Below are 144,179 nucleotides of genomic sequence, written 5' to 3'. Positions count from 1 at the left end.
TCCTACACTGGCCGTACACCACTGGTGATCGTCGAGGGGACACTGAATAGTGCACGGTACATCCAAACCGTCATCGAACCCATCGTTCTACCATTCCTAGACCGGCAAGGGAACTTGCTGTTCCAACAGGACAATGCACGTCCGCATGTATCCCGTGCCACCCAACGTGCTCTAGAAGGTGTAAGTCAACTACCCTGGCCAGCAAGATCTCCGGATCTGTCCCCCATTGAGCATGTTTGGGACTGGATGAAGCGTCGTCTCACGCGGTCTGCACGTCCAGCACGAACGCTGGTCCAACTGAGGCGCCAGGTGGAAATGGCATGGCAAGCCGTTCCACAGGACTACATCCAGCATCTCTACGATCGTCTCCATGGGAGAATAGCAGCCTGCATTGCTGCGAAAGGTGGATATACACTGTACTAGTGCCGACATTGTGCATACTCTGTTGCCTGTGTCTATGTGCCTGTGGTTCTGTCAGTGTGATCATGTGATGTATCTGACCCCAGGAATGTGTCAATAAAGTTTCCCCTTCCTGGGACAATGAATTCACGGTGTTCTTATTTCAATTTCCAGGAGTGTATGTCGGTGGGTGAGATACATCTTGCCGTAATCGAGGTTAGAATTCGAAGAGTTCTTCTATACATAGAGCATCCTCTGCTTCAGCATGACAATCCCAGACCACACACGAGCGCTGTGATATGCCCAACAGTCCGACGCCTTGGGTTCGGTGTTAGCGATCATACTCCACACAGTCCAGACTTAGCTCCAGTCGATTTTCATGTGTTTCCAAAACTTACAGAACTCTTTCGAATACTTCACTTGGACAGTGATGGACCAGTGCAAGCAGAGGTGAAGTTGTGGCTCCATCAACAAACTTGAATATTCGACAGTGACGTTAATTCGACTCCTGCAGAACTGAAGCTGTGAGGATGGGACGTGAGTCGTGCTTGGGTAGCTCGGATGGTAGAGCACTTGCCCGCGAAAGGCAAAGGTCCCGAGTTCGAGTCTCGGTCCCGCACACAGTTTTAATCTACCAGGAAGTTTCAGGGTGGGTCATGTACAGTTGGAGTGATATGGAACCCCTGATCCGTCTAGATACGACTCTGACAGGTGACACGTATGTAAGCGTCATGTCTGATCATCTGCATCCATTCATATCCATGGTGCATTCTGACAGACTTGGGCAATTCCAGCAAGGCAATGCGACACCCCACACAGAGTGTCTCCAGAAACACTCTTCTGAGTTTAGACACTTCCGCTGGCCACCAAACTCCCCAGATATGAAAATTATTGAGCATATCTGGGATGGCTTGCAACGTAGTATTCAGAAGAGATCCCCACCCCCTCGTACTCTTGTGATTTATGGACAGCCCCGTACGATTCACGGTGTCAGTTTCCTCCAGCACTACTTCAGACATTAGTCCATGCCATGTCGTGTTACGCCACTTCTGCGTGCTCGTGGGGACCCTACACGATATTAGGGAGGTGTACCAGTTTCTTTGGCTCTTCAGCGTACAATCTGCATTAGATTGTAGCTGGCGGATGGAGGAATTGAAAAAGAGAACTTGGACATGCTCTTTGGCGTACAGCGAATACACGCTGTACTCCCATATTATGATCAACCCCAGGTGTGATGTCTTTAGAATATAGCTCGTGATATTAACCATTCAGAGCTGTGATGATGCGGATATTTCGATTCGTCGCCATACAACTTGACGTACGATGTGTATTTATAGGCATATATTTTTAAGACAGTCAGTGATGCGAGAGACGGAGATACGAGATAACAGCATGGCGCACATCTGGCGGCGCATAACTCTATGTAACGTATCGGAGGGCGAGGGTAGGTGTGCGGCGGTGGTGTTCTCTAGCTGCTTCTTGGAACAGGATGCGGAAGCAAGGGTGTTAAGTTAGATCTCGACGAAGACAAATGTAGTGTCAGTCACGGGACCTAATCCCTAAATTCAACAGAGGTAAATTATTCTTCCCTACTTCCAGGGTGAGAGGCGTGTCTACGACGCCATTTAGACTGTCAGCATGTCGTGCGGCCATATCCTTAAAGAACAAGGCCCCGCTCCCGGCGTCCATGCCATGCGCCGTAGTCAGCGTCGCTGCAGCAACCAGTGTTGCAGTATGAAGGTAAACTCTCAGTGCATAGCCAAACGCTAACGCAATGCTTCCTCTCTTTTCTCCCACACCCATCGCATTTCTGTGGTTTTTTACCGTCGTAGCTTGTACACTGAAATACTAAAATAAACTCTTCCCGAACAGGCCATGAAGGTCCAGCGGTACCGACCGGCCGCCGTGCCATCCTCAGATCGTATGCGTCACTGGGTGCGGATATGAAGGAGCATGTGGTCACCACACCGCTCTGCCAGCCTTATGTCAGTTTCCGAGACTTCTCAATCAAGTAGCTCCTCAGTTTGCCTCACAAGGGCTGAGTGCACGCCGCTTGCCAACAGCGCTCGGCAGACCGGATGGTCACCCATCCAAGTGCTAGCCCAGCCCGACAGCGCTTAACTTCGGTGATCTGACGGGAACCGGTGTTATCACTGCGGCAAGGCCGTTGGCTGTACACTGGAATGCGTTAAGAATATAATCAGTTTGTACCAGGACTTCTGAGATCTTTTGTGTGACCGGCACATATAACAGACTGTGTGTTGCTGTCACCACTCATCTCGTAGCTGTGCAATTGATCTACAGCCACATATCGCTGTCCAACCCTGCATTTAATGTGAGAGGATCATTCATTAACATCAATCTGATGTCAGCACCTTATTCAGTTATTTCAGATAGCTATGTATGCACTGCCGGTCCAAGAAATAAATGAGCTGAGGGCAATTATTAGTCTCAGGTGGAGGAAGAGACGGTTACAATCGCAAAGTCTACAGCCGAAATCGTACAGAGACTGAAGCAGGAGTAATTAAGACAGGCCATCTCAGTAACTATATATACAAAGACAGTAACCTGTTCTCGAAAGAACAGTTATTGTTGATGACCGTGCAGCTTTTCCCTGAAATAAATGATGACTAACTGACAACCTCAGCTGCTGATAGGTGTTGTTGTTATACCTCGATGTGGACAGCTGAAAATGTGTGCCCCGACCGGTCATCAACAATAACTGTTCTTTCGAGAACAGGTTACTGTCTTTGTATATATAGTTAAAGGCTACCCAGCCATTGACCTTTGTCTGTGCGAATGCGCACAGGTTGCCCTAACTCTTACGGGAATCGCCAGCGCGTGCGCGAGTAATGAGTGGGTGGACAAATGTCTATAAGGTACAATACATATGTAGAATTGTGGACAGTTGGGAATGTGAGTCTCACGGGAAGCGTGCAAGGGATAAGTCCCTGCAGTCGCGCTATTCATCTGTGTCCTCGGTGGCTCAGATGGATAGAGCGTCTGCCATGTAAGCAGGAGATCCCGAGTTCGAGTCCCGGTCGGGGCACACATTTTCAGCTGTCCACATCGAGGTATAACAACAACACCTATCAGCAGTTGAGGTTGTCAGTTAGTCATCATTTATTTCAGGGAAAAGCTGCACGGTCATCAACAATAACTGTTCTTTCGAGAACAGGTTACTGTCTTTGTATATATAGTTAAAGGCTACCCAGCCATTGACCTTTGTCTGTGCGAATGCGCACAGGTTGCCCTAACTCTTACGGGAATCGCCAGCGCGTGCGCGAGTAATGAGTGGGTGGGCAAATGTCTATAAGGTACAATACATATGTAGAATTGTGGACAGTTGGGAATGTGAGTCTCACGGGAAGCGTGCAAGGGATAAGTCCCTGCAGTCGCGCTATTCATCTGTGTCCTCGGTGGCTCAGATGGATAGAGCGTCTGCCATGTAAGCAGGAGATCCCGAGTTCGAGTCCCGGTCGGGGCACACATTTTCAGCTGTCCACATCGAGGTATAACAACAACACCTATCAGCAGCTGAGGTTGTCAGTTAGTCATCATTCATCTCAGTAACGCCGTGTGCGAGTAAATTCAGGGTGAACCGTCAACTCTACCGAAAATCTCCAGAAGTTGTTCACAGGTATTTTCTGAGAAAAAAAAAGAGTCATGTCTTTGATGCAGCGCGCTATTAGAGTGACTGCAGGGAGAGTGTAGCGTCTCATCGCCCCGGCGCTAGGAGGGGGAGGGTGGTGGTCCGCTGGCTATCCTCGGGTAAGATCCCCGAAACTCATTTGATACTAGGATGAGTAGATTTGGGTCCGTCACGGAGCGACTGGAACGAGGAAAAATCCCCTACCCTACCCGGGACTGAACCCAAGCCTTTTAGATGTGGTGTCGGCTGAACCCAGGATCTCCCGGGCAGAAGTCCAGTAGTCTGCTCACTAACCCACCACGGCTACAATATTTTCTGAGTATTTTCGTATTAAGAACCTATGCACTCCGACGGCTCGTTAAACATTAATAGTACAGGGTGATTCAAAAAGAATACCACAACTTTAGGAATTTAAAACTCTGCAACGACAAAAGGCAGAGCTAAGCACTATCTGTCGGCGAATTAAGGGAGCTATAAAGTTTCATTTAGTTGTACATTTGTTCGCTTGAGGCGCTGTTGACTAGGCGTCAGCGTCAGTTGATGCTAAGATGGCGACCGCTCACCAGAAAGCTTTTTGTGTTATTGAGTACGGCAGAAGTGAATCGACGACAGTTGTTCAGCGTGCATTTCGAACGAAGTATGGTGTTAAACCTCCTGATAGGTGGTGTATTAAACGTTGGTATAAACAGTTTACAGAGAATGGGTGTTTGTGCAAAGGGAAAAGTTCTGGACGGCCGAGAACGAGTGATGAAAATGTAGCACGCATCCAGCAAGCATTTGTTCGCAGCCCAGGAAAATCGACTCGCAGAGCTAGCAGAGAGCTGCAAATTCCACAATCAACTGTATGGAGAGTCCTACGAAAAAGGTTAGTTATGAAACCTGAACGTCAACTACCCGAGGCGATGGATCGGCCGCCAGGCAGCCCGTGACAGAGCACTTCATCACTGGCCTCCAAGAAGCCCTGATCTTACACCCTGCGATTTTTTCTTATGGGGGTATGTTAAGGATATGGTGTTTCGGCCACCTCTCCGAGCCACCATTGATGATTTGAAACGAGAAATAACAGCAGCTATCCAAACTGTTACGCCTGATATGCTACAGAGAGTGTGGAACGAGTTGGAGTATCGGGTTGATATTGCTCGTGTGTCTGGAGGGGGCCATATTGAACATCTCTGAACTTGTTTTTGAGTGAAAAAAAACCTTTTTAAATACTCTTTGTAATGATGTATAACAGAAGGTTATATTATGTTTATTTCATTAAATACACATTTTTAAAGTTGTGGTATTCTTTTTGAATCACCCTGTATATCACGATTTATTCTGTTCCTTACACCAATTACTTACGTTTCTGTGAAAATAAATTCGCAACATTGAAAAACCCTATAACACGCAACCACCAAACATGTAACGCAGTTTACAAAGTAGTGCAACAACCCTTACACATTAAAAAACGAGGGTCGTGCACAAAGTAAGTTCCGTTTCTATTTCTATCCGCGGCAGCGCTACGATCGCATTTCCGAGCCTGCGCGGCAGTTACTCAGACTCAAGGAGAAGATATGTACGCTGCTGCCGACGTGTGCTTTGTAGTGCTTCTTTATGTCAGCCGTAATTGAAACTGCCGCCGAATGTGAAATCAGATCTGTGATTCGTTTTCTAAATGCAAAGAAAGTTAAACTAAAGCAAATTCATCAGCAGATCTGCGAGGTTTACGGACAAAATGCTATGAGTGATTCAATGGTTAGAAGATGGGTCAGGCTGTTCGTTGAAGGACCTGATCAAGTGCACGATGAAGAACGACGTAGACGCCCGTCTGTGGTTACTGATGAACTGCTTCACACAATTGAAGAGAAAATTAAGCACAACCGTAAGTTTGCACTTAGTGCTCTTGCTATGGAAGTTCCACAAATCTCACGATCACTAATTCATGAAATTGTTACTGAAAAACTGAAATTTCGAAAACTTTGCTCACTTTGGGTACCCAAAACTCTTACTGAACAACACAGCGGCCGCAGTGGCCAAGCGGTTCTAGGCGCTTCAGTCTGGAACCGCGCGACCGCTACGGTCGCAGGTTCGAATCCTGCCGGCATGGATGTGTGTGATGTCCTTAGGTTAGTTAGGTTTAACTAGTTCTAAGTTCTAGGGGACTGATGACCTCAGCAGTGAAGTCCCATAGTGCTCAGGGCCATTTGAACCATTTCAAGAACACAAAAAACAACGGATGGGCAGTGCACTTCATTTTTTGACACGCTACAATGAAGAAGGCGAAGGTTTTCTTTCTCGGATAGTCACGGGGATATTGAACGACACCCCTGAAACAAAACGGCAATCAATGGACTGGAGGCACACTTCGTCCCCAACGAAGGTTAAGCCTAAGCAAATCTTGACACCTTGAAAAGTCATGTGCACCGTTTTTTGGGACAGAAAAGGCATTTTGCTGATTGATTTCTTACCACGAGCCCAAACAATCAATGCACATAGTTACTGCGAGACCATTAAGAAATTGCGCCGCGCAATACAGGACAAGCGCCCAGGATTACTGTCGAAAGGTGTTGTTTTTTTTTTCACGATAATGCCCGACCTCACACGGCGAATGTGACCAAATAACTCTTACGGGAATATCACTGGGGTGCGTTTCATCATCCTCCGTACAGCCCGGACCTTGCTCCTAGCGACTTTCATCTCTTCTTACAACTAAAATCTGTCTTTGGTGGTCAACACTTCAACGATGATGACGAGCTGAAAGAACATGTTACCATATGGTTGAATACACAGGCGGCAACCTATGAAGAAGGCATACAAAAACTTGTGCCACGCTATGACAAGTGCATACAAAATTTCGGAAGCTATGTAGAAAAATAGTTTAACAGTTGTAGATTTTTGTGAAATATTTTTTTCTGTATCTGTACACGTCTGTTTTATATAACCAAACGGAACTTACTTTGTGGACATACCTCGTATCATGATACGGCTGTAGTCTCTGTGAGAACAGATGCCGCCGTTCCATTAACTTCTGTGAATCCATACGCAAGGTGCATTTCGACCAACTTCTCATCAGTAAATCTATTATCCATACTGCTTCGCATCACTGTTAAGCTACAACTAACAGCGCCGGAAACACAAAGCCTAGGAAGAAAATAACATTATGGAATGGAAGCTCGAGGGTGAAGTCAAGTGTTGCTGTTGCCAACATCAAGTGAAACCAGTGAATGGAAAAAGAGTTTGCTGCCAAACGAGAGACACAGCACATACCGTCGGCATTTGCACTGTTTTTATTTGGAGAGAGCTACAGGCACAAAGATAAATATGGGTAAGAAATCAGACGAAATACAGTTACTCTGCGACGAGCTTCCAGACGCTACGCGTTCCATGTTCAGTCATACACATAAAATATCCCTGGACGACCTCCGAAATTTTGACGCTGGAGTTCGGATTCACCCTGCTTATAGAGGTGCGGTTCTCGTTAAGTTGTACCGGACAATGTGGGGGACTACCTGACGCAGACAGGTAATTATTCACCTCTGTAGCTACCAAATTATGACACTGACAGTGTATCTTTTTTTAATGGAATGCTACGGAACGCTTTTGTACTACGTAAATCTCTCGTTGCTAAATGAAATATACATTAATTTACATTGCTAAAGCTTTCATAACCGAATCGCCCGATTAGAGGCGTGATTCTTACCGTTTTGATATTAGGGGAAGCCTTTATCAGTTCTTTTATTAACATGACTTTGAACTGATCCAAAAGTAAGGAGGGGGAAAACACTTTTATACAACACTAATAGGAGGTGTAATTGCAACGTTACACAATGAATCCCTTTGGGCTATTGGCAGTGGCTGTCGTGGCATCATTTCAAAAGGCTACGGCCACTCTTAGTGGTTTACTTACCGAATTCCTTAAGGTGGGCAACGTGTGTTTGATCACTTACCTGGAACAAAACAGAAATCCATGCATCACATTTATTCTTCTTAAAAAAACAACAAAATTTTATTTATATTTCAACCTTAAATTATTGTTATTTTGAAAAGTATCATTCTTTGTAATTGTAGACAAAACAAAAGGAAAGAAAACTGTAAAAAGATGAAAAACGAAAATTGTAAGATGTACGACCTGTTTTAAACATCAGGTAACAGGTCTATAATTTGGCAATAAATAAATAAAAAAAATATAAAAAAATCACATTTACGTTCATCAGAACGAAAATAGTCTGATTATTAATTCCATGTTCGTTTCACTTTACAAACAGAAACAGAGCTAGGTGTATATGATTTATTATTAAAAGTGCTGTAGGTGCCCACATTTAGTTTCTTATTGCACGGAGTTGAAGTCCTACATTCAGGGCCCACGGAGCTCCCCCGCCATGGCCTAATGAAGTAATCTGTATTCTACGAATGGCTGTTTCATTCACTGTCGATAATACCTTTCCTTTAGATTCTTTACCTTACGCGTATTAATCTGTGACCAAGCAAATTAATGGAGCTTCAGTTCTCTCGAAATTTCACCCCCACAAATGATAGTAACTACCTCCGGAAACTTGATATTTGTCGGAATCAAATACCTTCTTACTTGTTAAATTATGTATCGACACAATTCAAAGAATCCAGAAGATTAATCGTCATTGTATACACAACACTACGTTTTAATAAGCTCACCGGGAAAAAATTGGTCACATCTAGAGAAATCATTAGAAGCCTCATTTAACACTGTGTAACTCCGCCGCTGGATTTGATAAGCGCCTGGATTCCGTTAGGAAGTGAGTGCTCAAGGTTGTGTAGGTACTGTAGGGAAGCAACCTACTCACGCTGGTGTAAATTCACATCAGTCTTTCCATTGTGTGCCAGCCAGTCCGCTGTAACTAGCTCTGACGTCATAAATGTTGCGCAATACTTTAAAAATCAAGCAAATAACCTAAAACATTTCTAGCATGTCAGGAGTAATACTAAATTAATATGTGTTAAATATCAGTTCGATAACTTTAGCCATTTTCGAAATTTGGACGTTTTTCTGTAAAAATCATTGGCGCAACAGAAAAGAGCTAGAAAATTAAAAATTTTATATTTAGATTCATATTTCATAATAATTGAATAAAAACAGTACTTTGGGTTTCACAAATTAAAATTTTAGTGGAAATTCATAATTTTCTGGTTTTCGTCTCAAAACTTAAGGAAGCAAGATAGATTAAGTAGGCTAATAAATAAGGCTAGGATGTTTATATTTAAGTAGGTTGGAGATCCGCTATAACTATGAAGATGTGAGAAGTTTCATTTGAATACCTATAAAACTATAGCGATAGTGTATCTCCAAAGGGCCAGTTCAGAGCTCGTCTACTGCGTGCAGTGTAATTAAATTAATTCTCTCGCCCAAAATATTTAACTTAGCCACGTCAAAATTTTATTATCAATACTTACCTGCGTGCTGAATGCACATTTAAATTAAGAGCTTTATCGGCGATCAGCAAAAGAAGCTATGATTTACTCAATAACTTAATGTGGTGCATTACTAGCCCAGCGGCTAGTCGGGAGAGCCGATTTGATCAGGCGTTCCCTTAGCCGTCCGCACCGCGGCTTTATATATAAGAACGCTGCGCGAGGAAGAAAGGCCCCAGTTCTCTCCAGACGCTGAACAGCACGCCATCTGTGTCGGGAGTCGCGTCGCGTCGGTATCATTGCTACAAACAGCCTCGGATGCCGTATTAAGTTACTCGAGATACGCGTAACCATGAAATCATTTTCAAGTGAATTGTTAATTCTGGGATGATTTTCATTATCTAGCTTCAGTTTGCGTATTGTATTTTCACGTGCCGCCGCGGGACAGACATTCTACCAATTATTTAGCGTGGCGTTTGATGAACCTTAAAAATGGTTCAAATGGCTCTGAGCACTATGGGACTCAACATCTTAGGTCATAAGTCCCCTAGAACTTAGAACTACTTAAACCTAACTAACCTAAGGCCATCACACACACCCATGCCCGAGGCAGGATTCGAACCTGCGACCGTAGCAGTCCCGCGGTTCCGGACTACAGCGCCAGAACCGCTAGACCACCGCGGCCGGCGATGAACCTTATCATCAAATTATGGCGAGCATTCATTTAAATATTCAATTTGGACAATTATAGTTGCATGAGCGCATTAGACTCTGAACTGCTCTGTTAGTTAGGTTGTGTGGATTCTTTTGTTTTTCATCTGTGACTTTCAGAATATACTCAACTATTTTAGAAAATCGTTTTGATTATAAATCCCGGACAATCTCCTAATTCCTCAGAGCTATAAGCTGTAACTATAAGTGTATTCTCAGATGAAGTGGGCACTAGGAATTCTAATTACAGGCTTCACGTTTTGCTAATCACTTTCTGGTAGCCAATATTGTAGTTAGAGAGCCAGTGTTGAGAACGGCAAACAACAGCAAAAATAATAGGAACATTTTTAAGAACAATAATTTCACCCGCCGCCGCACATATGGTTAATCGCCCGGGAAGTGTTTCTACATTCTACAAATATTTATATAACAGCAACATATTTTCCTACAAGCCGCCCCACATATGGTGCATCGGCCGGGAAGTGTTTGTCTATTCAAATATTTATATAACAGCAACATATTTTTCCAACCCGCCGCCCTATAGTACGGTGCATTCAGGCTAAGCCACACACTGAGGATTTATCGCGAGTGTCCACTAAATTGCGGAGATGCTGATGTTTGCGTTTTACGCGCTGTTAAAACATGTCCCACAGATTTTCTGTAGGATTCAACTCAGGTGATTTTGCAGACCAGTCGAGATACAATAGGGTGGGGGAGTGTTCAGAAAACCAATTGTGACACCTGTTTTTGACCTACTTTGTATCTGTATCGATATTTCTATGTCAGATTTATAGTATGTCAGATTTATAGTATTGCTTATGTAGAGTGTTGTGTCTATCATGGTAATTCTTGACTATGCATACGTGTTTCAGTTATGTGAAACTTTTGAAGGATGTTGTTTAAATTATGCTTGTGGATTTAAATAACAAATGGAATGATTGTTATATAATTTACTGTAAATGACTTGGTCCACAGTTAGGGAACGTAGAGTTGAATGTAAAAGATGTGTGGAAGCCCCGCAGCTATGGAAGTAGCCTGGCGGAGTGGAAAAGGCGTGGTTGGCCGGCAAGCGGCAACACGTCCTTGGTGACGGGTAAGGAGTGTGGGCTGAGCAGTGCTGCGGTTAGCATCTCGTTAGCAGTACCAGATCATTGTGGCTCGTATTCCTGGAGTTTTGAGGCCAGAAGAGCTTACGGACAGTATTTATAGGCCTCGGATGCTGCATTTGGTGATACCATTATCATGGCATGGTTTTTGACCCTATTAAATATAATTCCGACGTCAAGAAGATATGTAACAGGGCGAGGCCAACAGTATTGCTATGATTTCATGCTGACAGGTTAATAGCCACGGCAAATTACGCCACCAGTGCTACCAGCCTTCCAGTAAATTGTTTATATTTGGCACTGTGTAAATGGACCAGGTAACTGTCAAATTTGGTTGATTTTATAATAATAACTGTGGTGTTGCAAAAAACTCTGTCTTACACCCGTGATTATCTCAATTCACAAACCGGGACAGGAATCCTATCCTAGTGACTTTAATTCCAAGTGATTTATTAAGAGAAAGTGGTTGAGCTTTTGAATTTAATGTTATGTTGTCATTTGCACAGCCAATTACATTTTTGAGTAGTCAAAAGACTGCTTTTGAAAGCACATTTGTTATTTAAAGAGTTATAATTTGTTGTGCTTTACTTAACTCATAGTTAATTATAAGAATACTTACCATTTCTTATACATACTGGTGTAGTTTTGTTAATGAGCATGGTTCTTCAAACCATGAAAGTTTAAGGGTCCTCATGTACTAGGATAGTTAGTTAATGAAGCAATGCAAAGGCACCTTCAGAGCCAGTGTAGTTAGATCTGCATTCTGTCTAGTTGCCTCAACCCGAGTTTAAGAAAGAACTATTTACTGAGTTATCTATTGTAACGCAAGTTGGTTAATGCACAGACGTAGACACCCTGTACTAAGCAATGAAGTTATAGATTATGATCATTAGCAGACCCCCTGATTTAAATTCAGAATCATTTCAAGCTTTTCCCTGATCAGTATTGCCACTAATTTCATGTGTGTCGGTAAATCGTTTTATAAATGTTACACCTTGTTCGTTTAAGGTACGTGTTGTTGAGAGGCATATGTTACTGTTTACTATCGCATTGGCCATTTGCTTGTTAGTAGAACATTTATCTGCAAGGACAGGTTACTGTGATGTAGTGTGAACAGATGTAAGGAAAGAGTTCAGTGTGTGTGTCAAGGAAGCTCAGGTCAGCCTTAGCACTGCGTTCTGCTTTATTGTATTGCTTCACACGAGAATGCCTAATTAGGCTGGCGACCCGTTTTAATATGTAATGTTACAACTTGCTTTTGCGCTGGGAGAACGTCTGTTCCTGATCAACCTGTTTACTGTTGTTTATACTCGCTAGAGTGATTCGGAAACGATTCCCAGTTTGATTGTTCTGTTTCCATTAGGTTATCTCACGATCACAACTTTCAAAAATTCCTCTCAGAGGTACAACGTTAGCAACGATTGCCGTTTTAAGGTGGTCGGTGGTACCGTTACACAGTCACATATTCTTGTAGCCCGATGAACTCTGCTGTCGCGGTCATGAAATAAGGCTATCCACAGCATACTCGTAACAGATCATTCAGAATGTTTAAACAATTAAGATGGTTCATGTTAGTAGTCACCGCAGTGAGCAGGTACAACTCACGATGAGAAAAACACCGCCAAAACATTACAGACCGACCTCCAGCTTGACCATCTGAATGCAGGCTAAAACGTGATTTGTCAGACAACATGACGTTCCGCCAGTCAGCTACTGTCCACATTCGATGATTTCTAGTCCACTGAAGGCGCGCAGCTTTATGTGCTTGTGTGAGTAGTGGCAGTTCCGTTCGCAATCTTCTCCCGCTAACAGACCGTGAAACTCTTCTCCGGTCCGTCACAGTCAGTATCTTTTTCTGACCACCATTTTGACGTCGTGTTTCGTGGCAACTTGTGTGACACCACTGCTTGTTGTCACGTTGAACAACCCGCCGTGAAAAACCAACAAATCCAGCGACTTCACTCACCGTTGGCCATCGGCACGGCCAAACACGAGTCCCCCTTTTGCCACTGTCACGTCCTTACATTTGCTCATGTTTACGTACAGTGCCTGCCTTAAACATAAATGTCTCACTGATCACTAACGATTTATGCTTACGTAGAAGCAGTGCTCACGCGGTTGAGCACGTAACTCGATAGCTGCGTCATCTGTAAAGGCTTTACAATTCATCTGTGCGTGCGCACTGGGGTGACTAATGTGAGCGGCGGAGGGCCACATGGACCATCTGGTACACCAGCTCCAGCGCCCCAGTGCGATCTTCTGAAAGTTGATTTGTTTTCTCCAGAGAGAATACTGCATCACCAAGAAATGTTTTGTATTCTTTAATTTTCATGTTTACTACCTCAATTATACGAGTGTTATTCGGAAAGTAAGGAACGATCGGTATTTACTATTAAAAACAGTCTTGATCACGATTTAAATAATTTTTAAATAAATCGTTATCAAAACTGTTTTTAATAGTAAATATTTGTAACACATTGATCACTGTCACTCCCATAGTGTATTCAAAAGTAATCAATAACGTATTGATCCACATTTATCCCCTATGCAAGCATCTTTTCGGTTTGGCAGTTATTGATAGAGCTGTTGGATGTCTTTGTGAGGGAAATCGTATTAAATTCTGTCCAGTTGGCGCACTACATAGTCAAAATCCACAGAAGGTTGCAGGGCTCTCCCCATAATGCTCCAAACATTCTCAATTGGGGAGAGATCCGGCTAGCTTGCTGGCTAAGGAAATGTTTGGCAAATACGAAGATAAGCAGTGGAAGCTCACGCCGTGTACTGGCTGGCATTATTTTGCTGAAATGTAACCCCAGGATGGGTTTCGAGGAAGGGAGACATAATGGGGCGTAGAATAGCGTCGACGTACGGCTGTGCTGTAAAGGCGAAGCGGATGACAACCTAAGGGAACCTGCTATGAAGTGAAATGGCACCCCGGATCACCACTCCTGATTCTGGAGCCGTAAGGCGCGCGACAGCCAGGTACGTATCCCACCGCTGGTCATCGGAGCTCACTTGGAAGCGAGACTCATCACTGTCGGCCGCTGTGGACGAGCGGTTCTAGGCGCTTCAGTCCGGATTCGCGCTGCTGCTACGTTTACTTGCAAACAGTGGCGTCTAAAAGAGACAGGTATTTTTTATATTATTTTAATTAGTGCGCGTTATCTCGGAGCGATACAACGAGTTCGTCCGATTCCAACGAGAGTAGCAATAGTGTTCCATTATTGAGCAATGAATCGTTTCCTCCGAGACAGAACATTAATAACCAAGCTCTCCGACGCTTAATTTTTGAAAGTGACAGTGATGATGATGATGAACTATCTTAGATTCGCAGTAGAGAATCTGATGAACAGTTTACTCGTCGTTGTGCAGACTGGGCCGCATGTATTGATGAAAAAGTACCTGTATCTACAAAAGACTTGCACTAAGGTGGACAGACAATAGTATTAAAAGGTTTGGGATGGCCAAGATGTTTAGATGATAATGCAGTAATGAAAGCTGTACCAAATAGAACTTATAAATTATTTACAAGTAATGAACAATTTGAAAGACATCTTAATTGGAGTGCTATCCCTTTTAGCAGATATGATCATTTTATGCGAATTTGTTCTTTAAAAGATAAAGATTCAATAACGTGGACACGCTTTGATACAATGTGTAAATTACGATATAGAATTAAAATTGTCAATGTAAATTATAAATTTACTATGTGGTGGCCGTGACGTCACGGCCAAGGATCGGTGGGTGGCTGGGGATCGTTGGCAAGTAATCAGTTATGGAAATTTCTTCATTTGCATTGCAAGTGAGGCCACGAGTGGGTATATAAGCGCAATCGTTGGATCTTCTGGTTAGTTCTATTTAGTTAACGATGGGTTATGGAGTCAAACTGTGGGAAGTTTAAAAAGTATACCGCTCATGGTGAACAGAAACAATTACCTTGGTCAACAATACGAGAGACTGTAAAGGTGCCGCAAAACGTAAGAGAGATATTTTAGATGAATCTTTAGAGTCAACTACTGAGGATAGAGATTTTTTTGATGCTTTAGAAGATCTTCATTTAACTGAATTATTTGGTGAGACTCCATTTGAAGTGAAACGTCCTAAACAAGACAACGAGCCTACACCAGGACCTTCTTCAAGATTTGATAATCAACCTAATTTAATAGACAACGAGTTACAAGATCAAGGATTACAAATTCCGAGTACTTCTCCATCCATGGAAATGAAAATAGAAGAACAACCACGGTCCGCTGAACAAATACGTCAAGGTACTAGTAATACTGATCCTTCAGCTGGTGGTCTGGTTCTGGACAATCGACTGCATTTCAGTTATGGAAGTCAGTAGAACAAATCAAATAAAACAGTGTTGTAATTAGTACCGGGCGTGAGTCGTGCTTCGGTAGCTCAGTTGGTAGAGCACTTGCCCGCGAAAGGCAAAGGTCCCGAGTTCGAGTCTCGGTCGGGCACACAGTTTTAATCTGCCAGGAAGTTTCAGTGTTGTAATTATTAATACACATATATTCTTGTGTGGGGTTATGCATATAAATGGTTTGATGTAGTTGTTTCTGATAATAGTAACAAAGTTGTAGCTAAAAGATTAATTACATTTGGAGCCCAGTTTATGACCAACGAATTAAGTCAATTTATGAGTAAAGCACAATTTCGTTCATTATCAAATAATTCACTTATAAAGAAATTATGGATATCTGTAACTCCTGTTGGTTTAGAACCAAGTTTTCAAACCGGAACTTTCGAATCTTGCCTCAAGCATGGATGTGTGTGATGTCCTTAGGTTAGTTAGGTTTAAGTCGTAATAAGTCTAGGGTACTGATCATCTCAGATGTTAAGTCCCATAGTGCTTAGAGCCATTTGAACCATTTGAACTCATCACTAAAGACAGTTGTAATGCGCTCAGTGATATCCCAGGCCGAATGTGCCCGACACCACTGCAAACGGGCTTGTTGGAGATCAGTGGTGGTCGGTGTAAGGAGCGCCGTAAGCTCCGATCCCTTTCTGTGAGCCGCCTATTTATGGTCCTTGTGGTCCTTGAAGCACCGTCTTCGCGTCGGATCGATGCTAATGTTGAATCCGGGAATCTGAGTGCCTCTCTGACGATTCCTTGGTCTTCACATTCTGTCGTCTCTCTAGGTCGACCGCTTCCTCCTTGACGGTGCGTTCGGCCACGCTCACCCATTCCTGCTAATATCGCCGAACAGTGATATCGCTTCTATTCTAATGTCGACCGAGTCGGCTTCTTTGAGCCCAACTACACGTCCTCTCTCAAATGCCGACATCTGCGAATATTGTTCGCGTCCCTGGCTGCGAGGCGTAGTTGCTGTCCAGCTGAGTATACGGAATGAAATTCTCAAATACTTTATGCCGTGGTTTCGACATGTCTCCTGTTTACTATCCTTGGCAGCTGTCTGTAGGAATCAGCATGGGTTTCGAAAAAGACGATCGTGTGTAACCCAGCTCGCGCTATTCGTCCACGAGACAAAGAGGGCCATAGACACGGGTTCCCAGGTAGATGCCGTGTTTCTTGACTTTTGATGCAATTCCCCACAGTCGTTTAATGAACAAAGTAAGAGCATATCGACTATCGGACCAATTGTGTGATTGGATTGAGGAGTTCCTATACAACAGAACGCAGTATGTCATTCTCAAAGGAGAGAAGTCTTGCCGGCCGGAGTGGCCGAGCGGTTCTAGGCGCTACAGTCTGGAACCGCGCGACCGCTACGGTCGCAGGTTCGAATCCTACCTCGGGTGCCGGCTCGAAGTGGCCGTGCGGTTAAAGACGCTGCAGCCTGGAACCGCGAGACCGCTACGGTCGCAGGTTCGAATCCTGCCTCGGGCTGGGATGTTTGTGATGTCATTAGGTTAGTTAGGTTTAACTAGTTCTAAGTTCTAGGGGACTGATGACCTCAGATGTTAAGTCCCATAGTGCTCAGAGCCATTTTTTAGAGAAGTCTTCCGAAGTAAGAGTGATTTCACGTGTGCCGCAGGCGAGTGTCGTAGGACCGTTGCCATTCACAATATATATATATATATATATATATATATATATATATATATATATATATATATATATATATATATATATATATAAATGACCTTGTGGATAAGATCGGAAGTTCACTGAGGCTTTTTGCGGATGATGCTGTAGTATATCGAGAGGTTGTAACGATGGAAAATTGTACTAAAATGCAGGAGGATCTGCAACGAACTGACGCATGGTGCAGGGAATGGCAATTGAATCTCAATGTAGAGAAGTGTAATGTGCTCCGAATACATACAAAGAAAGATCCTTTATCATTTAGCTACAACATAGCAGGTCAGCAACTGGAAGCAGATAATTACATAAATTATCTGGGAGGAGGCATTAGGAGTGATTTAAAATGGAATGACCATGTAAAATTAATCGTCAGTAAAGCAGATGCCAGACTGAGATCCATTGGAAGAATCCTAAGTAAATGCAGTCCGAAAACAAAGGAAGTAGGTTACAGTACACTTGATTCTTGAGTTTCTCCCGGCGTATTTGATAATCAAAATATCCACGGGTGTACTGCCGGTCTACAGTGTCCAACGGGCACAATATTTCGGCGATCATACATGTCGCCTTCATCAGGTGAACTGACGGACTGAGCTCCTGTGAACGTGCCGGCAAGGAGATCCGTACGCTATGGCTGCTCAGAGGGAACTGGGTTCGGTCGCGGCGGCGGCCGATTTAAATACCCTCCGCCCGCGGCGCGCTCCCTCCGCCGTCCGCGCCCCGCGCCACGGTAGCCCACTCTCACCGGTGGTAGCGAATTTGTACATGGAGAACTTCGAGGAGGAAGCCCTGTCCTCATCCGTATGGAAACCTACTTGCTTTTTCCGTTACGTGGACGACACGTTCGTCATCTGGCCACATGGTATGGATAAACTCCTTGACTTCCTTACACATCTCAACTCCGTACACCTCAACATCAAATTCACTATGGAAACTGAAACGGAGGGTAAATTACCTTTCCTTGACGTCTTGGTCAAGAGAAGGGCTGACGGCACCCTAGGTCATGGGGTGTATCGGAAGACTACCCACACTGATCTGTATTTGCACGCAGACAGCTGCCACCACCCTTCACAGAGGAATGGGGTACTTAAAACTCTAGTACATAGGGCGCGCACTATCTCTGACGCAGAGAGTCTACCCCAGGAATTGGAACATCTGAGAACTGTATTTCGAAAAAATGGGTACTCAGAGTGGCAGATTCAACGTGCTCTCCGCCCAGCCACTACAGCACAACCTGTGGATATGGATGAAATCACGAGGGAGGAGGTAGGCACTGCGTTTATCCCATATACAGGCGCACTCTCGGGAAAGATCGCCCGCATTTTGAAGAAACACCGGGTCGGAACGGTGTTTTGTCCTCCGAATAAAACTCGTGCACTGGTGGGGAGCGCCAAAGATGACCTCGGTTTGAGGAAGGCCGGCGTGTACCAGATTCCGTGTCAATGTGGCAAGTCGTATATTGGTCAGACGATGCGTACCGTCGAGGATCGATGCCGTGAACACCAGAGGCACACTCGACTGATGTATCCGAGCAAGTCGGCGGTCGCTGAACATTGTTTGTCGGAAAACCACGCTATGGAGTATGAACGCACGAGGATTCTGGTACAGACGTCGAGATACTGGGACAGCGTTGTTAGAGAGGCCATCGAAATTCGCACCAATGACGACCTCATAAATCGTGACTGTGGCTATAATCTTAGCAAGGCTTGGGAACCAGCGATTGGGTTAATCAAGAGTAAATCGAGCAAATGTATAGTTGTGACGACCACGGCGGACGGAGCCATCACACCGACGTCATCTCAGACGCCGTCGCAATCTGTTCCACCGCGCGACCGTGGCGCGGGGCGCGGACGGCGGAGTGAGCGCGCCGCGGGCGGAGGGTATTTAAATCCGCCGCCGCCGCGACCGAACCCAGTTCCACCTGAGCAGCCATAGTGTACGGATCTCCGTGCCGGCACGTTCACAGGAGCTCAGTCCGTCAGTTCACCTGATGATGGCGACATGTATGATCGCCGAAATATTGTGCCCGTTGGACACTGTAGACCGGCAGTACACCCGTGGATATTTTGATTACAGTACACTTGTTCGCCGACTGCTTGAATACTGCTCAGCAGTGTAGGATCCGTACCAGATAGGGTTGGTAGAAGAGATAGAGAAGATCCAACGGGGAGCAGCGCGCTTCGTTACAGGATCATTTAGTAATCCCGAAAGCGTTACGGAGATGACAGATAAACTCCAGTCGAAGACTCTGCAAGAGAGACGCTCATTAGCTCGGTACGGGTTTTTGTTGAATTTTCGAGAACATACCTTCACCGAGGAGTCGAGCAGCATATTGCTCCCTCCTACGTATATCTCTCGAACAGACCATGAGGATAAAATCAGAGAGATTAGAGCCCACACAGAGGCATACCGACAATCCTTCTTTCCACGAACAATACGAGACTGGAATAGAAGGGAGAACCGATAGAGGCACTCAAAGTACCCTCTGCCACACACCGTCAGGCGGCTTGCGGAGTATGGATGTAGATGTAGATGTAGATACGCGGTGAAATAGCGCTGCAGCGTCACACATTCATCCACCGGCCGTCAAAGTTTACAATTCCGCATGTTGTGTCGATACCCGTACGAATATTAATTCTCAGTACCGTAGCTATTATCTACGTTGTAACGTAGACAAAAACAAACGAGTGGCAGCTAGGACGAGCCTTGTCCTGTGTGAAGAACATGTGTAACAAATGCAGGTCGATACTAGCCCACTTAGCTACGGCGGAAACAAATGTAGATCGATACTAAAGGTGACACTACGATAAAGGTTCTTAACATTACGAAACAGCTAGCCAGCATAAAAGCCCTGTTCATTACGCATGTGATGGCACAACAACCCACTGCCCTAATTTTGAGGGCTACAGAAAAAAAAAGTATTTCCCGCAACTACGTTACCACCCAGCTCGAGTAACACGATCGATTTCGCCCACTGCAAACTGTCAAAATGATTTACGATGCCGTCCACTGCACGCATAATCGTATACGCAACTGGACACGTCGGTGGGCCGCGGCTGGTAGCACGGGAGTCCTGCAGAAGCGGTGAGTTGGGTGAAAGTCGTCGCGGCGCCCACGTAGACGGCACCGGCGCGCACGTGCATAGCGGGCGGCGGGTAACGGGCCGGCCGCAGACCCAGAAGGCAAGGCTGAGCGGCTGTCTCGGCACGTGGGCCGCAAGGACGGGCCGCTGCCCACGGCGCTGTGCTGTCTCGTACACTACTGGCCATTCAAATTGCTACACCAAGCAGAAATGCAGATGATAAACGGTTATTCATTGGAGAAATATATTATACTAGAACTGACATGTGATTACATTTTCACGCGATTTGGGTGCATAGACCCTGAGAAATCAGTACCCACAACAACCACCTCTGGCCGTAATAACGGCATTGACGCGCCTGGGCTTTGAGTCAGACAGAGATTGGATGGCATGTACAAGTACACCTGCCCATGCAGCTTCAACACGATACCACAGTTCATCAAGAGTAGTTACTGGAGTATTGTGACGAGCTAGTTGCTCGGCCACCATTGACCCGACGTTTTCAATTGGTGAGAGACCTGGAGAATGTGCTGGCAAGGGCAGCAGTCGAAAATTTTGTGTATCCAGAAAGGCCCGTACAGGACCTGTAACATGCGGTCGTGCATTATCCTGCTGAAATGTAGGGTTTCGCAGGGATCGAATGAAGGGTAGAGCCACGGGTCGTGACACATATGAAATGTAATGTCCACTATTCAGAGTGCCGTCAATGCGAACGAGAGGTGACCGACGCGTGTAACCAATGGCACCCCATACCATCACGCCGGGTGATACGCCAGTATGGCGACGACGAATACACGCTTCCAATGTGCGTTCACCGCGATGTCGTCAAACACGGATGCGACCATCATGATGCTGTAAACAGAACCTGGATTCATCACGTTATGCCATTCGTGTACCCAGGTTCATCGTTGAGTACACTATCGCAGGTTCTCCTGTCTGTGATATAGCGTCAAGGGTAACCGCAGCCACGGTCTCCGAGGTGATAGTCCATGCTGCTGCAGACGTCGTCGAACTGTTCGTGCAGATGGTTGTTGTCTTGCAAACGTCCCCATCTCTTGACTCAGGGATCGAGACGTGGCTGCGCGATTCGTTACAGCCATGCGGATAAGATGCCTGTCATCTCGACTGCTAGTGATACGAGGCTGTTGGGATACAGCACGGCGTTCCGTAATACTCTCCTGAACACACCGATTTCATATTCTACTAACAGTCATTGAATCTCGACCAACGCGAGCAGCAGTGTCGCGATACGATAAACCGCGAGCGCGACAGGCTACAATCCGACCTTTATCAAAGTCGGAAAGGTGATGGTACGCATTTCTCCTCCTTACACGAGGCATCACAACAACGTTTCACCAGGCAACGCCGGTCAACTGCTGTTTGTGTATGAGAAATCAGTTGGAAACTTTCCTCATGTCAGCACGTTGTAGGTGTCGCCACCGGCGCCAACCTTGTGTGAATGCTCTGAAAAGCTAATCATTTGCATATCACAGCTTCTTCTTCCTGTCAGTTAAATTTCGCGTCTGTAGCACATCTTCGTGGTGTAGCAATTTTAATGGCCAGTAGTGTACCAGGCGTCACCACTAATCAGTGAGCCAAAAAGACCATACTCCCACGGTCCTCGCTGTTATATGGCACCACCGCCAACGACTGACAGTATTCATACAGGGTGTACCGTAATTCAGAGAGAAAATTGACATGGGTGAAACAACCCGGTAACAGACGTAATAACGTTCCAGTAAACGTGGCTCCTCAAGGCAGGCACATTATCTGATCAAAAGTTTGTAATGCGAAACTGAGCACTTGATGACACTGGAGGCAGACCCGCCCTTGTAAAAGGAGGCGGGGGAGGGGGAGGGAGTGCTGTTATCAACAGTAATGTAGTAACAGAAGAATTGGTCGGTCAGTAGACTTCATTGACTTCGAACTTGAACTAGTAGCTGGATGTTACCGACAACGGAAATACTCCATTACACCTCCCTCAGATTTAGTGGTAAGCTGGCCCAGTGGCTAGAAGTCAAAAGCTGAACACTGATCAAGCATGAAAACAGGAAGAAGGTGTGCTGAAGCCGGCCGCGGTGGTCTAGCGGTTCTAGGCGCGCAGTCCGGAACCGCGCGACTGCTACGGTCGCAGGTTCGAACCCTGCCTCGGGCATGGATGTGTGTGATGTCCTTAGGTTAGTTAGGTTTAAGTAGTTCTAAGTTCTAGGGGACTGATGACCACAGATGTTAAGTCCCATAGTGCTCAAAACCATTTGAACCATTTTTTTGGTGTACTGAACAGTAAAAAAAGAAGCAAAATCGAAACAGTGAATGGTACAAGCTCAAGATATCCAACATCTAGCGAATATGGTTAGCCTCGGTGTCGCGGTTCTGTGATCATGGTGCTGGGTAGTTCAAATGGTTCAAATGGCTCTGAGCGCTATGGGACTTAACATCTGACCTCATCAGTCGCCTAGAACTCAGAACTACTTAAACCTAACTAACCTATGAACATCACACACATCCATGCACGAGACAGGATTCGAACCTGCGACCGTAGCAGCAGCGCGGTTCCGGACTGAAGCGCCTAGAACCGCTCGGTCACAGTGTTCGGCTGTTGGGTAGTCAAGTGGGATATCCGTGCCCCATATTTTTTTCACAAAATTATGAACTGTCCGTCCTGTCATTGACGTGTCTACTCGCTGTATTCAGATTTGTATCTGTCTCATGGTGTAACGTCCGTTTGCAACTGTGAGGTGTAAGGAAGAGACCTCCAGACGCACATACCTCCTATTTCTTCTACATAAGTACCATCTGTTATGACTCTTGCATTTCGTTTTGGAAGTTTTGAGTCTTGCATTCCTTTGTTGTAGCATATTTCCGACCCGTTTATTTGTTGTTTTCGTTTCTGAGTGAGGTCTATGCATACAAGTTGGATAACAGTTTGTGGTGGTAAGGTGTACATAAACATTTTCACAATAAGAAGCTAGATACTGTATAATATGATGATTAAGGCTGTCAATTCAGAAAATTCCGCGAATTCCGACGGTTACAGAAATCTGAAGAAGGGAAACTGCGTTTTGTTAGTAGTATTGGCTTCCACGTTTAGCCAATTCCCTCCTCTTCCTGTGAAATGTTTTACAAAAAACATTTAAATGTGTCACATTACTTTGCTACTCCCACTGGTTTCCGAACCTCATTACAGACATACATTCTTTGATGTGCAAGAGCCATTGTTGTTCTGTCATCTTTCATATATTACAAAAATCACGGGTATTGTCCACATGGTGACCGTGCTGGTCTATCAGGTGGCGAATCAGACTCCAGCCCTGGAGGTCTCCCATTCAATCCTGGGTCAGGGAGGGGGTTTTCCTCGTTCTAATCCTTCCATGGCAGGCCCATTCAGCCTGCTGTCAAATGAGAATCGGGGATCTTCCCCTAACGGTAAATAGTGGCCGTGGTGAGAGAATCGCCATCTCCTCCCTCCCCCCCCCCCCCCCCGCGCCCGTTACTGCCGTGACATCATGTAGATGGACTGCGCTCCACTCTTAGTCAGGCAACAGACTTTACCTTTTATTGTCCACAAAGAAAAGTACTTCCCTTTGCTTAATATCACTTGTTGGAAAGTTTGTTTCGATATTTCGAGGTGTTTTCAGTATATTACATGTGGCTACCTTACACAGAACACTGTATGTATAAAACTCTTTAACGGAAGGACTCAGCACTCCGTCTTGAGGCCACAAGTGGCCCATCGGGACCATCCGACCGCCGTGTCATCCTCAGATAAGGACGTGGGTAGAGGGGGCATGTGGTCAGCACACCGCTCTCCCGGTCGTTACAATGGTTTTCTTTGACCGGAGCCGCTACTATTCGGTCGAGTAGCTCCTCAATTGGCATCACGAGGCTGAGTGCACCCCGATAAATGGCAACAGCGGATGGTGGCCCGGATGGTCACCCATCCGAGTGCCGGCCACGCCCGACAGCGCTTACCTTCGGTGATCTCACGGGAACCGTTGTATCCACTGCGGCAAGGCCGTTACCCCTTTAAGGGAAGACTCCATCAAAAAATTTAATTTTTCTCCTACTTTGTCGATTTTAAAATCATGTCGATGAGGTGAAGATATAGCAGTATACAATCTTTGGAGTGCAGATCTTCAATGGTTTTAGGGTTTCCAATTTTTAATGTCATTTTAAAGGTATTATTGAAAACCAACTCTTGGTACTCAGACCGCAATTTTAACGTTCCAGATCTTTATGTACATCTACAAGCCATTCTACAACAGCTCTGTGCCGGCGTGGCCGAGCGGTTCTAGGCGCTTCAGTCTGGAACCGCGCGACCGCTGCCGTCGCAGGTTCGAATCCTGCCTCGGACATGGATGTGTGTGATGTCATTAGGTTAGTGAGGTTTAAGTAGTTCTATGTTCTAGGGGACTGATGACCTCAGATGTTAAGTCCCATAGTGCTCAGAGCCATTTGAACCATTTTTTAACTTAGAAAGACAAACTTATGGGAAAATGTAATTTAAATTTTTATTAAAAAAGTAACGCTAGTACGAGACACACGCCTATTAAAATTCACCAGAGTCATACGTTTCCCCTTTCCCTTCCTGTAAGACTTCTCCTCCTTGTAATCTGAAGACTAGGGGGGCCTTTTATTTTTAAATTACTCCTTCTACAGACAGCGTCTTGTGGACTTCTTGATTCGTCGTTGATCTGTAGATTGTAACGCCGAAAATGTATATCCTCCTACTGCCATCTATTGTACTACAACTTTTTTTCCTTATTTTGTTAGATATGATAATTCTGTGTCTTTATATATTGTAATTGTTTTAATATATATATATATATCGATGTATAATTGATTTGTTTTGTAAATATTCTTTGAATTTTTACGCTGGGTCTTGCCTAGGGAAAAATATGCTATCGAACGAATAAATCGATAGGTTGTGTGGAGAACCAAAGTGTTTGGGATCTTTGGTAGTGTTAACTCTGCCGCGTGGAGAGCAGGCAGAGCGGAGTCTGGCTGGAGTAGGGCGGTGGAGCAGGTGTGTTGAGTGACGCTTCTGCGGGTTGCCGCGCTTTCGGGGTTTGGCAGCATGTAATTGCGCTTGACTTGCTATGATAGTTTCTGACACGGTGTTGCGGACGGGAAGCATTAGCTGGCGCACATCAAGAGCCCGTTTCGCCTGGTTACCGTGTCGAGAAGAAGGCGCGCCAACATCCAGCTTCTGCAACAGCGACGGCCGACAATGAGTGACTGTCGCCACCTCCTCGACCGACAACTTCAAACCTACAATCAACCAACAAGGGAGACTGGAAGCACGCAAAGTTTTAGAACTGTATGGCAGACCTCAGCTTTTAAAATTGTCTCATTTGCCTCACAAAATTACAGCAACTTAGCATGAACCTTTGTTGCTCATTGTCCCAATTGCATTACCAAGCAGGGTCCCTTCCTTTCCCGGAATGAACCCGAGTGTCGTTGAAATTCAAACGCCAGCATTAAAGCAATATCATTCCATTTCACTGCTTTAATTTCAAAGTTCAGTTAAGGTATTCATAGCTGGCTACAATATTTAGATACACAAGCACAAATTAAGAGTGCGAGTTTTGTTACCATAATTTAGCTTATCTGTGACTGCAGCTCAGCTTAGTACGTACTAAATTTTACTATTGTTAATTGTTCAGAATCATTTAATTCAAGTTCAAAGTTAAATCTCTTATTTCTAAATTGCGTAGCTTCAAGTAGCTTTTGAAATGATTGTTGAGGTAGCCCAAGACTAACCTTATTTTACTGAATTTCGTAGTGCTTCAGAAACAAAGCTCACTATTAATTTCAGTCACTAAATTAACTTTCAATTTTCCGGTTTTATTAATTCTTTTGCTAAATTAAGTCAGAGTGTAGCGAAATGTATTACTTCTGACAAACATTCAGTTTTCACACAACACGTGTCAACCTTCAGTTGCCACGCTTTTAGTGCTAATTATATGTGCATTAATCTTTCATTTTCAGTTATTATATTAGTTGTCGATAGGACTGGCGACCGTAATTTTCCCCAAATCTCAAATATCTATATAACGCCAATTAATTGTTAACCTAATGCCCGCAAATTTACTTTCTTTTAATTTTACCCTTTTCTCAAAATTAATTTCCACCAATTTCATTTGCATTTTTTCTTTCATTTAGATGTAACCCTTTCCTCCCTCTTTACAGATAAATTAACTTCGGTGACGATTGCTTTTCCCAAATTTCCATAAGGTGCGCGCTGTTTAATTTTTCACTGTCATTAAGGTCGATAAGTGAGGGGGAGGTTACAAGATAAGCAAACATTCGTGTGGGAGGTAAACAAAGGACTGTTGGAGCTAGTGCTTTCCTCAGGCTTAAAACATCCTATGCTGAACTAAGAAACAGCTTCGACAAGACAAAACATACCTTTTAAAAAAATTGTATGTGGCTGGAGCAGCAACCGTAGGATGAAATCTTCTTTTACAAATATCTGTTTACTCTTTTACAACTGATTAGCAGTTTACTATTTCTACAAGAAGTATCTTTTTCTGAAGGAGGAGGGGTGGGGTAGGGGAGGAGTACATGGACCAAATGACACTAGCAAACTTTCATTTGCATTTTGTATCTTGCCATCAGTGCATCTTGCCAGCAGAGCATCAGATATAAGTCTCTGGCAGACAGGTGCTATCTCGGCCGCTCGTTCAGATGTCAGTGTGCCACAGCCCCTCGCGCAGTCCATATTTCAAATATTTCTTACACGTACTTGTAATTGGAATACAGCCAAATCGTTCCGGGATACAAGAGCAAACACTTGCAAGAAGTGAAATATCCATTAATTTTTTTTAAAAAAAGATAGAAATTTTAGAGTGAGGTCTCCCCTTAAGTGGAATATGCAGCAGCCGGCACAGCTAGTCATGTGCGTCGTCTACCATTTTTGTCATGTGCGTCAGTTTTGACTGCATACCAGATATTATCTTCAACCGCAGGAGCCGCGATGGTGGTGTAGTTTTGCCTAAAAATTAACAAATGGTGAAATATTTGTTGGCACTTTTGTAGCTGAAAGAAAGTGTGGTTTTCAACTTTGATGTTCGCTATAATCATGGCTTTTCCATCTCGATTCTAAAGTTATTCGAGAAAATTTCAGCAAGTGTCTTGTGAGTGCGCGAGATCTCGATCGTCGCTGGTTTAGTTTATCGCCCCACCGACAGATTTCGCCTGGGAACTGTTCCTTGTAGAGAGCCTGTATACAGAGAGAGTGGCCATAGGTGAAGTTGCCCGTGATTGGTTGATTAGCTTTGGCGCCATTTTTCTGCCAAACGTCTCTCGCGCTTCCTATGTACGCCGTGCTTTTGAGTTGAATTGAAGTTCTGATGACTGATGGAAACGATCAAAAGGTATTTGAATTATTGAGAGACTTGTTATGCGTTGTGCATGCATGTTCTATTTAGTTGTATATCGTTTTTAGTACGTAATTAGCGTTTGCGATCTTAAAAACGAGTTGAAATAATGAAGCGTCTTGTGATGAAGTCGGTAGGCCTACATGTTTGAAGTAAACACGTTAGTATTTGTACAGTGTTGTTTCTGACATCTATAATTCGTTCTGCAGACGTTCGTAAACTATGCCAGGTTGTGCTGCATTTGGTTGTAAACAACTGCTTACGACTTTCATTCACCTGACGTAATACAGGTACGTTAATCTTTAGCGTTATGCACTTCCGATACAAAACAAATGCTATACACTATTTTTTTTATTTACGTTACTTTCATTGCAATATGTCTAGTAAACGAACTTTAAAGGAGATAAATGCAAGTAACGAATAATTTTTACAGCCACTGTATCAAATTTTGCTGTGCTGTACGTAGTAGGCTACTATGAGTATATTATAGCTGTAAAGAAAGGCATTTAACGAATAATTTCGCCATGTTGTCTTGTGCTTTTGATTCGGTGAGTGTGTACTCCACTACTCCACTACTGGCCATCCAAAAGTCCCGCCCGCAGTTTGGCAGAAAAATGGCCGCCGTATCGTCCGATTGGCCACTCTCTCCCTATACAGGCTCTCTAGTTCCTTGCTGCAGCCTGTTCTGTTTGTGAAGTCAACTGTCCAACTATTCGGCGTGCCTGCACTACTTTTTCGCATTTTTCTGCGTCCAAGGAGGATACACACGTAAAAGCAAGCCTGCGAAGCATTCGTGGGCAAACACTTCGTGCAAGCGCACTTGACCGACAGTAGGCTAATTTCCTGCAAACATTTGGACTGTTACAGCAGTGTGAGGCTTGATCGATTTTCAATTATGCAAGCATAGCAGCGTGCATACTGCACGTCCGTGATTGTGTGTACCGATAATGCGCAGGCTTACATAGGCAAACATCTGTTGTGAGGCAATCTTCGAAGCAGTATTACGTCGAGCGCCGGCCGCGGTGGCCGTTCGGTTCTGGCGCTGCAGTCCGAAACCGCGGGACAGCTACGGTCGCAGGTTCGAATCCTGCCTCGGGCATGGGTGTGTGTGATGTCCTTAGGTTAGTTAGGTTAAAGTAGTTCTAAGTTCTAGGGGACTTATGACCTAAGATGTTGAGTCCCATAGTGATCAGAGCCATTTGAACCATTTTTTATTACGTCGAGCGATACGTGCCAAATCAGTTGTAAACTGCTGGAAAAGTCTGTTCGAGTATATCAAAGCAAACCTTGCTTCAGAAGCATTACATAGAAAGCCCACCACGGTAAGATAAAAGAGAGATGTTGCATAGTTATACTTCTATCAAAGTACAAAGTAATTTATGTCACCAACATCTGATATGTAGTAATTAAAAGGATAAATTCTCCTAAAATGAAGTGCAAGAGGGATGAAATAGGAGATAGTTACTATTATTTGCGGCAGTAAGAGACGAGGTACATAAGTCAACATATATGTCTAACAGACAGGGGTAGATCTGGGATTCGGTTCTGTCTGTCACTTCGTTACTGACATTCCTGCTTCTTTTCCCCACCCCCAGTCTATCTTGCCGCCATCTAAATTTCTCCAAGTGCTATAGACGTCTAGTTCTTGATAATAATAACAATAAAATACATAAAAAGTTCCAATATAATATTAATACACGAGATTGCTCAAAAGACTGGGCTAAAAATATCCTATGAAAAAAAACCGAGAATATAGAACACAAACATAATACAGAAAAGTTGATGAAAACAAAGTTTGGAAAAATTAAGAGAGTTGATAGATTCAAATACCTGGGGGAGAGGATGCAAGCCAATGGACTGGATAATACAACAGATAAAGAAAGAATAGAAAAGTTAGAATTTGCATATACCTGTAAAGTAACACAAAACTACTACAATGTTGTTGTTGTTGTGGTCTTCAGTCCTGAGACTGGTTTGATGCAGCTCTCCATGCTACTCTGTCCTGTGCAAGCTTCCTCATCTCCCAGTACCTACTGCAACCTACATCCTTCTGAATCTGCTTGGTGTATTCATCTCTTGGTCTCCCTCTACGATTTTTACCCTCCACGCTGCCCTCCAATACTAAACTGGTGATCCCTTGATGCCTCAGAACGTGTCCTACCAACAAATCCCTTCTTCTAGTCAAGTTGTGCCACAAACTTCTCTTCTCCCCAATCCTATTCAATACCTCCTCATTAGTTATGTGATCTACCCATCTAATCTTCAGCATTTTTCTTTAGCACCACATTTCAAAAGCTTCTATTCTCTTCTTGTCTAAACTATTTTTCGTCCATGTTTCACTTCCATACATGGCTACACTCCATACAAATACTTTCAGAAATGACTTCCTGACACTTAAATCTATACTCGATGTTAACAAATTTCTCTTCTTCAGAAACGCCTTCCTTGCCATTGCCAGTCTACATTTTATATCCTCTCTACTTCGACCATCATTAGTTATTTTGCTCCCCAAATAGCAAAACACCTTTACTACTTTAAGCGTCTCATTTCCTAATCTGATTCCCTCAGCATCACCCGACTTAATTCAACTAGATTGCATTATCCTTGTTTTACTTTTGTTGATGTTCATCTTATATCCTCCTTTCAAGACACTATCCATTCCGTTCAACTGCTCTTCCAAATCCTTTGCTGTCTCTGACAGAATTACAATGTCATCGGCGAACCTCAAAGTTTTTACTTCTTCTCCATGAATTTTAATACCTACTCCGAATTTTTCTTTTGTTTCCTTTACTGCTTGCTCAATATACAGATTGAATAACATCGGGGAGAGGCTACAACCCTGTCTCACTCCTTTCCCAACCACTGTTTCCATTTCATGCCCCTCGACTCTTATAACTGCCATCTGGTTTCTGTACAAATTGTAAATAGCCTTTCGCTCCCTGTATTTTACCCCTGCCACCTTCAGAATTTGAGAGAGAATATTCCAGTTAAAATTGTCAAAAGCTTTCTCTAAGTCTACAAATGCTAGAAACGTAGGTTTGCCTTTTCTTAATCTAGCTTCTAAGATAAGTCGTAAGGTTAGTATTGCCTCACGTGTTCCAACATTTCTACGGAATCCAAACTGATCTTCACCGAGGTTGGCTTCTACCAGTTTTTCCATACGTCTGTAAAGAACTCACATTAGTATTTTGCAGCATTGACTTATTAAACTGATAGTTCGGTAATTTTCACATCTGTCAACACCTGTTTTCTTTGGGATTGGAATTATGACATTCTTCTTGAAGTTTGAGTGTATTTCACCTGTCTCATACATCTTGCTCACCAGATGGTAGAGTTTTGTCAGGACTGGCTCTCCCAAGGCTGTCAGTAGTTCTAAGGGAATGTTGTCTATTCCCGGGGCCTTGTTTCGACTCAGGTCTTCAGTGCTCTGTCCGACTCTTCACGCAGAATCATATCTTCCATTTCATCTTCATCTACATTCTCTTCCATTTCCATAATATTGTCCTCAAGTACATCGCCCTTGTATAGACCCTCTATATACTCCTTCCACCTTTCTGCTTTCCCTTCTTTGCTTAGAACTGGGTTTCCATCTGAGCTCTTGATATTCATACAGGTGGTTCTCTTTTCTCCAAAGGTCTCTTTAATTTTCCTGTAGGCAGTATCTATCTTAACCCCAGTGAGATCAGCCTCTACATCCTTACATTTGTCCTCTAGCCATGTCTGCTTAGCAATTTTGCACTTCCTGTCGATCTCATTTTTGAGACGTTTGTATTCCTTTTTGCCTGCTTCATTTACTGCATTTTTATATTTTCTCCTTTCATAAATTAAATTCAATATTTCTTCTGTTACCCAAGGATTTCTACTAGCCCTCGTCTTTTTACCTACTTGATCCTCTGCTGGCTTCACTACTTCATCCCTCAGAGCTACCCATTCTTCTTCTACTGTATTTCTTTCCCCCATTCCTGTCAATTGTTCCCTTATGCTCTCCCTGAAACTCTCTACAACCTCTGGTTTAGTCAGTTTGTCCAGGTCCCATCTCCTTAAATTCCCACCTTTTTGCAGTTTCTTTAGTTTTAATCTAGAGTTCATAGCTAATAGATTGTGGTCAGAGTCCACATCTGCCCCTGGAAATGTCTTACAACTTAAAACCTGGTTCCTAAATCTCTGTCTTACCATTATATAATCTATCTGAAACATGTCAGTATCTCCAGGCTTCTTCCATGTATACAACCTTCTTTTATGATTCTTGAACCAAGTGTTAGCTATGATTAAGTTGTGCTCTGTTCAAAATTCTACCGGGCGGCTCCCTCTTCCATTTCTTACCCCCAATCCATCGTAACCTACTATGTTTCCTTCTCTCCGTTTTCCTACTACCGAATTCGAGTCACCAATGACTATTAAATTTTCGTCTCCCTTCACTATCTGAATAATTTCTTTTATTTCATTATACATTTCTTCAATTTCTTCGTCATCGGCAGAGCTAGTTGGCATATAAACTTGTACTACTGTAGTAGGCGTGGGCTTCGTGTCTATCTTGGCCACAATAATGCGTTCACTATGCTGTTTGTATTACAATAAGAAATCAATATCCACACAAGCGAAAATTAGACATTATAATTCAGTTATTAGGACACAAGCAACGTATGGATCAGAGTGCCTAACATTGAATAAGAAAGGCGAATTAAGAGAACTAGAAAAAAAAGAAAAATACTAAGAAAAATTCTATGTCCTGAGAAAAACAAGGAAAATAGGTGGATTAAAATGAGAAATGAGGACATACAAAAATACAGGAAAGATCACATATACAACGAGGAAGAGACGGTTTATGGACATTTAAAAAGAATGGAAGAAACACGGATTAGAAAGAAAATATTTAATTACCTTAGTAAGCTGAAAAAAAACTGTAGGATGGATAGAAGCAGTAAATAATGACTCCAACAAATCAGGTGTTACAGAAGAAGTAATACGTGATAGGAATCACTTCAGGCTACTGATAGAAAACGCAAAATATGAAGAAAATGAGCCAAAACCTCGACCCAAGAGAGTATGGGCAAATGAGCAGAGACGAGCACTTGGCGAGAAAATGAAGAAGCACTGGGAAGAACGGAAGAAAAAGAAACACCATAAGTTTTAAGTTGTATGCGGTCCATAGCTGGCCAAATTCATAAAAAACATAATAATAATACTGCAGTGAAAAATCTGCAAAATGCCGGAACTTGAGGGCTTCCATGATTCTGTCACTTTCAGATTAACACAGACATCTCGAATCACTCATTCTGGGAGAAAATACGTTGTATGTAAATTCAAGGGGATCACTGCTGTCAGCTACAGCGGGACAATACGCGGAATCAGCGGCAACGAGCGAAAATGTGTACCGGACAGGGATTCGAACTTGGGTTCTCCCGCTTACTAGGCAGGTGCGTTAACTACTAAGCCACCAGGGACACAGGGTTATTGAACTACGCGGACTGTCTCGGCACGCCTCACGGCCGATCCACCATCTCACCAAGTGCCATCAATCCGCAGTTCCTGTCCATTGACTCCATGTTCGCTACTCTGAGATTCCCACAGGAGATCGGACGAGTTTGTACATCTGCTCTGAAGAAGGTGGATCCATTGCCTTGCTACGCATATCTACATCTAGATCTATACTCCGCAAGCCACCTGGCGGTGTGTGGCGGAGGGTACCTTGAGTACCTCTATCGGTTCTCCCTTCTATTCCAGTCTCGTATTGTTCGTGGAAAGAAGGATTGCCGGTATGCTTCTGTGTGGGCTCTAATCTCTCTGATTTTATCCTCATGGTCTCTTCGCGAGATATGCGTAGGAGGGAGCAATATACTGCTTGACTCCTCGGTGAAGGTAGTTCTCGAAACTTCAACAAAAGCGCGTACCGAGCTACTGAGCGTCTCTCTTGCACAGTCCTCCACTGGAGTTTATCTATCATCTCCGTAACGCTTTCGCGATTACTAAATGATCCAGTAAAGAAGCGCGTTCCTCTCCGTTGGATCTTCTCTATCTCTTCTATCAAGCCCATCTGGTACGGATCCCACACCGGTGAGCAGTATTCAAGCAGTGGGCGAACAAGTGAACTGTAACCTACTTCCTTTGTTTTCGGATTGCATTTCCTTAGGATTCTTCCAATGAATCTCAGTCTGGCATCTGCTTTACCGACGATCAACTTTATATGATCATTCCATTTTAAATCACTCCTAATGCGTACTCCCAGATAATTTATGGAATTAACTGCTTCCAGGTGCTGACCTGCTATATTGTAGCTAAATGATAAGGGTTCTTTCTATGTATTCGTAGCACATTACACATGTCTACATTGAGTTTCAATTGCCATTCCCTGCACCATGCGTCAATTCGCTGCAGATCTTCCTGCATTTCAGTACTATTTTCCATTGTTACAACCTCTCGATATACGACAGCATCATCTGCAAAAAGCCTCACTGAACTTCCGATGTCATCCACAAGGTCATTTATGTATATTGTGAATAGCAATTGTATGAATGCTAGTTGTCCGAAAGAACAGATATCAGCATTCATATAATAGAAAATTCGTTACCTGTCATTGAAATGCTGCACTATAGCTATGGAGTGGGAGGGCTTATATAAGTGATTAGAGTTGCAATTCGCTGTGGCAGGTAATTGGGCCACAAAAGAGAGAGTTGTTCTCGTTTAGTGTTGTTGCTAGCCCACGTAGGACATATAAAGAGCGTGAACAGTGTCCGATATTGAGTCATCACTGTACACACAGAGATGCCGCGTACTCGTGAGAAGCCGTGTTATCAGCACCTGACACTGCTCGAAAGGGGTCTCATTCTGGATCTCCCTTTGACTTGCTGGTCGGATGGTGCAATATCCAGATTTGTGGGGCATTCAAATACGACAGTGGCGGTGTTAGACTACAAAAGAACTTCAGCGCAGGCATACTCGTTGTCAACTTTCTGGTGAAGTGTCTGAGAATAACAAGAAAGGATCGCTATATTGTGCAGCAAGAAATCCTCAACCCTTCATATCTGCGTCTGTCGGTCGGAGCTTTCCTCCGTTTAAGGACTGGGTGTCGTGTTGTCCTTATCATCATCATTTCATCCCTATTGACACACAAGTCGCCGAAGTCGCGACAACTCGAAAGACTTGCACCAGGCGAACGGTCTACCCGACAGGAGGCCCTAGCCACACGGCATTTACGTTTCACATCGGGGAACAAGTAATAGACACGGTACTTAACCCTCTATTTTGGTCAGTTAAGATTCCAGACGCATTGCCTCTACGTTAGGTATGTTGCCTGCCTATTGGGCACTACATCATTTCGTTCGAATTGGTTGCGTATGCGATCAGTGTTCGCTACACTCCGTTACGAACCGGAAGTGGTGAACCGTCTAGAAACTGAATGAGGATATATAAAGGGCCAGGTAATCTACGGGACACTTTTGTTCTACATAGTCATTCTCCTGTCTGTTACTTAAAAGTAAGCAGTATAATTAGCAAAATTGAAATGGTCAGTGTTTAATTCAGGTTTTATTCGAAAATGGTTGATTTGTAACGTGTATCTAAGGCGCTTCAGTCATGGACTGTGCGGCTGGTCCCGGCGGAGGTTCGAGTCCTCCCTCGGGCATGGGTGTGTGTGTTTGGTTAAGTAGAGTGTAAGCTTAGGGACTGATGACCTTAGCGGTTAAGTCCCATAAGATTTCACACACATTTTTTTTTGTAAAGTGTAACAGAGGGATATTGTAGCAAAAATTAAAAAAAAACATACAGATTTATCATGTAGTGCTATAAAAAGCAATTTCTGCAAACAGAAGGCAAAATTTAAACAACAAAAACGCAAAACAAAAACATACCTAACATCGCTCCAATACCTGGTCGAACTTATATAAAACATATACCTGTTATTCATAAACAATTTTCGCACTTATCAGTAACTACCGGAGAAGATAAAGAACGTTCTATTGAGTACAAGCCGCGTGGGATTAGCCGAGCGGTCTAGGGCGCTGCAGTCACGGACTGTGCGGCTGGTCCCGGCGGAGGTTCGAGTCCTCCCTCGGGCATGGGTGTGTGTGTTTATCCTTAGGATAATTTAGGTTAAGTAGTGTTAAGCTTAGGGACTGATGACCTTAGCAGTCACGTCCCGTAAGATTTCACACATTTGAACAATGAGTACAAAATAAGAATAATTACATAGATTTTTATGTTGGTGCATGTAAACTGTACTTGAATTAAAAGTAATTACACAAAAGCCTAGACATTACACAATCAATTAATATTATTCCTAATTAAATTCAATTTCTATTTTGTAAGGGTACAAAATACACAATGGACTAAAACTGAAAGATGTGCGTATTTAATTATGGCAAAAAACTAAAATAAAAAACAAACATGTTTCTTTCCCGACCAACGCTACCGAAATTACCGGTAATGCTACGATTTACTATGTCATTTATGTACTGTACCAAAACTACCAAACAGCAGTTTTGATAAAGCGCAACACTGTTCAGAGACTGGCAGCAGCCGGGAATTACCGTCCCATGCGTAGGCTGCCGTTAACACAACTGCTGCAGTTGAGGAAATGCTATGAACGGGAAGCATGGACTGATGGACTGCTGATCATTGGAGTTGCATTGTGCTGAGCAGAGAATTGTGCTTCTGCCAGACCCCAGAAGACCATAGTAGGCGAGTAGGTCGGCGACCTGGGTGGAGTTTCCAGTCTTCCAATGTTTTCTAGAGGCACAGTGGTATTCCTTCTGACGTCACGATATGGTAGGCTATCGGGTATGACTTCAAGCCTCGGCTGGTAGTGACTGGGGAAATTCTGATAGCACATTGGTACGTCAAGCGGATATCTGCGTCCACAGATATTATCTCTGTTTGATAGGTTCGTGGTGCCATTTTTCAACAGGACAATGCTCGCCCACAAACGGCACGTATATCTATAAAATTGTCTGCGGGATGCTGAGGTTCTTCCGTGGCCAGCAAGTCCCCAAGATCCGCGATGAAGCGTGTGTGGGATCAGCTTGGGTGTCAACTCCTTTACGGCGCCAATATTAAGGATATCAGGGACCAGTTACAACAATCGTGGTCCAGCTTGTGTCGGGAGAGGATACAAAGGCGTGATGACAAGTTTCACAATTGAATGTATCCACAGCAGAAGGGGTGCAACGTTATCCTGATATATGAGCTCGTACTGCCAAGTTATTTGTAAATTTGATTCGATTTGGTAATCTGCGAAATAATTCCTTATATCCTCTCAAACATTGAAGTTTAGCATCCTCATCCTCTTCTGGAGCCTTGACTACTTTTTTTTTCTTTGGTAAGGCGATGTATGTCGATGATGTCGATGTACTGTACTTGTACATACGTACCCTCAAATGAGTATCCCGATGTCGTACAGAGCTCATTTAGTGAAGTATCTGGAGGCATTTGATTAAACAGTCTGAAACGTTTCTACCTTCTGTGCCTCGAGTTTCCATACCGTCGCAGTAACTGCAACTTGCGGCCGCAGTCAGAATCCACGCGTTTTGCGGCGTGCGAGATAAATTACATGACATACTGCTCCATGAGCTTAAATGGAAACCTTCAGTGCGGACCCAGACTACTAGATATGTTAATTTGGTTTAAATACCGGTCGTTAGCATCGGTTTTACCTGCGGGATAAGGTTAAATATCTCACCACTGCAACGTCAATAATTAAAATCTGTAGCAATCGAACTATATTCAGAAAGATTCCGAGATCCTACCACTGGACGGAATACGTACACCATTTAACCTGTCGTACATCCCCTCCAGCTGGTTAGTAGCAGCCTCCGCCGATTGTCAAGTCAACAAAAAAAGACTGCAGTACAAAGGGAAAAGGTCACACGAAAACACCACTCTCCAATATCTATGGAAACAGATGTAATTTGTTAATTTCTACCAACTCTCATTAGATCCGACTCATTCACTAAAACACTATCCTCTTCCTATCTACTGACTGTTATACGATGTAACGGCTCTGCCTACACAGCACGTGCATGCTACCTTACAGACACCACTCTCAAAATGCACCTATACACATAAGTAATCTGGTGCAAATCCAAAGGCCATATTAATAAAAGCGATAAACGCTCTTGGTATTATAACCTTTGGCTCAAGTGGTTCAAATAATACATTTGTCCAATGAATACCCGTTTATCAAAATGGTTCAAATGGCTCTGAGCACTATGGGACATAACATCTGAGATCATCAGTGCCCTAGAACTTAGAACTACTTAAACCAAACTAACCTAAGGACATTACACACATCCATGCCCGAGGCAGGGTTCGAACCTGCGACCATATCAGGCGTGCGGTTCCGGACTGAAGCGCCTAGAACAGCTCGGCCAGAACGGCTGGCTCTTAGAGTGTTTTTATACCAATAATGTGGATATATATTCCATTCAAAAAGTAAGTTAACATTATAATACGTTTTCCATGCCGTTACTAAATTTCTCCATCACACATCACGTCTCTTAATCGTCTTGGGGTTGAAGCTCTTTTCTTCCGTGTTTGCTTTAATAATAATTCGTATGTTTTTGGATAGGGTCCGCCTTTAGCAAAACACAGTTTTGTTTTTTAACCCAAACATGTTTCACTGCAGTTGCATCATCTCCGGTGGGCTTTTATTTTTCATCTGTTAAAGATAAAGAGTGTTCTTTGCTGTTTGTATACAAACTGTGGAACAAAACGGTCACTGTAGAAACACAACACGTCAGAAAAACCACACCATGTGGTAAAAAGATATGAATTCGTAATTTATGTGTTTTTTCAAATATCTGTAATTACGATTTAAAAACTAATAGCTACATGTATACAAACGGCAAAGAACACTCTTTATCTTTAACAGGTGAAAAATAAAAGCCCACTGAAGATGCTGCAACTGCAGTGAAACATGTTTGGGTTAAAAAACAAAATTGTGTTTTGCTAAAGGCGGACCCTATCCGAAAACATACGTATCACGTCTCTTTTTCTGTTTTCGCTTTCGAACAGCAAAGTCAACCGCAAAGACAAAAATGCCATCGTCCGAGACGGGCACAGTCTTTTGCTCACACTTTTCGGGCAGTCGCGGCCCTGTCTTGTTTCCCAGCATCAGCTTAGCCACTCGATCTTGTTTATGTTCCGAGGCGACGGGGAGTGTTCAGAGCTGCCGGCGCGACTCACGTGCTCGCCGCCTGAGCCTGTCGCGACCTGCAGCGGCCAGGAAACAGGAGCGCGTGGGAGCCAGCGGCCGGCGGTTCTCGTCCCCGCCCATCGCCGCAACCCAACGAACGGCGTCTCACGACAAAAAGGATGGACTGGTATTAGGTTCAAATGGCTCTGAGCACTATGGGACTTAACATCTGAGGTCATCAGTCCCCTAGAACTTAGAACTACTTAAACCTAACTAACCTAAGGACATCACACACATCCATGCCCGAGGCAGGATTCGAACCTGCGACCGTAGCGATCGCGCGGTTCCAGACTGTAGCGCCTAGAACCGTTCGGCCACACCAGCTGGCGGACTGGTATTAGGGATGGACAACGAACATCACAACATTAAGATATCGATAGTTTTCATAACAATGTCGACTCACGTTGCCTGTATCTAAATTATCGATAGTCCAATTAATCGGCATTAAATGTTGAGTATCGAAAGTGATATTTTTTATTACCTGTCTTTCTTGACTCACAGGCGCTGTAGTTCTCACTCGTAGATTTATTGCCCATTCCAGCTAATACCGATGTTTGCAATCAAACAGCAAATGTCTTACAATGGGCTTAATTTAATCTCATATTCTGCACCACTAACGAGCACCAGATCTGAACATGAATGTATCTGTACTGCATATCACTGAAAATTTGTTAGTTCTGTATGTCATTTCTAACATTACAATTGAAAGATACGGGATACAAAATGAACACTTTTGGTGACAGCACTGCCGGCCTCTGTAGCCGAACGGCTCTAGGCGCTTCAGTCCGGAACCGCGCTGCTGCTATGGTTGCAGGTTCTAATCCTGCCTCGGGCATGGACGTGTGTGATGTCCTTAGGTTAGTTAGGTTTAAGTAGTTCTAAATCTAGGGGACTGATGACCTCAGATGTTAAGTCCCATAGTGCTTACAGCTATTCGAACTATTTTGGGTACAGAACTGTATGAAGATGGTGGCTATTACCGCTCCCTCTTCCCATCTATGAGACACAATGAGCGCTCTCCTTACCACGTGAGTGGCTGGATTACGAATAGGTAGACACACTCAAAGTAAGGCTCGGCGCAGAAGTCACGCACATTACTGCACTGGTATTTAATGGAAATGGACTCTTGTTGCCTGAAATGTTTATAGTAAGTACAACATTTCATGCGCAGAGCACGTGTCAGAAGTGTTTCACTCCTGAGACTTCTCTCGCGTAGGGATGACGCAAAAATATCGATGTCTCAAAATATGCTTTTGCCTAGATAGTATCGATATACTTTATAAATATCGATACAATATATATCTGTATTTTTAAGAATTTGCCCATGCCTAAGTGATATGCGCTAAAAATAACAAACTACGCACGCATTTACGCGCTGAAGATGCTAGCAATGCGCACTAAACTGCTGTAAATATGTACTACGATATGGGAAAAAAAGCGCTTGAAATACATCACATGCAACTAAAAAACGAGCTTTCCAGTACAAAACATGAACTCCTTCGAGACACAGAGATTTGTTCGCAATTTCCAACATCAAATAGCTTTGTGATTGGATTGAAGAGTTCGTAGCAAAACGCGATGTCATTCTGACTGGAGAAAAAGCCTCAGAAATAAAAGTAATGCTCATAAGTCAGCTGACACTAGCACTTTAAGGTTATGTTGCTTGTTGTCATTCTAGAAACAATGGACAGACAGTAACTACAGAACAGCGTGTATGTATTTTGCAAACGTGGCGGAAACATGAGCATAATTACTCCGATGTTTGTGATTTGTTTCAGGAGCGTTTTCCAAATATAGAATCTCCGTCACGCAAATTAAATTTAAGGTTAGGAGACGTTGCCTGGTCAAGTAGATCAAAGACTCTCACCACAGAACAGAATCTTAATTCTGAAGCGAAATGTTTCGTGCAGGCAGAGACTAAATCTCAAAGGAAAGTGTGCAGGGAGTATGAAACAGCAAGAACAAGCCTACGAAGAATTCATAAAAAGCTGACATTGAGGCGAAATAGGGCTACTTTACTTCAAGGACTAAATGAAGATGATTTGGACAGGCGTATGAAATTCTGCGAGTTGTCTGCAGTCCGACAATAAGCCGATGCCAAGTCTTAGACACGCATTCTTTGGAATGACGAAACGACTTCTAGGGTGAATGGCAGAGTCAATGGACACAACTCTGTCTACTGGGTTTCTACAAATCCCTGTGTGGCGATGGAGACAATCTCTCCTGACGTGAGAGTATTGGCAGGGATTTTCATCGGCGAACTTATTCTTTTAACCGTACTTTCACTTCTGTAGATTACAGAGATATGTTTGAAGACGTTTTGTCGGAATTGGAAAATATTCCCCGGGTTCCCGGGTTCGATTCCCCGCGGGGTCAGGGATGTTCTCTGCCTCGTGATGACTGGGTGTTGTGTGATGTCCTTAGGTTAGTTAGGTTTAAGTAGTTCCAAGTTCTAGGGGACTGATGACCATAGATGTTAAGTCCCAGAGTGCTCCGTGCCATTTTTGGAAAATATTCCACCTATTGAGCACCTGCACTCAGTTAAGGGCAGACACGTGTGGCAACAACGTGTATTATGGAGTTATTGTGGGAGACTTTCTGACTGGAAACTTTGATGCATGGCTTGTCAGACGAGCAACTATTGAATAGCCTCCACGATTCCCACATGTCACACACATGGAACTTCCAGTTGGGTATACTATAAAATAAGGTTTGTTTCGTAAAGATTCGTGATGTTGAGCTTTTGAAGGAACGAGTGCAGTCAGAATTTGAAGCCTACAGTCCCGGAAGATTTGCAACAAAATCTGCTAATCAGTATTGAAAAAATTCAGAGTCTGCTTAGAACAGCTTGGAAACCACTTTGAGTATCTTTTGTAGGTTCATTGAACTCTGTATATATTTATGTGTTGATAATATATTTTCATTTTCTTATTGTTATTGCACCGAAGACAGTTTTGACAAATGACTTGTGGGCCACCCTGTATAAGGTAACAGATAACTTCGGTAGCTACGTGAAGCTGTTCACTTACGATGCTCCTGTATACACAGAAGTTGTAACCTAGAATAATCTAGCGAAATACGGGAAGATCTGCGAAGAATGATGCTTGGTGCAGTATTCACAGCTGACCCTCACCATAATCGAAAAGGTACTAAATGACCGCGCTATAAGGCCTTGAAGACCACGATTTGGTTGACCGAACGCCGCGTCAACCTCAGTCACTCATTATTGGATGCGGTATGGAGCTGCATGGGTTCAGCACATCGCACTCCCGGCCGTTGTCGATGTCCTGACTTTGGAGCCGCAATATCTCATTTGAGCGCACACCGGTCCACATGAGTGTCTGACGCGTCGAGTACTCGGCTAAGGAGGAGGACTGGAAATACTCACATCCATTAAAGAGCTGTCAATATGTGTACGGAGCAACGAAGACAAGACTAATCGTAGCAAAGGTAGATGCCAAAATGAGATTCACAGGGAAAATCCTCTGGAAAGGTAGTTCACCCCCGAATGAATTAGTTTACATAACAACTGAGTATCGCTCCAAAAAAGTACAGCAGTATGATCGGAAACCTCACGGAGATACTCATACGACTCCAGTACCAGACGTTACAATAGAGGTTAAAATTTGTGGCTGACTCTGTCAATTACGAGTGCAGACATTCCACGGTAAGTGTCCAGCACGGTTTCTCGGTGGGTTGCGCAGAGGTCGCCCGCAGTGTGGCTCTCGAACTAAGGGCCCTGTCGCACTGGAATACCACGGCAGACGCCAGAGGAGCATGGGACGCAGTGGAGCCTGCCGCGCCTGGCGTCTATCAGAATGTGGCGGCTCTGTCGGCAGAACGGTCACGGCGAGGTTCTGCCGGCAGGCCTGCCAGCGAGATTCAGATGAGGTCAGCAACTAAGGACACTCCATCTGAGGACTACACAAAACGCGAACTGGTTCAAATGGCTCTAAGCACTATGGGACTTAACATCTGAGGTCATCAGTCCCCTAGACTTAGAACTACTTAAACCTAACCAACCTAAGGACATCACACACATCCATGCCCGAGGCAGGATTCGAACCTGCGACCGTAGCAGCAGCGCGGTTCCGGACTGAAGCGCCTAGAACCACGCGAACTGGAAAAAAAAAAAGTGTTGGCAATTACAAGCATCATAAATGAAGCAACTTTCAAAGAATAAAACTCTCCATGTTACAATCACGTTCAAAGTAGCTATAATAATACACCTTCTGGACTCTGACCGGCTGGAAATCGTGGAAATTAATCGGTCATGTATTCCTTCACAGCCTGTTACTGATGGTCCACTGCAATCACAAGATGGTTCAAATGGCTCTGAGCACTATGGGACTTAACATCTGTCATCAGTCCCCTAGAACTTAGAACTACTTAAACCTAACTAACCTAAGGACAGCACACACATCCATGCCCGAGGCAGGATTCGAACCTGCGACCGTAGCGGTCACGCGGTTCCAAACTGAAGCGCTTAGAACCGCACGGCCACACCGGCCGGCGCAATCACAAGAACTTTGCACTAGATGCAAAGCACATTTTACTAATCGGGCCATCGGACTTTTCCTCAAAACCTACTTCCAGACCGAAATAGCGCAGCTACATATCCTACAGCAGGAACTGATGCTAATGGGTCCGATACCTCAAACACTGTAGAATCATTTTAAGAAATAAGATACGTAAACAAATGAGGCAGGTTTCCTACTTTCTGTCTAAAATGTTTGTAAAGCGAATTTCAGCCTATAATCTCGTACTTTTCAAATAAAAACCGAAAACTCACTTCTATGTATACTTTACAGTTACAACTAAATAGGTAAATGTTACTGTAGATGACGAATAGCCGGCCACGGTGGTCTAGCGGTTCTAGGCGCGCAGTCCGGAACCGCGCGACTGCTACGGTCGCAGGTTCGAATCCTGCCTTGGGCATGGATGTGTGTGATGTCCTTAGGTTAGTTAGGTTTAAGTAGTTCTAAGTTCTAGGGGACTGATGACCACAGATGTTAAGTCCCATAGTGCTCAGAGCCATTTGAACCATTTGAACGACGAATAATTACATACCGATTAAACACTTCACGAAAATATTTTTCTCCGGTAAGATTACTTTCCTTGAAACAGTGTACTTTTTGTCAGTTAATTTCGGAAGATCTCCACTAACTCGTCAAGCGAACGTATTGACATTCTCAAAAAACTGGATAATTTATTAGGTACAGAAATTTCTTAAATTTCTACAGCGTGTTAAATAATATGTTTATGTCACGATCAGCAATGAAATGATGTACTCAGAACGTATTTTCCTGCATTACCTTCTTATTTCGAAATTGGCACACAAAACTACTAGCTCTTCTACTGAATGGAGAGTGAAGGCGTCTATGCTGCCGTGGCGTCAAAGCGCGGTAACGCCCTAAGGCGCCACCACAGGACAAACTACGAGGAGCAGCGCTCGGCAGTTGTAAGTCGGCCCGCTAGAAGGCGACACAGCCAACAACTTCGTAAGAGGGCGGCCGGCTCGGCGCGGCAAAGCAGGAAGTCTTGGAGCAAAACAAAGCGACGGGGCGCGGGCGGTCTCGTGGGCTTTGCAGGCGGGGCTGGCCGTGGCTTGCTATCTGCACGCAGCTCGTGCCATCCTGCTCGCCTTCGTGCATCCACAAAAGGCAGTGCGGCTTAGAGTCTAGTACTGCTAGGTGCTGTGTGATTTCGGCTGCTGCGGTTACAGGAAATTCTGCCCGTTGTGACTAGTGCAGTCTTGACGGTCTCCGCGTTGGCCAAATTAAGTTACCAAAATACCACAATTTTCTAATACGGCGAAGCCACTGGCGGCCTATCGTATTAAAGTTGGAAAATTTATTAACTGTTGTGTTCAGTGAAATTTTAATCTGTCCTTGTTGCTGGGATATACTGTTTCGTTGTTCTCATTTACTGTGCTCACAAAGGGATCGTGTAAACTTTGCCTCGCCGATTTGACTCATATTGACTGGATGCGTAAGGCACGATTCGGGCTTCAACCCGTACGAACGGGAAGATGAAACTCTCAAGTGTTTTCGAGAAAATCTAGTTTCAAAATTTTAGGCGTGCTATGCACTTCGAATGGTCACTCGCATCCAACGAATCCGCAGATATCCAACGAATCTGCAGACGAGCGAATAACCGTTTTTGCTTCATAAGCGCCGGCCGGTGTGGCCGTGCGGTTCTAGGCGCTTCAGTCTGGAACCGCGTGACCGCTACGGTTGCAGGTTCGAATCCTGCCTCGGGCATGGATGTGTGTGATGTCCTTAGGATAGTTAGGTTTAAGTAGTTCTAAGTTCTAGGGGACTGATGACCATAGACGTTAAGTCCCATAGTGCTCAGAGCCATTTGAACCATTTTGTTCATAAGCGCAATCTCCTTGGATCGAACCTCCTTGCCAGGACTTTTTTTGCATGCCCGCGTAATTCTAGGATCATGACTGTGTAGACTGTCAATACTTCATGATTTACCTATTATTTTCATAATCTTTGTCCTGAAAAAAAAAAAAAAAAAGAAACAGAAAAAGATTTCTTAAGGAGCGGAAACAAAAAAAGTTTACAAAGGAACTTTTAATCATTTATGTTATTGTATATACATTTGTGACGCGTATGATAGGTAATCATGGAAGACCTGCACGAATCAGTATGACACTGATCATAGAAACATGAAAAACACGTATCACTGCGACATACAGAAAGTGTAATGAACGCCGAATTTCTACATGTGGCCGGCCGTTGCGGTCGAGCTGTTCTAAGCGCTTCAGTGCGGAACCGCGCTGTTGCTACGGTCGCAGGTTCGAATCCTGCCTCGGGTATGGATGTGTCTGATGTCCTTAGGTTAGTTAGGTTTAAGTAGTTCTAAGTTCTAGCGGACTGATTACCTCAGATGTTAAGTCCCGTAGTGCTCAGAGCCATTTGAACCATTTTTTTTTCTACATGTGTCCAGTGTGCTTTAACTTGGTTAGTATTCATAAACAGCTCTAGCTCGTCATACAATTTGTTAGAATTACGCTGGAATGGAAAAAAAAAAAGATTACAGACAGCGAGATTCGGTCAACAGTACGGCAGTCTTAAATACGACCGACCATGCGAAGTATATGAGCGCGCCTAAAATTTTGAAATTCAGTTTTCTCGAACATGGTTGACAGTTGCGTCTTCCTGTTTACATATATAAGCAGAGGGTTTATTCTATTGCTCATGTTCGCTATCTTGTCAATTGCTTCTTTAGTGATAGTTATGGTGCCAGATTTGGTTGGGCTAAAACTGATGTAGACACAAAGGAATTACAGACATTGGTTGCGAGTGACCGTCGATTTAAATCAAAGGGGGAAGTTGAAAATTTGTGCTGGACCGGGATTCGAACCAGGGTCTCGTGATTACTAGGCAGATGTGCTGACAACTGCGCCATCCTGACACAGTAGTGACCGCAGCTGCATGGACTACCCTACCACGCTTCCGTCAGAGCCAGATTCTCAACTTATCCACACACTATAAACGTAGTGCCCATTACCTATTATCCTCATTACTCGTGGCGTTTCGTCTATTCACAAAAGAGTACGATCGTGTTGTGCAAACCGCACTGACCTGATCATTGACCAGGAAGTACATATGAGCCGTACTGTGGCTCGCGTTGGTGCCGTTGCTAGGTTGGCATCGTTTAGTTGTTATAGTTACGGATCTCATCTTCTTCTTGTGTTCATTGGCGCCACTCCGTTTGCAAGCATTGTCTGTCCGCTAGTGGCAGCAGCGGCGGTTATCGATATCTAGTAACGGTGGTAATATCTTTGGGGCGACGTTGTGGTGTTTTCCGTGTCGGGTGAGCGGGCAGTTCATTTGGGGACCGACGAGCAGCCAGGTCCGTGCAGCGCGGGAACACGCCGGGACCACTGGCACTGCTGGGCTGGAGTCGCGAGGTGTACAACCTCGTTGTCAACAGGACCCAGCAAGTTTGAGTGGGCCTTCATTCAAGTAACGAAACCTCCACCATTGTGAGATCTCGCCATTTGCTTGCGTGTTGCTGCTCACAGTGTCGCCAAGACGAAGAGCAGCGGGTGGAGCGTTTGCGGAAGACGAACCTAATTAGCCTTCCTCCACATCTTATTATTAATTGTTGCATTCTATATGTTATTATTTGTGAGGTTCAACCAGTGGTATTTTTCCTGCCTAGTGGCTGCTAACGCCCCAGTTACCTGCCCTGGAGCTTAGTGTATGTTACGGCAGTGTACTTTCCCTTGCCTTGCCCCTGCTGTCCGGTAGGGCGTGTAGTTCGACAGCTTCCTTGATTTGTGGGCCGGATGTTGTGTTTTTTTTTTCCTACCTTGGTAGTAGTGGTTCCTTTCTGCTTCCAGATGCTCTAAACACCGGAGTCTGAAGACGTAGTGCTGACTGTCGGTTCCGGCTTGGGTGTGTTATTCCATTGTTGCATTGGTCATCGGACGTCAGGTGATTCGACAAATGATTACTGGTCCTGCGTTTAAACTGCCACTAGTCTGAGTTAGCCGTCCGGAGTGCCCGAGCGCTTCTAGGCGCTACAGTCTGGAACCGCGCGACCGCTACGATCGCAGGTTCGACTCCTGCCTCGGGCATGGATGTGTGTGATGTCCTTAGGTTAGTTAGGTTTAAGTAGTTCTAAGTTCTAGGGGACTGATGACCTCAGAAGTTAAGTCCCATAGTGCTCAGAGCCATTTGAACCATTTTTGAACTAGTCCGAGTTACCATCTCGTGAAGTGAATGCAACTCTTGGCGCCCTGTCTCATCGCTTGCGAAGTTTTGAGGGACTTACCCAGGTCAATCCTTGGAGCATCGTCTGCGCCCCCCCCCCACCTCCCCACCTCCCCCTCACCCTTGGTTTGGTCAGAGTTGATGACTGTTTTTTTTTTAAATAAATATTTTAATAACTGTAATTTCAATTTTGAAGATGTTTAACTGGTTCTTAAAGGATTGCTATTCAGGTCTTCAGCCATGAAAGTTTTTAAATTATTACTATTGGGGCCTTCAGCCGAGAAACAGTTGAATTTGTTGTCATAAAGGCCTTCAGTCGTGAGTGTTATTTGTCTTAAAATTCTAATTAGACAATTGTATTCTAGCAGTGAGATTTTGATGACTGTTCTTTTAAAAATATTTTAATAACTGTAATTTCTGGTTGAAGTAGTTTAACTGGTTCTTAAGATTGCTATTCAGGCCTTTAGCAGTGAAATAGTTTTAAATTATCACTATCGGGGCCTTCAGCCGAGAAATAGTTTTGAATTTGTTGTCATTAAGGCCTTCAGCCGTGGAACACTTATTAATTTATTGTCACCTTTTATTTTTTGTTGTTTCCAAATAAAGTGGACGTGATTGAAAAATAAGCTAACCAACAGTAATTGATTACGGCTCCGTCCACAATCGTAACCCAATCCTGCCTCCCTTGGTACCAGCTCTCAACATATATACACTACTGGCCATTAAAATTTCTACACCACGAAGATGGCGTGCTACAGACGCGAAATTTAACCGACAGGAAGAAGATGCTGTGATATGCAAATGATTAGCTTTTCAGAGCATTCACAAAAGGTTGGCGCCGGTGGCGACACCTACAACGTGCGGACGTGAGGAAAGTTTCCAACCGATTTCACCATACCGAAACAGCAGTTGACCGGCGTTGCCTGGTGAAACGTTGTTGTGATGCCTCGTGTAAGGAGGAGAGATGTGTACCATCACGTTTCCGACTTTGATAAAGGTCGGATTGTAGCCTATCGTGATTGCGGTTTATCGTATCGCGACATTGCTACTCGCGTTGGTCGAGATCCAATGACTGTTAGCAGAATGTGGAATCGGTGGATTCAGGAGGGTAATACGGAACGCCGTGCTGGATCCCAAAGGCCTCGTATCTCTAGCAGTCGAGGTGACAGGCATCTTATCCACATGGCTGTAACGCATCGTGCAGCCAAGTCTCGATCCCTGAGTCAACAGATGGGGACGTTTGCAAGAAAACGTCTGGTCAATGGTGGCCGAGCAACTGGCTCGTCACAATACGCCAGTCACTACTCTTGATGAACCGTGGTATCGTGTTGAAGCTGCATGGGCAGCTGTACCTGTACACGCCATCCAAGCTCTGTTTGACTCAATGCCCAGGCGTATCAAGGCCGCTATTACGGCCAGAGGTGGTTGTTCTGGGTGCTGATTTCTCAGGCTCTATGCACCAAAATTGCGTGAAAATGTAATCACATGTCAGTTCTAGTATAATATATTTGTCCAATGAATACCCGTTTAAAATCTGCATTTCTTCTTGGTGTAGCAATTTTAGTGGCAGTAGTGTAATTAAGGCGAGAACGACCAATCGTGACATCATTGCGGATGCACACCATGCTCGAACTCTTAGTAGAATTAGCGAAATGCCGCGTGTAATGAGGATAATGGGGAAGGAGCACTAGATTTGTAGTGAGTGAATATGTTGAAAATTTGCGTCTGACGGCTGGTGTGCTAGGGTAGTCCGTGCACTTGCGATGACCACGATGTCCGGATGGCACAGTGGTCAGCGCATCTGCCCAGTAGGCAGGAGACCCACGCTCGAATACCGGTCCAGCCCAAATTTTGAACTTCTCCGTTCATTTAAATCGATGCCCACTCGCAGGCAATGTCTGTAATTCCATTGCGTCCTAAATCATAGCGCCTGCTGGATCAGACTGGACATGTTCGAAAGAACACCACATACATATGTAAAATTGATTATTTTCTGTATTCTTGGTCTTCTTTTCGTGTTATGTATTTATTTTTTCATATAATACTGTACGTCTTCCTTCCTTTATTGTAATGTTGGTGAAATTCGAGGGTCAGATTATTTTTTGTGTGTTGTAATGTATTGGATATTAAGTTTTCCATTTTGGTGAACTGAATGCTAAATATCTTACTTGTGTCATCTTGTGTATGTCTTCGGAGCTGTTGAAATTGATTAATAAATTGTTTAAATATTATTAAAGGTATATGCCCACAAAAACTCCAGACACCTTCCAATCTAACCGTTTCTTGCGTCACAGCCTTATTCCGTCATGTGATGATCTTGACGTGACGTTAGGATTTCTAACAATAAGAACGAATATCGGAGTTTAGCATCCTGTCGAGGAGCACGAGCTATGGTTGTGCAAGGATAGAAAATGTAATCGGACGTATCCTTTCCAAAGGCCTCATGCCGGAGTTTTCCTTACTCGGGCTATAGAAAATAAGGAACATCGAAATCTGCATAACCGGACGCTGGTTTAAACCTCCGTCATCCCGAATACGAGTGTCCTTAAACACAGTGCCATGTTGCTCCGCAAAGGATTGCGGGGTTATACTTGGGCAAACAAACAGTCATTCCCTTCCACGTGCCGGTCGCTATGGCCGAGTGGTTCTAGGCGCTTCAGTCTGGAACCGCACTACTGCTACGGTCATAGGTTCGAATCCTGCCTCGGGCATGGATGTGTGTGATGTCCTTAGGTTAGTTAGGTTTAAGTAGTTCTAAGTTCTAGGGGAATGACCTCAGATGTTAATCCAGAGACGTTATACCAGAGACGAAAATGTCTATTCATGGGTATATAAAATTAAAAAATTGTTGTTCAGAATTTTGTATTGTACTGTGTTTTAATAGGTACAGTCCATTTGGGTATGGTGATCCCTTGGTTCCTTCTCATTCGAGATATTCTTAGTTTGTGGTGCAAGTAGAATTATAGCCACTGTGATTCATGAGTTTGTAAGTAAAGAAGATTATTGAAACTGGTCAAAATCTTGTTATCTACGTAAGAATATCTTGAAACGCACCAACATTTACATAAACACATTAACAACTGCGCTTCCGACAGATAACAAGTTGGAGAAGCTCACTGCATTTAGGACGAAGGCCTGAATATGAACTGTAATTGCGAGAAATCAGCGTGTGGCCATCGTTTAGGGTTGTAACACATATAGTGTCGGTAACATATTGACACAAAATCGGATACATTTCAAAATTAACTCCCCCCACCCCATTCAAGCTTCCTTTTTCTGTCTGTGACTTGCAGTAAAAACGCAGACTGGTAGTGATTTCGCAAAATCTGACGCCCCTGCGTGCTGAATGGAGACAGAAAGAAGAGCGCGCGGAATGTTAAAATAAACCGTGCGACACCCCGTCATTAAGACCGCCATCAGTAAATCAATACCGAGTGTGGCCTTCCTCATTAACATCGAATCGAGGAAATCCATTGCGCCTTTCACTTTTCAATCACCCATAGAAGAGCGAAAGTCGTGAAAGCAGATTCTCGTTAAACGTACTCATTACTACGCGCCGTGAGACGTACTTCATTAGTGGAAGACAATAGTTCGCATTAATAATGCTGATTTAAAAAGAGTTCTATTTACATTCAATTCCATATAAGGTAAATTCTTTTACATGAAATGACGATGAATTAATATAAAAGAGTATTTTTTTTGTGTTACGCTCTAGTTAATCGTAGCATTAACAAGCCTCGAAAAGTCAAAGAGGTATCGACTGTACAAAAGTGTCATTTCTAAACCTAATGAGAAATCTAGCACTGTGTATCTGGTTATTTTAGAGCGCAAGCAGTAAAGGAGACAAGAGAAAAATTCGGAATAGGAATTAAAATCCACGGAGAAGAAAGAAAAACTTTGAGGTTCACCGATGACATTGTAATTCTGTTAGAGACAGCAAAGGACCTGGAAGAGCAGTTGAAAGGAATGGACAGTGTCTTGAAAGGAGGATATAAGATGAACATCAACAAAAGCAAAACGAGGATAATGCAATGTAGTCGAATTAAGTCGGGTGATGCAGAGGGAATTAGATTAGGAAATGATACACTTAAAGTAGTAAAGGAGTTTTGCTATTTGGGGAGCAAAATAATTGATGATGGTCGAAGTAGAGAGGATGTAAAATGTAGACTGGCAATGGCAAGGAAAGGGTTTCTGAAGAAGAGAATTTTGTTAACATCGAGTATAGATTTAAGTGTCAGGAAGTCGTTTATATGGAGTGTAGCCATGTATGGAAGTGAAACATGGATGATAAATAGTTTGGACAAGAAGAGAATAGAACTTTTTAAAATGTGGTGCTACAGAAGAATGCAGAAGATTAGATGGGTAGATCACATAACTAATGAGAAGGTTTTGAATAGAATTGGGGAGAAGAGAAATTTGTGGCAGAACTTGATGAGAAGAAGTGATCGGTTGGTGGGACATGTTCTGAGGCATCAAGGGATCACCGATCTAGTATTGGAGGGCAGCGTGGAGGGTAAAAATCGCAGAGGGAGACCAAGAGATGAATACGCTAAGCAGATTCAGAAGGATGTATGTTGCAGTAGGTACTGGGAGATGAAGAAACTTGCACAGGATAGAGTACCATGGAGAGCTGCATCAAATCAGTCTCTGGACTGAAGACCACAACAACCACAACAACAAAAACACGTTATAAGTTTTAGCTATGAATATAATTACCTCAACCAGTCACTGTCGTTATTGCAGACTTGCTTTGGCAAGGAATGCTCTCTGCCACACACACAATGGAGCCTCGTGTAATAATTACTCGTGTGTCCTGCGCACGTGTATTGTTTTCTGATAGGAGACTGAGAAATCTGCGGCAATTGTCTCGATGACTGAGCATACTGCCTAAAATTCACACTAAGGCTGACCAGAGTCAAAAAGTAAAAGCAATCTTTCAAAAAAGAAAATTTTATTGCTAAAACAAAGGTAAGTAATATCATTCGTTTTCACGATCTCCTTCAGCTTATATACACTTGTTTCATCTCTTGACAAACTTCTCAATTCCGTCCAGTAGGAAGCTTAGTGGCATCGTGAACCGATTCCACACCCTCATCATCTGAATTAAGCGTGGTTTCACGCAAGTGCTCCATCAGACCAAAAAGGTGAAAACCTGGAACAGGTCAGGACTGCACATTGGGTTGTCGAGTAGCTCAGAATCAAATTTTAAATGGCATTGGTTTATTTCCCCTCATGTATGAGACAGGACAGGACATCCTGAAGCAAAGGAATACATTTTCGAAAGCTTCCCTCTCCTCGTCAATTTGATTTTGGTTTTCAGCTATCGCACAGCTCACAGTAGCTGTCCCCATTCTCTGCTTGATTTTTAGGAGTGTAGTGAATCAGTGGTGCGATTTTACACATCTCAGAACAATGTCATCAACTTTTGTCTGTTGAACCTTTTTGCTGTAGGCGATGACGGATGTTTCCACTCCAAGCTCTACCACCGCCAAGGGGCGGCGACTACGAGAGTCGCTATTTCGATACATGTCCTATAGACTAAGTAGACGTAACATACGGAGTTCGAGATCACAGAATTGTTATATGTTTTTTAATTTGATATGGTTTAAATTTGACCATATTTTCAATGAAGTTACGTAATAGTTGCTGCATAAATTCGTCAGGATGAATACTGCTAAACTTGAGGGTGCCCTTTAGGGGGGCCACGATGTTTTCTGTGTAGTCAACAGCTCGCTTTCTTGACGTCGCAAGTCGGGTGAAGCAGTTTGCTTTGCTGTTTTTCAGTGTCGCCGCATTTTACAACATTTGGCATAATTTTGTGAGCTGGGCTCCGAATCACCGCTGTCTTTTCACAGACGGGAGTGAAAGGAGTTGAAGATGTCATCCTCGAAGAAACAGTAACAGACTCATCTCTCATTTTCAAAACAAATACAAACCGCAGATAGCTTCGCAAGCAGACATTTACGGTTGTCCTTGTTAATGCATGGACGATTGACTTCAGCTGACGATATGTATATGAGAAAAAGTACCACAACAGCTCTATGTAGCGAATGTGAGGATGCCTTTGCTCTGTCACGCGACTAGTTTCTGTGGCACATTACCGCTATCCTCCTCCACTGCCAAAAGAGTCTCCATTGGAGACAACACGGTGTCGAGTATAGACGTGCGCTAGTAACAAGGCTCCCACAGTAAATGCGCCAATGTTGTTGTTGTTGTGGTCTTCAGTCCTGAGACTGGTTTGATGAGGCTCTCCATGCTACTCTATCCTGTGCAAGCTTCCTCATCTCCCAGTACCTACTGCAACCTACATCCTTCTGAATCTGCTTAGTGTATTCATCTCTAGGTCTCCCCCTACGATTTTTACCCTCCACGCTGTCCTCCAATACTAAATTGGTGATCCCTTGATGCCTCAGAACATGTCCTACCAACCGATCCCTTCTTCTGGTCAAGTTGTGCCACAAACTCATCTTCTCCCCAATCCTCTTCAGTACCTCCTCATTAGTTATGTGATCTACCCATCTAATCTTCAGCATTCTTCTGTAGCACCACATTTCGAAAGCTTCTATTCTATTCTTGTCCAAACTATTTACCGTCCATGTTTCACTTCCATACATGGCTACACTCCATACAAATACTTTCAGAAATGACTTCCTGACACTTAAATCTATACTCGATGTTAACAAATTTCTCTTCTTCAGAAACGCTTTCCTTGACATTGCCAGTCTGCATTTTATATCCTCTCTTCTTCGACCATCATCAGTTATTTTGCTCCCCAAATAGCAAAACTCCTTTACTACTTTAAGTGTCTCATTTCCTAATCTAATACCCTCAACATCACCCGACTTAATTCGACTACATTCCATTATCCTCGTTTTGCTTTTGTTGATGTTCATCTTATATCCTCCCTTCAAGACACCATCCATTCCGTTCAACTGCTCTTCCAAGTCCTTTGCTGTCTGTGACAGAATTACAATGTCATCGGCGAACCTCAAAGTTTTTATTTCTTCTCCATGGATTTTAATACCTACTCCGAATTTTTCTTTTGTTTCCTTTACTGCTTGCTCAATATACAGATTGAATAATATCGGGGAGAGGCTACAACCCTGTCTTACTCCCTTCCCAACCACTGCTTCCCTTTCATGTCCCTCGACTCTTATAACTGCCATCTGGTTTCTGTACAAACTGTAAATAGACTTTCGCTCCCTGTATTTTACCCCTGCCACCTTTAGAATTTGAAAGAGAGTATTCCAGTCAACATTGACAAAAGCTTTCTCTAAGTCTACAAATGCTAGAAACGTAGGTTTGCCTTTCCTTAATCTTTCTTCTAAGATAAGTCGTAAGGTCAGTATTGCCTCACGTGTTCCAACATTTCTACGGAATCCAAACTGATCTTCCCCGAGGTCGGCTTCTACCAATTTTTCCATTCGTCTGTAAAGAATTCGTGTTAGTATTTTGCAGCTGTGACTTATTAAACTGATAGTTCGGTAATTTTCACATCTGTCAACACCTGATTTCTTTGGGATTGGAATTATTATATTCTTCTTGAAGTCTGAGGGTATTTCGCCTGTCTCATACATCTTGCACACCAGATGGTAGAGTTTTGTCATGACTGGCTCTCCCAAGGCCATCAGTAGTTCTAATGGAATGTTGTCTACTCCCGGGGCCTTGTTTCGACTCAGGTCTTTCAATGCTCTGGAAATGGATAGGTTAAAGTTAGATATAGTGGGAATTAGTGAAGTTTGGAGGCAGGAGGAACAAGACTTTTGGTCAGGTGAATACAGGGTTATAAATACAAAATCAAATAGGGGTAATGCTGGAGTAGGTTTAATATCGAATAAAAAAATAGGACTGCGGGTTAGCTACTAAAAACAGCATAGTGAACGCATTATTGTGGCCAAGATAGGCACGAAGCCCATGCTACTACAGTAGAACAAGTTTATATGCCAACTAGCTCTGCAGATGATGAAGAAATTGATGAAATGTATGATGAGATAAAAGAAATTATTCAGGTAGTGAAGGGAGACGAAAATTTAATAGTCATGGGTGACTGGAATTCGAGATTAGGAAAAGAGAGAGAAGGAAACATAGTAGGTGAATATGGATTGGGGGTAAGAAATGAAAGAGGAAACCGTCTGGTAGAATATTGCACAGAGCATAACTTAATCATAGCTAACACTTGGTTCAAGAGTCATAAAAGGAGGTTGTATACATGGAAGAATCCTGGAAATACTAGAAGGTATCAGAGAGATTATATAATGGTAAGACACAGATTTAGGAACTAGGTTTTAAACTGTGAGACATTTCCAGGGGCAGATGTGGACTCGGACCACAATCTATTGGTTATGAACTGTAGATTAAAACTGAAGAGGCTGCAAAAAGGTGGGAATTTAAGAAGACGGGACCTGGATAAACTGAAAGAAGCAGAGGTTGTACATAGTTTCAGGGAGAGCATAAGGGAACAATTGACAGGAATGGGGGAAAGAAGTACAGGAGAAGAAGAATGGGTAGCTCTGAGGGGTGAAGTACTGAAGGCAGCAGAGGATCAAGTAGGTAAAAAGATGAGGGCTAGCCTTGGAAGAGCCAGTCCAGACAAAACTCTACCATCTGGTGAGCAAGATGTATGAGACAGGCGAAATACCCTCAGACTTCAAGAAGAATATAATAATTCCAATCCCAAAGAAAGCAGGTGTTGACAGATGTGAAAATTACCGAACTATCAGTTTAATAAGTCACAGCTGCAAAATACTAACACGAATTCTTTACAGACGAATGAAAAATCTGGTAGAAGCCGACCTCGGGGAAGAACAGTTTGGATTGCGTAGAAATATTAGAACACGTGAAGCAATACTGACCTTACGACTTATCTTAGAAGAAAGATTAAGGTAAGGCAAACCTACGTTTCTAGCATTTGTAGACTTAGAGAAAGCTTTTGACAATGTTGACTGGAATACTCTCTTTCAAATTCTAAAGGTGGCAGGGGTAAAATACAGGGAGCGAAAGGCAATTTACAATTTGTACAGAAACCAGATGGCAGATATAACAGTCGAGGGGCATGAAAGGGAAGCAGTGGTTGGGAAGGGAGTGGGACAGCCTTGTAGCCTCTCCCCGATGTTATTCAATTTGTATATTGAGCAAGCAGTAAAGGAAACAAAAGAAAAGTTAGAAGTAGGTATTGAAATCCATGGAGAAGAAACAAAAACTTTGAGGTTCGCCGATGACATTTTACTTCTGTCAGAGACAGCAAAGGACTTGGAAGAGCAGTTGAACGGAATGGACAGTGTCTTGAAAGGAGGATTTAAGATGAACATCATCAAAAGCAAAACGAGGATAATGGAATGTAGTCGAATTAAGTCGGGTCATGCTGAGGGAATTAGATTAGGAAATGAGACACTTAAAGTGGTAAAGGAGTTTTGCTATTTGGGGAGCAAAATAACTGATGATGGTCGAAGTAGAGAGGATATAAAATGCAGACTGGCAATGTCAAGGAAAGCGTTTCTGAAGAAGAGAAATTTGTTAACATCGAGTATAGAGTTAAGTGTCAGGAAGTCGTTTCTGAAAGTATTTGTATGGAGTGTAGCCATGTATAGAAGTGTAACGTAGACGATAAATAGTTTGGACAGTAAGAGAATAGAAGCTTTCGAAATGTGGTGCTACAGAAAAATGCTGAAGATTAGATGGGTAGATCACATAACTAATGAGGAGGTACTGAATAGAATTGGGGAGAGGAGGAGTTTGTGGCACAACTTGACTAGAAGAAGGGATCGATTGATAGGACATCTTCTGAGGCATCAAGGGATCACCAATTTAGTATTGGAGGGAAGCGTTGAGGGTAAAAATCGTAGAGGGAGACCAAGATATGAATACACTAAGCAGATTCAGAAGGCTGTAGGATGTAGTAAGTACTGGGAGGTGAAGAAGCTTGCACAGGATAGAGTAACATGGAGAGCTGCATCAAACCAGTCTCAGGACTGAAGATCACAACAACAACAACAACAACAATATCAGCATACTATCACACATTATTAGCAGCTAAGTTTGCTACCGGCTGGAAACAAATGAATATCGATGGTTCCGATATTATACAGTCTTTCGACTTCTATCAAACCGTATCTCCTATCAGTCATCGCTGTGATGGACCGACTCCTCGTCAACGGTTACTGTCCGACTCACGAAGTCTTTCTCCTTCCTGCTTCACACCGCCTTAAACTAATTTCCTGTTTGTGTTTTTCTGTCACCTGACGTGGTACACGATGAGCAAAAACTCTGCGAAAGAGTAGTAATTCGTTGTCGATCTCCAAGTGCTGAACTGTTTCTAATGTTCACGTCATGCATAATATCTTTAATTCTGAGCGAAAGTCATCACGAATCATTCACCCAGCTGTCACGATGCTCATGTTTATTGAACGTGTGCCCATACGATAGTTGTTAGTAAAGAGGGGGGCGGGGGGGGGGGGAGATCTGGGGGCACTGGAATAATTTTTAATATTATGGAAGTCAAATGGCGACTTGAGTAGCCACAAAAACGTTGCAGTTTCGTCCCTGTTAAAAAAATCTATGTAATACCGAGTTTTAAATATTTTTTAAAAAATAAAAACACCTGACTGACAGATAAAGGTCCATATTTAGAGTGATCTCCCACTCGAAAATCTTTCATTCACAGACTCAGCTATCATTATACTGACGGTAAATCATCGAGTAGAACAGGAGTGATATCTGGCGTTCCGCAAGGTAGTGTCATAGGCCCTCTGCTGTTCCTGATTTACATAAATGATCTAGATGATAATCTGAGCACACCCTTACATTGTTTGCAGATGACGCTGTAATTTACCGTCTAGTATAATCATCAGACGATCAATTCCAATTACAAAATGATCTAGAGAGAATTTCTGTATGGTGCGAAAAGTGGGAATTGTGACACTAAACAAAGAAAAGTGCGAGGTCATCCACATGGCTACTATAATAATTCCGATAAATTTTGGATATACGATAAATCGCTCAAATCTAAGGGCTGTCAATTCGACTAAATACGAGTACCTAGGAATTACAATTACGAGCAACTTAAATTGGAACGACCATAGATAATACTGTGGGGAAGGCGAAACAAAGACTCCGCTTTTGTTGGCAGAACACTTAGAAGATGCGGCAAACCCACTAAAGAGACAGCCTACATTACACTTGTCCATCCTCTGTTGGAATACTGCTGCGCAGTGTGGGATCCTTACCAGGAACGATTGACGGAGGAAATAGAAAACGTGCAAAGAGGGGCAGCCCGTTTCGTGTTATGGCGCAATACGGGTAAGTCACTGATTTGATAGGAGAGTTTGGGTGGCAGTCACTGAAACAAAGGTGGTTTTTCTTTGCGGCGAGATCTATTTAAGAAATTTCAATCACCAACTTTCTCTTCCGAATGCGAAAATATTTTGTTGACACCCACCTACGTAGGAAGAAATGATCATCATAATAAAATTAGAGAAATCAGAGCTCGACCGGAAAGATTTAGGTGTTCCTTTTTCCCAAGCGCCGTTAGAGAGTGGAATGGTAGAGAAGTAGTATGAAAATGGTTCGATGAATCCTCTGCCAGGCACTTAAGTGTGAATTGCAGAGTAACCATATAGATGTAAATGTAGATACTGCAGCTGCATCCTGCGAAAAATAGTCGCAGCCCGTAGAATCGTTGTGCTGATGAAAATATAAATGCATTACGCCATATGAAAGTGGGTGACAGACCGAAATGTGTTTTGTCATAAATAAGGCTACATAAAAAAGTTTTTCTTTGCTGTATTTCATTTTTAAGGTTCCGTACCTCAACGGGTAAAAGCGGAACCTTTGGACCGCAGAATCACTTTTTTGTCAGTCTGTATGTTTGTCTGTCTGTCTGTCCGTCTGTTAAAAATCTTTTTTCTCAGGAACGAGAACACGTATCAACTTGAAATTTATGTCCGATACTAAGGTCTACAGTCCCTTGGCGGGGTAAAAAATTCAAGTTTCTAAGTGAATACAATCAAAAGATGTGACCATGTATTTCACATATTTTGATACTCGAAAACTCGCCCATCCCAACCTACAGGGTACTTCGCGATGACGTAGAATCACAAAGTTTGGCAACAATCAAGGTATCACAGTAAAAGGGTAAAATTGTTAATCTGAAATTATGTCGCCGGCCGGAGTGGCCGAGCGGTTAAAGGCGCTACAGTCTGGAACCGCACGACCGCTACGGTCGCAGGTTCGAATCCTGCCTCGGGCATGGATGTGTGTGATGTCCTTAGGTTAGTTAGGTTTAAGTAGTTCTAAGTTCTAGGGGACTTATGACCACAGCAGTTGAGTCCCATAGTGCTCAGAGCCATTTGAACCATTTTTGAAATTATGTCACATGAAAAAATATTTCTTTTCTCATTTGTTATCCAATTTCAGACTTGAAATTAAAACATTCTCGAAAGTCTCTAAATCTCTGGGACCGATACCTCGCCAGTATCAGTGTCGGTAACAGACAAAAATCGTCAAGATTCCCGTTTCCCCGAATGAATGAGCTGCCTATACAAATAATTATCTTAAGTATTTTATCCACCCTCAGCAACTATAGTTCCATATAACGAAATAGTAAACAACCAGTTGCACAAAAGAAGTTTAATTTCTTTGCCGATCTAGGGCACTTAGTGCCGTTCTTCATAAGGTTATCCCTGTCGCATTATTTTCGAGTGTCAACAGTAATATGCATACAGCTAATGACCGCAGCATTTTGTTGTGTGCATCTCATTATTGACACTCGCAAATAATGCGATAGGTATAAACTTCTGAAGAAGGGAACTAAGTGCCCAAAACCGGTAAAGAAATTAAATTTCTTTTATGTGGCTGATTGCTTATTATTTCGTTACATACGAGGTCTGTTGAAAAATTTCCGGAACTTTGTCCACAAAGTTTTTCCACGCTTACCTATTACTTACTGTGCACGGTCCCCCTTAAAATACTCTCCTCCACAACTGATACACAACTCACAACGCCATTTCCACTTCCGGAAACAGTCTTCGTACGCCTCTTGCTGGATCGCGCGAAGCTCCGTCTCCGAATTTTCTTTCGTCTCGTCTATTGTTGCACATCTTCGTCCTTTCAACCGTATTTTCGACTTTGGAAATAAAAAAAGTCCGCAGGAGCCAGGTCTGGAGGGTACAGAGGATAAGGCAGCACAGTGATTTCGTTTTTTGTATAATAGTTACGCACCAACAGGAAGGAATGTGCACATGTGTTATCGTGATACAAGATCGATGAATTGTCTCGCTTCATTTCAGATTGTAACCTTCTCAAATTTTCTCGCAGGCGTCGCAACGCATACCATCGATTAGCAGTATATCCCTGTGGCACGAATTCATAATGAAGTAATCCTTCAAAGTCAAAGAAAATATCAGCATGGCTTTGATATTTGACCTGACACGATTAGATTTTATTGGCCTCGGAAACCTTCCCCGAGCCATTGCAAAGACTCAACCTTGGTCTCAGCATCATAGCCGTAGACTCAAGTCTCATTACCAGCTATGATCGTCTTAAGGAACATCTCGTTCTCATTTGCGCGATCCAAAAGCTCTTCACAGATTGCGAGACGAAAGTCTGTGGTCTTGACTCATGAGCGGTAGGGCGAACTTGGTGGCAACACGATGCATCGCAAGATGCTGTGTCAGGATTTCACGACATGATGCAACTTAAATGTTACATTCTTCTGCAGTCTCTCGGATTGTCAGTCTTGGATTGGTAAGCACAATTTCGTTGACGTTCCTGACATGAGCGTCGTCGGTAGACGTCGAAAGGCGTCCTGAACGAGGGCCATCTTTAACTTTTCTTTCCTTTATTGATTTTCGATTCCCCTTCGGGGGGGGGGGGGGGGGGGCAGGCTGTCAGCAGCTTAGTACGCAGAATTTTTAAAACAGAAGAGGAAGACAATAAACAATAAAAGCAGGCGATAAAACGGTGACTTAAATTGTAAAACGGCGAAAAATTGTGGGAAGTTAAAACACAAAGCAAAGGGTTGGCGATGCTAATAAAATACACAGGAAGCTGACAGGTAAAATAGTAGACAGACAATTAAAAAACACCGCGACAGTGTGGTTTCTGTTCACAAGAGATATAAAAATCACACCCAGTGACAGTATGATCTCCGTTCGCAACACTTCGGGAAAGATGCACAACACTTAACACTCACTGGAAACACTGCACTAAACAGTTGTCACGTATACGACACATCACAGCCAAGGGGCAGATGGGGGGGGGGGGGAGGCTGGACAGATGATGGGAAAAAAAGGGAGGGAGGAGAGGAAAAACGAAGTGGGAGGGGGGGAGGGACCGACGGAAGGAGAGGACTCATTAGGGGGGCAGGGCAGATGTGAGAGGGAATGGGGAAAGGAAACGGAGGGGAATGCAAAAGGACTCGGGGGAGAGAAGGGAGGCAGAGATAGGGTAGGTGGGGAAAATAACAGGATGGAAGGGGGAGAGGGAGCCTGGGAAAAGGACAGAGGACAGGAGGGGGAGGTGAGGATCAGAGTTGATAGGAGAGATAAATGAAGGGAGAGAGGGCATCGTCCGGGACGGGGAGTTGACGGAAGTCACTTTGGGAAAGGAAATGAAGGGTGTAGAGATAGAGGGTGGGGGAACACAACAGTGAAGGCGCGGCAGAGGGCGGGGCTTGGAGAGGACAGGAGCAATCAGGGGTTGAGGATCAAGGGGGCGGGAGTTGTAGAGTACGCGGATATGTTCGAGGAATAGAAGCAGATGGGGGAAAGAAATCAGGTCGTAGAGGATCCGCAATTTTTAACTTCCTTCTGGCCATTTTAAGCCGTGTGAACCATTCGTAATACCGAGTACGGCTTAAGCACTCATCACCATAGGCTTCCTGCATCATTTGTTGTGTCTCTGCAAATGTTTTCTCGAGTTTGATGCAAAATTTAACGCAGACGCGTTGCTCCTTTAACTCTGTCATCTCGAAATTTGCTAACTGTTCGGCACAACGTTCTACTCAGTACAGCACTGAACAATAGCCGGCTGGGGTGGCCGAGCGGTTCTAGGCGCTACAGTCTGGAACCGCGAGACCGCTACGGTCGCAGGTTCGAATCCTCCCTCGGGCATGGGTGTGTGTGATGTCCTTAGGTTAGTTAGGTTTAAGTAGTTCTAAGTTCTAGGGGACTGATGACTTTAGAAGTTAAGACCCATGGTGCTCAGAGCCATTTGAACCATTTGAACTGAACAGTAACTAACAGACCTACAACAACCGAACTTCCGGCAGTTACACATTAGAAACAGGAGTGTGCAGGGTTGCCAACCGCGTTCTCTCCAACACACGATTGGCACGAAATTACGAATGTTCCGGAACTTTTGAAGAGAATCCGTAATCCGTAATTAAGTTTGTGCGGAACTCTCAGTGCGCGAGTCCTACTCGCAACTTGCCAATTTGGTAGTGAGCGCCGGAAGCAGAAAACGTTCGTAAAAAGTAAGATCAGCTGCGATATCTCCGCAGTAAGCAAGCAGAGAACACAGACGCCGTCGAGTCAGTCCCGATTTAGCGGACGCCCGGAGAGGGTGACCCGGCGGTGTCTCGGGCGCGCTCCCGCTGCAGTAGCCGTCGTTTCATTATCGGCACGCGGCCTGTTATTAGCGGGCCGGCAACCCACAAAAAGACACTGCCCTCCCAACCTCTCTCCCCCCCCTGCCCCCCGCTGCCCCCCTCCCCCACCAGACTGCAAAACGTGCCGCATCGCGAGCTCTCGGCTGTTTGACGGAAATTAAGTGAATAACCGTCGCACGCGATGTCCCTATTAGAAGCCGCGGCCCGCCACGGCGTTTACGCTTTTTCTTCGCCGAACCTGTTTGTGCGCGCATCATCCCAATACGCGTTAAAGTCTTAGTTAGGGTTATGTGCGGATAAGAGAAAATAGATGCGCAGATCTGCAACGGCATCCGCGGATGCAAAAAGCACTTTAGCCCGTTCCTTAGGCCGCTTGCACCTGGCCTGAGTTTCCGTCTGCTGGACGTACTTCAGCGTCAGTCAAATCAAATTCAAACTGTTTTTTTACGTTAATAATTATCCCTAGTATGCGCAGCTCATTAATGTGATCACATTAATGTGACCACCACCTAGGCTCGACGTCAACGTGCAATAACTACTCACAGACGCCAGGTGGCAGCAATAGTAATGGAGGGTATATAAAGCGTGTCGGAGGAGGGAAGCGGAAAATTGTGGTGTCGTCGTCGTAATGCGGGAACGGAGCGATGTATCTGACATCCAAAAGGGCGTGATCGTTGGCTGTCGGGCCAAGGGCGGCAGCATTTCCGAAAGTCTAAGTCTGTAAACTGTTCGCGTGCCGCCGTGGTTAAAGTATAGCGTGCATGGCAAAATGGCGCTATCCAAACCCGGCACCGAGGCAACTGAGGTGCGCCACGAGCCATAGATGACACGGGTCAAGGACGGCTGCGGAGATGTGTACAGGCGAACGACATGTACATGTTGTGCACCCGACCGCCCAGATGAACCAAGGGGTTACCAATAGTATCTCCTCAACGACAGTTCAGCGAACGTTGCTGTGTATGGGCATCCGCAGCAGGCGTCTGGTTCAACCCACCCATGCTGACTGAATTTATCACTGACGAAGGCTGGAATTGCAAGTGGACGTCCAATGAGTGTGGACAGTTGGCCCTTTCAGATGAATGACGTTTCATGCTCGATCTCGCAGATGGCTGTCACCCTGCAACAGCCGCCGGCAGGGTCCAGGCCAGAGGAGCGAGCACTCTGCGGCAGGCCCCGGCGGAGGTTCGAGTCCTCCCTCGGGCATGGGTGTGTGTGTTTGTCCTTAGGATAATTTAGGTTAAGTAGTGTGTCAGCTTAGGGACTGATGACCTTAGCAGTTAAGTCCCATAAGATTTCACACACATTTCATTTCAGAGGAGGGATCGTTGTGGTCTGGAGAATGTTTTCGTCGCTCTCCCTGGGTGATTCTGGAAGGCACAATGAATCAGCACAAGTATTTATGATTGGAGACCATGTCCACCCCTACATACAGCCTGATTTTCCTCGGCACGATGCCATCTACCGGCAGGACAATGCAACGTTTCAGGCGGCTCGGAATGTTCGTGCGTGGCTGGAAGAGCACCAGGATGTTTTTACCGAGTCTCTTGGCCACCAAAGCCCGCGGATTTACACCCAATCGAGAATCTGTCCGGCCACCTAGACCGTGCTGTTTGTGCCAAGGGTCCTCAAACGGGAAACCTGGAGTCGGCATAACTCGATATCCTTGTCAGTACCGTCCAGAAAGCCGGCCGTTGTGACCGAGCGGTTCTAGGCGCTTCAGTCCGGAACCGCGCTGCTGCTACGGTCGCAGGTTCGAATCCTGCCTCGGGCATGGATGTCTGTGAGGTCCTTAGGTTAGTTAGGTTCAAGTAGTTCTAAGTCTAGGGGACTGATGACCTCAGATGTTAAGACCCATAGTTCTCAGAGCCATTTGAACCATTCTGAACCGTCCAGAACCACACTGACACTCTTCCTGCACATCTTGCAGCGATCACCGCTGCAAAAGCCGTTTATTCGGGCTTTTGACCGGTGGTCGCATTAATGCGACTGGACCGCCAAGTTGGTCGAAACGTCGGCAATTTAACTGTTTCAGTAGTTATTACAACGAGGCCCAATACCCAAAATTATGTTATCTGAAACTAATAAGATGTTTGGACGACGACGCTGTTCTCTGTGGGAAACAAACATCGCAGAACGACCCTAAGGAAATACAGAAAAACGTGGACAAAGTTTCTTCTTGTTGTAATTAATGGCAGCTCTCTATAAATATGGATAAATAGAGTAAAATGCCCAGAGAATAGAGGGAAAACCTGATAGTACCCGATACAAGGTTGGAGGCCATAAGGGAAATATCTTGCATAAGTGATGTGTGTATAAGCGATATGCAGTGGAAAGACCACGTAAAGTCAGTAGTAGGAACAACTTAAATTTCACAGACTGCGCATACTGTCTTAGGGGATTTTTATTTCAAACTGAGGAAACACAAATCGTTCCGTTACTACACTGCCCTGCAAAACTTAAGGACGAGAGAGGTAAAGTAAATAAATGAGAGTGCGGAAGCATGTTGCTAATGGTCTCCCAGTTGTGCTCTTAATCTGGACGTGACATGAAGTGAGATCGGCGACACAGCGCCAAATGGTTTTGGCTCCGCAACAAGAGGCAGTCGAAGGGCCGGGAAAATGCATTCTGTCCGACAGCAAGCAGTTACGGTGCGCTGTGACTGTGTGCTACTTTAGAGGACGGCCCAGAGACCCATCTGGATGGCTTCGAACGGGGAAGAATCATTGGGAGATTGAAAGAAGGACGAAGTGCAGTCCCAGAATGCGATATTGCTAACAGCATTGTTGCAGGTGCATGTGGAGCCTTCCGAAGCACAGGCGCTCCTGCCCTGAGGAGGGAGTTGATTGACCACGGTCAGCTACAGCAGCAGTTGTGGAACAGGCAAGAAGTGAGTGTAATTTCAACCACATTGCAAGGCACGCAATCTCATGCTCCACAGTAACACGGGGACTTCGTAGGCGTGCTCTCTTTGTCCGGAGACCAGCACACTGTGTTTCATTGATACCCGCACAACAAATGGTTCAAATGGCTCTGAGCACTATGGGACTTAACATCTGAGGTCATCAGTCCCCTAGAACTTAGAACTACTTAAACCTAACTAACCTAAGGACATCACACACATCCATGCCCGAGGCAGGATTCGAACCTGCGACCGTAGCGGTGTCGTGGTTCCAGACTGTAGCGCCCAGAACCGCACGGCCACGCCGGCCGGCATTTGCATAAATGATCTACGTGATAATCTGAGCATCCCATTACATTGTTTACAGATGACGCTGTAATTTACCGTCTAGTAAAATCATCAGATGATCAATTCCAATTACAAAATGATCTAGAGAGAATTTCTGTATGGTGCGAAAAGTGGCAATTGGCACTAAGTAAAGAAAAGTGCGAGGTCATCCACATGGGTACTAAAAGAAATCCGATAAATTTTGGGTAAACGATAAACCGTACAAATCTAAGGCCTGTCAATTCGACTAAATACCTAGGAATTACAATTACGAGCAACTTAAACTGGAAAGACCACATAGATAATTTTGTGGGGAAGGCGAAACAAAGACTGCGCTTTGTTGGCAGAACACTTAGAAGATGCGACAAACCCACTAAAGAGACAGCCTACATAACACTTGTCCGTCCTCTGCTGCAATATTGCTGCGCGGTGTGGAATCCTTACCTGGTAGGATTGACGGAGGAAATCGAAAAAGTGCAAAGAAAGGCAGCCCGTTTCGTGTTATCGCGCAATAGGGGTGTGAGTGTCACTGATATGATACGCGAGTTGTGGTGGTAGTCACTGAAACAAAGGCGGCTTTCTTTGCGGCGAGATCTATTTACGAAATTTTGATCACCAAAGTTCTCTTGCGAATGCGAAAATATTTTGTTGACACCCACCTACGTAGTGAGAAATGATCATCATAATATAATAAGAGAAATCAGAGCTCGAACGGAAAAATTTAGGTGTTCCTTTTTCCCACGCGCCATTAAAGAGTGGAATGGTAGAGAAGTATGAAAATGGTTCGATGAATCCTCTGCCAGGCACTTAAGTGTGAATTGCAGAGAAACCATGTAGATGAAGATGTAAGAACCATGTGCTACCTTTTGTAATGCCCACGGGACCATCATAAATTGCTGTGACTTCAGTGCAATTATTTTCTTTGAATAAAAACCTAATTTCTGTTCGTCTCATTGCGTACTTCTTTCAGTTAGCTTCTGGACTATACTGTAGCAGGCCGCCGGCCGCGGTGGCCGAGCGGTTCTAGGAGCTCCAGTCCGGAACCGCGCTGCTGCTACTATCGCAGGTTCGAATCCTGCCTTGGGCATGGATGTGTGTGATGTCCTTAGGTTTAAGTATACGTCAGATGTTGATTCCCATAGTGCTCAGAGCCATTTGTAGCAGGTCTTTCTATGTTTGATGGAAGATTCATCGAGCAATGTTACTAGGCAGTGATACAGTATGCGAAATTTTCTCTCGTCCTTACGTCTACATCTAATTTATACTCCACAAACCACCCAACGGTGTGTGGCGGAGGGCACTTTACGTGCCACTGTCATTACCTCCCTTCCTGTTCCAGTCGCGTAGGGTTCGCGGGAAGAACGACTGCTGGAAAGCCTCCGTGCGTGCTCGAATCTCTCTAATTTAACATTCTTGATCTCCTCGGGAGGTACAAGTAGGGGGAAGCAATATATTCGATACCTCATACAGAAACGCACCCTCTCGAAACCTGGACAGCAAGCTACACCGCGATGCAGAGCGCCTCTAAAAAATGATTCAAATGGCTCTGAGCACTATGGGACTCAACTTCTGCGGTCATTAGTCCCCTAGAACTGAGAACTAGTTAAACCTAACTAACCTAAGGACATCACACACACCCATGCCCGAGGCAGGATTCGAACCTGCGACCGTAGCGGTCTCGCAGTTCCAGACTGCAGCGCCTAGAACCGCACGGCCACTTCGGCCGGCGCAGAGCGCCTCTCTTGCAGAGTCTGCCACTTGAGTTTGCTAAACATCTCCGTAACGCTATCACGCTTACCAAATAACCCTGTGACGAAACGCGCCGCTCTTCTTTGGATCTTCTCTATCTCCTCTGTCAACCCGACCTGGTACGGATCCCACACTGATGAGCAATACTCAAGTATAGGTCGAACGAGTGTTTTGTAAGCCACCTCCTTTGTTGATGGACTACATTTTCTAAGCACTCTCCCAATGAATCTCAACCTGGCACCCGCATTACCAACAATTAATTTTATATGATCATTCCACTTCAGATCGTTCCGCAAGCATACTCCCAGATATTTAAAAGAAGTAACAGCTACCAGTGTTTGTTCCGCTATCATATAATCATACAATAAAGGATCTTTCTTTCTATGTATTCGCAATACATTACATTTGCCTATGTTAAGGGTCAGTTGCCACTCCCTGCACCAAGTGCCTATCCGCTGCAGATCTTCCTGCATTTCGCTGCAATTTTCTAATGTTGCAACTTCTCTGTATATTACAGACTACAGCATCATCCGCGAAAAGCCGCATGGAACTTCCGACACTATCTACTAGGTCTTGCAATCCAGTGTAGTTTCCACTTATCAGCAATTCATTAGATATTTCAAATACTTTACATAGTAACTCGTCAACCGAACATTTCCGGAGAGCCGCTCACTGTTGAATCGACGCCACTCGGAAAGTTCAGGCGGCGGCCCGTGAAACTTGCAGAGCTGTCGTGCCTTAAGACGTCGGAAAGCGGTCTTCTCAAAATGAGATGTTTACCCACGGTGATGTTAATTTTGCCGACTGCTCCCTTCGGCGACCGCGTTGCGCTGCGATGTGGACACAGCGGGGAGAAACGCCGTCTTCTGCTCAGAGGGACATCTTTATCCCCGGCTTGTGGCCGCTTGAGCTACGGCGCAAGCTCCTGATTTATAATTGGGAATTCCGTCCGTGCTTTATAACAGGGGCCGCGCTGTCTTCGGCTGCCTTAACGAGCGCTTTACAACCTAGGCGGAGTTCCAATATTAAAAGTACGAGCCGTATTAAATTAGTATGCGCTAGTCACAATGAGAGGGCTGTTATTTTTCGGGCTGAATGCTGATGCGATGGCCTAGAAGGGCCGACCCGCGCCGCACAATGCCTCCGGTATAATGCTCTTTATCAGGTGAGCTGTTTATTAGGAGCCGGAAACGATAGCGGTAACGTCCTGAACGAAAATTACGGGGTACTCGGACTTAATGCTCGCGTCTAAAACAAAACTCGGCCGCCTTATGTAACTTGCGCCGGTTAGCACAGACGCGGTGCACCTGCCAGATGGAATCAGCGCGTAATGTGTTCAAGTAATGGGACAGCGCCTTTATAAACACCGCGGCCAGGGGAGGCTTGCTGGAATTCCCGCGTGCGCGCCGCAGTAAATATCGGCATTTTTTTGCTACAGCAGCCCACGGGGCGGGGAGCTCTGCATCTCGCTGCGTGGGATTTTTGTGATGTAGGTCCTACCAGTAAACATAAACTCTGACGTCGTGGTAACAGCACCACACTGCTAGGCGCACTCAAGTATTTCATACCGAATACACGTGTGATTTATTTAGCGTGGAAAATCACTAGCGAGTCTCCCCCTTTCCCTCCCCCTCTTTCCCCACTCCGATTCTTTACAGAATCGAACACAATGTGTAAAACGTCTTCGAACGCCTAATTACTTTACAGATGAGTTAACGTGTTAAATATTTGACATCGAGCATGTAAAACCGTTATGTTTGGAGCCGCAGAACCCTAAACAACATTTTTGGCGATTTTGAGTTTTCATTGGAATAAAGAGATTCAGCACACGAAACACGCTGCCATCAGAACGGATTTATTCTTTTTTTCTGTTTATGAGGCAACGGCCTTGCCGCAGTGGATACACCGGTTCCTGTCAGATCACCAAAGTGTGGCCAAAGCGTGGCCGCCACTTAGATGGGTGACCATCCGGGGTGCCATGAGCTGTTGCGATTTTTCGCGGTGCACTCTGCCTCGTGATGCCAACTGAGAAGCTACTCGAACGAATAGTAGCGGCTCCAGTCAAAGAAAATCATTATAACGACCGGGAGAGCGGTGAGCTGACGACACGCCCTCCTATCTGCATCCTCAGCTGAGGATGACACGGCGGTCGGATGGTCCCGATGGGCCAGTTGTGGGCTGAAGACCGAGTCCTTTTTTTCTGGTTATGAACTGAACTATTTGCAATTGTAAGGTTGACTGTCCTGGAAGAAAACTGTATATCAAAGAAAAAAAATGTTCAAATGTGTGTGAAATCTTATGGGACTTAACTGCTAAGGTCATCAGTCCCTAAGCTTACACAATACTTAACCTAAATTATGCTAAGGACAAACACACACACTCATGCCCGAGGGAGGACTCGAACCTCCGCCGGGAGCAGCCGTATATCAAAGAAAATGGCGGATGTAGCAGATATGAGATTCACTCCAAAGTCTATTGCAAAGTTAAATAAAAGCATAGAAAGGAAAATAGAACCACCAAACTGAAAGCCACATATCACTAAAAGCGGAAAATCTTACTTTTTCACAGCTTGTAAAGAGCGCCTAAAAAAAATTAAAATTGGTACGTAGAATCACTTTGTATATCATTATTAACCAAAAACTGTATATTAAAACAGATTGTTTAATGTGATAGTGGTACTGGGCCAGACAACAACTGGCCATTGACATTTTTGTACAATTACTTAATTTCGGCAGAATATTTTACATCGGTAGAGCAAAAGTTTATGATTTCGAGGCATAGCTTTCTGCACTGCGAGCATACTTTGCATAATCGAAAAAACATAGAGTAATGAATATCATGATTACCGAGAAATTGAAGTACGTACACCATAAATTTGTTTAAGTACGCCTATCATTATAAATTAAATGAGTCAGAATGACTTTTTAACTGTCAATGTTCGTTTAATTAGCCTCGGATTATTCACCCATAGCCTAATAAAAATGTCAAAACCAAAACTGCTTAACGCTGAAGTTTTACCGCATGAACAACGGACATTTAGTGAGCGATAAACTGTTATTCCTTTCGTTAGTTTGTGGGGCTCTAAATAAAAGTTTTTCTGCAAAAGTTTTCATATTATGTTCAGTTTATTGGAAGGCGTTAAATTCTCTCATTCTCAAACACGGGATGAATTTAGTTTGAGAAATTTGGTTCCGTTGTCAGTAAAGCTAGTTTTCCACGCGTCTCACTTTTTAGGACGTCATATCTTCCAAGCTATCTGTCGTACAGTGATTCAATTTTGAAAGTCATTCAGTGATCTATTTGAATACTGTCTGCAAAATGTGTAGCGAACGTGGTTGGTAGTATAATGATAATAAAAAATTAAAACATCATTTGTGACGCTGAAGTTTTACTGCATTAACAATGAAAACGTAGTAAGCGATAAACCTTTTTCAAGGGTCAGCGAGAAACTTTTTGAAAAGATTTTAAATTATGTCTAAAGTTTGTCGGAAGTCGCAACACGCTCATTCTAAAACCCTGGACGTACACGGTGACAATTATTGAAATGTGTGAAATAAAATCGTCATAACTTCTGGACAGTTTGCGTTAGGGTTGGCCGCGGGGTTTGATGGGAATTAGTATGGGTGTTTAGCGACGAAGCCCACTTTCATTTGGATGGGTTCGTCAATAAGCATAATTGGCGCATTTGGGGGACTGAGAATCGGCTTTTCGCGACCGAGAAGTCTCTTCACCCACAACGGAAAGCTATGTGGTGCGCAATGTCCAGTCACGGAGTAATCGGTGCGATATTCCTTGATGGAACGGTGACTACCGAACGGTACGTGAAGGTTTTGGTAGATGATTTCATCTCCATTATCCAGAGTGACCCCGATTTCCACAAGATGTGGTTCGTGCAAGATGGAGGTCGACCCCATCGAAGGAGGAGAGTGTTTGATGTCCTGAAGGAGCACTTTGGGGACAGCATTCCGGGTCTGGGGTACCGAGAGGTCACTGGCATGAGCCACGATTGGCCGCCATATTCTCCGAATCTGAACACATGCGACTCCTTTTTGTGGGACTATATTAAAGACAAGGTGTACAGCAATAACCCAAAAACCACTGCTGAGCTGAAAACAGCCATTCAGGAGCTCATCGACAGCATCGATGTTGCGACACTTCAGCGGGTCATGTAAAATTTCGTTATTCGTCTGAGCCACAACATCGCCAATGACGGCAGGCATATCGAATATGTCATAATCTAAATCCAAATATCTGTAGTGACGTTTGCATGTTGAATAAAGTATGTGCTCGCCGTAGTTTGTTACTAATTTACTTTTTTATATAGTGCAATATTGTCACCCTCTATATGCTAAACTAAACCCCTCCCCAACAGGCCATGAAGGCCCAATGGTACTGACCGGCCGCCGTGTCATTCTGAACCCATAGGCGTCACTGGATGCGTATATGGGGGCCATGTGGTCAACACACGGCTCTCCCGGCCGTATGTCAGTTTCCGAAATCGGAGTCGCAGCTTCTCAGTCAAGTAGCCCTTCACTTTGCCTCACAAGGACTGAGTTCACCCCGCTTGCCAACAGCGCTCGGCAGGCCGGATGATTACCCAGCCAACTACTAGCCCATCCAAGTAGCGCTTAGCTTAGGTGATCTGACGGGAACCGATGTTAACACTGCGGCAAGGCCGTTAGCCTCAGCCTCCATATAGTCTGGGTAAGATGCACGCCTTGAGTTGCGCTGATTCGGGACGTACGTAAACGCAGTTCCTAGCTTCAACATTTATTATTGTGTTGAACCATTGACACAACACAATACTGTTTAATGATTATATTATGACAACGTTCAAAATTGTGACACTAATTATTTGAAATATTTAATATAAAATTTTGGTTGTCCCAGAAAGCAATTATATGGGAAAACAGCAAATGAGACTGTGCACTTTTTGCGCGTTTGGTTAGTTGGTTGGGGAAGGGGTCCAAACAGTGAGGTCATCGGTCCCATCGGAGGAGAGAAGGATGGGACATGAAATCGGCCGTGCACTTTCAAAGGAACCATCCTGGCATCTGCCTGAAGCGATTTAAGGAAATCACATAAAACCTAAATGAGGATGGCCGGACGCGGGTTTGAACTGTCGTCCTCCCGAATGCGAGTACAGCGTGCTAACCACTGCGCCATCTCGCTCGGTTTTTTTTTTTTATCCGTTTAATAACATCGGTAACGACGAGTTCATCGACAGTTATATGGAAAGAAATTACAAATAGACACTAAAACAAACAAAAGGAAAACAAGTAAATATCAGTATCCAAGTTTTCCAAAAACTCAAGTGCTTTAGAGCCAGTTCGATGTTGTTCTTAGAATCCGGCAAAAGCACGCAAGAGGCAGTCCTGAACTACACAGATAGATTCAGAAACCCCTGCCGCTGTCTCTTTATGTGATCCACAATGTCATAACAGGCCTTCATAATTCACGCGCGATTCACTCGCACGCTAAGCGCACACTATTAGTCCTACAGAAAAGAGGAACAGGACCTTTTTGTAGGAAATACGAGTAGAATGTAGTTAAATTATGCACTGTGATACGTTTCCGGTGGAGGCCACGGCTTTCGAGCTATTCAAGGAAAACGTACAAAAATGTCTTTCAGTCGCACCTTAATCCCCACTTTCCTCCCTAAGCATTCAGGATTTCTAGAAAATGTGTTGTCCGTGGCACACTCTCCTACTACCACACAAAAATTTCCGATTACACGAACTCTTCCCGATGTTCGACATTTTTTTGATCTCATTGATTGGGTCATTACACCACCAGTACAGTCGGCTATTTCGTCGACATTATTAATTTAAACGTGCCCGTGTGGGTAATGAAACACAAACGACTTCTGTAAACATTACGCTAAAACTAATTACGTTGACAATACGATCCAAACTTAACCATTAAAAGCACAGTTTCGCATTGGGAAGGCCTGAAGAATACACGATGTAATTGTTTATTTTACGCTGTTAAAATTCACAAAAAGTTTGGTAAAATTTACGTAAACGTCGATTTTACAATTTGTAAGTGCTCGACTAAGCCGGTGGCGTAATAAGGCCAGTCAATGAAGACCAAAAAAGTTCGATTGTGGGAAATGATTCGTACAGCCATAAATGTTTGAACAGTGATAGGAGGGAGTGCCATGAATAACATACGACGGGGCCTGAGTGTGACGGTGGGGGTGCATGCGAATGTCACTTTTGTATGTTTTCCTTGAATAACTCGAAAACCACGGCCTCTAGCGAAAACCTATCGCAGTACAAAATTTAACTACATTAAATTTCCTACAGAGACAGCAGAGGATGTGAAAGAGCAGCTGAACGGAATGGGCAGTGTCTTGAAAGGAGGATATAAGATGAACATCAACAAAATCAAAACGAGGATAATGGAATGTAGTCGAATTAAATCGGGTGATGCTGCGGGAATTAGATTAGGAAATCAGACACTTAAAGTAGTAAATGAGTTTTGCTGTTTGGGGAGCAAAATAACTGATGATGGTCGAAGTAGAGAGGATATAAAATATAGACTGGCAATGGCAAGGAAAGCATATCTGAAGAAGAGAAATGTGTTAACATCGAGTATAGATTTAAATGTCAGGAAGTCGTTTCTGAAAGTATTTGTATGGAGTGTAGCCATGTATGGAAATGAAAAATGGACGATAAACAGTTTAGACAAGAAGAGAATAGAAGCTTTCGAAATGTGGTGCTACAGACAAATGTTGAAGATTAGATGGGTATATCACATAACTAATGAGGAGGTATATATACTAAGATGGTATCTGTTCTTGCACAGGATAGAGTAACATGGAGAGGTGCATCAATATACCATCTTAGTATATATATAGTTAAGGCTCACCGGCCACTTGACCATCTTCTTCTTCTGTGCGAATGCACAAACAGTGCCCGAACTCTTACGGGAATCGGCAACGCGCCGCGAGTAATGAGTATAATGGGCGGGGGCACTACGAATGTAGTGCGGGACAATACGCTGAGAAAGTGGGTTTCGCGGGAGGCGTGCCAGAGATAAATCCCTGCAGTCGCGCTATTCTCTGTGTCCTTGGTGGCTCAGATGGATAGAGCGCCTGCCATGTAAGCAGGAGATCCTGGTTTCGAGTCCCGGTCGGGGCACACATTTTCATCTGTCCCCTGTAACCAGCTAAGGGTGTTCATTTCATTGTAATGAGGCGGTATTGAATACAATTGGGAAGAAGAGGAGTTTGTGGCACAACTTGACTAGAAGAAGGGATTGGTTGGTAGGACATATTCTGAGGCATCAAGGGATCACAAAGTTGGTGTTGGAGGGCGGCGTGGAGGGAAAAATCGTAGAGGGGGACCAAGAGACGAGCAAACACTAAACAGATTCAGAAGGATGTAGGTTGCAGTAGGTACTCGGAGATGATGAAGCTTGCACAGGATAGAATAACATGGAGAGCTGCATCAAACCAGTCTCTGGACTGAAGACCACAACAACAACAACAAATTTCCTGCAAAAAGGTCCTGTTCATTTTTATCTGTAGGACTAACACTTTACCTGTAGCAAACAACAAACTATGAAAATCTCGAGCTTTGCTTATGGTGGTAATGTATTACATCGCGGGTTGCATAAAACGACAGCGGCAGGAGCAGCTGAATCACGTTGTATATGGCACCGCCAGCACCACCTCGCTGTCGCCACAGCTTGGAGAGTCTCGCCGTCCCCAGTAGTACAGTGTAGCAGCTACTCCCACAGTGCCACAGCTGAATCAGTTCGACCAGATGGCACGAGGGAGACTGAAGCCCGTGAGTTTGATACTGGATATTTGCCTGGGGTGAAAATAACTCCGATTTTCATGCAGCCACGGGCTTGAAAGAGCTTGCTAAAAGTCACAGGGCAGGTGTCCAGCTTGATTTCAGTCGGATTGTAGAAACTCGCCGAATCGCATCACATTTGGAAAGAAACTGTTTCTTCTGTATTGTTGTCCATCACCCAGAGAGAGCTTGCTGTCTTTCCATTTGAGGTGGAGTTACATTACTGAGCACCAAGGCGTATGCAGAAGCGTGGAGGCCGCGCAAAATATCTTGGCCCCTGCTAGGCAGACGGTGTGGTAGGAGAGGAGGCAGAGGCAGTGGTGGCGGCTCCTCTGTGTGCAACCACAGAGCAGCAGGGGAGGAGCAGTTCAATAGCTAAGGCCTGTTCACAGGCACAACGCTTAAGAGAACGATCGTGTTATGTCAGTACAACCAATAATTTGACAAGCCGGTAATCTCTGACTACCGAATATTAAAACAAGCCCACAAAAAACTAAGATGTTCGTTTCTAATGGATAGAGTGCACAGCTGAGCAGGCGACGGCAAATTAAGGTGGCTGCCCTTTTGGAACTAAAGGAGACTCGCCCAGCACAGAGAACAGTAAAACATCCAGGAGACATGGTAACTTTGTATGTGTGCACACCATTGGTGAGCATGTAAAATATCAGAGCGGCAGTTTTGTCTGACAGCTAAAATGGACACCAGGGTCCATTAGTACTGTTACCGAGTCTGGTAGGGTATATAAGGGGATGAACAGCATTACATGTTGAATGATCACTGCAAAGGGCACGGAGATGAAGCATACTTCTGTGAGACAGCGTTATCAGCAACCGACTTTGAAAGCGGGCTCATTGTGGTTCTCCGATTGGCAAGCTGGTCTCATCGCCCAATATCGAGGTTTGTGAGGCATTTGGATGTGTTAGTGACGCGATGTTTGACAGCATGACAACAAAAAGAGAGAAGGAAGACTGGAGCTCAGGGCCCTGTTGGCAGCACCGTCATTGGAGACGGAGCGCAACCTCGAATTACTAAATGATGGGGCAAGGAAATCTGCCGTGCCCTATCCATAGATACTATAGTCGCTTTTACCATGGAATGAATACCCTCAGCTGCATACAGGCGTTGATATAAGTCAACGGGCACAGTTGAAAATGTGTGCTCCAACTGGGACTCGAACCCAGGAATTCCTGTTTACATGGCAGACACACTATCCATCTGAGCCACCGAGGACACAGAGGATTGTGCGACTGCACGGACTTATCTCTGGCACGCATCCCGTGAGACCCACATCGCAACTTATTGTCTCGCACTATATCCATAGTGTCCCTGCCCATCATACTCATTACTCGCAGCTTTACTGCCGATTCCCGTAAGATTTCGGGCACTTTTTGTGCATCCACACAGAAGAAGATTAGCAAATGGCCGGTGAGCTTTAGGCCAGTATTACACTATCAAATTTCTTTGTCCAATATCTTTGTCCAATATCTTTGTCAGAGATATTTGATAGTGTAATAGGGACTTTGTCAAATGTCGTCCAATATTTGATCAAATCTAGGGCCTCGCCGTATATTTGATCAAAGAAACCGCTTGTCTTCTGTTCACTGCAATGTGACATGTTACCACATGGAGCGCTAGCATCGCTGCAGCGTTCTGTCGTCTGTAGTGTTTTTATAACCATTGCCGGTAAATACAATTGGTGTGTGCCGACAACTACAAAATTAATAGAGATGTCTGAAGCTGATGAGGCGCTTTACAACGTGAGGCACCCTGAATACAAAATAGATTAAGAAGATTGGAGACCTGACCTGACCTAACCTAACCTAACCTAACATAACATAACATAACCCTCTCCTGTGTCAAGGAATCGGAGTGTTACAGTGAGCCTGTTTTCTGAAGATGTAGCAGTTCTTAAGTGAATATTGTGATTTGTGATATGAGGATACACTTCATTGAGGACATACAGAAATGTATGCTCATCCATTCTTAAGTAATTGATGTACGACTTGACGTCTTCCACTGTAAGCTCACGTAACAAGTTTTGTTGAATGCTTTTATCGTGTCGTCGTAAAACCCACGGCTTCACCCAGATTAGATTAGTTTATCGTTCCATAGATCCGTGCTGAGGAGATCCTCGTGGATGTGGAACATGTCGATTTTTTTTAAGCTGAAATAACAATACTAATAGTATGAATAAATACAATACATCATTTGTTTCTATTAAAAATTTCGCCAATGGAGTAGAAGGAGTTGGCCAGTAGTAAGTCTTTCAGGCTCCTTTTAAACTGATCTTTATTTCTAACTAAATTTTTTATGTTTTCTGGCAAATTATTGAAGATGAGTGTTCCTGAGTAGTGGGCCCCTTTTTGAACTAAAGTAAGTGCTTTTAAGTCCTTGTGCAGATCATTTTTGTTCCTGGTGTTGTATGTATGAACTGAGTTGTTTGTTGGAAAAAGAGATATATTATTTACAACAAATTTCATTAAGAAGTAAATATACTGAGAGGCAGTAGTTAGTATACCCAGTTCTTTGAAGAGGTTTCTGTAGGACGTCCGTGAATTTACTCCACAAATAATACGTATTACACGCTTTTGGCCTCTGAAAACTTTTGTTTGACTTCAAGATTTATCCCAAAATATTATCCCATATGACATTATGGAATGAAAGTAGGCAAAGTATGCGAGCTTTTTCATATTTATGTTGCCTATGTCTGCTAACACTCGAATTGCAAATACAGATTTGTTAAGGCCTTTCTGCAGTTTTGTGGTGTGCTCCTCCCAACTGAATTTATTATCAAGTTGTAATCCCAGGACTTTTAAGACTGTCAACCTCGTATGTTCCATTTTTTCCCCCACTTCTTTTCCGCATGTGCACACAATGCAATTGGGGTACGTAGAACTGCTGCGGTTAATAACAAGTTGTTGTCAGCCATCTTGAACTTTGACGAAAAATTTGATGACAGTGTAATACCCCTTTTAGCGCTACGTCAAAGATCTTTGTCAAATATATTGGACGGAATATTGGATCACATCTTTGATCAAATCTTTGACAAAGAAATTTGATAGTGTAATACCGGCCTTAACAATGGTTTATTTCTTGACTTGAACACATCAGCTCATAATTCTGACCATTGCTTTCCCGCAATGTAATTTTACGGTTTCTCAAAATTTCGTTCTGATGAAGACATCCTTAGAGAGTAAATTACAATTAAATCAATACCATTAGCTGCTAATGGGCGTTGATAAACATCAATAGGGACAGTTGGAAATGTGTAACCCGATCAGGATTCGTACCCAGGATCTCCTGCTTGCACGGCAGACGCTCTATCCATCTGAGCCACGGAGGGCACAGAGGATAGTGCGACTGCAGGGATTTATCGCTGGCACGCTATCTGTGAGACCCACATTCTCAACTTAATAGTCCACACCCTACTTTTGTAGTGCCCCTGCCATCTTCATATCCTTAGAGATGTCAGAACCTAAATAAATGGCCGTGCGGTTCTAGGCGCTTCAGTCTGGACCCGCGTGACCGCTACGGTCGCAGGTTCGAATCCTGCCTCGGGCATGGATGAGTGTGATGTCTTTAGGTTAGTTAGGTTTAAGTAGTTCCAAGTTCTAGGGGACTGATGACCACAGATGTTAAGTCCCATAGTGGTCAGAGCCATTTGAACCATTTGAACCTAAGTAAATGCGCCAAACAGTTATTTTTATCAGGATGGCTGTGTGATTCCTATGTCGAGGGTAAAACTCGTTCACTCAGTGCTGTTGTCTTTATGGACTGTCTGTGTGACGTTGAGGTACTCCCATGACCAGAAAGATCCCCATATCTGTCCACGCATGTGACATCAGTTCAGATGTCAACTCTATCTCAGTATCCAGGAGATTGGGGGCCAGTTACATTAGAGATGAGCCAGGCTACCTCAGGGGATGATACACCTACTGTACGACCAAATTTCCAGCCGAACCAGTGCACCTTTGCAGTCCAGAGGGCGTGTAACGTCATGCTGATCAATAGGTTCATACTATCAATTCCTTTATTAATCTGACTCGACTTTGTAATCACTGCAGTGATATCACACACCCTCTTAACTTGTGACGTTTCCTCTTCCCCTTATGGGAGCTTCACTTTTTTTTTGTCACGCAACGTACTTTTTGCGAGCTCTACCACGTAAAATGTGTATGGCCAGTCAAAGTTGAACGTTCACTCGCTGGGTGTGTGAATTATAGAGCCATACCGCTGAACAATACTCACTTGCTAAAGAAATTAAAGCCAGTGTTATCATTTTACAATGAAAGTGCGATGAAATACGTTGTTTAGTGTGCGACGGTGGTGAAATATTTCTATTGTACAGGGGCAGAGTGATCTTGGCCTGGACAAACGTACCCGTCTTTAGGGAGAGTTTAGTCATAAGATTGAATTTTTGTTGCACTAAAAGATAGGTCATTCTTTGTACGGGGAACAGTATGGCACGATCTAATTTGAAGCATCCTGGCAGAGTGTGTGCCGGACCGAGACTCGAACTCGGGACCTTTGCCTTTCGCGGGCAAGTGCTCTACCATCTGAGCTACCCAAGCACGACTCACGCCCCGTCTTCACAGGTTTACTTCCGCCAGTACCTCGTCTCTACATCCCAAACTTCACAGAAGCTCTCCTGCGTACCTTGCAGAACTAGCACTCCCGGAAGAGATGATATTGCGGAGACATGGCTTAGCCACAGCCTGGGGGATGTTTCCAGAATGAGATTTTCACTCTGCAGCGGAGTGTGAGCTGATATGAAACTTCCTGGCAGATTAAAACTGTGTGCCGGACCGAGACTCGAACTCGGGACCTTTGCCTTTCGCGGGCAAGTGCTGCAAGGTTCGCAGGAGAGCTTCTGTGACGTTTGGAAGGTAGTAGACGAGGTACTGGCAGAATTGAAGCTGCGAGGACGGGTCGTGAGTCGTGCTTGGGTAGCTCAGATGGTAGAGCACTTGCCCGCGAAAAGCAAAGGTCCCGAGTTCGAGTCTCGGTCCGGCACACAGTTTTAATCTGCCAGGAAGTTTCATATCAGCGCACACTCCGCTGCAGAGTGAAAATCTCATTATGGAAACGATCTAATTTGTTTGTAAGTCCGCCAGCCAGTCTTGCCAGGTTCTAGAGGTGCCAACATTAGAAACGTAACTGTCAGTTTGAACGCAGGCCCACAAAGGAGTTAGGAACGAAACACGTCTCACCTAGCAGAGCGGGATACAGCTTGCGGCTTTGGCCGACGCTCCTCGGCGGCGACCAGCAATCAACATCACCTACCACGATCCCTACTGGATGTACACAGCCAGTTCATATGGTTCAAATGGCTCTGAGCACTATGGGACTTAACATCTGAGGCCATCAGCCCCCTAGAACTACTTAAACCTAACTTATCTAAGGACATCACACACATCCATGCCCGAGGCAGGATTCGAACCTGCGACCGGCCAGTTCATAGCTGACGGCTCAGGGAAGCATACAACCCCTGCTAAATCAACGACCTTACTTCTCACATACAAAACTAAATTCCGCCCGAAACAGGCGATGAGGGCCCAAATGTACCGACCGGCCGCCGTGTCACCCTCAGCCCACAGGCGTCACTGGATGCGGACATGGAGGAGCATGCTGTCAACACAACGCTCTCCTGACCGACCGTAGCCGCTACTTCCCAATCAAATGGCTCCTCAGCTTGCCTCGCAAGGACTGAGTGCACCCCGCTTGCCAATAGCGCTCGGCAGACCGGAAGGTCTCCTATCCAAGTGCTAGCCCAGCCTTACAACCCTTAACTTCGGTGATCTGACGGGAACCGGTGTTACCACTGTGTCAAGGCCGTTGGCTGCTTGTCACATAGTCCACAATGAAATATAATGGAACAGTGCGAGTAAATATTTCTAATGAAAATTCGAGACAGTAATTAGTATGGGACTGTTAACGAAAAATTCGAGTAATAACTCGACTGAATGTGCGATCTGTACTTCAGCCACACACACTCCATTTCAAAGACGTCTGAATGCAGCCCATAACTATTCCATACTACTAAACAACAGCAGCAAGAAGAAAAAACTCAGACATTTCGATAAATAAGTTAGCGATAAAGCGGTTTGTAAGAATATGTGCTTTGTGGCTGCAGGAGATGTGATAAATCATCAGGTAATAACTTTCTTTCTTATAGGGCAAAGGTCAAAAATAGTATGAAAGACAGAGATTACAAAATATAAAAAACAATCGATACAGATGGAGACAGGAATTCGTGGTGGACCGAATCGAACCAGTCAGAACCCTGATGCTAGAAAAAGACGTTTCATGTGTCCGTTTGGTAGAAGTCCCGTGTTTAATGTAAACCGTAATGCATTAGCGCTTAAAAATGGATTGACAATGCTAAATTTTCAAACGTTTGATTCAAGCACAACGAGAAATTTAACGTTCGTCCGCCGAGACCATCACATAGTTGCAGCACCAGCGTATATAGACTAGATTTGCAAACCAAATCGATAGCTGTCTTCACGCAGAAAACTCAGTGTGGGTGGACGGATGTCAATTTCACTTTCTTTTCAGTAGCATGTAAGTTAATTTTTTACATGAAGCATTATCTTCAGCGGTCAGGTTTTATAGATATGCAACAAAAGAGTGAACTTATGTCAAATAGTTCTACACCTTAAAATGTTGCGAGAAAGAAATAATAGAAAAAAATCGTACGGAGAATTCTTATCGGCATGCATCAGACAGTATGCGCTTATCTAATACGTTCAAAAAGGCCGCGATTAAAAGCGGGATTTTCCCGGGGCTCACGCATCAGGTTCTCTTGGTGACAGAAAAGTACAGTCAAGATTTTTGGATATCCCTTGGGTGTGTATGCCCATCAGAAGGATCATCTTACTGTAACTACCCTACAATACAAGGTCAAAGTTTGAATATTACACATTTCGTCCTGCTCAGGCAAATGGGCGAAATCGGTTTGTTCTTGTTTCATTTGATTCTGTCTACGGTTCGCATTAGGAACTTATGGAGGCTCCATGTAGTTCATGGGCGGTTCCTGACAAAACCCGTAAAACGTGGTTCTTAGGTACCAAAACCGAGCCGAGGATACCAAGACAGCTATGCACACCAAATGGCCGTAACTTTTACCATATATTCGTATGATGACAATGTGTAACATATTGGAAAAGTTTCTTGGTATCTTTATACGTTTCCAGGGTACAGATGTTCAAATTTCCAATACTTGTAGAAGTAAAATTGTTGCGCACGTAAAATCCGGTCTGAGGTTCAAAATTAATTTTACGTTATTTCACTTTCACTTAAGTAAACTATCAAAATTTTACTGAGCCATCAAGTTCTTTTCATATGAATCACATGTCCAGCTATTGCAGGAAAAATAAAGGAAGCGGAAAAATTCTTCTATCGGAGCACAAAAAAAGGCGAATATGCTCCAGTTTCAAAGACTCTGAAAAGCTGCCTCGTCCTAGATGTCTCCGGAGAGTTAAAATTTTTTCAAAAAATTTCGGTATGCGAACATACTCGCGCTTTTGTATGCTGACAGAGAAGGAGACGGAAAAGCAATGAACACTGGAAGGCAGTTGTGGTATAGTAAGAGCGAAGGGGAGAACGGCAGTGTGAGAAAATAGAGGGAGACAGAGACAATGAAACATTGTTATAATAATAGAACTGTGCAAGAAAAAGGGAAGGAGAGAGTGCCAATGGGAGAAGAATAAAGAGAGGGACAAAGTTGAAGTTGGTGAGAGTCAGTGATGATGAAAGAGGGAGTGTGTGCAATGACAACGAGGAAAAGAGAGATACTGATGGTAAGAATAGACAGCAGCAGTGGGAAGGAATGGATGACTACTAGTAGTAGCAGTAAGAGAGAGCAAGGCAGAGGTAGTGACTGTGAGGGAAGGCAGTAGTAGTATGACAGAAAGAAGGAGGTTTGGCGGTGACGCAGGAGACAATGGCAGAGGGAAGCAAAAAGATAATGACTACGAGTTGGGATGAACGATTGAGTGAGTATTTAACGTAAAACAACCATAAAAATTTACAAACGTATGTATTCAATTTGCGGAATAACCGCGGAAGATGCTTTATAAATAAAAGCGAAACGCCTCTGGTGTAATTCTCTTTAATTAAATTGCAGCAAGCTCACGACGGGAAACAAATAATAGCTGAGAACTGGATGAGTTAAACATCTGAATTGAAATCGTCGTTTCCAGACGGCGGTTCCTATTCAAAATAGATGTCTGTAACGACAATTTCCGAACACCCTGTATAGGACTGTCCCGACACTTCAGTTCAGTTAGTGTATACGCTCGGATAGTCATAGTCTGCATATTTGTGCTCTGTTCTCTCTGAATGAAAAACTGATAATGGTCAATACACACTTGAATGTTACATTGTCTAAAATATTATTTTGTACGAAACTTCCTGACAGATTAAAACTGTGTGCGTCCGCAGCTCGTGGTCGTGCGGTAGCGTTCTCGCTTCCCACGCCCGGGTTCCCGGGTTCCCGGGTTCGATTCCCGGCGGGGTCAGGGATTTTCTCTGCCTCGTGATGACTGGGTGTTGTGTGATGTCCTTAGGTTAGTTAGGTTTAAGTAGTTCTAAGTTCTAGGGGACTGATGTCCATAGATGTTAAGTCCCATAGTGCTCAGAGCCATTTGAACCATTTTTTAAAACTGTGTGCCGGACCGCCACTTGAACTCGGGACCTTTTGCCTATCGCGGGCAAGTGTACCAACTGATTCTGTTATTTTGTGCGTTATGGTAAACAGCCCTGCCGCATTGGTAACACCGGTTCCTGTCAGATCACCGAAGTTAAGCGCTGTCGGGCTGGGCTAGCACTTGGATGGGTGACCGTCCGGTTTGCCGAGCCCTGTTGGCAAGCGGGGTGCACTCAGCAAACTGAGGAGCTACTTTATTGAGAAGTAGCGGCTCCTGTCTCGTAAGCTGACATACGGCCGGGAGAGAGGTGTGCTGACCACATGGCCCTCCATATCCGTATCCAGTGACGCCTATGGGTGAGGATGACACGGCGGCCGGTCGGTACTGTTGTGCCTTCATGGCCTGTTCGGGCGAATTTTTTTACGTTATGGTAAAGCAATGTACTAACCAATAAGATGAATATATTTTGTTACTACACTTCTGGAAATGGAAAAAAGAACACATTGACACCGGTGTGTCAGACCCACCATACTTGCTCCGGACACTGCGAGAGGGCTGTACAAGCAATGATCACACGCACGGCACAGCGGACACACCAGGAACCGCGGTGTTGGCCGTCGAATGGCGCTAGCTGCGCAGCATTTGTGCACCGCCGCCGTCAGTGTCAGCCAGTTTGCCGTGGCATACGGAGCTCCATCGCAGTCTTTAACACTGGTAGCATGCCGCGACAGCGTGGACGTGAACCGTATGTGCAGTTGACGTACTTTGAGCGAGGGCGTATAGTGGGCATGCGGGAGGCCGGGTGGACGTACCGCCGAATTGCTCAACACGTGGGGCGTGAGGTCTCCACAGTACATCGATGTTGTCGCCAGTGGTCGGCGGAAGGTGCACGTGCCCGTCGACCTGGGACCGGACCTCAGCGGCGCACGGATGCACGCCAAGACCGTAGGATCCTACGCAGTGCCGTAGGGGACCGCACCGCCACTTCCCAGCAAATTAGGGACACTGTTGCTCCTGGGGTATCGGCGAGGACCATTCGCAACCGTCTCCATGAAGCTGGGCTACGGTCCCGCACACCGTTAGGCCGTCTTCCGCTCACGCCCCAACATCGTGCAGCCCGCCTCCAGTGGTGTCGCGACAGGCGTGAATGGAGGGACGAATGGAGACGTGTCGTCTTCAGCGATGAGAGTCGCTTCTGCCTTGGTGCCAATGATGGTCATATGCGTGTTTGGCGCTGTGCAGGTGAGCGCCACAATCAGGACTGCATACGACCGAGGCACACAGGGCCAACACCCGGCATCATGGTGTGGGGAGCGATCTCCTACACTGGCCGTACACCACTGGTGATCGTCGAGGGGACACTGAATAGTGCACGGTACATCCAAACCGTCATCGAACCCATCGTTCTACCATTCCTAGACCGGCAAGGGAACTTGCTGTTCCAACAGGACAATGCACGTCCGCATGTATCCCGTGCCACCCAACGTGCTCTAGAAGGTGTAAGTCAACTACCCTGGCCAGCAAGATCTCCGGATCTGTCCCCCATTGAGCATGTTTGGGACTGGATGAAGCGTCGTCTCACGCGGTCTGCACGTCCAGCACGAACGCTGGTCCAACTGAGGCGCCAGGTGGAAATGGCATGGCAAGCCGTTCCACAGGACTACATCCAGCATCTCTACGATCGTCTCCATGGGAGAATAGCAGCCTGCATTGCTGCGAAAGGTGGATATACACTGTACTGGTGCCGACATTGTGCATGCTCTGTTGCCTGTGTCTATGTGCCTGTGGTTCTGTCAGTGTGATCATGTGATGTATCTGACCCCAGGAATGTGTCAATAAAGTTTCCCCTTCCTGGGACAATGAATTCACGGTGTTCTTATTTCAATTTCCAGGAGTGTATTATGAAACCTTGGATACTGTGGCACTGTACGTTAAAAGTGAGAATGACAGCAAATTGCACCGAGAGGAGGAGAAAACAACGTAGTGGCGAGTGGCCGTAGCTTTTCGCTGAGGGAGGCAGCTGCAGCTACACAAACAGCTAGCGGTCCGCGAGCGGGCAGGAAGTGCGCGGATGTTGGCCTGCGGAAGCGGCTGTGCCGTTACCGGTGCAGCGCACAGAGCGTAGCCACCTCGTACTTGTGTACTGTGTGGTGGGGGCTGTTACAGCAGCACGCGGACGTCGGCCCCACGCGCTGCCTGCGACTGCAAGCTGAGTCCTCAGGCCACGCGATGGTCCAGTCAACGAAGGAAAATTAGGCCGGAAAAATTCATGCAGTCGCACATTTTTGCACAGTGCTAGGACGGAGGGGAGGGGTTTTTAACGTCACTTCTTTTTGTTTCTCTCGAATAACTCAAAAACCGAGGCTCCTAGCGGAAATATTTCCCAGTACTAAATTAAACTACATTAAATTTCCTACAAAAAAGTCTTAGTCATTTTTTCTAGAACTATTAGTTTCCGCGCTGCAGAGGATGGATTAACCGAATATTGTTAAATATATTGTTTTAATGGTACAAAGTAAATGTATAACATTAAATGAAATGTGCTAAAACAAGATGTTTGTCCACGTGCAGTAGAGCCGTATATGTGGATTAAGTTTGTTCCGGGAGTGTAACAGGCTGAAGGACAGGGGCAGGAGCAGGGGGAGGGAATATGTGCGAGGAAAGGTAGGCACTTTCTTCCTTCATAGGTCTGCAAACTAAAGATGCAGCAGGTGATTCTCCACTCTATCTACCCCACTACGTCACAAGAAGGAACTGCAGGATGTTTCACAAAGTTATGCCGACCTTCCACAGTGCGCCCTATGAAGTACTGGAGACTCAGTGTGCAGACGTATCCGCTTTCTTCACGAGCCATGCTAAATACTGTATAGCTCCTTATTCCGTTGAACATCATATATTAATTCTACATTCCAAACTGTAGGCCCCTTTTTTGCTTTGTATTTGTTTCTTTACCCCAGAGTTTCGGAAGCTACCTTTTCGACCAAACGACTGAGTTTCTGTCATACTGGCATTTATATATGTATGTACGTTAACCGGGGACCTAGAAACGACGGAGAGGCTCCGTCCCCGCCGCAGCCGCAGTGGTCCACAACCCCACGACGACTACCGCAGTCCACTTCACCCCTCCGCCGCCCCACACCGGACCCAGGGTTATTGTGCGGTTCGGCTCCCAGTGGACCTCCCAGGGAACGTCTCACACCAGACGAGTGTAACCCCTACGTTTGCGTGGTAGAGTAATGGTGGTGTACGCGTATGTGGAGAACTTGTTTGCGCAGCAATCGCCGACATAGTGTAGCTGAGGTGGAATAAGGGGAACCAGGCCGCATTCGCCGAGACAGATGGAAAACCGCCTAAAAACCATCCACGGACTGGCCGGTTCACCGGACCTCGACACAAATCCTTTTGGCGGATTCGTGCCGGGGACCAGGCACTCTTTCCCGCCCGTAAAGCCGTGCATTAGACCGCATGGCCAACCGTGCGGGCGTCATACTGGCATACTTTACTAATAAGCTACGTCTTGAAACTATTCCGAGACGTGCTTCCCAAAACTTATTGCCATATCAGCATTAATGTTAGGACTAATTCTGTCCATGTCATCAAATTCCTGTTTAGGATATTGACTACGACGATATTCAACGCTCTTAAACAATCGGCCTCAGCCTACAACTCTCCCTCTATACCTTCGAGGTTGCATGCCGAGTCACGGTTTCGTGAACTTCAAACAGCTCCACGGAATTGTTTTACAACCAGGCCTTTTAACCAGCGAGCCTCACGAGCAGAATACAGGCACTTTTTCATTATCTATATCCCGATCACGGTAACAAAGCTGCTCATCTTCCTCCCAGCCAGGGCTCTGCAGAACTTCATTTCCAAAAGGTGCTGGCAGAACAACTGCCACCCTGCGAAAATCGCCCACCCTGTGGCTGTCACAGTTGGCTGTACAGGACTCACTCGTTATCTCGAAGCTGAATAAAAGACTCAGTCCCCCAGGTCCCAGAAGGTGGGTCCGGTGTCCACAGGGCAGGCCAGCAATGGTACTCGTGCGGAGCAAGCTCCTTTCCCATTTGGGCAGTTGAAGGAACTGTCCAGTCGATAGCTCCGTACCACTTTACTCCAGGTGTAGAAATTTTTACTTCGAAGCACATTCAAAACATTTTTTTTTTTAATTTACACTAGCAGGGAATGGCTGAATGAGTATGTGTACTGTTCCCAGGCCACCGTTCTATACGTAACGGAAAAAGAGAAATCTTTATAAATTACACGTGGCGTTCTGCAAAACAATAAAAATTAGTTGATTTTTTTATGGCGTTTAGTCTTTTCGTAGACGTATACAGATTTATTCAGTTATTCCTACCGATGTCGTTTTACACAGCCTGCAATATTATATGTGACCTTCAATAACCAAGTTCGAGGTTTTCATATTCTCTCACTGGCTAAGCTCAAACTGTTAGTCCTACAGAAACAATGAACAATCCATTTTTGTAGCAAATTTTATGTAGTTAAATTTCTGGGATGCATTTTCGCTGGAGGCCACAGTTTTAGAATCATTCAAGAAAACGTACAAAAGTGACATCAAATGTACGTCCACCTACACACTCACCAGTCAAGATTTCTAATATTCGTGGCACTCCCTCCTACCACTGCACAAAAATTTACAACTGCACGAACTGTTCCCGTAATTCGACCTTTCCTGGTCTATATTGATTGGTTAAAAAAAATGGCTCTGAGCACTATGGGACTTAACTTCTGAGGTCATCAGTCCCCTAGAACTTAAAACTACTTAAACCTAACTAACGTAAGGACATCACACACATCCATGCCCGAGGCAGGATTCGAACCTCCGACCGTAGCGGTTGCGCGGTTCCAGATTGAAGCGCCTAGAACCACTCGGCCACTACGGCCGGCTCTATTGATAGGGCTATTAGGCCCACCACCAGAGTCGGCTATTTCGTTAACATGAGAGTAAAGAAAGAAGAACGACTTTCGTAAATGCTATCGCTAAAATTAATTGAATTGACAATTCTACCCAAACTTAACCCTTACAAACACCGTAGTTTCGTAGTCAGAAGGCCTGACGTATACAACGATGTAATTGTTTATTTTATTCTGTTAAAATTCGCAATATTGTTAGGCAGAATTTACACAAACGTATATTTTACAATTTTCAAATGCTTTAGTAAGCCGGTGGCGTAATAAGGCCAGTCAATGAAGACTAAAGTAGACCGAATGTGAGAAATAATTCGCGCATTCGCAAATTTTTGTACAGTGATAGATGGGAGTACCATGAACTACATACTAGAAATCCTAACCGATGGAGCTGTGTGTTGGAGTGGGTGTGCACCTCGTGGCCACTTTGGTACGTTTCTCTCGAATAACTCGAAAACTACGGCATGTATTCCAGTACGTGTAGCAAGTGAGAGAATATGAACATTTCGTGCGTGGTTTTTGAAGGCCAGGTATAGCATTGCGGCCTGCATAAAACAACATCGGTAGCGACAGTTGAATCATTCTGTATATACGTTTGTGTGCAAGACTTAAGGATGCAAGTAATTTTCGCATGATGCGTCACCGCTAAGTAACATAGCTCGATTATACATGGACCATACATGCAAAGAGCTGCTACTGTGTAGTACAGAAGGTAACTGAAGCAATATGCAACGAGAGGAACGGAGCCGGCCGGTGTGGCCGTGCGGTTAAAGGCGCTTCAGTCTGGAACCGCGTGACCGCTAAGGTCGCAGGTTCGAATCCTGCCTTGGGCATGGATGTGTGTGATGTCCTTAGGTTAGTCAGATTTAAGCATTTCTAAGTCTAGGGGACTGATGACCTCAGATGTTAAGTCCCATAGTGCTCAGAGCCATTTCATTTGAACCATTTTTTTTTAGAGGAACGAAAATGACACTTTTATCCAAAGACAATAATTACAATGAAGTCGTAGCGATTATTTGTGGTGCCCTGGACATTACAAACGGCGGGAAATGGTTCCCAATAGGATGTGTAGTCACGACGGGCGGCAGTGCAGGCTCTGCAACGTGTTCCGTCCCTGGCCACGAGGATGGCAAGATGTTCTTGTGGTAGTGCGTTCCATTCCGCAACTTGCGTGGTTCACAAGTGACGGGTGGTCGTTCGTGCATGTGGACGTGTTGTAACACGTCTCTCCGACGCATCCCCACACTTTCTACACTCATGCTCATCAATTAAGGATAATGCTGATTCATGGTGAAACAACGCTCTGGTGGGCGGTTTGCCTCAGGGTATGACCATGCGGTGCATTTGACCTGCGGTCGTCGCACTGTGGCGCTGGCAGCAGTCCAAATACGCAGAGGTGTGTTGGTGCATGTCAGAGTACGGTGCAGCGAGTAAGTGTGCAGACGTTTACAGACGTGCTAATGGTGACTGTGTGTTGAAAATGGCTCAAAGAACACATACTGATGACCTTATGAGGGATAGAATACTAGGGCATTTGGAGGCTGGTCAAACACAGCAGGTCGTAGCACGGGCCCTCCGTGTGCCACAAAGTGTGATCTCAAGATTATGACAACGATTCCAGCAGACAGGAAACGTGTCCAGGCGCCACAGTGCGGGACGTCCACAGTGTACAACACCACAAGAAGACCGATGTCTCACCATCAGTGCTCGCAGACGGCCACGGAGTACTGCAGGTAGCCTTGCTCGGGACCTTACCGCAGCCACTGGAACAATTGTCTACAGACACACAATCTACAGACGACTGAATAGACATGGTATATTCTCCCGGGGACCTGCAGGGTGCATTCCACTGACCCCTGGTCACAGGAGAGCCCGTAAAGCCTGGTGTCAAGAACACAATACATGGTCATTGGAACAGTGGTCCTAGGTTATGTTCACGGACGAGTCCAATTGTGGTCTGAACAGTGATTCTCACCGGGTTTTCATCTAGCGTGAACCAGGAACCAGATACCAACCTCTTAATGTCCTTGAAAAGGACCTGTATGGAGGTCGTGGTTTGATGGTGTGCGGTGGGATTGTGATTGGTGCACGTACATCCCTACATATCTTTGACAGAGGAATTGTAACGGGTCAGGTGTACCGGGACATCATTTTGTACCAGTAAGTCCATCTTTTCAGGGGTGGAGTGGGTCCCACCTTCCACCTGATGGATGATAACGCACGGTCCCACCGAGTTGCCATCGTGGAGGAGTACCTTGAAACAGAAGATATCAGGTGAATGGAGCGGCCTGCCTGTTCTCCAGACCTAAACCCCATCGAGCACGTCTGGGATGCTCTCGGTCGACGTATCGCTGCACGTCTTCAAACCCCTACGACACTTCAGGAGCTTCGACAGGCACTGGAGCAAGAATGGGAGGCTATACCCCAGCAGCTGCTCGACCACCTGATCCAGAGTATGCCAACCCCGTTGTGCGGCATGTTCACGTGTGCATAGTGATTATATCCCATACTGAAGTCGGGGCACATGAGCGAGAAACAGTGACGTTTTGTAGCACATGTGTTTCGGGACGGTTTCCTCAACTTATCACCAATACCGTGGACTTTCAGATCTGTTTCGTGTGTGTTCCATCTGTGCCTATGCTATTAGCACCAGTTTTGTGTAGTGCCACGTTGTGTCGCACCACATTCTGCAATTATCCTTAATTTTTGAGCATGAGCGTAGATGTTATTTAAGTCGGGCGAATGGGCATGCCACTCCATTCGCCGGATATGCTTTCGTCCCAAGAGTCCCTTCACCTGTGCAGTTCGATGTGGTCTTGGACTGTCATCCATAAAAATGATATCGGGGCTGAAAGTACCCTTAAAAAGACGCAAATGGAGAAGGAGTACAAGTAACTATAATGTTGACCAGTGAGTGTACCGAGTTCAAAGATTTGGAGGTCTGCACGCCCATCAACGTTACGCCCCCCCCCCCCCCACACACACACACTCACACATCCCCACACCATAACACTTGGGCCACGAAAACGATCATGTTGGACAATGTTCGTAGGTGTATTACGTGTTCATACCTCTCGCCATATGAGGGTACACCCAGCATTGTCGAACATGATAGTTATTGTGGTCTATGATGTGGGTATACAAGACGTTGAATAGTCGGAAACTGATTACGGCGGTCCCTAGTACGCATTCCTTCATGCGATTCTAAAAACGGTCACGATATGGAAATTGAAAGGGTCGTGTAGACCCGTTTCATTATCATTTTATTTGCTTTCAAATGATATCAAACTCTCTGGCATGTGTGAGTGAATGAATGTGGGTATGCTCGATTTTGCTATACAGAGATCAGCCTGCTGCAGAGAACCAGAATGACAGAGAATGGCCAACTCTTGTAGTTTTCAGGTACGCAAAGAGGTTTACTCCCCTTGTGTGAAAGTTACCTGTGTTAGGTTTGTGGCGGAAGCCTCATCTCTGGGTTGTCCTGGCCACGGGGTAGCGTGGGATACGTTGGAGTGTGTGAGACAGTCAGTCTGCTTCCAGCTCGCGAGGGTTTACAGCCGATGTCTCTTCGAAGAGGGGTGAGTTGACGTAACCGCGTGGCACGTTGTCTCATAGAAAGAGGGGAGCTTTTAGCTTTCGGTCTGGCGTTTCATCTTATAACGATTGATGTACTGGGTCGGAGCAAGGAATGAAAGCCTTTTGCAGACTTTCAGTTTGATTCCTAATGCAGACTTGACATTGATCCGTAAGAAGAACGTAGGACAAAGGTGTTGCACATGTTGAAGCGTCCTCGGTTCAGTGTGAATGTTTGTGTGCCTGCTGCTGCGTGTGTATGCATTCTAACCTTTTCCGAATCTTGGTAATTTTTGCTTCTTTTTGAATTTTCTTTGTCTCATTACTTTATGTCCGGTGGAAACCATCCACATGGGCTAATATTAGAGCTTTTTGGCCCTCTGTCACTATCATTTGTCTATTTAAACATGTCCTCTGTAAAATGTTAATTGTTCGCGACTGCGTGGTTTGATGTTACTAAAATCTGGCCAGGGTACGTAGAAATTGTGTCTCCACGAACCACGTGGGCACACGAGCCTGTTCTGAAACGTATAGCGTTTCACAAGTGATTGTACTTAGTTGCCGGCCGCGGTGGCCTAGCGGTTCTAGGCGCTCAGTTCGGAACCGCGAGACTGCTGCGGTCGCAGGTTCGAATCCTGCCTCGGGCATGGATGTGTGTGATGTCCTTAGGTTAGTTAGGTTTAATTAGTTCTAAGTTCTAGGGGACTGATGACCACAGATGTTAAGTCCCATAGTGCTCAGAGCCATTTGAACCATTTTTTTGTACTTAGTTACCAGGCAATAGCAGTCTATAGGTGCATTACATCAATGTTTTAAGGAATAAAAATTTTGCAAAAAATTGTGAACCGCTAGAATCACAGCAGGTAAGCCTGCGCGGAATAGGGCAGTGCTGATGCCGACCGGTGTTAGGCGAGCAGTGGTAGTTTCATCTGGTGACTTCAGTTTCATATTTTATGGAAAGAACGACCATGAAAGCAGTTTTTTATTATTTTTTATTGGTTGTGACAAGGATTTTATCAGATGGTCTGCCTCATGTGCCATGATGTCCATATGGTTTTATGAATGTTGATCCACGTTTCAGGTATGTGGTTCTGTAATAATTCTAATGTATATAGTTAACTCACGTAAGCCCTCCCTCAAACCTGTTATGTTATACCTTCACAGATCTGATGATGACACCTTCAGAGTGCTGAAACCGGTCATCTAGTAAACGATATTGAAACGATCGTGGCTTTTCAATTATTTTAAAAACGGAGTGATCGCCCCACGACACACCATATGTTCACTGCAAAATAATTTTGCCTCCAATCTTATCCAGTATACCGATGTTACGTCTCCGTTACCTACGCCATTTACCTTGTAGTTTCCCTTGTTAGCCCATCCAAAGCGTTTCCATGCGCACAGTTCCAATAATTAGTGTCCCTTTTTTATTTAAAACAAATGTTTTGGAATCTTGTTTTCAGGAATGTTGCTGCAAGCTGCACTTATGCACAGTGTTCACGCACTCTTTACTTTATTCAATATTTGATTCACGTGGACAATGTCTGGATCATATTAATAATTACAGCTCATTCTTTATCAGTGACTTTACAATGAATGTTGTTTTGTTAGTTTTTCTTATGAATAAATTAAGTAATTTTCTGACTCAGCGCAACCTCTTATTTGTCGTGTGGCTAGAGATGGTGGCGACCCAATCAGGATACATTCAAAGTGCACTTCACGCTTCTTACACATAGCGACATTTTATTCACGCTACTTACAAAATACCTACGAAAACACATCAAGCCCAGCAGCGTAGACTACCCTCTAAGTACAATACCCTCCGTTGTACATCATATTGTGTTTCACAACTGCATATTCCTCATCAATGTGCTGTAGTGAATTTGCAGAAGTTCAGGCTAATGAATAACAATGGTATGATGTGCGTGCTTAACTCCTTTAGTGTACTGCCTCTCCCTCCGTTCCCCTCCACCCCCCCCCCCGCCGCCCCCTCTCTTTGTCTCTAATGGAACTCCATGCTGCTGTGCAGTTGTCGGCAGCGAGCGGATGTGCTATGTTGCAGGTACACAGAACACACCGTACGGCAGGCGTGCGGGTCGGAAGCGTTTCAGACGTAATGAAGTGGCGAGTCGTGCGTTGCCGGCACGTATTTACTGCCGAAGAGAAAAATAGCGGTGCTCGTTGAGTGGGTCTGGCTGAGCATCTGCGCTGGAAAGGTCAGAGGTGACGTTAGTGCGGGTCACACGTGCCCACGGTCTTCTCTGCTCTGCTATTCGCTCTGCACTGCTTTGCAGGTGCCTCCGCAAACTGGTTCACCTGTATGTCATCCGAGTTGTTTAAACCCTTTTTTTTTAAAAAATCTATAGGTCCAATGTGTTTCAGAGACAAGTAAATGAAGGGAAACAACCGCTATTGTTCTCGTTTCTATATGGGCCAACTAAGGACATATTTAAACCACGAAGTTACATTCATGCCTCTATGTTTTAATTCCTTTCCCACACCTCTTCCTTTTCCTTGAACAGATACGAATCCTTTACACCTCCCATAAACTTGATCCCTCTCACCCACATCCTCTCTCACCCCAGTCCGCTGCCGCGCCTGTACTCCTACATCCCACCCGCTCTCCATCTTACCACACTCCACACCCTTGCCCAAGGTGGCTTCCGCCAACTCCCCCTCCCGGATGATGCCCTCGTCCCCTCCTACCAGATCTGATCCTCCCCTTCCTCCTCCTAGGGCTCCCTCTTTCCCTTCACTCCCTCCTCCCTTCCCCCTCCTCTCTCCCTCTCCTCCCCCCCCCCGGGCTCCCACACCCCACCATACCCACTCCCCTCCCATCCTTCTCTCCCACTGGCATCCTCCCCACCTCCCTCCTACCCTACCCTCTTCCCTGTGGCAGCCCCCCCCCCTCTTTTATGCCATAGTGTGTCTAGTGCGAATGCCGGACATTTGCCACACTTGTCCCTTCGCCAGGTAGCGATCCCTCAGGTAAGGGACGCCCATCCTCGTACTACTTCTGTCTGCTTTCAAACAGCCGGCCGAAGTGGCCGTGCGGTTAAAGGCGCTGCAGTCTGGAACCGCAAGACCGCTACGGTCGCAGGTTCGAATCCTGCCTCGGGCATGGACGTTTGTGATGTCCTTAGGTTAGTTCGGTTTAACTAGTTCTAAGTTCTAGGGGACTAATGACCTCAGCAGTTGAGTCCCATAGTGCTCAGAGCCATTTGAACCATTTTTGCTTTCAAACCGTCGATACAACCAGTACGTAAGGGCCCTTCTTCTTCGACATCTCGGCCAAATACAGAGCTTATTTTCCGAAATCGAAATATTTATAACTTTTGGGAAACGAAAGCAATACCAACGATTATGTCAGTATGTAACTAGTTCTGCCAAGTATAAATATAGATCCCTCTGTCTGTACGGTAGCTTCCTTTCACGCTTACTGATTGCGATAGAAACAGTCCATCGCCATGGGAGCAACAAGAAAGGAACGATTTAAAGAGAATGCGAATGTATGCGAATCATTTCTTTTTGATAACTGCATTAGTGCCTACTTTAATTACTACAACTGCATGCCCAATAAGGCGCTGCAGTCATGGACTGTGCGGCTGGTCCTGGCGGAGGTTCGAGTCCTCCCTCGGGCATGGGTGTGTGTGTTTGTCCTTAGGATAATTTAGGTTAAGTAGTGTGTAAGCTTAGCGACTGATAACCTTAGCAGTTAAGTCCCATAGGATTTCACACACATTTGAACATTTGCATGCCCAAAAGACAATAAGGACAGAGAAATGGATATGTGAATGTTTGAAAAGAAGAACGACATACTCCATATTAATTGCGATATCCCTTATGGCGAAACATTAGTTAATAAAGTGTAGCGGGACAGTATTCAAAACATGACTGAAAATACGTTCACTAAATAGAGATAACAACATCTATGATTGACATGTCATCTAAAGTCGACGTACAATTTTAAAATGTTAGAAATAAGGAAATGAAGTAATAGAGAATGCTATGCTTGTAACGTACGTTGTTGTTCTACATTGTTTAGCTCTGGTATTTACAGGGTCACAGAGAAAGCATCCTAAGTTTTGGAGGGAAAAGTCGTAATTGTAAAGATCTGCGCTACAACAGAAACAAAAGCACAACTTAAAGAAAATAATGTAATGTGCGTTCCAGCTCACAAGCGACATTGAAGCAGATAGTTCCTGTGACTTAGTATGGGCAGAGTTTATATTCGACAACAGGAATAAATTAATAACTGGCTCCTTTTTCCGACCCCCGGTCTCAGATGAAACAGTTACTGAACAGTTCAAAGAAAACTTGAGTCTCATCACAAATAAGTACCCTACTCATACAATTATAGTTGGCAGTGAATTCAATCTACCTTCCGTATGTTGACAAAAATACATATTCAGACCCTATTGCAGATAGAAAACAACTTCCGTAATTGTTCTAAATGCTGTTTTTAAAATTATTTCGAAAAATTAGTACACGAGGCCATTCAAATTGTAAATGGTTACGAAAACACACTTGACCTCTTAGTCACAAATAATCCTGAGCATCATGACGGATACAGGGATTTGTGAACACACAGTTGTAGCGAGCCTCAATTCCGTAACAAAGAAATTCACCAAAACTAAATGCGAAATATATCTATTCATAAATGCAACTAAAAATTCGGTTGACTTCTTTCTAAGAGACAGTCTCCAATCCTTCCAAACTATGTAAGTGAAGACCATATGTTGTTTAAGCCAAAGAAATAGTATCAACAGCACTCGAGAGATTCATACCAAATAAATTAATAAGAGACGGAACTGATTCTCCATGGTACACAAAAATGACAGAAAGCTGCCGCAGGAGCACCGAAAAGGCAAGTATAATTTAGACGAACGCAAAATCTCCAAGATTGGCGAAGTTTTACTGTGGCTCGAAATTTGGTGCGGATTTCAATGCGAGATGCATTTAATAGTTTCCACAACGAAACTGTCTCTAGAAATGTGGCGGAAAATCCAAAGAGATCCTGGTTCTATGTTAAGTAAACCAACGGAAAGGCTCAGTAAGCGATGAGGAGGAGGAGGAGGAGGGGGAGACAAGCGACCCAAGCCTTCGGAGCAGGTAAAATCGTGTCAAATGTCCGGAGTGGCAAATGTCCGCACACCGTCTAGTGCGACGAAGATCGTCACCCATGTGTTACAGTGTTCTCTTCTTCTAAGTGCGTCGGTGTTTCTTCTTCAGTGCGCCTTCGTTCGCGTGTGCAACTGTTTTGTCTACGTTTGTGTGCGCTGCTGAACTTACTTGTCCCACCACTGACTTCCGCGAACGCCTTCTTTTCGTTTCTTATGTATGTCTCCCGTTTTTTACCATTCATGTATGTCTGTTTTTATGTCTTCCTGTTTACTGTCTGTTTTTCTATGGCCGAAGAGCGGCGTAGATAGGCCGCTGCCGGCCTACCTTTTGTAAGGAATGAAAATAACAATAAAGGAAAAAACAGTTTCATGCTTCCTCCAACAAAAATGGTTCAAATGGCTCTGAGCACTATGCGACTTAACTTCTGAGGTCATCAGTCGCCTAGAACTTAGAACTAATCAAACCTAACTAACCTAAGGACATCACACACATCCATGCCCGAGGAAGGATTCGAACCTGCGACCGTAGCGGTCGCGCGGTTCCAGACTGTAGCGCCACTCCGGCCGGCTTCCTCCAACACTCCTTTAGTTACTTCCAAGGGAAACTGCCCATCGCACTCCCCTCAGATTTAGTGGTAAGACAGCCCGTCAAAAGCTGAACACAGATCAAGCACGAAAACAGGAGGGAGGTGTACCAGACTGTGAAAAAGAACCAAAATATAAACGGTGAACTGGCCAAGCTCAAGATGTGCAACATCGAACGACTTTGGATGACCATCGCGTCGAGGTCGTGTGATCACGTTGTTGAATTACGAGGGGGCAGAGCCGGGTTTAAATCTCCCTCATGCTCCACTTTTTTTTTCACAAAAATATGAACTATCCGTCCGTTCATTGACGTGTCTGTTCGCTGTATTCAAACTTGTGCCTGTATCGTGCCGTAACGTCCGTTTGAAACAGCGACTTGTAACGAAGGGACCTCCAGACATATGTACTTCCTATTTGTTCTAAACAAATACAACATGTTATGCCTCTTGCGTTCCGTTTTGAAAGTTTTGACTCTTGAATTCCTTCGTTGTAACATAGTTGACACGCGTTTATTTATTTATTTATTTCATTTCTGTGAGAGGTCTATGAGGCATCTCGCCTGCTCTCGCCATTCATCACATTTACTTGAAACGGTAACACGTTTTTACCACTTGACTCATATTCTATAACCAATGTATTTTATGACAATTGTCATGACTACAGAAGGAGAACAGACACATCATTGACCGGACGGAGAGGCTATAAATTTGTGGAAAAAAAGGGAGGGAGGGCACGAGGAAGGTTTGAACACGGACCTCCCGTTTTGTAGTCCAAGACGGTGACACGACGCCGTGGTTCTTGTACGTCAAAAAATGGCTCTGAGCACTATGGGACTTAACATCTTAGGTCATCAGTCCCCTAGAACTTAGAACTAGTTAAACCTAACTAACCTAAGGACATCACACACATCCATGCCCGAGGCAGGATTCGAACCTGCGACCGTAGCAGTCGCGCGGTTCCGGACTGCGCGCCTAGAACCGCGAGACTCTTGTACGTCGCTCCACATTGCATATCTTGAGCTTGGACCGTTCACTGTTTGTATTTTGCTTCATTTTCACAGTTCAGTACACCTTCTTGTTTTCATGCTTGGTCTGTGTTTAATTTTTGACAGGCTATACACATTCTTTTATCGAAATAATGTCGAACAAGTCACTTCACAGGATATGTAGAAACAATTAGTGCTAACATAAATAAACTCATTTTTTCTTCTGCCCTATACATACTATGCTTGTGGTCCATGTCCATCCCTAGATGCAGTTTGTTTTTCCTCGGCATGGTGGCATCTACCAGCAAGACAATGCAACACGCCACACAGCTCGCATTGTACGTGCCTGGTTCGAAGAGACCAGAATGAGTTTATTGTACTCCCTGGCCACCAAAGCCTCGAGGCTTAAGCCCAATCGGGTGTTTGTAGAACCACCTCGATTGACCCGTTCCTCAACCGAGAAACCCAGCACACCTGGCCACAGCGATGGAGTCGACATGATTGCACATCCCTGCCGATACCTTCCAAAACCTCATTGACTCCCTTCCTGCAGGTCTTGCAGCAGTCCCCGAACCAAAAGGTAGTTATCTGGGCTTTTGACAGGTGGTCACATTCAATGTATTAACTGGCCGAAGCTGGGCGTTGCAGGTCTCCACACTCCACAGCTGCGCAGGCTTAATCCGACCAATCCTCTCTTATGCGTTTTACCTCTCCCTCGAAATCCTCGACCGTCCTACACTCCACCTTCCCTTCCATATCCATCTACTATCACCAACCTGGTTCCAGCATGAGCTTAAAAAATTCTCCTCTTTCCTCGCTCAGGTTGCACACCATCGGATTTCCTACACTCCCCGCACACTTGGCACCAATCACCCTATTGCCTCACCTCTGATTACTAACACTAGTAATGTGGCGCACTTTTACCAAGAAACCCAGCCAGTCTTGTACCTGCACATTCTCCACATCCTGTCCCAACGACACTTCCGCCACCTCCCGCTACCTGACCGTGAAATCCGGTCAGACATCTGCCCATTCCTCCAGTTCTAACGAAATACTCCTCTCCCTCTCCTTATCCAGGCCTCCTGTTCGCCTCCCATCCTGTCCCACTTTCCTTCTTCCCTTTCCAAACGTTTGGTCCAATTGATCCTCTCCATTCATTCTTCCCACGACCATCCCAAACACACTTCCTCCATTAACACACCTTCAGTAAAGTAAAAAAGGTATAGACGTATGGCGGGACTAGCTGGGAGATCCCTCGGAGCAGGTTCACATGTCTAGTTGGAAAATTTTTTTCTATCCTCCGCGCACGCTGTCACGTTCCCTTCGTGAAGCGTGAGACTTTTGTGCTGATCTTATTTAATACGTGTCGATGACTGTATTGAGTATGTGCATAGTGTGGTGTCATGTTAGCGTTTATGACGATGATAGAAGGGAGCGGGTGAAATCCGGTGCCGGTGCAATGCCAGCTCCTCTCGAATAGCACCAAAGAGCTTAACGTCCTCGTCGCACGGACGACTGACCACCAACAGCGTCGCGTGCCCTCAGTACATGAGACATGCGGGCAAGTTTGGATCAAGTCTGGAGATCACGGCCGGCCGGTGTGGCCGAGCGGTTGTAGGCGCTACGGTCGCAGGTTCGAATCCTGCCTCGGGCATGGATGTGTGTGATGTCCTTAGGTTAGTTAGGTTCAAAATGGTTCAAATGGCTCTGAGCACTATGCGACTTAACTTCTGAGGTCATCAGTCGCCTAGAACTTAGAACTACTGAAACCTAACTAACCTAAGGACATCACACACATCCATGCCCGAGGCAGGATTCGAACCTGCGACCGCAGAGGTAGCTCGGTTCCAGACTGTAGCGCCTAGAACCGCACGGCCACTCCGGCCGGCCAGGTTAGTTAGGTTTAAGGAGGTCTACGTTCTAGGGGACTGATGACCTCAGAAGCTAAGTCCCATAGTGCTCAGAGACATATGAACCATTTTTTGGAGATCAGGAACTTTACGCAACCATCCCTCCTCCGCTTCGCCGTAAAGGTAAAAGGAAAATTGCCGCAAAGCGCATGAGGTAGCGGTGGGGTCACCCATCCCAGTACCGGCCACGTCCGGCGTTGCTTCAGTTCGGTGATCTGACGGGGAACGGTGTACTGAACGAGGCGAAGCTGCTGGCTTCAGTTAAGCGAAGATTTCCGTTTTGGCGAAGACTGTCGTCAATTGACAATATTTAAAAAAAGACAATATTTAACTTGAAATCTCAAATGCACCATGTCTGTTTTTAAAACTCGTACCTAACAAGGGAACCTCCCCATCGCACCCCCCTCAGATTTAGTTATAAGTTGGCACAGTGGATAGGCCTTGAAAAACTGAACACAGATCAACCGAGAAAACAGGAAGAAGTTGTGTGGAACTATGAAAAAATAAGCAAAATATACAAACTGAGTAGTTCATGCCCAAGAGAGGCAACATCAAGGATAGTATGAGATTGGGAGCGCCGTGGTCCCGTGGTTAGCGTGAGCAGCTGCTGAACGAGAGGTCGTTGGTTCAAGGCTTACCTCGAGTGAAGAGTTTACGTTCTTTATTTTCGCAAAGTTATAATCTGTCCGTTCGTTCATTGATGTCTCTGTTCACTGTAATAAGTTTAATGTCTGTGTTTTGCTACCGCACCGCAAAACCGTGCGATTAGTAGACGAAAGGACGCGCCTCTCCAATGGGAACCGAAAACATTTGATCGCAAGGTGATAGGTCAACCGATTCCTCCACAAGAAACACGTCTGATATATTCTATACGACACTGGTGACGGCATGTGCGTCACATGACAGGAATATGTTGTCGACCCACCTAACTTGTACACTTGGCGAATGGGTAAAAAGATTCTTCTACCTTGCCCGATTTAGGTCTTCTTGTGGATTTGATAATCACTCCCAAAAAAGTGATGAAAACATAAGAGTTTGTCACATAAACTGAAAATAAAAAAATTAAACTTGTCACTCTAGGGAAGACTTGAACCCAAGTACCTCTCATTCCGTAGCTGCTCACGCTAACCACGGGACCACGACGCTCCTGATCTCACACTATCCTTGATGTTGCCCATGTTGCGCATGGACTACTCAGTTTGTATATTTTGCTTATTTTTTCATAGTTCCACACAACTTCTTCCTGTTTTCTCGATTGATCTGTGTTCAGTTTTTCAAGGCCCATCCACTGTGCCAACTCATAACTAAATCTTAGGGGGCTGCGATGGGGAGGTTCCCTTGTAAGTTATATCGTTAAATTTCTTGTAAAGTATGTTTTTATATGCTATTCCTCCTCTCGGCTGTAAAATAGCAGTGTACCGCTGCTAGCCGTGAGGAGTGAGGGAATGAAGTAACAATAAAGGAAAAAAGGTGAGATTAGTTATTACTATGCACAAGACAAACAGCATTAGCATATGATAATGGAGACGGAAGTAGGGTCCCCCAGACGCGTCCTGCGACAGCAAGCGCGGCGCGGCGCGAGGCGAGGTGTAGTGCGCGGTGTGTGGTGTGACGCGGAGGAATGCTGATCGCCGCCATTACGCGGCGCCAGCGTCGTTACGCGCGCTAATTGACAGAGACGGATGGCCATTAGGCACCAGAACGGGGGGGGGGGGGCGGGGGGGGAGGCGCTTCTGCTGTGGCCGCGGCGGCGGTTCCTCACCGTCTGTGTCGTACTGGGTCGTGCGTATGTTTGGGGAAAATGCGGCTTAGCCAAACCTACAACGTGCTGTAAACGGTAGGAGATTATGTAGTCCTCTGAACTTCAAAATGGGAGATGGTACGAGATTTGCATCGTAATACACTGGTGTACAAAACTTGTTGTTGTTGTTGTGGTCTTCAGTCCTGAGACTGGTTTGATGCAGCTCTCCAGGCTACACTATCCTGTGCAAGCTTCATCTCCCAGTACCTACTGCTACCTACATCCTTCTGAATCTGCTTAGTGTATTCATCTCTTGGTCTCCCTCTACGATTTTTACCCTCCACGCTGCCCTCCAATGCTAAATTTGTGATCCCTTGATGCCTCAAAACATGTCCTACCAACCGATCCCTTCTTCTAGTCAAGTTGTGCCACAAACTTCTCTTCTCCACAATCCTATTCAATACCTCCTCATTAGTTACGTGATCTACCCACCTTATCTTCAGCATTCTTCTGTAGCACCACATTTCGAAAGCTTCTATTCTCTTCTTGTCCAAACTGGTTATCGTCCATGTTTCACATCCGTACATGGCTACACTCCATACAAATACTTTCAGAAACGACTTCCTGACACTTAAATCTATACTCGATGTTAACAAATTTCTCTTTTTCAGAAACGATTTCCTTGCCATTGCCAGTCTACATTTTATATCCTCTCTACTTCGACCATCATCAGTTATTTTGCTCCCTAAATAGCAAAACTCCTTTACTACTTTAACTGTCTCATTTCCTAATCTAATCCCCTCAGCGTCACCCGATTTAATTTGACTACATTCCATTATCCTCGTTTTGCTTTTGTTGATGTTCATCTTATATCCTCCTTTCAAGACACTGTCCATTCCGTTCAGCTGCTCTTCCAAGTCCTTCGCTGTCTCTGACAGAATTACAATGTCATCGGCGAACCTCAAACTTTTTATTTCTTCTCCATGAATTTTAATACCTACTCCGAATTTTTCTTTTGTTTCCTTTACTGATTGCTCAATATACAGATTGAATAACATCGGGGAGAGGCTACAACCCTGTCTCACTCCTTTCCCAACCACTGCTTCCCTTTCATGCCCCTCGACTCTTATAACTGCCATCTGGTTTCTGTACAAATTGTAAATAGCCTTTCGCTCCCTGTATTTTACCCCTGCCACCTTCAGAATTTGAAAGAGAGTATTCCAGTTAACATTGTCAAAAGCTTTCTCTAAGTCTACAAATGCTAGAAACGTAGGTTTGCCTTTTCTTAATCTTTCTTCTAAGATAAGTCGTAAGGTTAGTACTGCCTCACATGTTCCAACATTTCTACGGAATCCAAACTGATCTTCCCCGAGGTCCGCTTCTATCAATTTTTCCATTCGTCTGTAAAGAATTCGCGTTAGTATTTTGCAGCTGTGACTTATTAAACTGATAGTTCGGTAATTTTCACATCTGTCAACACCTGCTTTCTTTGGGATTGGAATTATTATATTCTTCTTTAAGTCTGTGGGTATTTCGCCTGTCTCATACATCTTGCTCACCAGATGGTAGAGTTTTGTCGTGACTGGCTCTCCCAAGGCCATCAGTAGTTCTAATGGAATGTTGTCTACTCCCGGGGCCTTGTTTCGACTCAGGTCTTTCAGTGCTCTGTCAAACTCTTCACGCAGTATCTTATCTCCCATTTCATCTTCATTTACATCCTCTTCCATTTCCATAATATTGTCCTCAAGTACATCGCCCTTGTATAAACCCTCTATATACTCCTTCCACCTTTCTGCCTTCCCTTCTTTGCTTAGAACTGGGTTTCCATCTGAGCTCTTGATATTCATACAAGTGGTTCTCTTCTCTCCAAAGGTCTCTTTAATTTTCCTGTAGGCAGCATCTATCTTACCCCTAGTGAGACAAGCCTCTACATCCTTACATTTGTCCTCTAGCCATGCCTGCTTAGCCATTTTGCTCTTCCTGTCGATCTCATTTTTGAGACGTTTGTATTCCTTTTTGCCTGCTTCATTTACTGCATTTTTATATTTTCTCCTTTCATCAATTAAATTCAATATTTCTTCTGTTACCCAAGGATTTCTATTAGCCCTCGTCTTTTTACCTACTTGATCCTCTGCTACCTTCCCTACTTCATCCCTCAGTGCTACCCATTCTTCCTCTACTGTATTTCTTTCCCCCATTCCTGTCAATTATTCCCTTATGCTCTCCCTGAAACTCTCTACAATCTCTGGTTCTTTCAGTTTATCCAGGTCCCATCTCCTTAAATTCCCACCTTTTTGCAGTTTCTTCAGTTTCAATCTGCAGTTCATAACCAATAGATTGTGGTCAGAATCCACATCTGCCCCTGGAAATGTCTTACAATTTAAAACCTGGTTCCTAAATCTCTGTCTTACCATTATATAATCTATCTGTACCTTTTAGTATCTCCAGGATTCTTCCAGGTATACAACTTTCTTTTATGATTCTTGAACTAAGTGTTAGCTATGATTAAGTTATGCTTTGTGCAAAATTCTACAAGGCGGCTTCCTCTTTCATTTCTTCCCCCCAATCCATATTCACCTACTATGTTTCCTTCTCTCCCTTTTCCTACTGACGAATTCCAGTCACCCATGACTATTAAATTTTCGTCTCCCTTCACTACCTGAATAATTTCTTTTATCTCGTCATACATTTCATCAATTTCTTCATCATCTGCAGAGTTAGTTGGCATATAAACTTGTACTACTGTAGTAGGCATTGGCTTTGTGTCTATCTTGGCTACAATAATGCGTTCACTATGCTGTTTGTAGTAGCTAACCCGCACTCCTATTTTTTGATTCATTATTAAACCTACTCCTGCATTACCCCTATTTGATTTTGTATTTATAACCCTGTAATCACCTGACCAAAAGTCTTGTTCCTCCTGCTACCGAACTTCACTAATTCCCACTATATCTAACTTTAACCTATCCATTTCCCTTTTTAAATTTTCTAACCTACCTGCCCGATTAAGGGATCTGACATTCCAAGCTCCCATCCGTAGAATGCCAGTTTTCGTTCTCCTGATAACGACGTCCTCTTGAGTAGTCCCCGCCCGGAGATCCGAATGGGGGACTATTTTACGTCCGGAATATTTTACCCAAGAGGACGCCATCATCATCTAATCATACAGTAAAGCTGCATGTCCTCGGGAAAAATTACGGCTGTAGTTTCCCCTTGCTTTCAGCCGTTCGCAGTACCAGCACAGCAAGGCCGTTTTGGTTAATGTTACAAGGCCAGATCAGTCAATCATCCAGACTGTTGCCCCTGCAACTACTGAAAAGGCTGCTGCCCCTCTTCAGGAACCACATGTTTGTCTGGCCTCTCAACAGATACCCCTCCGTTGTGGTTGCACCTACGATACGGCCATCTGTATCGCTGAGGCACGCAAGCCTCCCCACCAACGGCAAGGTCCATGGGTTCATGGGGGGGGGGGGGGTGTACAAAACTTAGCGCGCAGATAACCACCTATGGTGCGTCACTGCCAGGTAATATATCTCGTTGAAACTTGGAGCGTATATTAAACAAATAAATGTGAGTCTTTCGACTGTTTAAACGAACTCCTACCTTATAGTACAGAAGGTAACTGGAAGGAATACGCGGTCAGAGCACAAAAATGTTATATACAGGGTGTTATTTTGTAACAAACTTTCAGGAAACATTCCTCACACACAAATAAAGGAAAGATGTTATGTGGACATGTGTCCGGAAACGCTTAATTTCCATGTTAGAGCTCATTTTAGTTTCTTCCACCTACGCTCAATGGAGCACGTTATCATGATTTCATACGGGATACTCTACCTGTCCTGCTAGAACATGTGCCTTTACAAGTACGACACAACATGTGGTTCATGCACGATGGAGCTCCTGCACATTTCAGTCGAAGTGTTCGTACGCTTCTCAACAACAGATTCGGTGACCGATGGATTGGTAGAGGCGGACCAATTCCATGGCCTCCGCGCTCTCCTGACCTCAACCCTCTTGACTTTCATTTATGGGGACATTTGAAAGCTCTTGTCTACGCAACCCCGGTACCAAATGTAAGGACTCTTCGTGCCCGTATTGTGGACGGCTGTGATACAATACAGCATTCTCCAGGGCTGCATCAGCGCATCAGGGATTCCATGCGCCAGAGGGTGGATGCATGTATCCTCGCTAACGGAGGACATTTTGAACATTTCCTGTAACAAAGTGTTTGAAGTCACGCTGGTACGTTCTGTTGCTGTGTGTTTCCATTCCATGATTAATGTGATTTGAAGGCACGTTGTAAGTAGGCTGTTTAGGTTTATTTATTGGTAACGCCACCTCTGTATGAAAATCACTGGCTGTGCTGTGTGCAGTCTGTGGCTGCTTTTCATTGTTGTAATACTCGCCATTGTAGTGTTAGGCAGCTGGCTGTGAACAGCGCGTAGCGTTGGGCAGTTGGAGGTGAGCCGCCAGCAGTGGTGGATGTGGGGAGAGAGATGGCGGAGTTTTGAAATTTGTCATGAACTGCTATATTTATAAATGATGATATCAAGGTAAATACATTGTTTGTTCTCTATTAATATCTTTCATTTGCTAACTATCCCTATCAGTAGTTAGTGCCTTCCATAGTTTGAATCTTTTATTTAGCTAGCAATAGTGGCGCTTGCTGTATTGCAGTAGTGGGAGTAACGAAGATTTTTGTGAGGTAAGTGATTTAGTGATTTGTGAAAGGTATAGTTTAATGTCACTCAGGGCCATTCTTTTCTAGAGATTATTGAAAGTCAGATTGCGTTGCGCTAAAAAATACTGTGTGTCAGTTTAAGCATAGTCCTGTATAAATGTTCTAAGGGGACGTTTCAACGTAATAAAATGAGCTCTAACATGGAAAGTAAGCGTTTCCGGACAGATGTCCACATAACATATTTTCTTTCTTTGCGTGTGAGGAATGTTTCCTGAAAGTTTGGCCGTACCTTTTTGTAACACCCTGTACGAGAAAACTACAAAGAACGAAATTTGTGTAGCTTGAAGGGGGAAACCAGATGGCGCTATGGTTGGCCCACTAGATCGCGCTGCCATAGGTCAAACGGATATCAACTGCGTTTTTTAAATAGGAACCCCTATTTATATTACTTATTCGTGTAGTACGTAAAGAAATATGAATGTTTTACTTGGACCACTTTTTTCGATTTGTGATAGTCGGCGCTGTAATAGTAACAAACATATGGCTCACAATTTTAGACAAACAGTTGGTAACGGGTGGGTTTTTTAATTTAAAATACAGAACGTAGGTACGTTTGAACATTTTATTTCGCTTGTTCCAATGTGTTACATGTGCCTATGTGAACTTATAATTTCTGAGAATGCATGCTGTTACAGCGTGGTTGGCTGTAAATACCACAGTAATGCAATAAATGCTCAAAATGATGTCCGTCAACCTCAATGCATTTGGCAATACGTGTAACGACAATTTATCTGCTACTGATGTACGGATTAGCCGCGACAGCAGCTAAAACAATTACTTGGGCATCATCATTTGTTGCACGTCGTGGTTGACGTTTCACATGTGGCTGAACACTTCCTGTTTCCTTAAATAACGTAACTATCCGGCGAACGATCCGGACACTTGGATGACGTCGTCCAGGATACCGAGTGTTGTGACTTGGCAAGACAGCCAAGCCACTAGGAGATAGCCGAAAGGCACACGATTAAGCTCACGCAGGCTGGCGTGAGGTCTGGAACAGTTAAAGGAGTTGAGTCTAGTAAATAAAGTACGGAGCTTCTGGAATACTTAACTTTAATCCATAATTGGTGAACATCGGTCTGACGGTACATGCATCACAAGATAAATGTCAAATGATAATGGCGCCTTGCTAGGTCGTAGCAAATGACGTAGCTGAAGGCTATGCTAACTATCGTCTCGGCAAATGAGAGCGTAATTTGTCAGTGAACCATCGCTAGCAAAGTCGGCTGTACAACTGAGACGAGTGCTAGGACGTCTCTCTAGACCTGCCGTGTGGCGGCGCTCGGTCTGCAATCACTGATAGTGGCGACACGCGGGTCCGACGTATACTAGCGGACCGCGGCCGATTTAAAGGCTACCACCTAGCAAGTGTGGTGTCTGGCGGTGACACCACACCGAGCAGCATACATAGCACACGCCCGTTGGGCATTTTGATCAGAATAGCCATACAGCAACACGATATCGACCTTTTCCGCAATTGGTAAACGTCCATTTTAACACGGGTACTGTATCACGAAGCAAATACCGTCCGCACTGGCGGAATGTTACGTGATACCACGTACTTATACGTTTGTTACTATTACAGCGCCATCTGTCACCAATCGAAAAATGTGGTCCAACTAAAACATTCATATTTCTTACGTATTACACGAATATGTAATAAAAATGGGGGTTCCTATTTAAAAAAAGGATTGGTATCCGTTTGACCTGTGGCAGCGCCATCCAGCGGGCCTACCATAGCGCCATCTGGTTTCCCCCTTCAAGATAGACAAGTTTCGTTCTTTGTAGGTTTTTCGTTTGATGCTTATTTCGTGAGATGTTTGGCCCGGTAACTATCAATGGACCACCCAGTATATATATTCATAGACAGACCCAGAACTCACCCCCATTAATGATGGTCTGCTGGACATTACAAAAAGGCGGGACATAGTTCTTAATAGGTGCGTGATCGCAACGGACTGCAGTGTGTGCTCTGCATTGTCCTCCCATGCTGGCCACAAAGTTGATAAGTTCTTATGGTAGGGTGTTTCATTTCTGCACCAGCGTGGCTTGAGACGGGAGCGCGTAATGCGCCCAGGAACACTGCTGATCGTGATCGTTGTGGTGGTCCCAGGCGTGAGAAGGCGTAATGATGCCTCGGCCTTCTGACCTCAGAGTCCGCAGCTCATGGTCGCGCGGTAGCGTTCTCGCTTCCCGCGCCCGGGTTCCCGGGTTCGATTCCCAGCGGGATCAGGGATTTTCTCTGCCTCGTGATGACTGGGTATTGTGTGCTGTCCTTAGGTTAGTTGGGTTTAAGTGGTTCTAAGTTCTAGGGGACTGATAACCATAGGTGTTAAGTTCCATAGTGTTCAGAGCCATTTGAACCATTCTGACCTCAGAATTTCTGAACACGGTAAACTCACCAATCCAGTTTATTGTGACATTGTACTGCTTCCACATCTGCATCATTAAAGGAGAGCATTCGACCCTGACTTCATTTTTATGGATGACAATGCTCGACCGCAACATAGATGGAGGAGCTCTTGGTACGAGAGGATAATCGCTGAATAGAGTGACCTGCCCGTTCCCTCAACTTAAATCCCATCGAGCACGTGTGGATGCGTTGGGGAGACATACTGCAACATGTCCGCATGCACCAGCTTACTAACCTCGTGAAAGCTTCGGAGCATTGCCCTCTGTGGTGATCATACACCCCGTTAAGAACCAAACCCCATCTTTTGTAATATCCAGGGGACACCCATAAATAGGAGTATGTACGAGGGTGAGTCAAATGAAGACCTTAAATTTGTTATAACAAATCGAAATTTCGCTCCGTTATCCTGTAAGTTGGTAAGCGTGCTACAAACAGCGTCCAGAATAGCCTGTAGGTGGCAGCATAGTGCAGATGCACACAAACCGTCGCAGTATCAGTATAAAGATGGTCGCTTCACTTGCGACTTGCACCAGGGAAGAACAGCGTTCTGTTATTCGGTTTTTGCGTAGTGAAGGTGTGAAACCTATTGAAATTCATCGACGAATGAAGCTTCAGTACGGTGATGCATGTTTGTCACAGCAGAAAGTCTACGAATGGAGTAGGAAGTTCGCAAATGGTGTGACTTCAGTGGAAGATGCTCCTCGTCCAGGTCAGTAACAACGAGTTGTGACTCCACCGAACACTGCAGCAGTTGAAGCCACAGTGAAGGAAAACCACCGAGTGACACTGAATGACATTGCAGCATGTTTACAGATTAGTCATGATTCAGCACACCATATTGTGCATGATGTGCTCCAGTTTCACAAAGTGTCTGCAAGATGGGTGCCACGCCAGCTGACTCCTGAAATGAGAGAAGGACGTGTTGATGCTTGTGAAGAACTTCTTCGGCACTTTGAACGAGAAGGTGATGGCTTCCTTGCAAGAATCGTTACTGGGGACGAAACCTGGGCTCCCTTCCACCAACCGGAAACGAAGAGACCGAGCAAGGAATGGCGCCATTCCTCTTCACCAAAACCAAAGAAGTTTCGAACAGAACCATCAGCAGGGAAGGTTATGCTGACTCTCTTTTGGGACGAAAAAGGCGTCATTTTGGAGCATTACATGCCTAGAGGGACCACTCTCACCAGTGCATCATACACAGATCCCCTAAAAAATCATCTGCAGCCTGCAATGAAATCAAAGCATCGTGGATTGCTGTCGGCAGGTGTCCTTTTGCAACATGACAATGCAAGGCCCCACACTGCCCGTACAACAGTTGTAACAATCACAGTCCTGCATTCTGAGTGTCTTCCTCATCCACCATACTCACCAGACCCTGCCCCAAGCGATTTCCATATGTTTGGACCACTCAAAGACGCAATGGGAAGAGAGAAGTTCCGTTCTGATGAAGAGGTACGCCACGCGGTGCATGAGTGGTTGCGCGGACTACCAAAAGAATTTTTTTCTAAAGGAATTTATGCACTTTGTAAGCGCTGGAGGACTTGCATTGAGCGTGGGGGAGATTATGTTGAAAAGTGATACAGCTTTGTACCAATTCTGCACAGTAAATAATATTTAAAAAATATTTAAGGTTTTCATTTGACTCACCTCTCGTAATTAGGGCATTTGATTAAAAGTGTCATTTCCCATCATCTCATTGCGTATTTCTGTCATTTACCTTCTGTACTATACCGCAACAGTCCTTTCTATGTTCGCTCAAAGTAGCATCGAGATATGCTCCTTGGCAGTGAGACGCATGCGGAAGTTCTGCCCACCAGCGAATACAGCTGCGAAAAATGATGCTCATTTGTCTTTAAATAAATTTTAGCTTGTTAGAATCGATGCTGAATAATGTTTTTCCTGTCACAACGGTTAGAGAGATAACGGAAATAACGCTGGATAATAGAAGTGGCTAGAAAAAAGGAAGTTAGGGTTTAACGTGTCGTCAACGGAGAGATAACTGTAGGCGAAGCACAAGCATTGGTTATGGGTAGGACGGGGAAAGAAACTGGCCATTCATTTTGCTAAGGAACCGTGGCGGATTTTGCATTAACTTATTCAATAAGGATGAGGGTGGTTAATCCCGAATGTAAGAGCAGTGTCTTACCATTGCACCATGTAGATGGGTGCTATGCTTGAAAAGTCGATATTAATATTATACTGATTTTTTAATTTGAAATGAATCGTTTGTTTGGAAATTATCACGAGAGATGAGTTTCGTCTCTTAAGGTTCAATTTCTTGATGGCCAGAGGTGTCTGCACTATATTTTCTGAGGGTGATCACATATATTCACCTGGTTAATTGCCGGCCGCTGCGACCGAGCGGTTCTACGTTCTTCAGTCCGATACCACGCTGCTGCTACGGTCGCAGGTTCGAATCCTGCCTAGAGCATGGCTGTGTGTGAGGTTAGTTAAGTAGTTTCTAGGGGACTGATGACTTCAGATGTTAAGTCCCATAGTGTTTAGAGCCACTTGAACCTTTTTGAACCTGGTTAATTTTTCAAGGAAACATATCGAAAACACATGGTGAATTCTCACTGTAGCACCGAAAGACGAAACTATTTTCAGGCGTGTTGTTTAATCGGAATTAACGCCTCATTCTGATCAGTGTCGACCATATGTTATTGAGAAGTGCACCTATAGTATTAGTAACAATTTCGTATTTCTTATGTCAGCTTCATAGTTTTGTTTTCGACAGCGTTTTGAGTCAGACGGTGAGATGGTGGAGCTATAAGAAGCTCTCGTGAGGCCCAGGGGTCAAATCCCAACCCGGCCATCCGATTTAGATTCTCCGAAGGTGCGGGAGTGGTTCCATATCCTTCACCAAAGCGAACTTGGCTACGTTTACTCGTGTATCTACATGTATACTGCGCGAATCATCGAGGTATGCGAGGTTGAGGGTACTTTTTTCATTGTAAATATATTACGGTTCTCCCTGTTCCATCTGCATTTGTGAAGAACGACTGCTTATATGCTCGTGTGCACACTGTTATTTGCCTCATTATATCACACGGATTCTACAGCGCAGACAAGTACAGAGATGAGGAGTGTTGCTAGTGTCTACTTTGAAACACGGTTTCTTAAGAACACCCAACATCTCTGTCCGACTGTGTGTCAGTTAAGTTTTCAACATTTGTGTTACACTTCTTCCAAACAAACAAGCTTGTCAACATTCGTACACGCTCGATGTCCCCTGTTAGTACGATCCTATGTACGCTGCGTCAGTATTCAACATAGGCTATCCAAGTGTTTTGTATGCAATCTCTTTCCTAGTATGCTACCATTGAATCGCCTACCAGGCTTCTGATTTGCTCACTAATGACTCTGCTTGTAGTCCGTACGTACAGTTACTTCCAAATATTTGTATGACATGGCTAGCTGTGACTGTGACTCATTAAGCCGGTGTTGGAAGGATGCCATGCTTTTACGTTTCTGTTACTTAAGAGCAATGTGCCAGTCTTTGCGCGAGATTGGTATTATGTCGGTGTTCAAAATTTCTACCGTGGAGGATCTTCTTGTAGATTGCCCCATACGACGACGGATTGTTAAAAGTCGATCCGATTTTTCATTTCCTTGAAAGCGTCACCCCTTATCAATTGCAGCCGTCAACGCGAGTTACGGCTGAATGGCTCGGCGAGAATCTCTCGGAGGACCTCCTGGCTCGGAGCACTGAGGTCATCAGTCCCCTAGAACTTAGAACTACTTAAACCTAACTAACCTAAGGACATCACACACATCCATGCCCGAGGCAGGATTCAAACCTGCGACCGTAGCAGTCGCGCGGTTCCGGACTGCAGCGCCTAGAACCGCGTGGCCACCGCGGCCGGCCTCTCGGAGGAGATCCACTGGCATGCCCATAAGTGAAACTCCCTTCGAGAACCACGAAAAAACATTGTGTCATCGCACCGCTATTCGGACTAGATGCTGCAGGAAAAAAAAATTCAACACTAAACCACTTCAGTCTGCGTGGTCAGAGAGGCGCGTGCTGTCTATGTTTGGCATGCGGTATTCGAATTGTAGGAAAGCTGGATCGCACAAGAAATTCATATGAATGAACGTTCAGCGTGGCCGATCTCTGGCTAGGCTAGAGCTCTCGCAACAGCAAGAGAGGTCTCGACTCTGATAGACTGCTGTGTATGATATCCTACGGTACCATCAGTCAACTGCAATACTGGGCGAATTAACTGAAAATTGTTTCACTTGCTTCATTAAAGTAGCTAATGACTGTTTGCGGAGAGCTACTTCACAGCAAATTATTTGTCCTAAAATTGACATACACATACGTTTTGAAACAACCACGCTATTAACGGCACAGCCGGCCTCGGTGGCCAAGCGGTTCTAGGCGCTTCAGTTCGGAACCGCGCGACTGCTGCAGTCGTAGGTTCGAATCCTACCTCGGGCATGGATTTGTGTGATGTCCTTAGGTTAGTTAGGTTTAAGTAGTTCTAGGTTCTAGAGGACTGATGACCTCAGATGTTAAGTCCCATAGTGCTCAGAGCCATTTGAACCATTAACGGCACATGTTTAGACACATCATCGTTCCCTCCACGACCCAATCGCACAAAAATGGAACTAACCTCTATGTAAATGGTAGGAATATGAACAGAAACAGACTTCCCTACCGAAGCGAACAAAAGTTCTTCAGTGCTCCAGAAATATATTGTATCATAATGAACAGCTAAAATATGTTATAACAGAGGCAAGGCCGTTCTAGTAAACACGGCCCTCAAACGAATCGTTAGCGAAATAACTGAGAATGAGCAGTCGCTAGCCTCGAATTTCGTCCACGGTCTGTGGTGACGAGATACAAGAATTAGTAACTCCGCGCAAGACGAATGCAGTATTGCACCCAAACACGACGACGACACATGGAATGCCATCTCGAACAGGTACTAAAGTATATGAAACGTGCTGCCGTTAAGTTGCATTTCTTGTTAAGGTGCACCTTGAGGGCAAATTAAACTCGGTTACGTAGGGAAATTAACATTTCAAATAGATTTGTACTACCTAACACAATGTTTCCTACTGTAGTACCAGCTCGCAGCCAAAGTTTCACAGTTATCTCGCAGACGGCTTGTTTGCGGACCTAAGTTCACCGGAATGTATTTGCTTCTATTACCGTATCCTCTCACGTGCGTCAGTTTTCGCTGTCAATTATCAAACAAGCTGTACACAGCTGATTATGATTTGGAGCATCTCAGTTAAGTAATTGCACTGTTCCACGTACAACAAAAATAGTTCAAAACTCGATATAAATAGTCTTCTTTTCCTTCTCGTTTTAGGCAACCCAGACAAGTCGTTAGTCGCCGGAAAAAAGCTCTGAGTTCTGAGCTTCCGTCGCAGGCTCATAGTATGATTATTGCATAATTACACGGTTGCAGTACAATCTCTGGGAGCAGTTACTTCCATAAAATATCTTGGCGTGTACGTACGGAACGATGTGAAGTGGAACGACCTCGCAAAATTAATCGCTGTTTAGGCAGACGCCGGAATGAGATTCACTTGAACAATACTTATGAAAAAAGGTGGTAGCTTACAAAACAACTGTTCGACCAATACTTGAATATTTCTCGTTACTCTGGGATCGGTTCCGGGTAGGATTGATAGAGGACACAGAGAAGATCCGAAGAAGAGCAGCACGTTTCGCTAATAGATTCATTTAGTCATGGCGAAAGCTTCACGCAGATGTTCTGCCAACTCTAGTCGAAGACGCTGCAAAAGAAGTGCTCTTCAAAACGGCGTGGTCTATAGACAGAGCTCCAAAAGCGTTCGTTCCTGGAACGGTCAACCAGTCTCGTATTGCTTCTCCTACGTACGTCTTGCGAAAAGACCACGAAGATGAACTTAAGTACACACCTGTATACAGAATCGAGCGATTTTCTATAGACACTGTTGAGGGACAGTCTATAGACATGTAGTAGACAATATACACATACAATCTAGATATTTTGTCTCGTGTACACAACTAAATGCACTGTTTCTCGATATTTGCTAGATATGGATGGCCTTTCCGCGATGCCGACTTGTTCAGTGATAATAATGGATAGAGAAAGAAATCGGAAGAAGAGACAGTGGTGGAAACATCAACTGTTTGTGGAGGGGCGTCGTTTCGGCTGTAATTTACTTTCGACTTTGAAAGAAGAAGACAGCACATGTTTTTCGATAACACTGACTGATACTTAATGTTTTTTCGATAGCTCTTCGATAAATAACTTCTTAAATAAAATATGGCGTTTCAGTCTTCGATCGCTATTCTTTATTTTCAATTACCGGTTTCGGACTAGCTGCCCATCTTCAGATCTCTTAGACAAAGTTCAAAATATAATTAATAAGAGAGATACAGTTAGTGATTGAGATATCTTGGTTTACAAAAAGAAATTTTGGAACAATTTACTTATGACAGCGAACCGATTGTTCTGTAAGGACAATTTACTCTGTAACTGCAATATACGGTATGTTGGTATTTAATACGTTCGCCGGCCGCGGTGGTCTAGCGGTTATAGGCGCTCAGTCCGGAACCGCGTGACTGCTACGGTCGCAGGTTCGAATCCTGCCTCGGGCATGGATGTGTGTGATGTCCTTAGGTTAGTTACGTTTAAGTAGTTCTAAGTTCTAGGGGACTGATGACCACAGATGTTAAGTCCCATAGTGCTCAGAGCCATTTGAACCATTTAATACGTTCCAAAATTTCTTTTTGTAAACCAAGATATGTCAATCACTAACTGTATCTCTCTTATTAATTATATTTTTAACTTTGTCTAACAGATCTGAAGATGGGCAGCTAGTCTGAAACCGGTAATTGAAAATAAAGAATAGCGATCGAAGACTGAAACGCCATATTTTATTTAATGAACTATCGCGGAATTCCCATTAAGACAATCATGTATAGTTTTGATAAAGTAACTTCTTGTTGCGATTTTTGTATTCAGCTTTACCAACTACCCTCAAACATGGTGACGCGTGTAAATCTTCAGTCAGCTGCAACACTTTCTCCGCAGACCACATCTTGATAAATGATGTTTAACAGAAAGAAAAAAAAATAATAAGCTGACCAAGCGTTTTCCACGGAGTAAAGAGAATAACTAGGGGCCATGTCTACCAACACGTCCATACTACGTGCATTGTCTCGGAATTGTCTCATGTATCCCATTTCGCTTGGGAGTCAAAGTCCTGCGATTTTGTTGCAAAAGCGTGTCTACAGACAAGAAATGTCTTTCAGTTATCTATACACAAAATCGATCGATTGTCTACAGAACCTTTACTGTATGATTGCATGGTAGCGGAACAAAGACTGGTAACAGTTACTTCTGTAAAATATCTGGGAGTATGCGTGCGGAACGATTTGAAGTGGAATGATCATATAAAATTAATTGTTGGTAAGGCGGGTACCAGTTTGAGATTCATTGGGAGAGTCCTTAGAAAATGTAGTCCATCAACAAAGGAGGTGGCTTACAAAAAACTCCTTGCTCAACAGTGTGGCATCCGTACCAGATCGGGTTGACGGAGGAGATAGAGAAGATCCAAAGAAGAGCGGCGCGTTTCGTCACAGGGTTATTTGGTAACCGTGATAGCGTTACGGAGATGTTTAGCAAACTCAAGTGGCAGACTGTGCAAGAGAGGCACTCTGCATCGCTGTGTAGCTTGCTGTCCAGGTTTCGAGAGGGTGCGTTTCTGGATGAAGTATCGAATATATTGCTTCTCCCTACTTATACCTCCCGAGGAGATCACGAATGTAAAATTAGAGAGATTCGTGCGCGCACGGAGGCTTTCCGACAGTCGTTCTTCCAGCCAACCATACACGACTGGAACAGAAAAGAGAAAAGGGAGGTAATGACAGTGGCACGTAAAGTGCCCTCCGCCACACACCGTTGGGTGGCTTGCGGAGTATAAATGTAGATGTAGACACTGTCTAGTACAAAACCCTCGACTTTGTATCCTAGTGTGTATAAGGCCTTAGAGAGATTGGAGCCCACACAGAGGTATACCAGAAATCGTTCTGCCCGCGAACCACTCGCGACGTACAGGAAGTGAGACCGGTAGACAAAGTGCCCTCCGCCACACGTTGTAAGGTGGCTTGCGTATTGTAGATGTAGAAGTAGAGAGCGACGAACATGACGAGACCGTTATTGCCGAAAGACTGGTCTATTCCGTATTTAATGAGACGATGAACTTGTTAATGGAAACGTTTTGCAGCTGGAGTAGACGGAGACACCAGCAGTTTACGGCTGTTGCCAGGCACGCAGCCGGAGCCCTCCCGCAGTTGGAATCCCCACACGAATTTACACCCGCGCCGCCGGTCCCACCGGTCTGGTCTATTCGGCGAAAGCAGCCTAATTTAAGCGACTGCCGCGAGGGGACCCGGCCGCCGAGTGGTTGAACCTGGCCCGCAGACGGCGGCCGTGAGCCAGCCGGGTTCAACGAACGCCTTTTACAGATACAAACAATAGCAGATCTCTGGCTGAGATTGGCAGCTGGAGGACGACCAGTTCCAACACGGTTCCTTCCACCCGGGCCTGCAGCTGCCGACAGTTGCAGCGGCAGCCGCTAGGTGGCAGCACACGCTGACCGATCTCCGTAGTTCACTCAGTTGGCAAAGGATGGCGCTACGCTCGACAAAGTGCCGAAGCGCTTAATAAGAATTTGTAAAATGCTTGAAAGGAAAGTCGGCGCCACCTAAACGCTTTGGCTAAAAGCGTAGGCACAGATTGTATATTTTCAGCCTATCAGTTTGGGCGCCTTTGTCTACCTCCCGATGTTTTCTCATTATCATTCTACTTAATTGGAAAAAGCATATTTGTGACATCAGTTGTACAAATTTGTATTTACTCTTTACCGGTTTAGATTGTTACAATCGTCTTCATGAAGAGAAACATTGTACATCAATGGATCTGTCATATCCAATGAAGAACAGTGTTCTTCTCCTTCAGCTATTGTAATAATTTGAAACTTCGGAAAATACGTCTCACCAGCATTACTAAATTTTGAAAAAATGAAAACTTTTGTTACAACATAAACCAAGAAACTTAAGCCACATCCATCAATGAGTAATAAAGCTGGCTTCTGAACTAACATTTTTGGAAAATAAGCTTTACACTATGTACTGTCAGCGGATTTTCAACGCACTGAATTAAAATATCTAAATATTCATTATTATTTATTATACTTATATTTTTTATGTTTTAAATTGTTATTTTCCGTTTTACATTCAGGGCTTTTTTGTTCTTTAGTTTACCATTTGATGTAAGTGTATTTTGTTAAGTGAAAATTTTGAGTAACTTATTATTATGATACAAAATCATTATTGTAATAATAATCTGTAAAGAAATGCTTAAAACATAACATTTTTTTTACACCATGCACATAAAATAAACGAAATTTCTTCACATAATACACACGACGGAGAACACAATATAAAACAAAATTCAGCAGGATGTCAAATCGTCACGGGTGATTCTCTAAATATCGTATCAGGCATATTTCAATACATTGATAAGCATTGGCGAAGAGAATTGTTTATGTACTAGTGACTGCAGAGTGATTCTGTTTTTCTCAAGTGGAGACTGACATCATAAACACAACAGAACTACATCTGGGAATGTTCCCTTGTCAGCGATATCCAGAGATACAGAAACGTGTGCAGCTGTTGAAGGCGAAATACATTCCAACATTGTGTTTGTTGTATGGAACTGAACCGTGTGAGAAGCAACCATGCACAATTATCCCTGTTGGCAGAAATGGAATCTCAACGAATATACAAATCTTTCTTAGTAAGTCAATGAGGCTAGTTTTGTTACTGTATCGAAAAGTGTAATGTTAATGACCTTGACGTCAACTAAACATTCAAGCTGAGATTGCTTCCTTCCTCTCATCATTCCTTCGCTGGCCGTTGTGGCCGAGCGGTTGTAGGCACTTCAATCTGGAACCGCGTGACCGCTACGGTCGCAGGTTCGAATCCTGCCTCGGGCATGGATGTGTGTGATGTCCTTAGGTTAGTTATGTTTAAATAGTTCTAAGTTCTAGGGGACTGATGACCTCAGACGTTAAGCCCCATAGTGCTCAGAGCCATTTGAACCATTCCTTCGACCCGATGTTAGATAATAAGAATAACGCAGTTAATTGCTGTTATTATGTGCATTTATTCTTTCACTACTTCAAACTGTTTTCTCATTTCCTTTAGACTGGTTATTTTTTATTAAATATTGTCAATAATATCAACGATATATTGCAAGACTGATGAGCTGTAGGGAAAATTTTTCAGTTTACTAACCCTGAAATAATTTTTGGATGACACTTAAAATGTATACATTCTTTTCAGGCGTTTTTCCATGTCTAACATACACACATCCTGTGCTCTGACATGTCATACATTTAGCATTTTATTATCTTTTGACTGCTGGGTGCCATGCCTGTCACTAAACATCATCACTACACGTGAGATATAAGGGAAGATCTGCGAATTCTCTAGACTTGTGTGTACTTACATATTTAAACTGTTTGTAGAAGACCATTCTTGTCATCCTAATGCGGTATGCTGCAATCAATAAGCATCAACAGGCGGTGTTAACTGATAACAAGATTTTTTTACGACCATCGATATTGCTGATGTAATAGTAAATGTACTTTTGGAGATGTAAAATACGAGGTGGTATCCAATAGTACCAAAAATAGAGTAATTAAAATTGTTGCGTTTGACCTACATCTTATTCTGCTCTGTAATCTTCTTGTCCTCTTGATTTGCTTAGGACTGACTTTTCATTTAAGCTCTTGATATATCAACAGCTGATTCTCTTTTCTTCAAAGCTATCTTTAGTTGTCCTGTAGGCGGAATGAATGTACGAGGGTTGTTTTTTAAGTAAGGGCCGTTCGCGCGTATAGTCCCGTAGCTCGCGCGGACGCCGCAACAAACCACCGCGCCACTTGCCGGCATCCTTCCCGTTCACACTGATGCAAGTTGCAGCTCAGTAGCTGACGTGTACGCATCGCTGTGCTACTTTATAATGTTTACGATTATTGAATCGCCCGCCGCGTGTGAGATACGGCCAGTGATGCGTTTTTTGACCGCGAGAAGCCTATCAGCTGCAGAAATTCATCGTCAGTTAAAAGAAGTTTACGGCTTGAATGCAATGAGTGAAGGTAAAGTGCGTCAATGGGTTAGAGAGTTTAAAAATGGCCGTCAAAACGTGCATGACGAAGAACGCTCAGGCCGGCCCTCTGTGATCACTGATGATTTGGTGGCTGCAGTCGAAACAAAGATTCGTGAGGACACGGTTTCACAATTTCCACTCTTTCTTTGGAATTTCCACAAGTTTCAAGATCGGTTTTGTACAAAATTGTGTCTGAAAACCTAAACTTTAAGAAACTGTGTTCTCGGTGGGTACCCAGACTCCTCACAGAGGACCACAAAGGGAAGAGATTTGCCACTTCATTGGACTTTTTGATTCGTTACGAGGAAGAAGGGGATGACGTGTTGAGTCAAATTGTCACTGGAGATGAAACATGGGTATCCCATATCACTCCCGAAAGCAAGCGACAATCGATGGAATGGCGACACACAACCTCACCCGTCAAGGTCAAAGCCAAAGAGACGCTGTCAAAGCGCAACATTATGGCAACTGTGTTCTGGGACCGGCACGGTGTTTTGCTAGTGGACTTGATTGCACGAGGAACGACAATCAACTCAGATGCCTACTGTGCAACTCTAAAGAAGCTCCGCAGAGCATGCTGACAAAAGGAGTTTTGCTCCTGCACGATAACGCTAGGCCTCACACCTCTCAAAAGACTCGGGATTTGATTGATTCTTTTGGCTGGGAAGTTTTGGACCATGCACCATACAGCCCCGACCTTGCTCCTAGCGATTTTCACCTTTTCCGGTACCTGAAACACCATCTTGGCGGGCAGCGCTTCAATGACGACGATGAAGTGAAAGCGGCCGTGAACTCTTGGCTGTCGGAGCAGGCGGCCGAATTTTTTGAAGAGGGAATTAAAAACTTAATTGTACGGTATGACAAGTGCTTAAATAAACAAGGCAACTATGTAGAAAAATAGGTAAAAGTGTGTAGAATCAGAAAATAAAAGTTTTTTTTACAAAAGTATTTATATCTTTTTTTAAAAAATAAAAACGGCCCTTACTTAAGAAACAACCCTCGTATCCCCTAGTCACGTATAGCTCAGCACCCTTTAATTTGTTCTCTTGCCGTAAGTGATGAGCCTTTTTACGTTCTCTGCCAATCTCATTTTTTAGGCGCCTGTATTTCCTTTTGCCTGCTTCATCTGCTGCATTCTGACATTTTTTCTTTCATTAATTGAATTCATTATTTATTATTTTATTCAATGATTTCTAATGGACCTCGTCATTTTGCCTAGGAGGCCATCTGCTTCCTCATCTGTATCATCTCAGTGTTACCCATTAGTCTTCCGTCTCTTTCTCGTCTTTCAGTCACAATTCTACCTATTTGTTCTTTTGACACCCTCAGCAATCCACGGTTTTTTCATGCCCCATCTCCTTAGTTCCCACTTTCCTGGAATTTCTTTAGTTTTAATCTACAATTCATAACCAATAAATTGCGATCAGAATCCACATCTGTCCCTGGAAACGTTTAGCATATTAAGATCTGTTTCGAAAATTAGAATGTGGTTTAGAAATCTCTGTCTTACGATTATATAGTCTGTGTGAAACATTCCGGTGTCTCCAGATTTCTTCGACGTAAGCAGGCTACTTTCGCGATTCTCGAACGAAGTGTTGACATGATTAAAGGATACTTCGTGTAAAATATTACCAGGTGGCTTCCTCATACATTCATTTCCTCCAGTCCATTTCCACCTACTATTCTTCCTTCTTTTCCTTTCACTGCAGTCAATTCCAGTTTGATATCGCAATAAAAATATCTTCCACCTTCACGATCCCAATAAATTCATTTATCTCCTCGTAAGTTCTTTCAATCTCTTTCTCATCTGCGGAGTTAGTAGGCATGTAAATTTGTAGTACTGTACTAGGTAATGACTACGTGGCTATCGTGGCTACAACAATTGGTTCATTTTGCTGTTCGTAGTAGGTTAGCTGCATTCTTTATTGATATTACAGCTTCCCCTGAATGATCTCTATTTAGTTTTGTACCAAACTACAACTTCATTCTATCCATCTACCTTTTTTAATTTTCCAGCCTACCTAGCCGGTTAACTGATATAATACTTCACGGTCATGACTGTAGAACGCCAGTTTTGTTTATCCTCATGACGACGTCCTCCTGAATAGTCTCCACACGGAGATACGTATGGATGACACTTGAAACTTCCGGAATATTTTACCCAAGATGATTTCTTCATCACCGAGCCATACAGTAGAGCAGCATGCCCGTGGTAAAATAAAAATGTAGTTTCCCCTTTTTTTCAGCTTTCCGCAATACCAAAGCAAGAGCAGTCAATCATTCAGACTTTGGCTCCTGCAATTATAATAATTGCAGGAGCAAGAGTCTGGATGATTGGCTGATCTTGCCTTGAAACGTTTGCTAATACGACCTTGCTGTGGTGGTCTCTTGTCCCTCTAAGGGAAACACGCGTTTATCTGGGCTCTCCACAGACATCCTCCTGTTATGGTTGCACCTGCGATAGGCTGTCTGTTTCGTTGAGGCATGCAAGGATCATGGTTCCTGGACAGAAGTGCATATAGAGCTGCATCAAACAAAAGATTCGGCGGATGCGATTAGGAGCCGCACTCCAGAGTTTCGTAAAAACTTAATTACGCATGTAGACGGTTCATCCATTCTGAAAATCGAGATTCTCGACAAGTTTTTGCCTGTTATCGACATTTAAACTGGCAAGACACTCGTCCCGGGCATTCCAAGACTTTCGAGAAAGTTTCATTTTCAAATCTGTGGTCGGGTAACAAATGACAAAAGAAATATGATCTTCCTGTGATATAATCATAAATTAACTATTTTCTGGCTTTTTTCTTTACTTGTCTTTTGAAACCTTATTTATTGCAAAATTTCATGATTCTAGGTCAAAGGGAAGTACCCTATAGGTTTTACTGAGTGAGTTTGCGAGTATCATAACATGCTACTTAACTGGCGGTACCTTTTGATTGTATTTACTTCGAAGTTTAACTTTTCTTACGTAGGGAAGGTGCCTTGCCATAGACCTTAGTATGCGACATAAATTTCGTCTGGATACATCATAACAGACGGATCGACAGACAAACAGCCGGACAACAAATGACAAACAAATTTTTTGGTATTACATATCTACAAATTAACAGTTTCGGATTTTTCCCTTTATTTGTGCTGAGGTGCTTTTCTTCTTGCCAAATGTCAACGGGAAGTACGCTATAGGTTTTGATGAGTGAGTTTGCGAGTATCAAAATATGTGACCTAAATGGCTGTTTCTTTTGACTGCATTGACTTAGAAGCTTACATTTATTACATCGCCAAATGACCATAGACTTTAGTGTGGGACATACATTTTAACTTGATACGTCCACCCGTTCTTAAGACAAAGGGGTTTTAACAGACGACCGGAGAGACAGTCGGATGACAAATACCAAAATAATATTTTTTAGTGTGATATTATTACAAATAAACAATTTTCGGATTTCTTCCAGTAGTTATACTGTAAAACCTTGCATCTTGCCAAATTTCATAATTCTCTGTCAACGGGAAGTAAATTGTTGTTGTTGTGGTCTTCAGTCCTGAGACTGGTTTGATGCAGCTCTCCATGCTACTGTATCCTGTGCAAGCTTCTTCATCTCCCAGTACTTACTGCAACCTACATCCTTCTGAATCTGCTTAGTGTATTCATCTCTTGGTCTCCCTCTACGATTTTTACCCTCCACGCTGCCCTCCAATGCTAAATTTGTGATTCCTTGATGCCTCAAAACATGTCCTACCAACCGATCCCTTCTTCTAGTCAAGTTGTGCCACAAACTTCTCTTCTCCCCAATCCTATTCAATACCTCCACATTACTTACGTGATCTACCCTCCTTATCTTCAGCATTCTTCTGTAGCACCACATTTCGAAAGCTTCTATTCTCTTCTTGTCCAAACTAGTTATCGTCCATGTTTCACTTCCATACATGGCTACACTCCATACAAATACTTTCAGAAACGACTTCCTGACACTTAAATCTATACTCGATGTTAACAAATTTCTCTTCCTCAGAAACGCCTTCCTTGCCATTGCCAGTCTACATTTTATATCCTCTCTCCTTCGACCATCATCAGTTATTTTACTCCCTAAATAGCAAAACTCCTTTACTACTTTAAGTGTCTCATTTCCTAATCTAATTCCCTCAGCATCACCCGATTTAATTTGACTACATTCCATTATCCTCGTTTTGCTTTTGTTGATGTTCATCTTATACCCTCCTTTCAAGACACTATCCATTCCGTTCAACTGCTCTTCCAAGTCCTTTGCTGTCTCTGACAGAATTACAATGTCATCGGCGAACCTCAAAGTTTTTACTTCTTCTCCATGAATTTTAATACCTACACTGAATTTTTCTTTTGTTTCCTTTACTGCTTGCTCAATATACAGATTGAATAACATTGGGCTACAACCCCGTTTCACTCCTTTCCCAACCACTGCTTCCCTTTCATGCCCCTCGACTCTTATAACTGCCATCTGGTTTCTGTACAAATTGTAAATAGCCTTTCGCTACCTGTATTTTACCCCTGCCACCTTCAGAATTTGAAAGAGAGTATTCCAGTTAACATTGTCAAAAGCTTTCTCTAAGTCTACAAATGCTAGAAACGTAAGTTTGCCTTTTCTTAATCTTTCTTCTAAGATAAGTCGTAAGGTTAGTATTGCCTCACGTGTTCCAACATTTCTACGGAATCCAAACTGATCTTCCCCGAGGTCCGCTTCTACCAGCTTTTCCATTCGTCTGTAAAGAATTCGCGTTAGTATTTTGCAGCTGTGACTTATTAAACTGATAGTTCGGTAATTTTCACATCTGTCAACACCTGCTTTCTTTGGGATTGGAATTATTATATTCTTCTTGAAGTCTGAGGGTATTTCGCCTGTCTCATACATCTTGCTCACCAGATGGTAGAGTTTTGTCATGACTGGCTCTCACAAGGCCATCAGTTGTTCTAATGGAATGTTGTCTACTCCCGGGGCCTTGTTTCGACTCAGGTCTTTCAATACTCTGTCAAACTCTTCACGCAGTATCTTATCTCCCATTTCGTCTTCATCTACATCCTCTTCCATTTCCATAATATTGTCCTCAAGTACATCGCCCTTGTATAAACCGTCTATATACTCTTTCCACCTTTCTGCCTTTCCTTCTTTGCTTAGAACTGGGTTGCCATCTGAGCTCTTGATATTCATACAAGTGGTTCTCTTCTCTCCAAAGGTCTCTTTAATTTTCCTGTAGGCAGTATCTATCTTAACCCTAGTGAAACAAGCCTCTACATCCTTACATTTGTCCTCTAGCCATTCCTGCTTAGCAATTTTGCACTTCCTGTCGATCTCATTTTTGAGACGTTTGTATTCCTTTTTGCCTGCTTCATTTACTGCATTTTTATATTTTCTCCTTTCATCAATTAAATTGAATATTTCTTCTGTTACCTAAGGATTTGTATTAGCCCTCGTCTTTTTACCTACTTGATCCTCTGCTGCCTTCACTACTTCATTCCTCTGATCTACCCATTCTTCTTCTACTGTATTTCTTTCCCCCATTCCTGTCAATTGTTCCCTTATGCTCTCCCTGAAACTCTGTACAACCTCTGGCTCTTTCAGTTTATCCAGGTCCCATCTCCTTAAATTCCCACCTTTTTGCAGTTTCTTCAGTTTTAATCTGCAGTTCATAACCAATAGATTGTGGTCAGAATCCACATCTGCCCCTGGAAATGTCTTACAATTTAAAACCTGGTTCCTAAATCTCTGTCTTACCATTATATAATCTGTCTGATACCTTTTAGTATCTCCAGGATTCTTCCAGGTATACAACCTTCTTTTATGATTCTTGATCCAAGTGTTAGCTATGATTAAGTTATGCTCTGTGCAAAATTCTACAAGGCGGCTTCCTCTTTCATTTCTTTCCCCAAATCCATATTCACCTACTATGTTTCCTTCTTTCCCTTTTCCTACTGACGAATTCCAGTCACCCATGACTATTAAATTTTCGTCTCCCTTCACTACCTGAATAATTTCTTTTATCTCGTCATACATTTCATCAATTTCTTCATCATCTGCAGAGCTAGTTGGCATATAAACTTGTACTACTGTAGTAGGCATGGGCTTTGTGTCTATCTTGGCCACAATAATGCGTTCACTATGCTGTTTGTAGTAGCTAACCCGCACTCCTATTTTTTTATTCATTATTAAACCTACTCCTGCATTACCCCTATTTGATTTTGTATTTATAACCCTGTAATCACCAGACCAAAAGTCTTGTTCCTCCTGCCACCGAACTTCACTAATTCCCACTATATCTAACTTTAACCTATCCATTTCCCTTTTTAAATTTTCTAAGCTACCTGCCCGATTAAGGGACCTGACATTCCACTCTCCGATCCGTAGAACGCCAGTTTTTTTTTCTCCTGATAACGACGTCCTCTTGAGTAGTCCCCGCCCGGAGATCCGAATGGGGGACTATTTTACGTCCGGAATATTTTACCCAAGAGGACGCCATCATCATTTAACCATACAGTAAAGCTGCATGTCCTCGGGAAAAAATACGGCTGTAGTTTCCCCTTGCTTTCAGCCGTTCGCAGTACCAGCACAGCAAGGCCGTTTTGGTTAATGTTACAAGGCCAGATCAGTCAATCATCCAGACTGTTGCCCCTGCAACTACTGAAAAGGCTGCTGCCCCTCTTCAGGATCCACATGTTTGTCTGGCCTCTCAACAGATACTCCTCCGTTGTGGTTGCACCTACGGTACGGCCATCTGTATCGCTGAGGCACGCAAGCCTCCCCACCAACGGCAAGGTCCATGGTTCATGGGGGGGGGGGGGGGGGAAGTACCTTATGGGTTCTGATGAGTGTGAGTACCACGTTATGAGACGTAAATGACCATATCTTATGATTTTCTAAAGTTAAAACCTTAAATTTTTTATACCACCAAGAGACCGTAGACCTTAGTATGTGACACAAATTTCAACTTTATACGCCTAACTCAGGTATTTAACAGTCAGACATAGACAGAGTGAGAGCAAAGTGATGCTATAAGGACTCCGTTTTTACCGATGGAGGTACTGAAGCCTAAAAAGGGTGTTAATCTGTTCATAAGGCACGTAACAGCCAGTCTGCATTACTTTCCATTCATACCAGCCAGCAAACCTAACTAGTGATCAGTGGAAAAGGTCAGCAACACTGCAACCACGACACCGCTCGCTGCTTCTAAAACATGTAAACTACTGTGTCACTTTAGAATCGTATGATAGGGGTTACCCTAAAAACAACTTGAAGGTAACGTAGTGTCCCTTATCAATGATTAGCCCTACGAACAATTTAAGAAACTAGGGTCTATTTTACTACTTGCTCTTTTATCATTATTCCCGGTGAAGTAGCACTGCTAAAGGTAATTCAGGCAAGTGAGGTATATACACATTTTCGACTCCGTGGCACATTAACTTCAAACTAAATGGTTTGATGTCCACCACCAGCCTGTTACTTCTGATATTAAAAAAAATGTGAATAGTAGAACGGGAGTTTCTGACTAGTGACCTTCCTACGAAGCCTGACTACCATTAACAGTCATATTGCAAACGATACACTTATCAGTTTGTAGTATACTGGTTATAGCATTAATTATTAACAATGAAAAAAGCTTAGTTACTAAATTTTTCGCTTCCTTATAGCTGAAGCTGCCAGGGCAACGAAGTAATTGAATTTTTTAAATGCTCCGACAAACTCATACTCTCATTGCGAAAAAAAAAACCACGAGTTTCTGTTACTTCTGTTGGAACATTCCTAGATTTTGAGCTGCAAACCCATACTACTGACCGAGCGGAGAGTTTTTATATAACGCTCCTGACAAAAGATTCCAAAACGTCATGCAGATCTGCAATAGCGCAAACGTTCGCAAAATAGGATAACGATCGCCTTTTTTTAATATGGTATTTTTTTGTGGTCATATTTTTCCAGTCACCATCTTAGCGGCTGTCGCTTACGGTTGTAATGGCAGATGTCTTACCTTACGGTGACTTATTTTTTCTTCTTCTATGGAATCCCGTAAAATCGGCTGACCACTTCCCCTTCTATCAACCATATTCAATAGACATCACCACTAACTAGAAATATGTATAGACTAGGGCTGGGCGAACGATATACCGCAGAGTTCGATACGGTATCGAGTGTTGCTCCAACAATCGAGTGACATTTGACTCACAAGGCGCGAGTGCAAGCAATCCTGAGAAACAAAAGAAGTGCCACAAAAACAAATTATAGCTCTGCTTGAAATTCGTCAAAAGTCGCTTTACTGTTACTAATAAATGGATGCGCGAAAACTGTACAAATAAGTGTAATGTTGAAGTTTCGGTCTAATACTCAAAATTAAGCACCATCGTATTAGCAAATGTCACGTGGTATTTACCGTTTGATGTTGGTGACATCTGCAGTACCCTGTGCTCACTCCATACATGGAAGAAAATTAATTGGGAAACGAAATAATTCGTACTAAAATTGGCTATAATTTCTATCGCAAGAATAGATAACAGTGACAAGACCCATTGTGAAGATTGTATCGAAAGACGTGTGTCACTAGAATCTAGGAACCGCTGAAGCTTTAGAATTAAATTAAATAGTGGTTGTGATTATTTATTTATCAGTGGCTGTGTTTACATATGGCCTATACTCTTTTAAGGTAGTGCTGTAAGTGTTTCACGGTTATTGTTGTAATTAAAATCGATAAAACATTAATAACGCTACGACATATCATGGAGATAGTACGAGCAGAAGTCGCTAGATTGTGTTGCGGTCGAAATATCGCCCAAAGATCGAGTTTTCGCGAGTAGTGACAGGAACTGTTTCGTCACTCGAGCCGTTCTAAAGCACAGAGCATCCATGATGTATAGAATAGAATTTTTCATATAGTATCTCTAATGTCACGTTACTTCGTAGCATTTACCCATGTAATGTAACTGCTACTCCTTGCATGCATTTCGATTTGAATCCACAGAAGCAATAGTTGTACGCCTTTACTGTTACTAATAAATGGATGTGCGGAAACTGTACAAATAAGTGTAATGTTGAAGTTTCGGTCTACTACTCAAAATTAAGCAACATCGTATTAGCAAAGATGACATCTGCAGTATCCTGTGCTCACTCCATACATTTAACTATTTTGTTACGTTAGCCACTGCACTGCAACAATATCTTTGATTATTTTAGCAAACTCGTTGTAAAGAGTAAATCGGTTCATCGTAAGTAAGTGATATTTCGTGTGATATCATTCACACGTCAGATTTGACCAGTATTACCAAAGAACGTATTATCATCGAAATAGCACAGGTAGTAGCTCACGCCTTTTAAAAACTAATAACATCTGGATAGATTTGTGTTAGAGTATTCTAACCGAACAAACTGAAACTGAATAAGGCGTCTACATGTTGCTCCCTCCCCCCACCCCCCTCCCAAGCTGTTTCATATAAACCGTAGTTTGAAAAAGCGTTGAGAAATCTCAAGGTCTTATCAAGTTCTAAAAGATAAACAGAAACACCCGTTGTTCATCGGTTCTGAGTGCCGTCTTTCACTAACATGATTCAGTAGCTACATTTCAACGTAATTCCAAGTTCTGTCAGTTAGAAGATCTTAGTGTTAGCTGAACGTTTGACCAGACTCCTCTATATCACTTGGCTGCGGCTTTTTTAAAAATATTTTTTTATCGGCTCTAGAGGATTCTACGATACTGTGATGCTACGTCTTCCATGTGTACCTGAAAAAGAAAAAGATAACTTACGTAAATATTTTAGAGGTGATAAAACATTACGAATATTCCTCTTAGCTATGGTGCCTGGCGAGTGGAAAGAAGTTCCGATTCAGTAGTAAAAGGTGGACCATAGTGCCGACCTGGTGATCAACGCTAGTGCAGTTCCAGATAGCGATCTTATCGTGACGCTGGAACAATAGTGTCAGTGATCGGGCGATAGTAGCAAAGTGGGACCTAAGGCACAACTTCCCACGCGTGGGTACTGTGGGGGCGGTGCCTCCCTTGATGTGGTTTTTGGAGTTCTACGGGGCGTGGTGTGGAGTTTATATCCACAGGTTTCGGGCACTGCACAACGGCATAACTGGGCGTGTAGTGGCGGCCAGGAAGCTTCCAGAAGCCGGCTGAGTCCTCAGACGTCACGTTGCGTCACGATTGGCAGGTCTTCCCTGGCCGCTGTATGGTTTCTGACGCTTTAAACTGATTTACGGGCCGTTGCTAACGCGGCTGCGGTTTTCCGTGTTGCGTCTGCTTCAAGATTTACAATTAAAGACGTCACTGCCCACTGCGTTTATTCGTCTAAACACAGGAATATCGCTACTACAGACGGAAACACAGCCAGAGGGGGTGAGAATGTGGAGCGTATACTGTATTCAAACATTATGAATCACCTCGAAGGGAACGATCTATTGATACGTAATCAGCATGGTTTCAGAAAACATCGTTCTTGTGCAACGCAGCTAGCTCTTTATTCGCACCAAGTAATGGCCGCTATCGACAGGGGATCTCAAGTTGATTCCGTATTTCTAGATTTCCGGAAAGCTTTTGACACCGTTCCTCACAAGCGACTTCTAATCAAGCTGCGGGCCTATGGGGTATCGTCTCAGTTGTGCGACTGGATTCGTGATTTCCTGTCAGGAAGGGCGCAGTTCGTCGTAATAGACGGCAAATCATCGAGTAAAACTGAAGTGATATCGGGTGTTCCCCAGGGAAGCGTCCTGGGACATCTGCTGTTCCTGATCTATATAAATGACCTGGGTGACAATCTGAGCAGTTCTCTTAGGTTGTTCGCAGATGATGCTGTAATTTACCGTCTAGTAAGGTCATTCGAAGACCAGTATCAGTTGCAAAGCGATTTAGAAAAGATTGCTGTATGGTGTGGCAGGTGGCAGTTGACGCTAAATAACGAAAAGTGTGAGGTGATCCACATGAGTTCCAAAAGAAATCCGTTGGAATTCGATTACTCGATAAATAGTACAATTCTCAAGGCCGTCAATTCAACTAAGTACCTGGACGTTAAAATTACGAACAACTTCAGTTGGAAAGACCACATAGATAATATTGTGGGGAAGGCGAGCCAAAGGTTGCGTTTCATTGGCAGGACACTTAGAAGATGCAACAAGTCCACTAAAGAGACAGCTTACACTACACTCGTTCGTCCTCTGTTAGAATATTGCTGCGCGTGTGTGGGATCCTTACCAGGTGGGATTGACGGAGGACATCGAAAGGATGCAAAAAAGGGCAGCTCGTTTTGTATTATCACGTAGTAGGGGAGAGAGTGTGGCAGATATGATACGCGAATTGGGATGGAAGTCATTACAGCAAAGACGTTTTTCGTCGCGGCGAGATCTATTTGCGAAATTTCCGTCACCAACTTTCTCTTCCGAATGCGAAAATATTTTGTTGAGCCCAACCTACATAGGTAGGAATGATCATCAAAATAAAATAAGAGAAATCAGAGCCCGAACAGAAAGGTTTAGGTGTTCGTTTTGACCCGCGCGCTGTTTGGGAGTGGAATGGTAGAGAGATAGTATGATTGTGGTTCGACAAACCCTCTGCCAAGCACTTAAATGTGAATTGCAGAGTAGTCATGTAGATGTAGATGTAGGTCGGTGAGAATGTGCCAACGACGGATTTGACACTTGTGTGGCGGTTTTTCTGCGGAAGTAGGGTCGCTAGCGTCGTCAGTGGTCACATTGGACTCGTTGCCTTGTTTATTTTGCCTCAGCACCGCTATCAGTATTTGTTCATATTGGTGGCTCATTCGTTTTGTTGCTGACTGAAGTATAGTCTACGATATTGTAGTGCCTGTGTTATTCCGAATACGATGCAAAGGCACTGTGGCGACTACAGCTGTTATGAAATATGTTAAATGTATTCGCAGTTGCGATTATGGACAACCACCAGTTGCAGAATGGAAAGAGGAAACGAACTTTGCATCGTATTCGGAATAACACAGGGATTGCAATATCGTATTTATCTGTCGACACCGGGATAGCGACTTTCAAGTAAACTCGGGAAATTCTTCATTTGCTGAAGATTTACTTGTTTCAGAAAATTCTCCGAGGGAATCAGAAGAGACCGTAATTGTACGCAAGGAAATAAAAGGCTGGAAACTGGATTTATTAGAAGAAATTGAAATTTATAAACACCTTGCTAAGAGCGACGGTAATATATTGAACGATCAGTTGCAACTCGCAAGTATTCCTTGATGGATTTAAACCGCTGCTCATGGTTACGTAATACGTGTTTTTTCCGACCTCCACTAATATCGGTGAATGTGCCGTTTTCACAAAAGATTTTTTTCCCCTACTCTTGAGATACTGACATTTCATGTCACTAGATTTCATATTTCGAGGCCTTATCAACACATGTTTCTACAGTTGATATTCCAAAAATGGAGCCGGCCGTTGTGGCCAAGCGGTTCTAGGCGCTTCAGTCCGGAACCGCACGACCGCTACGGTCGCAGGTTCGAATCCTGCCTCGGGCATGGATGTGTGTGATGTCCTTAGGTTAGTTAGGTTTAAGTAGTTCTAAGTTCTAGAGGACTGATGACCTTAGATGGTAAGTCCCTTAGTGCTCAGAGCCATTTAAACCAAAAATTGTTTGGTACAGTTAAGCAGAAGGTTCTCATTTTTATGTTGTGATGTAACATGTCCATTTATTCTGCCCTCCACCATTTTTGGAGACAGAAGTAATTTTTTGTAATAGTTATCTTCTGCACTCTAAAGCTACGTGCAGTATCACTTTGCAACCTCAATGTTTTACAGATAATTTTATTTGTAATGTATACGTCTAAAATTATTCCATTTATTAGTGGCCTTCTATAAGAAATTGTTATATTGCTTCTACGTAAAACTATGCTACTTAACACCAGCAAGACGCAGTGCTTACGCGCATGTATATACACTCCTGGAAATGGAAAAAAGAACACATTGACACCGGTGTGTCAGACCCACCATACTTGCTCCGGACACTGCGAGAGGGCTGTACAAGCAATGATCACACGCACGGCACAGCGGACACACCAGGAACCGCGGTGTTGGCCGTCGAATGGCGCTAGCTGCGCAGCATTTGTGCACCGCCGCCGTCAGTGTCAGCCAGTTTGCCGTGGCATACGGAGCTCCATCGCAGTCTTTAACACTGGTAGCATGCCGCGACAGCGTGGACGTGAACCGTATGTGCAGTTGACGGACTTTGAGCGAGGGCGTATAGTGGGCGTGCGGGAGGCCGGGTGGACGTACCGCCGAATTGCTCAACACGTGGGGCGTGAGGTCTCCACAGTACATCGATGTTGTCGCCAGTGGTCGGCGGAAGGTGCACGTGCCCGTCGACCTGGGACCGGACCGCAGCGACGCACGGATGCACGCCAAGACCGTAGGATCCTACACAGTGCCGTAGGGGACCGCACCGCCACTTCCCAGCAAATTAGGGACACTGTTGCTCCTGGGGTATCGGCGAGGACCATTCGCAACCGTCTCCATGAAGCTGGGCTACGGTCCCGCACACCGTTAGGCCGTCTTCCGCTCACGCCCCAACATCGTGCAGCCCGCCTCCAGTGGTGTCGCGACAGGCGTGAATGGAGGGACGAATGGAGACGTGTCGTCTTCAGCGATGAGAGTCGCTTCTGCCTTGGTGCCAATGATGGTCGTATGCGTGTTTGGCGCCGTGCAGGTGAGCGCCACAATCAGGACTGCATACGACCGAGGCACACAGGGCCAACACCCGGCATCATGGTGTGGGGAGCGATCTCCTACACAGGCCGTACACCACTGGTGATCGTCGAGGGGACACTGAATAGTGCACGGTACATCCAAACCGTCATCGAACCCATCGTTCTACCATTCCTAGACCGGCAAGGGAACTTGCTGTTCCAACAGGACAATGCACGTCCGCATGTATCCCGTGCCACCCAACGTGCTCTAGAAGGTGTAAGTCAACTACCCTGGCCAGCAAGATCTCCGGATCTGTCCCCCATTGAGCATGTTTGGGACTGGATGAAGCGTCGTCTCACGCGGTCTGCACGTCCAGCACGAACGCTGGTCCAACTGAGGCGCCAGGTGGAAATGGCATGGCAAGCCGTTCCACAGGACTACATCCAGCATCTCTACGATCGTCTCCATGGGAGAATAGCAGCCTGCATTGCTGCGAAAGGTGGATATACACTGTACTAGTGCCGACATTGTGCATGCTCTGTTGCCTGTGTCTATGTGCCTGTGGTTCTGTCAGTGTGATCATGTGATGTATCTGACCCCAGGAATGTGTCAATAAAGTTTCCCCTTCCTGGGACAATGAATTCACGGTGTTCTTATTTCAATTTCCAGGAGTGTAGCACAGCGCCCACTGCTTTCCCATTTTCATTATCACTTAAGTTTCTGTAGTGTCAAGCGGAAGTTTTATTCTTTTTAGTGACGCTGTTTTAGCTTACATTTGCTGACGAACACGGCATAGCATGAGTATTGATTTTGGCAATTTTCTATTAGAAACGAAAACAAAAAATTAATTGTGTTTGTAGCGAAATAACGAAAAAATTTTATTTCCCTGTATTCGTGAAAACACCTTCAAAATTATAACAAGTCGTACAAAATACTACGCATAACGTACAAATGTATAAGTACATTATCCGAAGTTTTTGGAAACGTCTCTATGGTAGCGCCTCTTCATAGCCCTCTAGACGGCTATTGTTTTCGCCTACACCTGTTTGCGCTTCGCAGTTGAAAGCTGTCTAAAGCGCAACCAGGTTATGACGTTATATCCCTAGAACTGTGCGTCGTCCAACGATATATTTGTGTAGGTACATTCAGCCCCGTATGCGGATGCTCTCTGCGAAATATGTTGCGAATACAGTAAGTAGCAAAGAAGTAATAAATGTAAACGTCATTCATGATGCCGCATTCCTTCACGCATCTCAATGTCTATGACGTCATATCTCCTGAACTACACACATGAAAAACAGTTTTGCATCACCTCGGTTCCGAGAGTTCTGGAAGCTGTACAGAAAATTGGAATAGAGATCAACATAAACATCATTTCCGCCCTTTTTATTGCTCATGGTTCAAATGGCTCTGAGCACTATGGGACTCAACTTCTGAGGTCATTAGTCCCCTAGAATTTAGAACTAGCTAAACCTAACTAACCTAAGGACATCACACACATCCATGCCCGAGGCAGGATTCGAACCTGCGACCGTAGCGGTCTCGCGGTTCCAGACTGCAGCGCCTAGAACCGCACGGCCACTTCGGCCGGCTATTGCTCATGAAAACCACACATTGCATGTTGTATCACCATGCAGCGAGACCCTCAGAGGCGATGGTTCAGACTGTTGTACACACTGTTACCTATAATACCCAGTAGCACGTCCTCTTGCATTGATGCATGCCTGTATTCGTCATGGCGTACTATCCACAAGTTCATCAAGGCACTGTTGGTCTAGATTGTCCCACTCCTCAACGGCGATTCGGCGGAGATCCCTCAGAGTGGTTGGTGGGCCACGTCGTCCATAAACAGCCCTTTTCAATCTATCCCAGGCATGTTCGACAGGGTTCATGTCTGAAGAACATGTTGGCCACTCTAGTCGAGCGACGTCGTTATCCTGAAGGAAGTCATTCACAAGATGTGCACGATGGGGGCGCGAATTGTCGTCCATGAAAACGAATGTCTCACCAATGCGCTGCCGATATGGTTGCACTATCGGTCGGAGGATGGTATTCACTTATCGTACAGCCGTTACGGCGCCTTCCATGACTACCAGCGGCGTACGTCGGCCCCACATAATGCCACCCCAAAATATCAGGGGACCTCCACCTTGCTGCACTCGCTGGACAGTGTGTCTGAGGCGTTCAGCCTGACCGGGTTGCTTTCAAACACGTCTCCGACGATTGTATGGTTGAAGGCATATGCGACATTCATCGGTGAAGAGAAGGTGATGCCAATCCTGAGCGGTCCATTCGGCATGTTGTTGGGCCCATCTGTACTGCGCTGCATGATGTCGTGCTTCCAAAGATTGACCTCGCCATGGACGTCGGGAGTGAAGTTGCGCATCATGCAGCCTATTGCGCACAGTTTGAGTCGTAAAACGACGTCCTGTGGCTGCATGAAAAGCGTTATTCAACATGGTGGCGTTGCTGTCAGGGTTGCTCCGAACCATAATCCGTAGGTAGCGGTCATCCACTGCAGTAGTAGCCCTTGGGCGGCCTGAGCGAGACATGTCATCGACAGTTCTTGTCTCTCTGTATCTCCTCCATGTCAACATCGCTTTGTTTCACTCCGAGACGCCTGGACACTTCCCTTGTTGAGAGCCCTTCCTGGCACAGAATAACAATGCGGATGCGATCGAACCGCTGTATTGACCGTCTAGGCATGGTTGAACTACAGACAACACGAGCCGTGTACCACCTTCCTGGTGGACTGACTGGCACTGATTGGCTGCCGGACCCCCTCCTTCTAATAGGCGCTGCTCATGCATGATTGTTTAAATCTTTGGGCGGGTTTAGTGACATCTCTGAACAGTCAAAGGGACTGTGTCTGTGATACAATATACATAGTCAACGTCTATCTTCAGAAGCTCTGGGAACCGGGGTGATGCAAAACTTTTTTTGATGTGTGTATGACAAGTAGGTGGTTCTTACCGACACAGCGATTGTTGCCTGACTGTAAGGGATATGTGTTCCAAGTTTGGTTGTAATCGGTCCAGTGGTTTAGGAGGAGATGTGGAACATACACACATACAGACATTTTTATAGTATGTATGGATTCCATTCTTACTACTAGTCCAGTGCATATAAAAAATTTCGGGTTAGCAGCAGCAACTGTTGCGGCATACGTCTTACGAATTCTTGCTCAGGTGTGGATCACCAATTGGAACTGCACGTATAGTCAATGTTTTTTATGCTATCTTATAAGAGTTGGTGAATTATAAGAAGCAGAAATAGCAGGGAGACTTAAATTAAAGAATATCTTTCAGGTTACTAACCTAGATCACTAGGTTACCAGGTGTCAGGTGTAATTTCACGGTCTCAACCAATCTAGCAACAACATTTTAATACGAATATGATTAACGTTCGTTACGAAGATCAGTTTTTATACTATGAGCTCTTCAGTAGAATTCACTAGAGCCGAAAATCAATGCGTGATGCGTATACAAATGGATTAAACCAACCAAGACTTGTCTACGTACCTCCACATCCACAGGAAAATAAAACAGAAACTCTGAAAGCGAATTATGTCCTAAGGTACAGTGAGCTTCTGAAATTTCCTCTCCGAAGTCTCTATCTCAAGCACGGCGTTGCGATGCATACAGGGTCTCCGATATTGCAACGAGCAGGCAGCGTCTTAATTCCCCCTCCTAATAGTGCTATTTTATCATAGATGCAGAATGAATTCATTTTATTTCCTGCCTTAATCATACTTTATTTCCGAAATTCCTGATGAACAGTCGCTCTCCTAGCTATTTCAAGATTTTCATTCCTTGAATTTCATCTGCACTCTTTATATCTCTCTCCGACAACCCTTAATGATTGTTTAGTTGAAACCTTTAGTACTTTTCAAGCTTATTCTATCGTGTAATCATGGATCGAATGACACAGGTCACAATTCTGACGATAAATGTACTAGATAATGACAGAGAAATTAGTTAAAATTCGGTGATAAAGTATAGAAGAAAAGGAAGGAGGAAAACTTCGTCTGAAGATGATGGAGACGCATTCCATCGAAACGTTGCTACGAGACGACGACGCTACTCGGCTGACAACCCGTAAAGACTTCATATAAGGGAAACTCTTGTTAATAACAGACCAGATATATCAGTGGCTATCCTCTCTCAAAATACTACGCTGAGAGACACCAGCTGGACTGGGAACGTCAGCTGCAAAAGCCAGATTTGCGCCGTCCGGTGTGGCCGAGCGGTCCTAGGCGCTTCAGTGTGGAACCGCGTGACCGCTACGGTTGCAGGTTCGAATCCTGCCTCGGGCATGGATGTGTGTGATGTCCTTAGGTTAGTTAGGTTTAACTAGTTCTAAGTTCTAGGGGACTGATGACCTCAGATGTTAAGTCCCATTGTGCTCAGAGCCATTTGAACCATTTGAACCAAATTTGCACTCACACTGCCCACGTCGACCACCAACTGCTAATATCGAGAAAGCATAAGGATATCGACTGGAATGGCAACTGTGGACCATTTCATAAGACGCAACAATATAATTTCGATTCGTGTGAGTGCCTTAAGCCACATTCGAGTGCACGTCAGATTAACAGATGCCATATGGAAGCAAACATATGGATACGCCTCTCGAAAGGGAAGTGAATGAAGCAAGATTATCTGCAAATCAAAAATGTAATTGAGCTGTAGGGGGAAAACATTAGTGCTGAATAGAGATTCTCAGACACCAACATCTGGCCGGTGCTGTACGTCGACAAGGACGCTGGAGAACGAAGTTCTATCTAAGCGTGATGCGCAGGTCACATAGAAAACCTTTTACTACATAGCACACTCCAAAACATGTCGGGTTCCGATTAAATTACTGTTTCCTGCAAACACCGTCTGCTACAGGACATTTATTCAAACAGAGTGATGATTTAGCAGCCATTGCAAAGATGTAAACCAATTTCAATGCATGAGATAAATAACGCACATTTATTGTGTGCTTGGAAGCAATAAGTCGTAATTCGTACTTTGGGAAATTAGATGAGCTGCAAAATTGAGCCAGCCGCAGTGGCCGTGCGGTTCTAGGCGCTACACTCTGGAACCCCGCGACCGCAACGGTTGCAGGTTCGAATCCTGCCGCGGGCATGGATGTGTGTGATGTCCTTAGGTTAGTTAGGTTTAAGTAGTTCTAAGTTCTGGGGGACTGATGACCTTTGATGTTAAGTCCCATAGTGCTCAGAGCCATTTGAACCATTGCAAAATTGGGCAGTCTAGAGCAAGCGATTATATCTTCACGCCTGTCATTATGACTACATATAGAAATTAAACAACTGATTAGCTCATATAATCGAATTTTGTAATTATCACATGATATTAGGTAAAACTACTGATGCCTTATGAGAGCCAGTTATGACAAAACTCTACCATCTGTTGAGCAAGTATGTGAGACAGGCGAAACGTCTTCAGACTTTAAGAAAAATGTAATAATTCCAATTCCAAACAAAGTAGGTGTGACAGGTGTAAAAATTACCGAACTATTGGTTTAATAAGAAATTTTGGAAATTTGTGGTAAGTTCTTATGGGACCAAACTGCTGAGGTCATCGGTCCCTAAGCTTACACACTACTGTTAAGGACAACACACACTTATGCCCGAGGGAGGACTGGAACCTCCTACGCAGGACGCCCCGCGAACTGTGTCAAGGCGCCCAAGACCTCGCGGCTTCACCGCGCGGCTGTTTAATAAGTCACGGCTGCAAAACACTAACACGAATTCTTTACAAACGAATGGGAGAACTGGTAGAAGCCGACCTCGGGGAAGATCAGTTTGGATACCGCAGGAATGTTGGAACACGCGAAGCAGTACTGACCCTACGACTTATCTTAGAATATAGATTAAGAAAAGGCAAACCTACGTTTCTAGCATTTGTAGACTTAGAGAAAGCTTTTGACAATGTTGACTGGAATACTCTCTTTCAAATTCTGAAAGTGGAAGCGGTCAAATACAGGGAGCGAAAGGCTATTTACAATATGTACAAAAACCAGATGGCAGTTATAAGAGTCGAGGGACATGAAAGGGAAGCAGTGGTCGGGAAGGAAGTGAGACAGGGCTGTAGCTAATTCCCGATGTTATTCAGTGTGTATATTGAGCAAGCAGTAAAGGAAACAAAAGAAAAATTTGGAGTAGGACTTAAAATCCATGGAGAAGAAATAAAAACTTTGAGGTTTGCCGATGACATAATTCTGTCAGAGACAAAATAGGACCTGGAAGAGCACTGAACTGAATGGACAGTGTCTTGAAAGGAGGATATAAGACGAATATTAACAAAAGCAAAACGAGGATGCAGACGAATTAAATCTGGTGATGCTGAGGGAATTAGATTAGGAAATGAGACACTTAAAGTAGTAGATGAGTTTTGCTTGGGGAGCAAAATAACTGACGATGGTCGAAGTAGAAATGATATAAAATGTAGACTGGCAATGGAAAGGAAGGCGTTTCTGAAGAAGAGAAATTTGTTAACATCGAGTATAGATTTAAGTGTCAGGAAGTCTTTTTTGAAAGTATTTGTACGGACTGTAGCCATATATGGAAGCGAAACATGGACGATAAATAGTTTTGACAAAAAGAGAATAGAAGCTTTCGAAATGTGGTGCTACAGAAGAATGCTGAAGATTAGATGGGTAGATCGTGTAACTAATGAAGAGGTAGTGACTAGAATTGGGGAGAAGAGGAATTTGTGGCACAACTTGACTAGAAGAAGGGATCGGTTGATAGGACACGTTCTGAGGCATCAAGGGATCACCAATTTAGTACTGGAGGGAAGCGTGAAGGGTAAAAATCGTAGAGGGAGGCCAAGGGATGAATACACTAAGCAGATTCAGAAGAACATAGGTTGCAGTAGGTACTCGGTGATGAAGAAACTGCATCAAACCAGTCTTTGGACTGAAGACCACAACAACAATAGTAAAAAGTAAGTAGTAAGAGAAAGACGCTAAATACGAATACAAAAGCCGAGTACAGACGGGAGACCGTCGTCATCAGAACATCTGAGACAAGGCACTCTCCGGGAAGCAGTAGGAACAACGGTCGCAATTGAATGTGGTCCAGCCGATGGGAAGTAATGGCACCTGGTCGTATAGCCGGGGTTGTACAGCAGTAAACTGATTGTTTTTGTCAAGTGGGCTGCAGTGTGAAGACGTTCAGCGGAGACGAGGAAACTGCTGAATGTTGGTCAACATTTCAGGGCCGCATACACACAGCGTAGGCGCAATGTAGCTCGGGTAGGCCGGGATCGCAAGTTATGCAACGTCGATGGGGGTCTGCAAGTAGCCTGTTCGTATGTTGGCAGTGTTATAGACTGTGTTGACATCGCTGAAAGCGCTCTGTGCCTTCGGCAAGAGATTCTGCGGTTTGACGGACTAGCAGTTAGCGAGTGGATACTGGAGTGTATGGACATGATATTCTTAGTGGTGACTCTGCGTTGGTAGGACATGCATTGTAAAGTGAGATGAAACGACGTGTTTATAAGAAAATACGTACGGAAATGTATGATGATGGATGTTTTGTTGATAATGTTTGGGCAGTGGAATTATTGACAACTATATATTTTTTGGAACTGGATGTCAAATGAATAAGGTATAATATTCTAAATACATTGTTTGCGCTTCAACAAAATCTTCCTTTCGCTCACCATATGTCTCCTAGGAGTTAGAGTCTACAGTAGTTAGAATCTTTTTATTTAGCTGGCTGTAGTTGCTACTTGCTGCAATTGCTGTAGTTCGTGTTATGAAGATTTTCTGTGAGGCAAGTGACTTATGAAAAAGAATGGGGATTGCACTGTTGGGATTCGTGATTGATATGAGATTAGGCAATTAACAGAGTTGGAGGTAGTTTCACATTTATTTAGTTTCATATTTTTTGGGTTTGTATCATTGTTAGGATTTCTTGCAATTCAGCGCCATTCTTTTGTGTTAACTATTGGAAGTCATGCTGGGTAATAAATGAATAAGTTAAGTTTGAGTTGTCTTTGTCAGGGAAAATCCTGTAGCCCCTAAGTGTTTAATAAAAATAATTAAAGGGATAGTTTCAAGTCTTACAAATAAGTGTAGAGAGATGATATTGTAATGTCTGCATGAATCTCTCGACAACCAATAGGACGTCCATGTTACTTTTGTTAATAACGAGCATCAAAACCGATTCAGGGATTAGTGAACACAGGGTTGTCGTAGCGAGATTGAGTATTGTAATCCCCAAATCCTTGAAAAATAAGAGAAAAATATACCTATTCAAAAAAGCAGATAAACATTCACTTGACGCCTTCCTGAGAGACAATCTCCACTCATTCCAAATTAATAATATAAGTGTAGACCAGATGTGGCTTAAATTCAAAGAAATAGTATCGGCAGCAACTTAGAGATTTATACCAAATAAATTAACAAACGACGGAGCTGATCCTCCTTGGTACACAAACCGGGTTAGAACACTGTTGCAGAAACAACGAAACAAACATGCCAAATTTAAACAGACGCAAAATCCCCAAGATTGGATATCTTTTACAGAAGCTCGAAATTTAGCGCGGACTTGAATGCGAGATGCTTATAAAAATCGAAAGAGATTCTGGTTGTATGTGAAGTATGTTAGCTGCAAGAA

General features: G+C 44.2%; 1 pseudogene; it reads right to left on the bottom strand.

Annotated features, from left to right (window-relative positions):
* Nucleotides 1–2,453: 2,453 nt before the first annotated feature.
* On the bottom strand, nucleotides 2,454–2,571 carry LOC126261078 (5S ribosomal RNA; annotated as a pseudogene).
* Between the last annotated feature and the right edge of the window lie 141,608 nt (nucleotides 2,572–144,179).

Source organism: Schistocerca nitens, chromosome 5, assembly GCF_023898315.1.
Source record: "Schistocerca nitens isolate TAMUIC-IGC-003100 chromosome 5, iqSchNite1.1, whole genome shotgun sequence".
In the NCBI taxonomy this organism is placed as follows: Eukaryota; Metazoa; Arthropoda; class Insecta; order Orthoptera; family Acrididae; genus Schistocerca; species Schistocerca nitens.
This window is presented reverse-complemented; position numbering and strand designations above follow the sequence as displayed.